General features: G+C 36.0%; 1 protein-coding gene and 2 pseudogenes across 2 annotated transcripts; 2 read left to right on the top strand and 1 right to left on the bottom strand.

Annotated features, from left to right (window-relative positions):
- Positions 1-564: 564 nt before the first annotated feature.
- PDS5A (PDS5 cohesin associated factor A) lies at positions 565-114,064 on the bottom strand. 2 transcript variants are annotated; one of them, XM_090266968.1, is made up of 33 exons: positions 113,651-114,064; positions 112,610-112,785; positions 76,529-76,732; positions 74,689-74,775; positions 73,868-73,965; positions 72,243-72,369; positions 70,316-70,396; positions 69,301-69,441; positions 66,937-67,052; positions 58,187-58,281; positions 57,157-57,302; positions 53,055-53,206; positions 51,529-51,642; positions 47,846-47,927; positions 46,631-46,679; positions 46,247-46,386; positions 42,956-43,071; positions 40,957-41,062; positions 38,530-38,690; positions 35,771-35,894; positions 34,806-34,964; positions 32,039-32,107; positions 30,766-30,902; positions 27,551-27,674; positions 27,194-27,398; positions 26,378-26,492; positions 19,467-19,599; positions 18,778-18,897; positions 16,231-16,293; positions 15,337-15,482; positions 14,059-14,167; positions 10,406-10,758; positions 565-3,199 (listed from the first exon to the last, which is right to left on the bottom strand). In XM_090266968.1, exons 2-33 carry the CDS (start codon positions 112,745-112,747, stop codon positions 3,196-3,198), a joined length of 4,014 nt encoding a protein of 1,337 aa, XP_090123094.1. In that variant the 5' UTR covers positions 112,748-112,785; positions 113,651-114,064; the 3' UTR covers positions 565-3,195. The 2 variants fall into 2 exon arrangements, with proteins under 2 accessions (XP_090123094.1, XP_090123095.1); XM_090266969.1 differs by lacking the exon at positions 565-3,199 and having other exon boundaries at positions 10,402-10,758.
- Positions 9,720-10,069, top strand: LOC150020213 (ATP synthase F(0) complex subunit g, mitochondrial pseudogene; annotated as a pseudogene).
- Positions 75,055-75,632, top strand: LOC150020212 (small ribosomal subunit protein eS7 pseudogene; annotated as a pseudogene).
- Positions 114,065-121,896: the final 7,832 nt, after the last annotated feature.

Below are 121,896 nucleotides of genomic sequence, written 5' to 3'. Positions count from 1 at the left end.
GCAATGCCTTCATTACTATCTAGGCTGGCTGCAAAGCTCCTTGTCAGACTGCTGGAGACCTAAGTTTCCAGTGGTTTCTACTGATAGTTTATCCATGTGACTAATGAAGACCGAAAAGTCTTGAGACAATACAAGCATGAAGGTGTGGAATGGTTCCCTTTGAGGGTAACACATGGAACCAGGCATGACAGCTTCTCATTCTGTTCACCTGTTAATCCAGACACATTTATGTAATCTACTTGCTTCCCATGAAATAGCTTTTAAACTATTGTAAATAAGCATGTTTAAAATTTAGGATAAAGAGTGTACACGTGAAAGTCCACTTGAAAAATCTTAAGATTAAAAGGCAGCTTCTAAAGTTTCCCAAATTTTCATCAGGATTTATCATCTATTATGTTCTCCCTCAGTCACTGTAAGCCAGATCAGAGTACTTAGCCAGGAAGTCTGAAGGTGGCATTTGATTTTGTATGAAGATATGTAGACTCCAGAATCTAAACAGAAAATAGACATTTCATCAGCTTGTGACATACCAGGAGATACGTGAATATTCAGGGTTCCACACTATTATATAATGCTGCATTTCTTGATTTTATTTGAAATAATGCATATTTTTAGCATTTTATGGTAGGATTTTACATGTGTCATTTACACAAATTACAAGGTTCTGCTTCAAGTCTTTAAAAAATTTTTTTAAAAATTCAGCCCATATGCAGCACAGTAATATGCAAAACTACTTTACATTATACACACTTTTTATCAAAGGAGATACAAAATTCTGGCTTGTAGTTTTAGACAAATACAAGAAGCTTCGATCTAGACACAAAGGGTTAACATTAATTCTCAAATATAAGTCTGCACTTTGTGTTGTATTTCTCTGAGATGTAAATACCAAATTCCTAAGGGATTTTTTACCTTTTCCTTTTTCAAAGGAAAACTGACAAATTTCCCTTACACAAGTCCCTCCCCATCAGCTCAATCTTCCTATTATCCTACTCTCCCTTCCCTTAGTGTCAGACACTTGCACGGTATTACAGAATCAGGGGCGGGCCCTTTACATCTGTATGTGAACCAGGTCCTTTCAGCTAACTCCTCTCCTGCAAAAATCTAAGCAGCCATAGCTGATGCAAATGGTTCTGCTACATTATGTTACATGACAAGACTAGGTAATTTAGTCAGCTGTGATGCTGAGTTATCAAACAAAAGGAGTTAAGAAAAAGAAAGGTCCCTACCAGTGTGCTTTTCATTGGTGACAAATTCATGGCATTAAGAATCAAGTTGTCTGATGCTAAGAGAGCTTTAAAATCTTTCTAAATAGAACATGCCCACTGATTGCTTGAGGGACTTCTCTGATGCTTATGCATAGATATTTTTTCAGCATGTTGGAGGCAATATTTTATACTTCTAAAGGGTTATAAAAAGAGGCAATAAGGAAGAGCAGAGCTTTTTCTGCTCCTTTAAGATATTTTCCTATCACTGGTATCCATTGTTCCCTAACCATCATCTGATACCTAAATGTGTGTATATGCATATTTAAGAATTACCCATCTTTCACTTAGTCAGTATACAGCCAACTCTTGATTATCTATGAGAAAATAAGTGATACTCACTACCAGTAAATTTCACATTTCACATAATCATCCATTTTGGACACTTTGTTTCACATCCCATGTAGACTACAGCTTATCAAGACCAAGCTATGACGCAGACATTGTTTCTGTCCTCTAACCCACACTAGGTGTGTGTAAAGAAACTGAGTGAACATTCAGCTAGGGCTTTGGGAAAGAGGTAGGGGCAAGTTCTAACTCTGAGAGTGAAAAGGACAAATTTGAAGTTTCTCCTGAATTACCTCTTTTATAATATGCCTTCATTATTTTAAGTTTATGATTACTGCAAAATTCAAAACCTGAGGCATAGTCAGTCACTATTTTATATAGATAATGGAGAGTTGACTGTAATTATTTTTAAATGACTTTAGCCCTTTCACATAAAAAAATTTCACAAGAAAACATATGATAAAAAGATTAAAAAGACTACCATATCACATCTAGAAGCATTTATTTTATGGAAAAAACTTAAATATGATCATGTGTACACAAAAGTGCACACATTACCTATGCGGAACAATGTTAAGAAACAATATACTGATGCCACAGTTGTCTTCTAAAATAAAAATGGAGCCCAGACTGCCAGAAAAAAGCAACAGTTATTTCCCAACAGCACAATGATGAAAACTGATAGCAATCCTAAACACCTCCAACTTTCCTTACAAAGCTGCCAAAGTCCAACTATTTTTAAAAATTGATTTTTTTTTTTACATCAATAAAAATCTGGTGACAAACATTATAAAACCAAATACCGGACAGTTTTTACTCCTTTAAAATTCCAAATATTCCAACATAATCACAGGAGTAAAAACCATTTAAAATGATATGCTTTATGAAACAACAATATGTACATTTATTGCAAATTATATTAAACTACAATGGAGGGGCAATCAAAATATGAAGTGATATGAAATCAATAATAATTTTAATTATTTTCTCACTCTGATAAAAATCAGAAAGCAACATTTATAAAATTGCCACATCACTTTTCATAGCAGGGAATTGAAATCTGTACATCTCATTTTTGCAGAAAAGTAGGCAGGCAGAAAGAATTATACATAAAAGTTTCCAAAAGGAAAAACAAAGACATATTTCATTTGATCTTTTTTCTTCTAAAAAATTAATTCAGTAGACTTCTACTTTTTTCTTGTGTGACACGGGAACTTGTGGCTCTAAAATTGATAAATTTTCAGTGTCAGTGTAAGGACACCCTGTTACTTTCTTTAAAATAAAAACTGCAGCATGGAAATTCATGGTGGATTTATGCCTTTAAACTCCAGATATGCAGGAACTGGAACCAAGTGTTAAGCAATTTGCTTAATTATTGACTTTTCATAAGAAAAGTCTGGGGTAAGGGTAAAATAGAGTTGCTTTTAGCCTCTCTCTCGAGTTTCTGCTGTACATTTCCATCAGAGGACTTGTGGTCATGTGAAAGGAAGTAATAGTTTCTTTCAGTTTCCAAGGCAGAAAGTGTGTGTTCTGAAGTTAACTTCATTTTCTGTTCAGGGATATTTTGAATCCAAGATTTTGTAGAAGCTGGAGCCGCTTCTGTTTGGCCTTCATTTTCTCCCTTTGCAAATGAGTTTTCTTTTTACCTTAGGGACAGGAGTAGAAAGAAGAAAGCAAAGTTAGAAAAGATGTAAACAGGAAAACAAAACCAGAATTACTTCATTTCTCTAATTATTAGCTAAAATCTGAAATTTTTTTTCCCACTTTTCAACTGAGACTTGACTTTTTTTAAGGAATCTTTCCCCAAACTATATAAAAACAAAATGCCAATGAAGAAATTTTTATTTTTAACCATTAAGTGCTGCTACCCAATGCCCGATAGGCCTACAACAATAAAATAAAATCTATTTGAAATAGCTGTCATTTTTATTACTACTTTCAAAATATTATAGAAGACAAATTATTGGATACTATGGCAAAATGAATTTAGAAGCAGCAAAATAAGTTTTGACTTCCGAATTGGGTAAGCAAATACATTTTAGTATACAAAAAGAACAAGAAGGAAAATTTAGCTTAATTCTGTTAACAAGTTAAGAGGAATCCCCAGGTAGTAGAGAGGAACATTCTGATCTCTGAAAGCGGAAAGGAGTGGGATGGGTCTTGGTTTTTTCTCCTCTCCCCTCACCTATTCCTTTTAGGGAGGAGGAAGGACCCATGTAATAGCTGAGGGGGAGAGGGGAGGAACTGAACACGCAGGGTTTGGCCTCATACAGATTCTGGTCTGCCTGTGGTTGTTCAATTTAAGGGCAAGGCATTAGTAACCATCTGGCCTATGTTATTCCACATTTAAAATCAGCCGTATCAGTATAAACACTGTGTCTCCTTCTCAAGAATAACTTAGGAGAGAAAAATAAGGGAGTTGTTTACCTATATTTCCAAACCCCAACACTACATATATGTACCATAAAAATATCAATGCTTTAAAAAAGGGGGACAAGGTGATTAAGATTCTTACGAGATTATTAAATTGTTATAATATACAAAACAAGCTTAATAATATGAAATCAAAGGATCTTATCCAGGCCGCCTGCTGCACCTCCAGGAGGCTTTCCTTTGCCAGCTCTGAGCCCTCAGTGTCTCCCCGGCTGCTCTCACAGGCTTTTAAATGGCCCAGCTCACTGGGAGAATTCCCTGGACTTGAGTCTATGTCCCAAAGTGAATTGCCATCACTTCCGAGCACTTGGCTTCTAAAAAATTTCATATTATTTTGATAAAAATTCACTTGTTACTATAAGAATATTCATCTCAAACTAATATAATTTGTTTAAAACACAAGGGGTTACTTTAATAATAAGATATGAACCCATGTGATGTGAGAAAACTTTTCTCAATATACAAATAAGCACAGGAGATCAGGAAATTCTTTAAACATTAAAAAAAAAAACTTTGCCCCAGGACACTTTTTATTTGCTTTTTTTTTAAAGAGAGAGGAAGGGAGAGAAACATCAATGTGAAAGACAAACATTGATTGGTTGCCTCCTGTATGTGCCCTGACCAGGAATTGAACCTGCAACTCTCTGGTTACAGGACAACGCTTCAACCAACTGAGCCACACTGGCCAGGGCAAGAAATTCTTTGCTTAACGTAATAGAAATTCCAAGATTCTTGAACACTCCCACACTAAGCCTGCTAAGACAAACATATGAATCCAAAGATGGGAAAACTGTAGTCTGTTATCTGACAGATAATTTCTTTAAATGCACAGTTTCCCCAGAAGTCCCAAATTTAGGGACTGTTTCTTTACTGGTGTGGAAGAATTTGGCCTGAAGTGTAAGAAAAACATCCTCAGGAATCAGCAGACCTATAAAAACACAGTTTTAATGCAAAATGTTTGGAATTGTTTACCTTTTGGGTAATAGCTCAAAAACATAAAGGACAAACAAGGGAACTAACAACTTAAATGGTGATCAATCTTTCATCCCAAACTTCGAAGGCCAACATTAATTGTCCAGTTGTTCAGATACTGTTTCCTGACCACACTACAAAAATGGCTGATTTTTATAAATGTATAGAGTGAATTCAAGGAATTTTCTCATAAGAAGTAACAATACCAAATGCAACCCAAAATATAAAAAGGAACATTTACTGAAAAATACACACACACAGTAAATAGCTAAGGGAATACATATATTGGAAAAATCCAAAGGGATCTAAAAATGTTAGTTAAGTCAACAAGTTAAAATGCTCAGCATCAATTCCCAGATTAAGAAATAAAATCTGTTCCAGTCAATTTTTGTACCTACTATCTATGTTTTCATGGAATAAAATGTCCATCTCTGAGTCAGTAAATAAATTATATAAGTAGGAATCATACTAAAAGTAATTATTATTTACCTAATGTTGTCAGTAAGAGGGGTTTTAGAGGGGTTAGCACTTGCCACACTACTGTACGTGATGGTTGTGGAATTAAAATGGCTGTAGAGGCCACCATCTATCCTGAGTTCTACGTGATAGGGCTGAAGGGTTAAATGAGTATTAAGCATCTATACTGTGGCTGGCATATACTAGGGCCTCACGAATGGTTTTCATTAATAATCAAATTTTAATAATCATAAAATGTGATGATAATATAAATACCAAGTAATAAAACTGGGTGAGTTTTCCAGAGGTTGGTGTTAGCATAAGGTACAGTACTAGCTATTTTGAGGGGATCCTGTATCAGACTGACAAAAGGAGGACATGGAGTAAAGAAGATTAGGAGAGGCTCTTTGCAGATGTTGCTGTAGAGACAGATGTGACTAAGGCAGGAACTGATCATCTGGGAAGTGGAAAAAAAAGAAAGTGGAAAGTGTGAAGAATAATGCAAGGTGATGGAAGAGAAAGGAGTGGCATCTGGATCAGAAAGCAGGGCCACTGAGAAACACAGGAGTCTGGGCTTTACTTAACAAAGTCTCGCATTCAAGCTTAAAATACAGGCTCAATCGACTACTTCAGTGTAGCACCTCAGACCTGTCTCCACAATGCAAGGCTCCTAGGCTATGCTTTGCACTGCCAGGCAGTAAGCGGGCTGCTTCTGTCACCCTGGGTTCATCCTTAGCTCAGAGACGTAGTGTTTGATGGCTCTCCGGTATGGTAACTCTATTGCTTCCTTTACTGATTAGTTGGTTGAAATTGTAATAACCTTAAGAGGACGATGCGAAGTGTTATAATAATTCTATATTTTCAGAATTGCTCAATCATGTGGCTTTAACCTGTATATGATCCTCACCAGGTCTCAGGAAAATACAGATGGGATATCAAATCAATAACGGGTAATACTGGAACTATGTTTAGAATTTTTAGGAAGGCAGAACCTACAGTTCCAAATGAAACAGAAACAAAGCTGGCATCTTCAGGGTTTTGACTATTCAACATTTTCTCCTCCAGTTGAGGGACAGTTAAAAACATCAGCTGATTCACAAACTTTTATTTTATTGTATTTGTCTATTCCATATTTTGGTGGTAACCAAACATAAAAACATCTTTTACACATTAAGAAGAAAAACAAGTAACAAGAATTTTGAATGTTCACAGTTTAAAAATGTTTCAAAATACTGCATAAGTTTGAGAAACATAACCGTAGCCATCACTGTTAGCAGTACACCAAGGCAGTTAGTAAGGCATGTGTCTGGGTTCCAAGTCCTGCTCTGGGTAGCACTGGCCAGATGACCTGAGAAAGTAATTTTTTCAAGTCTAATCTCCTCGTCTCTAACATAGGGTTGTACTTGCTTAACAATGATTGTTGGCAAGGCCAATATACGTTCAACAATCTTTCCATGTTATCACTATTATTTCTACATGAAGAACTTTTGCCCACCCCTGTACAGAATGGTGGCTACAAATTCCACACTGACATTGTCTGTGTTTAAGCCTGGCTCCACTATTTAAGCAAAGGGACTAAAAGCTACCTGGACCCTCCATGTCTGGGTTTCCCCCTTTGTAAGACGGGAAAATGATAGTACTTACCCACATAGAGATGTTGTAAGGATTTAATAGGTTAACAAAAAGCTTAGAATTAAGCCTGGTTCATAATAAGCACTATATTAGTGTAAGCTGTTATTCTTAAATAGCAATTTTTTATTGCAAAAAAATATATGTAACAAAATTTACCATTTTAACCATTTTTAAGTATATAGTTCAGTGGCATTACGTATGTTCATAACTGTGCAATCACTGCTACTCATCTCTTTAAAATTTTCCTCTTCCCAAACTGAAACTCTTTAGCCATTAAACACTGACACCTACCTATTCCCTCCTCCCCTGACCCTGGCAACCACCATTCTACTGTCTGTCTCTATTAATTTGACTTCTCTAGGCGCCTCATATAAGTGGAATCATACATCATTTGTCCTTTTTGGTCTAGCTGATTTCACCTTGCATAATATCTTAAAATTTATACATGTTGTAGCATGTGTCAGAATTTCATTGTTTTATGTAGTAATTATAAAAATAATTGTTAAACCTTAACTGTCCTAAAAGTCAAAGTTTTCTGTTCTCTTTTTGAGTTGACAAACTGGGGAAGTATATTCTTTGAGTGCAAGAACCTACTCATTTTGAATAATTTTACATGGCCAACATCTAGCACAATGCCTGGCACTCGACTCAGTCAAGTGTTTGTTAAAAGAGTGAGTGGAAAGTACAGGACCTGTACTGATGTGCCTCTAACCCATTCAGTTCTATGCAAGGGCATATTAGGAGCAATACAGAGTTTCTGGTTTTGCTGAACAGTTCATCGGGATTCCAAGCCTAAGCTATGCTAGAATTTAAGGTCACAGTTATATATTAGGTTCAGGAAAGAATGGAAAAGACAAAAGAAAGCTTAGGAGAAAGTTTCAGAAAGTACTTATATGTTGTGTTAATCATGAGTTAGCAGTCAACAATTAAAAAAATAATTTAAATCTTCACCCAAGGATATGCTTACTGGTTTGGGGGAGAGGGAGGAAGGAAGGAAGGTAGGTAGGGAGGGAGGGAGGTAAAGACAGACAGACAGAGACATCAATGTGAGAGAAAAAGTGTTCAGCTGCCTCCTGTACGTGCCCCGACTGGTGATCAAACCTGCAGCCTTCTGGTGTGCAGGACCACGCTCCAACCAGCTGAGCACTGGCCAGGGCAGTAGTCAACAATATTATCAGAAATTTCTGAAATACGTGTGTCAAATGTTGGATCTATTCTACTGAATTAACATAATTTAATGTTATCATGAACATCTTAAGACTATAAAACCATCACAGAATTCTGTATTTTGTATGACAGGCTGCCCACTCATCTACTAACTGGTACACTTAAGACTTCTAAGGAGGCTTTTCACTCTTAAAAAAGACATTTTAAGGTTTTTTAAAAGGCCCAATGCCATTTTAAATCAAAACCAGTCTCTGGTGTGTAATGTTTGTTTAATGACAGGGGGTGGGGGGCACCTGGTGTAGTAGCTAAAAGTAGAAAGCTGTGCTTTACAATGCCCCATCTGGTTGCTGCTGAAGTGCGTACACCTGGATATCTTGGTTAGCTGGCAGAAGGACAGCTAAGAACAGGGAAGGTCAGGTGGCTTAGGTGGCCTGTGTGCGATAACCAGTGCTATTTTGTGTCAGTGAGGAATGGTTAGAATTCTAGAAACGCTTTAGAGAATTCTGGCCATCTCTAAGGAAAATGTTTTGTGTAAATGAAAAGTGAATAAAGCACCTAAAAGTCATAACAATGGTTATAATAATTTACTGAGCATTTCTTCTGTGCAAGGCAGTTTACTTACTGATCCATTTAAATCTGGGGACATCCTTTGAGGAAGGTGTTATCATACTGTATTACTGATGAAGAAAAGGAGGCTGAGGTTAAAATGGTCCAGATTTGAGGAAAAAAGTAATAAATGTGCTCCTAATGCCAGCTTTCATTACTACCCTTATTAGCTTATACATCTAGAGTTAGGAAGAGAAATACTCGTTGTTTAGATCAGGGTTGGGCGTGGATGTGCTGCCATGAGATGCTGTAAAAGGTGGTCAGAGACACTTAAAAGGTCAGAAACTTTAATAGCCCCAAACTTCGGAATTTCATGAATGACAATTTAAAAATGTACTTACACACACATGTGCCTCAGCAATACTGTACTTTATAAAATACTGAAGCAGGGTGGTGGGGGTATCACCTGAGATGACAAAAGCTGGCTTTTTCCTAGAGAAACGTATATGCTTACCATCTAATTCAGGAGGGAGAAGAGTCAGGTGTAGGTATATAAGGAAAAAAAGGGGGTGGGGTGGGGCTAAGTTCAAATTATAGGCCAAGTATGGAAAAAGCCAACTTCTAGACCTCCATCTGGGAAAATCTGAAATTCCAGCCTAAGAACGATGAAAGGTGAATGGCTCGTGAGGTTGTTCCACTGTGGCAGGTGAGGGAGAGGTAAGTTGTTGACTTATATTAAAATTTACTCTAACAAGAGAAAGTAAACAGTAGAAATATAGCTTGTTCATGTCAAGACTACTACGTTCTCCATTCCAGAACTTTTATACCCATAACATAGCCAATTTATGTTAAGTAAACCTAGTGCAAGTATATGAAGGACACTAAATAAAATATTATACTATCCTTGCTAATCAACAGATACATAAGAATACCACATCCTGGTGACCTTCAGCTGGCCGGTGGGGTTGCAGGATTTCCATCCTCTAACCATGGCCCAATTTGTCCGTAACCTCGCTGAGAAAGTCCCAGTGCTAGTAAATGCTGCTGTGACTTACTCAAAACCTTGATTGGCCACGTTTTGGCACTATGCCAAGGTTGAGTTGATTTCCTCCAACTTCTGCTGAAATACCAACAGCTCTTCAGAGCTTGAAAAAAATATTTAGTAGTGCTCAAACTGGTAGCTTCAAACAGCTCACAGTGAAGGAAGCTCTGCTGAATGGTTTAGTGGCCACTGAGGTGTGGATGTGGTTTTATGTCGGCGAGATCATAGGCAAGCGTGGCATCATTGGCTATAATGTTTGAAGACCAATCTTTTAACATCTGTTTCTTTTTGGTTTGTTATTTGAATGTTCTTGGACCATGAGTGATCAGAACGGTATTTAATAAAAAAAGATATTTCAAAAAAAAAAAAAAAAAAGAATACCACATTCTAATTAAAATTTAACCAAAGGAAAAAGAAAGAAAATCTCTCTTCAAATCAATGTCCTGGAGGTTATGAAATAAAAACAAATGCCATGATAAACTACTCAGGAAAACTGAGGGCAGTTTTCACTCCTAAAATGCCTAAGTGTTTGGGGGTTACTGACACATACTAAGTATAAAACAAAATGTCTAAATTAAAAGTTGAGAAAGAATAATGACATTACCTTTGTAAGTCAATTTGTCTCTCTGCTGGTGCTGCCTTTTTGGCTACATCTTGCAGTTTGGGTGCTTTGGCATTACCTGCTTCCAAACCCCCAGAGCTTTCCTGAATGATCGCGGCTCTCTTTCTTCCCTTGCTAAGAGGTTTACTCATATCATCATTTTTGGTTGCATTGCCCTGAGATTCAGACTTGGGTCGACGTCCTCTCCTGGGCTTTGAAGGGGCAGGTGGCCCTGATTCATCTACTTCCTCATCTGTTTTTTGTTGGATATTCTCTGCACCAGCTGCTGTTACTGTTCTTTTCTTTCCTCGGTCACTGCTGATGTTGCCCTGGGTAGCCTGTTCAGAGTTAATCTCCTAAAAAAGCACAAAACAATTCTATAAACACAAATTATTAAATATCAATAATCTGTACTAGAAAGATATATTCTGAATGTATTTTAAAGGAGTCGGGATTCCAGGGTCTCTCATTAACTACTTGCAGCCAATGAGGAATGTAAACTCCTTGAGGATAGGGATTTGAGCATGATCTCTATGATAGTGCTTGGCACATATAATGCACTCAGTAAGTGCTTATTAAAAATGCACAGGCAGTATACATAAAATAAAGAAAATCACCCTGGCCGGGTGGCTCATGTGGTTAGAGCAGTGTCCCACACACTAGAAGGCTGTGGGCTTGATTCCCGATCAGGGCACATACCTAGGATGCAGGTTGGATCCCAAGTCAGGGCGCATACGGGAGGAAACCGATTGATGTTTTCCACATCAGTGTTTCTCTCTCCTTCTGTCTCTCCCTTCCTCTCTCTAAAATCCTGTATGTGCCCTGACTGAAGATCGAACCTGCAACCTTTTGGTGTACAGGATAACACTCCAACCAACTGATCTACCCAGCCAGAGCTAGCCTTCTACTTTTTTCTGAATATTTTCTTTCTAGTTTAGCATATATATTACATATATCTAATATGTTCAAAGTAATAAACCCCATTTTGATATAACACACATAATGGACTTTAGGAGGAACAACAGTTTTCAGAATGAAAATGACCTTTATATGAATGATATTTAGGAGCCAATTATAATTTTAATTGTTAAAATTTTAAATGGTTCAAGGAAAACAACAGAACACTATCATCATCCAAAAATTAGAATATATCTTTTCAATTAATAAAGTAATCTTATCAGAAAATCTTTTCAGAATGACTAGGGAAATAGTATAGAGGATTCTGGTTAAGATGGCACCGTAGGTATATGTGGTACTCATATCCTCCTACAACCACATCAAAAATATCGGTTGGCCAAAAAGTCCATTTAGTCTTTTCCGTAAAAGACAACATATTTTTCATTTTCATGAATAACTTTATTGATTTGGATATTTTGAGTGTCGGCTTCTAGGGGGTGTAGAGGCCAGGGGTGCTGTTAAACATCTTTCAATGCATAACACAGCCCCACAGCAAAGAATTATTTGGTCAAAATGTTATAAGTACCAAAAACTTCACAAACCACTTTTGACGTTTGATTAGTCACAGCACCTTTCTCCATACACTGCACAATTTTTTTTTTTTTTTGCATTTCAGTTGTTTTTACCTTTACTGAAATAATAAAGCATCATATGCTGAAAACATTGCATATTTTCTTCCATCTTCAATATTAAAATGGCTGCACAAAAACTTACTGATTTTGATAATTTTTTTAAAATGCATGCAGATATGACAGCTGTCATAATACAATCCAACAAAATTGTTTTGAATGAAGTTAAAAGACAACTAAGCACTACCAGAACCATTGTACGGGAAAAACTAAATGAACATTTTGGCCAACCTATAGAACTACAGAACCACCACCATTTGGAGCTGCCTGAAATCTAGCTGAAAAGGAAGGCCTACAACTAAAGATACAAAGCCACATCAAGACTGGTAGGAGGGGTGAAAAAGCAGAATAGGTTGGTCCCACACCCACATGTAGGGGATAAAAGTCAGGAGGTGTATCTCAGTTGTGGAGATCCCCACCCTGAGGAATGAAGGGTCCCAGCCCAACAATGGGGTCCCCAGCCCAGGGCTCTAATGCCAGAAGAGAAATCCCCATGGCTGGTGTGGCTCAGTGGATTGTGTACTGGCCTGCAAACTGAAAGGTCCCGGGGTTTGATTCCCAGCCAAGGGCACATGCCTGGGCTGCTAGCCAGGTCTCCGGTTGGGGGAGTGTGAGAGTCAACTGATTAATGTATCTTGATGTATCTCTCACACTTCAGTGTTTCTCTTCTTCTCTTTTTCCCTCCCTTCTCCTCTCTCTAGGCTACAGGGAATTTATTAAAACATTCTTTGGAAACATGAAAAAAATTAAAATAAGGGTTTGGAACAATATACTATTATAGATCAATCAGAACATAACATTTTAGTCTCTCAGAATTTAGAATTTAAATGTCCAATTTATCTTATGTAGAATTTTACAGAAGAGGTTGGAATGATTATGGACAGCTGTTTGACTAAACACTTACATCCCTGTACCACCTCTTAGTAAGTATTATAAGTAATGTTTCACTGAACGATTGTGGCAATGTGCATTTTTGCATCTAAACTTGTTTACATCAAGACTGATTAATTCTATCCAACAATATTCGAATCTATTGGTTTCTGAGTTCCAAGAGTTTTGACAGTGAGCAGTTTCTTGTTAGCTAAATCTACTGACATATTAAATGTTATACAGCAAACAGCAAGATTTTGGATAATGAGAGACTTATCTAAAATGTATCCTTGGGGGGGGGGGACTGCTCTATAAATTATATAAATATCCAACCACTCTGCTGTACACCTGAAACGAATATGAAATATTTTTAAATGTCAATAGTAAATGAAAAAAATTAAAATGTATCCTTATTTAGTTTGAGTTCAGATAATGAATATGGGTAGGAAAAATTCAGCTATTATGGGATAACTGTGAAGTCCTGTATTTTATGTCCCGAAGAATAATCCTAAAACATTTGATGAATACTACAGATATATGGTGGGCAATACAAAGACAAGTATTAAGAATATAAATTTTGTGTGAAGGGAAGTGATAGTATCTTCATGCTATTCCTACCGAGGAACATTATCAGTTTCATTCTACAGATGAATAGAAGCTTAGAAGTCAAGCAAGCTGCCCAGGTAAACATATAGACAGCAAGTAGGAGACCCAGGATTCAGACTCAGGTTTGACTGATGCTCCTACCAATGTTACACTCCTTTCTACTCTACGAAAAAATTATTAAAATTAGATGCCAACGCAGCTCTAAACAAAAACTGAGACACATTTAAAACGGTTAATTCATCAACTTTTAAAAATACAACAGAAACAAAACAGTGCTGACCCTGGCAGGAGGCAGTAAACGTTTGAAAGTGAGATCTCAAAAACTCAAATCCTACTCCTGCACGGGGCTGGAAGAAGTAGTGTGGGAGAATACTATTATGGGCAACCGCATAAACTTGTAAAATGAAATGAGTAGATATGAGCAGAATCCTTTTCGGAGAGTGAAAGCACATTAAATGTAGCAATTACACACACACACACGTATAATATGTAGTACATGGTTAACCTCTTGACTGCAGGTTTCTTTCCCCTACTATGAAATTTGTAATAAAAACTTTCACAGGAGAAATCCATTTGTCAAATTTGAAAATTTACCTTATTCTTTACTTGGTCAATATTCTTTACAGGTGTGACAGAAATAATTCTCACAGGGTTCTCTTCATTTTCACTAACTCCAGTTTCTGCTGCCTCTGAACTCTGTTCCCTGTTGAAGAAAAATAAACCAAAACTTCTTTGTCACCACATGAACAGAAGGTTTGCTCTCTCACTAACCAAGAGAGAAACACAGGCTCAGGCTGGTTTAGAAGAAGTAATGTTACCAAGATTCAGATCAGTGGTTATAGACCATTAGTCTATTAGAATGTTATTATTTTTTTTAAAGATTTTACTTTTTTTTTTTTTAAGAGAAGGGAAAGGAGGGAGAATAAAAGGGAAACGTTGATCAGTTGCCTCTCAAGTGTCCCCATCCAGGGACCTGGCCCACAACCTCGGCATGTGCCCTGACTGGGAATCGAACTGGTGATCTTTTGGTTCACAGGCCAGTACTCAATCCACTGAGCCACACCAGCCAAGGCTATATTGTATTACAGATGCCCATTTGACTTTAATAATATAAAACAAAATTGGCTACCTAAAACCACCTGAGAGAAAGATTAGTTGTCAAGAAACAAAATAACACAACTATTCTAAGTCTATCTCTTGGGGGTGAAAAACTTGTTAAAACAAACAAAAATGCAAAAACAGATTATAGTATAGTTGTCCCCAGTTTCTTCTTAATGCTCTGCAAAGGTGGGGGCTGCAAGAGTCCACAGGGGAGGTGTTGAGCCCCACCATCGCTGTAAACCATAGATTTCACATTAACTTATTCTACATTTCGGGGTTCTACTGCTAAAAATGTATTTAAAACACCACCAGTTGAGTTTATTCTAAAAATTCCATAAGTAAGAATAAAATGTTTAAAAGCCACAATATTTAGTGTTGATAAGAGTGAGGTTAGGTAAAATTCTTGTGCAGTAGCTACAGGAGTAAATGTTGGACATGGTAAGTAAAAAGGTTATTTTTACTGAACTCATGCTAATTTGATTGAGTTAAAAATTAAAAAAACAAATTTAAGAGTTGTATTTTTCTACTTCCTGTTAAATTTTCATATATATATAGAAAACATTTCCATGTAAATTAGTTATATTATAAATTTTCATGTTTTTTCCCATTTAACTTTTCTACAAACTTAGAATACTGTAGTACATTCTCAATTTACATCATTATTTATACCAAAGCCCAGCATGGCTATTTTGTACCACGTTTCCTAAAGTCTATTTTTGTGATACTGAGTAGTGAGTGATAGTAACAGAAACAACTGGAGAAAAGAATTACCTTGATCGATTTCCGGTTGAAGGGTTCAGCTCTGAATTTACATTAATATTGCTTCCAGTCTCAGCTCCAGTGCTTCTAACATATGGTTTCCTTCCTGTTGCTGATAAAGGCTTGTTTACTGTACCTAGTACTCCAGCTGGTTTTGGCTAAAAATTACACATATGCATATTATTTTATACCTTACTGAAAATACATATAAATTTAGACACAAGTAAGAGATATTGTTTAGCTTAAGCCAACAAATGATTATTTTAAAAAGTTAATCCTGAATTTGTTAAAAATAATTCTGTAAAACTGTGTTTATCCGAATACAATAATTACGAGTCATAAATATTACTTTTACTTAATAGGTCAACAATATTTAATTATTTCTTATTGCTCAATTGAAATAAAAGTGCCCTTAAAACACAGTGGATATAATAAATTAGAGAAAATAAAATTTATTACGATTAAACTATTGAGTGTATATAGTAATAGTTCAGATAGTGTTAATCAAAAATTAAATTTCCTTTACTCTTTTAGGTGTCACATTAGTACATTTATAGACTATAACTTGTCTAATTCATGAGTACTTTAAAATTATTTCCTCTTTCTCCTACACATCTAAATTTAATATACTACTTTTCAGGAAAATCTGCTTTGTAGATCCTAAATAACCTGAAGTCTATCAGGACTGATGAGAACACAAAGTGGTTCATGGTAAAAAAAAAAAAAAAAAAAGAAGAAGAAGAGAAAAGTCTGAGAGAACAAATGTTTTAGATGATACAATCCAAAACCTGATCCCTAAGAATCAGACATTATAAAATTGGGGGGACAGTTAATGGTTATTTCTAAGAATATTACAAGTAATAGACACATAAAATAAAGATCCTCAACTTATCTAATATATAATACCTTTCCTGTTAACAGAAGTACTCTTGTCTCTTCTGAAATATAACTCTTATCATTACAGAAGTCCTACAAAAAAAAAATATCAAAGTGAACCGGTTGGTTTTTTTTACATTTGTGCTTACATATCAGTAATCAAATAATCAAAGCATATTTAATGAACCATACCAGAAGCCTAGCTTTAAAGTTAAATCAACGGCACATAAGACTTAGGCATATGTCAGATATAACATACTTATATTTAAAATAAAATTTTTCATATTTTGATTTTGTCTAAATCATAAAAGTAAATATACAGTCAACATATAATTAAGTGAATTATAATGTTCCTCAGCAGCTGTGATATTGACTAATTACTGAATGAATGAAACCAAATGTGGACACTGAATATACTTTCTTGAAAGTTATATATACATAAAACTTAAGAAAATTTTAGCCCTGGTCAGGTAGCTCATTTGGTTAGTGTCGTCCTGATACATCAAGGTTGTGGGTTCAATTCCCAGTCAGGGCACATACAAGACTCAATCAATGAATGTATAAATAAGTGGAACATCAAACTGATGTTTCTCTATCTAAAATTCAATAAGCATAAAAAAATTAATAAAAGAGGTTCAGATATGATCCTTTGATGCCTCTCTGTTAAACATCCCGGGAACAGCACACAAATAAACCATAATCATGTCACAGACACAAAATGACTTACAATCAAGAAAGTAACTTTTTTGCCCTGGCTGGTATGGCTCAGTGGACTGAGCTCCAGCCTGCGAACCAAAAGGTCACCTGTTTGATTCCCAGTCTGGGTATATGCCTGGGTTGTGAGCCAGGTACCCAGTTGGGGGTGTGCGAGAGGCAACCACACATTGCTTCTTTCCCTCACTTTCTCCTTTTCTCTAAAATAAATAAAATCTTTAAAAAAAATTTTTAAGTGATTTCTTTTATTAAGTTTACCTTCATATTACTGTTATAGGGAAGAACAGAGGGCTTAAATAAAGAAATGACACTTTTGACATGTGGTCTAGGCAAAGCTGTATCTTTTTTTTCTTTTTTTTTTTTTTTTTGCCCAAAGGCTATTATGTAGCTAAAAGAAATGTTATAAAGCCTGGGCACCAGAGTTCATTTATTTTACTCATGAAGATATACTAGTCTTACTAGGCTCACTATCTTAATATGCCTAGTTTTCTAGTGTTTCAATTTATACCAGATTAACACCAAAAAGGAAATGAGGAAAGCTGCTCATTGAAAACAGAAAATACCTAAGATATTAATAAGAAGGATAAGAACATGTAAGTTTCAAACATTAAATAAGAAAACTATTAAAATTATGTGTAGTGACAAAACAATTTTATTCCTGAGAATGGAATCACTACTGTATGAAGATTCTATTTGAGTACTATTCCAGTCATAAGAGTCCTGGGTCAACAACAAAGTAAATCTAAATTCAAGAGCTCACTTAAGAATATTTGTAAAGATGACTAAATTCAATTAGAGGGCAAATAACTTTGCAATCCTTATAATCCCTATAAAAAACCAGGCATAGTAAATGGCAAATACTGAATCATTGAAGAAAATCTGATTAAAATTGTCAAAGTATGGCATTCAAAGTAGGAGGCTCCGTTTCCTGGAATGTTCTTCTGTATAATACTGTGGGGGGAGGTATCATCTGAAGTATATCTTCAGGTTTAAATATGTGTAAAAAAAATTTTAATGCTATATTTTTTTCAGGTAAAAATATTTATAATTCTGTATTTTAAACTAAGCACAGGAAAGTTAAACTTTAAAATACCACCTTAAAGCAGGAAATAAGGGATTTTTTAAAAAGTTTCAAAAAATGGTAATAGTAAATCATTACTAAAGGAAATAGTCAAAAGAAAAATATTCACTACTCAATATTCTTTCTCTCCTTGATATGACTAATTAAAAAGAAAGTTAGCTAGAGAAACTTAAATCAGCTTTAGCTGGCTGGAAAGCTTATGTACACAGAAGACTTAATTTACTGATAGCAGAATAAGTGTACTATGTATTAATTACTTATATAACTTATCGAATGCTTACTATGTGACTTACAAACCTAGTTATCATACTAGTAATTATTCATAGGTATTAGTATCATCTGTATTTTACAGATAAAATGAGGGTTAGAAAAGTTAATACCTAAAGTCTCTTAAGTTAGACATGGTTGATTAGAATCCAGGTCTATCCCTTGTCAAGGCCAATTCCATTAATTCTAACTTTTCATTTCATATATATATTGTATGTATATATATATATATATATATATATATTCATACTGTACCCAGCATTACATACTAGATATATCTAGAAGGAATAGCTCACTTAAGAACACCACCATCAAGCCTGATTTGTATTCTCCTACTCTCTAAGGTGAGAATGGTATTGTTCAGGGCTCTGGAAGACACGCTCCCATTTCTTCATAAACGCACAGAGGTATTTTTTACTCTATTGCCAAGACAATCCAATATTTGCACTAGGGTTGATGGTAACTGAATTTTAAATCAGTGTGTGTGGCAGAAAAATGAGGGGGAAGAATATTACCTTTTCAGGTTGTGTAAAAAATTTCATTGGAAGGACTGGATCCTTTGGTGAATCTGCATTGCACAAAGCACTTTTACTATTTATAACACACAGAGCCACATCACATACTGTATAAAGTTTCTAGGGAGAGAAAAAGAAAGATCATATATAGCTTTCAGTAGTGCAAAATAATTACAACAACCAGTTCTACCCAATGCATAAAATGGAATCAAAAGAGGAATATATGGTTATTTATTCTTTGAACATTTCACATTTGTATTTGACATTTATTCTTATGTAGTTTTCTGGTAAACAAACCAAAAACAAATAACAACAAAAACCTTTAATTTAACACGAATGCCAACTATGCATTAAAAATAGCAAACCACATCAAACTAAACCAAAGGAAACATACACAAAGAATACTTACTTGTCCGTAACTCTTACTAAGTTTGTAAGACAGCACAGTTGTAATTTTATTAGTTCTTAACTCCTTGCTCTGTAGAAGTTTTAATGTCTTTTTTTAGAATAATGAACAGTCCTCAATAGAATTCAATTGTAATGAAATGCAATAAAAACTGACTATAAATATATATTTGTATAAACATTCTGTAATCTAATAGAGCATGTAATAGAAAAAACAAGTGGGACAAGAACCATAATATTTTTTCCTATAACATTTTAATACCCATTGACCTCATAGCTCTTACCTCGTTTGTCTTGGATTCATCTGGACACTGGGCATCTTTTGTTAACTTGATGTTCTCTGCCATCTTCTTCATAAAGGCATGGCTATTGTTTTCATTCTTTGTCATTAAAACTTCAAGCATGAACCACAGGCACCTAAATGGTAAACATAATATTCACCTATTAAAGAGACTAAACATAGGTGTTTTTGCTTAAATGCATTAATCATCTTCTTGGGAAGTTCTGTTGCTCAAATATAATTAGAGTAAACTATGAAGAAAATCCTAATGATTAGTAGAAATATCCTGTTAATATTTAGTTCAAATGGAAAATTAAATCACAAAATATTAAAAATGAAAACATAGCTTAAAATGAAAAAATATGACAGTTTCATGAGGCACAAAAAGATGCATTCTGTAGGTACTGAACACACACTTAGATGATTTCACATGTATTAATGCCTGATAATGATGAGCAAACTAGCACATTTTGACTATTTGAAAGCTATGCAGGACTAGGATAAATATGTAATTCTACTGTCTCATAACTCTAAACTGCATGTGCTATAGGCTGATGGGCAGAGTAATAAGTCATTCAGCCAAGCAGTCAAATCTCAAACCATTTTTGTTGTTTTCCACTTGTTACTGTACACTCACTCCATCAGGTATCTGAAGGGGACACCTGAATTTCTCAGTAAAAGTGAGAACTAAATCAGAATGAACATTAGAATCACTTGGGGAACTTAAATTGACAAACTTAGGGTAAGGCCTATTTTTAATAAGTTCCCAGGATGAATCCCAGGCAGCCATGGGACCGCTGCTTTACTGCATCAACAGGGGACAAATTGTTTGATGATAACCCATGTGTACTTCTTTGTCTATATTCTATGTAAGTTTTAAGAAACTACTGTAAGGGAGAAATGTATCTTTAGGTTAATGGGACTTTGTTTTTAGTAGATCTATCTTACAATAAATACTAAACTGAGTCCTTCAGGATGAAGTGAAAGGACACTAGACAGTTAACTTGAAGCCGTAAGAAGAAACAAATCACACTGGTAAAGGTAACAACATAGGTAAATATAAAAGTCAGCATTGTCCTTGCTGGTGTGGCTCAGTGGATTGAGTGCTGGCCTGGGAACCAAAGGGTTGCTGGTTCGATTCCCAGTCAGGGACAGGTCTCCAGTTGGGGGCATGTGAGAGGCAACTGATGGATGTTTCTCTTGCACATCAATGTTTTCCTCCCTCTTTTTCTCCCTCCCTGTCCCTCTCTCTAAAAATAAATAAATAAAATCTTTTTAAAAAGCCAGCATTATTATACTTTTGATTTGTAACACTTTTTAAAAATATATGATTTTAAAAGCAAATGTATAAAATAAATCATACCTCTATAAACAGAAACAATGCATAAAGATTTAATTTACAACAATAACAATATAAAGGGAGTGGGGCAGATATATAGGAACACACTGTATACTATTCAAACTAAGTTGCTATTATTCAAAACTTAGATGTTACAAGTTTAAGATATTAATTGGAATCACTTAAGTAACAAAATACACGTAAGATATAGAGAAAACAAATAGCTACTTGGCAGAAGTAACTCCTCTGTTTATCAGTAAATACTTTAAATAAAAATAAATTAAATCTCAATTAAAAAAGATTGGAAGGAATTAAGGAAAAAATCCTATATGTTGTCTACAAGAGACTCACTTTACATATAAAAACATAAAAGGAGAGAAAAATATATTTCATGGAAACAGTAACCAAAAGACAGCTAGTGTCTATTTTATTATCAGACAAAATGAATTTAAAGTAAAAAAAAGATTACAGGAGTCCAGAAGGACTATACTGATAAAAGGTTCAATCCAGCAAGAAGCTGTGGCTATTATAAATAAATAGGAACCTAACAACAGAGCCCCAAAAACTATGAAGCAAAAACTTGACAGAATTAAAGATAAACAGTAGTGCTACAATAATAGAGTTTTCAATACGCTATTTTCAATAATGGGGAGAAAAACCAGACAGAAGATCAATTAAAAAAGAAAAAGAAAAGAAAACATGGTCTGGTTCAAGATGACGATGTCACAAGATCTTGAATCTACCTCCTCCCATGGACACAAGAGTCTACAGCTACATATAGAACAATTTCCTCTGCAAAAACCATACAGGGTGGCTGGCTGACGACCACACATTGGGCAAATAAGAAAACCATATTTACGTGGTTTTCTAGAAATGGCTAAACACAATCTTACCATAAACCCTAACCCCAGTGCTGTGACCCATAACCTGGAACTTCTCCCTGAGGAAAAAAGGACTCAAACCCCACATTGGGCACCCCAACTTTTAAGACACTTCAGAGATGAGCCCCCAAAACATCTAATTTGGAAACCCACAAGACTTGCATCTGAGACCCACAAGATGGTGGCAATCTGAAATGAGCTCATGTGCTCGAACTCACTCACTCCAGGGCCCAGCTCAGAGGTAGCTGATTGTGCCCAGACTTAAAGTGAGGGAGATTTACCTGTTAATATTAAAACCTCTTCCCAAGGGGGAGGCAGCTAATTTACTCTCTGGGGATGGAGACTGGCAGGTGACACCTTGGTACTCTCCTTTTGCCATGCTCCAGAGAAACAGTAGCATTGGAAGGGATTCTACATGTGTCTGATGCCCCAATTTTTGTGGCTGCCGCCTCTTCATTGGCTGGCTCTGGAGTCCAGGGGAGCTTGTATTCTTGGTCACATGGGACTGGAATAATTGGTGTCACCCAGAAAGGGACTCATGCTTGTCTGGTGCTCTGATTTTTGTGACTGCTTCCAGGAGATACATCTACATTGCCTGGTTCTGGTGGCCAGTGTGGCTTATGCTTTTGGGTTCCTCAAGACTATCCAAGAGTTCTTAAACAGCTACCACCCCCAGGGCACAGCTCAAGAAGCAACAGACCCAGGAGATCAGTGTTTCTGTAAAGGAAGCCTATCAGCTAATCATCATGACTGTGGCCTGAGAGGCAGGCCTCTAATTAGGCACATCTACAAGCTAACTATAATCTTTACTCAGAAGGTAGTCAATATCTTCACGCTTACCCTCTGCCATACTCCAGAGAGTACCAGTGTCTCTCAGAGAAAAGCATTACATGCACCTGGTGGCTGGGTTTTGTGGGTGACACCCAGGGGACTCCCTTTGATCACTTGGCTCTGGTGGCCAGAGAGGTTGTGGTCCTTGGTCCCATGGGACTCTGGCAATAGGAGGGATAATTCTTGGCAGGCTACCATGCTAGGACACTGCAGAGACAGTGGACTGAGGCATACTTCCCCGCCTTTCTGTGAAGGAAGCTTCCTCATCCTTGTCCTGAAGGCAGGCTTCAGGTTGGGCACACACGTAGTGGGGTTCACAGAGTTGCTCTCAAGGAACATAGACTGGATGCCAGCTTGGCACTCTCCCTCTGCCTTGCTCTAGCGTGCTGATATCCCTCAGAAAGGAGCTTGTACACTCATCTGGAGCCCTGATTTTTGTGATTGCCTCCCAGTGGACACCTCCAGGTTGCCTGGCTCTGGTGGACAGTGGGGCTTATGCTTGCAGTCTCTCAGGACTGTATATAACTGTATACTTTTAAAAGCTGCTGCCTGAGGGTCTGACTTTCAGTAAGCCCAAATATTGGTGTTGAGATCCTCCCCCTTGAAACCATGACAGGCCTTGGCATATCCTCAACTACCGCGAGCTATGAAAAACATAACAGGCTGCTTGGATGAGCACAAGGCTGGATAAATGTCCAAGAGCTGGGGCAGAGCTGAACAAAACAGTTCAACCCCCGAAGGAAGCCACTGGTGGTTGTTTCACCTAATGCACAGAAACCAACATAGACAGTCAAGGAAAATGAAGAAACAGAGAAATATATTCCAAATGAAAGAATAACATAAAACCTCATTAAAAAAAACTTTAATGAAGTGGCAATAAGTAGTTTACCTGATAAAGAGTTCAAAGCAAAAGTCATAAAATGTTTGGATGAACACAGTGAGACCTTCAACAAAGAAATGGAAAATTTTAGAAAGTACCAAAGAGAAGTCACAGAGCTGGAGAATATCAGAACTGAAAAATACTCTAGAGGGGTTGAATAGTAGATCAGATGAAGCAGAAGGATCAATCTGAAGATAGGCAGTAGAACTCTCCTAATCAGAACAGCAAAAAAGGGAAAAACAAAGAAAGAAAGAGACAACAACATAAGAGACATACAGGACAAGATCAAAAAGACTAACATTAACATTATAGGTTCCCCAGAAGGAGAAGAGGGAGGAGGCAGAAATATTATTTGAAGAGATAACGGATGAAAACTTTCCTAAGGTGGAGAAAGAAAAAATAAACATCAGATCCAGGAAGAATTCCAAATAACATGAACTCAAAGAGACCCTCACTAAGACACATCACAATCAAAACATCAAAGTTAAAGACAAGGAGAGAATATTAAAAGCAGTAAGGAGGGGACTTACAAAGGAACCCCCATAACACTATGGACAGATTTTTCAATACATTTTAGAGGCCAAAAGGAGTGGCATGTTATATTCAAAGTGCTGAAAGAAAAAACTTCATTATCATTCAGAGTTGAAGGAGAGAGTTTTCCAGAGAAGTAAAAGCAGAAAGAATTCATCACCACTAAACTGCCTTAATAAGAAACGTTCATGGAAGTATGCTAATTAATAACAAGAACACATGTAAAAGAGTAAATTTCACTAGAAAAGTAAATTCATAGTAAAGGTAGTAGGTTAAGTACTTATAAAGCTAGAATGAAAGTTAAAAGACAAAAGGAAAAATACTATAATTACAATAGTTACAGAATATACAAGATAATAAGGTAAAAAATGTGATATCAAAAACATAAAATGGGGGGGTAAAAATGTTAAGCTTTAAAATGGGATCAAACTTAGGTGGTCATCAACTTAAACTGTTACAATAAATACACAAAAGATAAAAAAGAGAAAGGAATTTGAGCAAACCACCAAAGAAAAGCATCAAATCTTTGAGACCAAGAGAAGGGAACAGAGAGGAACTACCAAAACAGTTAGGAAACAATTAACAAATGGCAATAAGCATGTGTCAGTAATTACTTTATATGGACTAAATTCTGCAATCGAAAGAGAGAGTGGCTGAATGAATTTAAAAAAACAACAACAACCGAAAACCATCTATATGCTGCCTATAAGAGACACACGTTAGGTGTAAGGAGACAGATTCAAAATAAAGGGATGGTAAGATACTGCATACAAATCAAGCTGGAGTACAGTACGTGTATCAGACAAAAAGAAGGGCATTGCATAATGATAAAGTCAATCCAATAAGAAGATGTAACAATTTAAATATTTATGCACCCAACATAGGAGCACCTAAATATATAAAGCAATATTAACAGACTCAAAGGGATAAACAGACAGCAATACCACAATAGCGTGGTACCCCAGTGACACCTCAGGTAGAGGGTAGTCTTGTGGGACTAAGCCCTGTACCTGTGAAATCTGATTCTATCTCTTGGTAGTCGTCAGAATTGAGTTGAATTCTCAGACACCCTGCTGGTGTCCAAGAACTGCTTGTGGGTATGGGGAAGCCTACATTCTCATTCTCATTCTCATTCTCTCTCTCTCTCATTGAATCTAGGAACCCTTTTCTGTCACACAGTTGTGATTAGAACCTACATCTCCTGACACCTAATTCTACAGCTTCTTAAAATATGTATCAATTAAAACTCTAAAATTTTTTAAAAATGTAAACTTATTTTCAAGCATTTGAAATACAGCAGTCCCCTCCATTTCAGGGGTTACATTCCAACATCCCCAAGTGGATGCCTGAAATCATGGATAGTACTGAACCCTATGTACTATTTTTTCCTATACATTCATACCTATGACACAGTTTAATTTATAAATTAGGCGCGTAAAAGATTAACAACAACTAATAAAATAGAACAATTATACAAAAGAATGATTCATGTCCTGGATGGGATGGAGAGAGACCAAGTGAGAGGTGTGAGATTTCATCACACTCGGAATGGTATGCAACTGTTATTTATGAATTTATTATAAATTGTTTATTTCTGGAATTTGCCATTTACTATTTTCAGACCATGGTTGACCATGGGTAACTAAACTGTGAAAAGTAAAACCGTGGATAAGCGGGTGGGGTGGGGTGGGGGACGGGACTACTGTATAAAGACAGTATCACTGTATCTATGTGTTGGAATCAACAACAATAGAGTGACAAGCCTTCAAAATGTAAGGCTCTCATAGTGTGATGCTTAACAGCAATGCTGGACAAGATACAACATCTCTTCCAATTGTTAAAGATTTTGACACAGTTCCAGTGACCAAAGCTACAGGAGACAAATATAAATGATTATAACTTGAAATAAAACTTAATGTCCCACATAGAAAAATCATATATTTCAAACACAAACTGCAGGTTCCAATTTAAGAGTACAGAGCAAAAGCCAGCAACGGAAAAGAAAATATTGCATTAAAGTTTCTTGGAGGCCATTTGTAGGCAATCCTAGGCCATCTTTCACTCTTTTACTTGAACCAGTGTTTTGTAATTGTTTACTTGCCTGTCTTTCCCCTAGAGACAAATCTGTGCTGGTATAACAAATCTAATTTTGTATTATCATAGTCTTGCCACAGAATATTTTGTGTGTTCATGCATAGTTTTCAGCATTATTTTTTGAGGTTGGAAGTAAAGTTTAGTTTAAAGGAGAGAAGTTTTTACTATATGGTTTTCTAAATTGTCAAACAGAAGTAACCCAAATCCATAATAATACAAATAGTAAAAAACAGAAACAAAAACATAAAAAGCTATAAAAAGGTTTTTATTCTAATGAGAATAGTAAGAGAAAAAAAATTAGCGTTTTTTTAAAAAGTAAAAATAATTTTTAAGAATTCTTAAAAATCAACATGACTTACTCTTTAATATCACGGAGCTGATCAACATCTTGTGATCTTGTAAAATCTGGATCATGGGCTAGCAGATGAATCATGTATGGAACTACATATTCAGGCAACAGTGATAATAATTTCTCTAAAGTGAAAACATTATTGTTAACAGCAGTAATAACAGCTCTTATAAAATCCTTCTCTAGTTTTGCATTTTAACCACTTCAGTTTCCATTTTTTCCCCTCAGATTTATACTAAATTACAGGCAACATAAAACCTAACACTAAAATAATTTTAAAGCCCTGGCTGCTGTGGCTCAGTGGATTGAGCGTCGGCCTGCGAGCCAAGTGTGGCTGGTTCGAATCCCAGTCAGGGCACATGACTAGGTTGCACGTCAGGTCCCCAGTTGGGGGCGTGAGTGAGAGGCAACCACACAGTGATGTTTCTCTCCCTCTCTTTCTCCTTTCCCCTCTCTCTAAAAATAAAATAAACAAATAAATTATTTAAAAATAAATAAAAATAATTTTAAAGGCCCCTAAAGCCAAAATAATAAGTAAAATGACTGAGAGGGTCCTTAGAAACTAGAATAATTCTTTACTTGCTGACATTTGAGCCAAGTGCTCTAATCAAGCCATACTGCTGGATCCCATTAAAAAATGTAGTTCCCTCAAACAGTATTATGCATTAGAAAGAGGACTCAGAAACCAGAATTTTAGATTTTAAGTACATCATCATTACAATGATAGTATTCTATAAAAACCCCAGTGTTATATAAAATACTGCCCCCATAAATGATATATTGACAGGATATACTTGCACACTAGGAACTTTCAAAAGTTGCTTACCAGTAGCCATAGGGTTCTGTTTAATGTACTCCCTGCGTATACTGATATTTTTTAGTAAACACTGTCGTGCATGTGCTCTTCTTTCCTTCACGGGATCTTTGGCACACAAGGCAAAAATTGCCATATACTCCAACGGAAGAAGCAACTTCACAAGAGCCTTATGCAGTTTCTGAGCAAATATCTGCCTTACTTGGTAGCACTCATCCTACAGCAGCACAAAACCAAAAATACTTAAATACAATCAATCCCTTTTGTGCATATATCTATGCACACAGTAAATGGATCTACATCCATAGAAAGTAAATGCCATTTAACTTTGAAGGTCAAGTGATTGATAAAAATAAGATTGTTACTTACATTAATAACAAGTGCACAGAGCTGAAACTGTTCTGGGGTTATAATTTCATGGTAACAAGGTTCCTGAGCAAGCTTCATTATGGCACTACCAGCAGCTAATCGCAAGCGAGACATATCAGATTTACTATAAACAAAAAAGAAATAAACATTTCCTATAACTATTATCATTCATAAAAATGCTTTGATCCCGTTTTTGACTATTAACATCTTCAGCATAATTTATGTTTAAAATGACAATGTACAAATGTGGGAAAGCTACTTTGACTTCTTGAACTCAACACAGGGAGAAAGGCTCAAATCACTGTGACTGTCTGATAACAAATTTATCTGCCTTCATTTTTAGTTATGCTCTAACCTAGATCCTCCGCCATAGCCAAGAAATTCTGCTTATGATCACAAACACACTAACTACAGTGCTAGGAGAACCATTTACATTAGGAACTATATTTCTCATTTTAAGAGGAATACACATCACTATAGAAAATTTGATTTAAAAAACAAATTAAAAATCACCTATTTAAAATCTATTTCCAACAATTTTTAAGTGCATATGCATATACATACACATGTAATAAAAATCTACTTTAAGCCTACATATGTCTGACAAAATGGAGCGGCTAGAAATCAGGCAATGATTTGTAGCAGAAGAGGAGAGATATCAGACAATATCTAAAAGGAAAGGATATGAAATGAGAGCCAGAGTCTATCTCAAGTATCAATCTCTGGGGCAGACTTCCTTCTGCACCAACAAGTTTTTAAAGGGAACCTAGGAGGTCCATGCACTCCCATCCCTGCTCAGTGGCCTTTTATTACCTAAATAGTAACATATGATGCTGAATGGGATGAAAGGACAATCTTCTTACTTCATCTTCTATGTGGAAGACAGCAAGGCTTTAATATTTTAAAGACTGCAGGAAATGTGGAAATCTGGCCTGAATCCACAAGGGACTATTATTTAGCATACAAGAGGAGAAAACATGGCACTCTTGGATAATAGGATTGTCAAAGTGAGCACTGGTAACAATGAGGGACCCTTAAATAGCTTCTGAGGCAAATGATCAGGAATTAAAAAAAAAAAAAAAAAAAAAAGATTACTATTTGGGAGCTTAATTCTGCCAGGCAGCATGAGAAACACTTTCTGGGCTTTATCTCATTTAATTTCACTCTATAAGATGAGGGAATTGAGGCTTAGAAAACTGATACAAGTTCACACAGATAGTAAATAGACAGTAGAACTATATAAGTTTCTGAGTCTATAGCCCAAGTTAAGCCATGGAATATGTAATATCTCATTATGATCTGCCTAATATTTCATGGTATGTGTTCTATAATTAACCATTTCCCTATTTTTTGTGATGAACAAAAATGCTGGAAAAACATGTTTGTGCATATCTTTTTGTGTGATTCTTCTATTAGTCCATGAATGTGAAAACAGAATCAAAGATAACATTTTTAAGGGTCTAGACACAAAATGCCAAACTGTTCTGCCAAGACTGTGCCAATTTATACTCACTGGAGTAATGAGGAAACCCATTTCCCTGATCCCATGAAGCAATGACTGCTTTAAAAATACACATATACTTTTAGCCCCTGCCGGTGTGGCTCAATGGGCTGGGCATTATCCCGCATACACAAAGGCTGCAGGTTCAGTCCCAGGTCAGGGTGTGTATGGAAGGCAACTGATTGATATTTCTCACTCGTCGATGTTTCTTTCCCTCTCTTTCTCCCTCTCTTTCCCTCTCTCTAAAATAAAAAATAAAATAAAATAAAAAAATAAAAATTTTTTTTGCTGGTTTGATGGGCCAGATGTATCATTTAAGCTTAAATTGTATATAGTGATGTTAAACATTTTTAAAAAGGAAACTGATAACAAATATGTAGTCGTCATCTCTACTGGGGATCCTGCCTATTTATCATTGATTTGTAAGAGCTCATTTTATTAAGGCTTTGCCATGCACTGTAGATAGCTTCCCCAAATTTAAAACTCCTCATTGTTCCTAACTCAAGCTCTAATCTTCAATCTGTTCATACAAAGCTACCCTTGGCTTATTCTATGATAAAAATAATTTATAGTGGTTTTCTTCAGTTTATCAAAGCATTCATTACCTCTACTATAATTGCTCATTTTCTCTTCCACTAGAATGCATATTCCTTGAAGCAAGAGTTTTGTAATTTAAAAAACACAGCAGTACCTGATATGATAGTGCTCAATAAATACTGTATGCTGAAATGAATAATGAATTCTGTCAGCTAACACAAATTTTAAAGTAGGAATGCATCACAAGTAGAATTCCTTAGTTATTTCTGTTGGTGCTTTTGAAACCTAGTATATATCAAGAATTTGAAATAAGCTAGTACCATAAAAACTGTGGTTTTTATTTTCATCTTAAAAAGAACAGAAAGAGAGATGGTAAAATTGAACCAGAGGCATGTGAACAAGGAGCAGATTAACAGTTATTGGGGGGTGGGGGTGGGGGAACAGGGTAAGTAAGGGAAGGGTCTAGTCAAGGAACTGGTATAAAGGACCCATGCACATGTACGACGGGGTGGGGACTGACTGTGGGAGAAGGGGTGGGGCAGGGGAGAGCAATGAAGGAAAAAGTGGGACAACTGTAATAGAAAAACAATAAATAAATCAAAAATAAAAACAACAACAAGAGATGGTAATTTCACAGATTTGAAGAAGGAAGATGCACAGAAATAAAAACATTTATTTTGTATTATATTTATAGAACCATGTATAGTCTTCTGCAAGCCACCAGGAGGCTGCAACTCTTCTTTCTTTGAATCTCCACTAAAATATTTACTCCTTTCATGGTGTCAAGTCACTCCACTTTTTAATCACTATACTACAGGGTGGGTAAGTTCCTTGAAGGCAGGAACTGAATCTTATCTGTTTTTACTGCAATGCTTTTCATAGTATTTTGCAAAGAGTAATAATTCAACAAATAATCGATTAATTAAACCAAATGCTGAAGCTAACTCTTATTACCATAGTGATTATGACTAAAAATTTATTAGAAAGAGTTCAGTCTTTAGGAGTGAAGAAAAATATACCATCACTACTGAGATATAAAACCCAAGTGAATACATAAAATTTAATTCCAAAATACACAGTGCAATTACAACATTCAATATTAATTAGGTAAATAATTCCTACGTAAGCTCTACCAACATTTTGAGCTAAAAAAATTGAAAAGGAAGAAAAATCTCACCTAATCCTCTTCTGCTCTGTCAGGTCACCCTCACTAACCAACATCGCTGATAATAACCGAAGAGTTGAATTGGCAGATTTAGACTGGTTGTTTTTCATACCCAACAGCCATCTTACCAGAAGTTTAATTGCCTGTACCTATAAAATATTAACATGCTAAAAAAAGAAAGCAACTTAAAATTCCAATTAAAGGGAAGATTAATTTATGTTAATTAGGTAAGATTACTTAATTGCCAGCAGACATGCTTTATAAACAAAGTCTGTAGAATAATAACAACTAATCTTTATCCTGTTGAATCGGCACTAGGCACTTTTCCTAGGGCTGTGTATGTATTAACTTATTTAATCTCTAAGCAACTTTATGAGGAAGTATTATTTCCACAATAAGGCAACTGAGACATTAATATGACAGATAACTTGCTGAAGGTCTGGTTCCTGAACTCAGGCCTTTCATACTTGAACACTTGCCCAACATTTTCAAATTATTTGAAAATATATTGTTTAAAATAACTATTTAAAGCAATACCAATTATAGTGATTAAAAATAACTATAACTATTTAGTACTATAACTATTTTTTATAGTACTAAAGAATTATTTTGACGAAACCACCAAGTTTAATTCAGTCTTAATATTCTGATGAAAAATATTAGGAAATTCCATAATTATCTGTGGTCATAATTACTTGTAGGCTTATACTCAAAAGACTGTCACAAATATATATGAAAGCACTAAAGGTTCTAGATATTATTTACTATATTTATTGACAACCTGGAAAAAGGAACTGATGAAATGATGACTGTGAAGTTACACAAGGTGAAACAGATTATCAAAAAAGAAAATAATGGAGAAGTCTAGCTTTAAATACCCACATTCCCATTTTAAAAATTAGCTTTATGAAGTACAATTTACATCTATTGAAAGTTACCAATTTGATGACAGCCAAGTTATTATTCATATGTTTGTAGGTAGGTACATAGCAGTGGGAGAGGCTACACCTGAGATGTTTTTAAGCATCAGCATTCTGCAAACAATCCCTGAGTAAAACAGCCTCACTGAGATTGTTTTAGCAGGCAGGAAGTTTTACACAAGATGCAAACATATCTCTCTATATAAATAACACAATGACAACTGCAGTTTCTATGAGAAAAACAACTTTTGATTTAAAAATAAAGCACTTCATTAAAAAAGTTATTAACTATTAGGTTCTAAAAAGGATATCTATGAATGTTCATTATTTCAACATGAAAGTTAACAAGACCTACAAAAATTTACCTTTGCTAGTACTTCAGGGGAAACCTCTTCATCTGGAGACCATAATTTTCCATTCTTCTCACCTGTTGACTATAGTAAATTGAATAAATTCAATTTTTAGAAAGAATTTTTTAAAGTTTTGCTTATTAAGTTTTTCATGTTAAATAATGCAGTGCTATAGGAAAATCACCAAGAATGGCTTAGAAAAGAAGAACAAAGTTGAAGAACTCAAACTTCCTGATTTTGAAGCTTACTAGAGATCTACAGTCATCAAGACAGTGTGGTTGGTACTGAAATATATATAGACATACCAATGAAATGAAATAGAGAACCCAGAAAACCTCATATATATGACTGATTTTTAAAAAGGTGTTAAGATCAATTATTAATAAGAATCTCTTCAACAAATGGGTTAAGAAAACCTAGATATCCACAAGCAAAAGAATAAAGCTGACCCATTCATTACCTTATTATATCATATACAAAAATTAACTCAAAATCGATCAAAGATCTAATTTAAGAGCTAAAAAAAAATAAAACTATGAAACTGTCAGAAGAAGATATAGGGCGAAATCTTCATGATCTGGGACTTAGCAAGTATCTGACAAGGGTTTAATGCTCAGAATATATAAAGAATTCTTACAAGTCAACAAACAACCCAATTTAAAGTGGGCAAAGAACTTTGAATACCCAAGATGAAAAAGAAAAATGGCCAATAAGCACATTTTTAAAAAATCCTCAATATTATTATTCACTAGGGAAACATAAATCAAAACCACAAGATAATAACTAGGATGGCTACTACAAAAAAACAGAAAAGAACAGTGTGGTAAAGGTGCATTGGATACAGTCCTGGCAGGTGAGGCTCAGTGGATTGAGTGCTGGTCTGTGAACCAAAAGGTCACAGGTTTGGTTCCAAGTCAGGGCACATGCCTCGGTGTGGGCCAGGTCCCCTATTAAGGGCTTGCAGGAGGCAACCATTTGATGTATCCCTACCTTCCCTTTTCCATCCCTTCCCCTCTTTAGTCTCTAAAAATAAATAAATAAAATCTTTAAAAGAAGATTTACATGGACACAGATGATGTATTAGAGAACTGTACACCTTAAAACTATATAATTTTATTAATCAATGTAACCCCAATAAATTAAAAAAAAAAAAAAAAAAAAAGATGTGTTGGAATTGGAAACCTTGTGCATTGCTGGTGGGAATGCAGACCTGCCTCAAAAAGTTTGGTGATTCTTCAAAAAGTTTAACATAGAATGAGCATGTGACTCAACAGTTCCTCTCCCAGGTATATACCCCAAATATTTGAAAACGAACTTAAATGTTCTTGTCAGCATTATTCATAATAGTCAAAAGGTTAAAAAAAATTCAAGTGCCCACCAACAGAGGAGTAAACAAAATGTAGGCTACATACATAATGGATTTTTATTCTGGCATAAAATAAAATTTGACACATATTATAATATAACCTTGTAACTATTACATTCAGTGAAATAAGCCAGACACAAAAGGACAAATATTGTATAAGAGGTATGTAGAACATGCAAATTCATAAAGCCAGAAAGTATCAGTTTATCAGACGGTTTGGGGAGGAGGCAATGGGAAGTTATTGGTTAATGAATACAGAGTTTCTGTTTGAGATGATATGAGTATTGGAAGCAGACAGTGGTGATGGTTACACAACATTGTGTGTGAATATTTTAGGTGGTAGCTTGGGCCGTTTTGGAAGAGTCATTCAACCTTCCTGGGTATCGCCCATGTATACAGAGATATGTCATTAAACATATGTTTGTTTTTAAAAACAAATCAAAACAAAAACACCCAACAAAAAGAACAAGAATGTGGGTGGATATTGTATAGGTGATCTGGACACTTAATAGTAAAAATGGCAAAGTTTATTTTATATTTTATCACAAAAAAGAGCCATCTTAAAATAGGATCCATGAACAATTAAGTCATCATCCAAGAAATACCTTAAATTTCATATTTGATGCTGGCCATATCTATCAATAGTGCAGAGAACAGCACAAAAATGTGGAATAGGAATGAGACGTTGGCCATGGTCTTCCATTCTTGCCTATTGCAATCAAAGAGGAGGGAGTGCATTGCCTACCAGCTTCAGATATTGAGGGCTTGAAGACCATCAAACCGTTTATGTGGAAGGATTAGGTAAATTGGGTAAGTTAGCACTGCAATGAAAGTCATCCACAATGATCCAGCAGCTAAGGCTGCCTTGTTTTTATGAACTAATTCTTTAATTTAGGTCCACTGGTAAAGCAGAGATTCTTAATCAGATGTGTTTGGGCTTCAACCAAGAGCTCATAAATCAGCATGTGCACACATGTGCGTGCACACACAAAATTCAATAACTAAAAAGAGAATACATAAATCTAGTGCCAAAGTGCAATGTACTTATATTTTAAAATGTTAGTCAAATATAATTCCACTTACATTTTAACAATGTTTGATAAAATAAAATCCTAGCACTCAAGTAAAATGTCCTTCCAATGTTAGGATAATAGCATTTGACTCATATTTTTTACTCTATAATTCATTCATCTTGTGTCTTCATTTTTTCCTTCTTAAATGTTAATATATAGTGATAGTTAAATGGATGTCAGAATGTCATTTGGAAATCAAGTAAATAAATAAAGAGGGAAAACATACAATAATTTAAAAGGAAAGAATTATATATAGAGAGCAGAAATTTTGTGTCTGTGATAAAGATGTACATAGTAAGTCTTAAATTTCATGATTCTGAATTTAATTAAATGAGAAACTTACCCTGTCATTCATTAGCAGATCTTTCACAATAAAATTTGCTACTACAGATTTCATTGGGGAAGCAAATTGATCTGGTGCTAACATAGAAATGTGGCCCAATGAAACTAATGGAGTTATAAGTTGTTCTGGTACGTCAGCATTCAGACTCCTACTGAGTGGCTATAAAAATAAAACAGTCAAAATTACCAGTTGTTTTGTAAATAGATAGACATTCTATGGAAAGAGTAAATGTTCCTGAGTCCTCCTGAATTTATCATGCTCAAACAAATCTGTTCTAATGTATGATCAAAAGTAACTTCAGCCATATTAGATATTTGATTCGTATTTTACCTACTAAAATTTAACAAGACTGAAGAATGCAGAAAAAAGATAACAGAAAAACATAAAGCCCAAGTAAAATGTAGAAGTAAAAACAAGAACATTTCTGCATCATCAAATTTGCATTATTTTCAAGCTATCTACAAGAATAGGTTTGTTATGTTGGTGGACTTTTTTTTAATCCTGTGGGGACACTTTAAATGACTATGAACCATAAAAATATCAGAGTTCACTGGGTTCTGTTCATATTGTATTCAATTTATAATAATAAGAATACCTTTATACTAATAGAATCAGACCAAGAACCATACATAAGGAAAGGCAAACAGGACTAACTTCCAGGTAGGGGGTATCAGGTACTTTAAACTTGGTTGTTCAAAGTCATCTATTAATACTTTTTGAGGATATATGGATCACTGATCCAATTAAACTAAAATCAAGTAAAATGTTCTAACACAAACACACAAAATGTAGTATTTGAACATATAATCTGATCTAAAGACTGGAAAAATAGTGCTGAATAAAACAGAGCGTCCCTGCTCCCACGAAATTTATATTCTAGGATGGCATAAAAAACTAAAAAAAATCCTACCTTCACAGCATAAAAATAAAAGTCAACATAAACACACCCTACATATTATATATACCTCAAAAATCTGTGCAAGCTGGACTTCTTTATTTGTGAATATGGCATGTATACAGTGAACAGCCTGTTTTGCTTGGTGTGGAGTACCTCTCTTTGCTTTCTGATGTAAAATAGGAATTAAAGTCCTGTAAAAAATAATATCACAGTTAAAAAAAACCAAAAGCCCATAAACCACAAGTAGTTCTTTTGGTTGTCTCCTATGTCCGCTTCCATAACTATTTGGATGAAGGCTGGTAGAAACGTCTCTCTTAAAAATTACCAGATCTAATGAAATATATAAAGCTCCTTTTCTGTTCCCAAGTATAATTCAAGAAATATAATGCCTCAATAGAAAGGCTACTTCAGGGGACAATTTTTGTTTTAAATTCATCTCATGAATATAGAGAAATAAACAAGTCACCTTTAATTTATATTCTAAAACTTGCCTCATGCCATATTTTTATATTTACTTTATAAGTAGATATTACTAATTTTCGCTTCCCTTTTACTATGCCCGTCAGTTATTTTAAAGCAGCCATGGGGAAAAAGTAGCAAAAGACCAAGTTTTATTAAAAAGCTGAAATGATCATAACAGTGAAAGAAAGAATGCAAGGCTACAGACACATATATATTGGTAGAAGAGTAATAAAAACAGCTAACAATTTTGAGTACTTATGCCAATCACGATTCTATGTATATCTACATGGATTAAGCCTCAGAACCACTCACAGAAAATTATTATTATAGTCAATAAATAGATGAAAAAACTAAAGCAAAAGATATTTAAACTTCTTAGGGTGACAGAGCTAGGAAATGGTAGAGCTGGGATTTGAAGATAAGCATTTCTGTTCCAAAATCCATGCACTCAACTCCATACTGACAATGAAGATCAAAGCAAAACAATCTTTCTATAGAACAACGTGGAAATACATGTAAGTCTTAAAGCATTAAATAATGATATGGGAAAACAAGTGGAATGAAGAAAGCAGCATGTTTGTATCAACCTATTAATATAAAAAATAGACATACATATCAAGTAGACATTCATTAAAAAATATATAAAATGTTAATAGTAACTTTTTTCTTAATACGTTTAAAAGTTTCGGCTTTTTACAATGAACATATAAGTATTTTTCTAATCAGAAGAAAACCTGTGAGGCAAAATAAATATTTAAGGAAAAATACTTGCCATACATTTAATGCAGTGGTCCTATTTTATAAATTTTAAGGTCAGTGGTATTAAATACAGTGGTGACAAAGGGTTCTCTTATGATAATGGGAAGCTATGTATTAAGGAGCTATACCTCAGACTCCATGCCATGTACCACAACAACAAATAACCTGGAACCTATGCTAGTCAGTGTAAGTTTGATTTGATATGAATATGCCATGTTTCTCTCCATGAAGGCTGGGAATTATGAGATAGAGATTTCCATGCCCAAATAGCCCCCTTGTATACTGCTTAAGTCTTTCTTTCACAAACTCATTTACCAGAGCAACAGTTCTTATAAATAATACAAGTAACAAGGGAAGATATCGTGTTATTCAAATTGTCCTTAAATGCATTATTTTCAGCCTAATGAAATGATGATACATAAATCAACTTGAACATTTCCCCTTGCTTTTCTGCATGCTATAATTCCATGATGCCATCTGTGTTGTTATTGCGGTCTATAGTGGTGTGCTTCTGTTTTTCAGTGATTCTCTCCTTCCTTCCCCAGTAGTCTTTTGGAACAAGAGGTTTTATTCTGTGCCAATGTTAACTCTTTCCCCTATACCCATTTTCCACTGCTTCCTTTGGGATAGAATTCTTTCATGAGCAAATCCTTTACCTTAAAAAAAAAAGGTACAGATTTTCCTACTTTGAAAAACTCACCAGAAACTTTACCTTACTGTGTCAATGATTTTTTCTATAATGTACAAATATAAACAGTATCATCTCTAGACTATAAACTCCTTGAGAGCAGGGACTGACTGTGGTAATTCTTTCATATTAGCCAGTATAACACTGACAATGAAGAAAATGTACAATAAATGTTAAATTATTACTCAAATTTAGCTATTAGCTCACAAATTTAATAGAAACTTCAGAAGTCATGAAGCTTTTTGTTCCATGATTACCCTGTGAGGAAAAGCTGGTTTGATTTGGATATACCCAAGATTCTTTGCATATACTCTACCAGCAATGTATTCTTCCTCCAAAATACATCTCCCACATCTTATGTCTAAATATAGTCTCAGCACAAGTTTGATCCTAGGACAACCTCTTTAAGATGCCAAAGTTAAAATATCAAAATGTACTTTATTCTTATGAGGAGGAGGAGATATCAAAGCAATAAAAGCACTACTGCCAATAACCATACAACTAAGAAATATTTTATAAAGTCTGCTACTTGATTATCCCATTCTGTGGTGGGATATGAAGGTAGTAGCTATGGAATTTATAACCAGTTGGAGAGAAAAAAGTGAACATACATACATTAGGAAAATATATTCATCACAAATTCTAAATTCTGTGATAACTCTGATTATCAATATAAGTATTTTAAAATCATATTTTTATAAACAAAGTTTCAGTTTGTTCCTCTGCCTATAGTTTAATGACAAGGCTTCCACTAGCACTAGAGGCAGAGAAAATATGAAAGAGAATACAGAAAAGTAGCTTCTAAATAAAAGTTGCTCTTCTTCTGTCTTGTCTTTCTGTGTGAAAGGGAAACAATGATCCTACGGTTACCACTCTTAGATAACTTATGGGTTTATTATGAGAAAAAATATACTCACGATCGTATCTGGGGTAGGTCTGTTTCTATTTTGTGACCTGTATTTCTAAAAATTTGTATGGCAGCCTCTGCTACCTTGTCATCTTCCATTCGGAGGCACTGTAACAGGGACTCATATGTCTCTGCAGAGTGGAACGAGGTAGGATGTGTGAAAGACAGAACCTGGAGGAATAGATATAGTGTTAGAAGTACAGACAATGGTTTTAATCCATTATAAGAAAATAAGAATAAATATGATTTTAAATGATGGGCTGCATAAGCTAGCTACAAAGAATAAAGATTTATATCTAGTAGTTAGGTGTGGCTAATGAGACATTGACAAAAATACTGTGAAGTAGTTTCCTTAAGACAGTTATACAGCCTTGCCCTATTTTCTTTTTTAATTAATTTGTTTGTTTGTTTGTTTGTTTGTTTATTTTTAGAGGGGAAAGGAGAAAGAGAGGGAGAGAAACATCACTGTGTGGTTGCCTCTCATGCGCCCCCAACTGGGGGCCTGACGTGCAACCTAGTCATGTGCCCTGACAGGGAATCGAACCAGCAACACTTTGCTCACAGGCTGACGCTCAATCCACTGAGCCACAGCAGCCAAGGCTCACCCTTGCCCTATTTTTAAAAAAGATTTTATTTATTTATTCTTACAGAGAGGAGAAGGGAGAGAGAAAGAGAGGGAGAGAACATCGTTTGGTCCCATCTCGCATGCCCCTAATCGCCCCCAACCGGGCTGGGGTCACAACCCAGGCATGTGCCCTGACCAGGAATTACACCTGCAGCCTTTTGGTCAGCGGGATGATGCCCAACCCACTGAGCTACACTGGTCAGGGCAGCCTTGCCCTGTTTTCTTCTTAACTTCTTAGTCTATTCTGATATTGGGAATACTGAAAATGTGGCTTCTCTTTTATGGTATGTGATGTTATGATGTGAACAAAATGCTAACACAGAGCTTTATTTCATGGCAAAAGATACTCTATAAGGAAATAAAATAAGTGTAATTCATCACAGAAAGTTCAATCATCATAACTATAAATAAAGAAGATATTGTGAACTTCAATCATGACTATAAACATGTTATCCCCTATTTATTATGACTTAAGTCCCAGCCTATCCTTTAGAAATGTACAGCAAGTTAAGACATGTCTACAAAGTTTACTTACAGTGAAGCAGAAACAATTTAGTTAGCATAATATTGAAAACAGAGGTTAAAGTTGAGAGGCAGGGAAAGGGGGAAATAAAGTATAGTCTTCATTAATTTATGAGATAATAATTTACTTAACAGGTAATAAAGTGGAGAGATTGTCTCACTTGGTGAGATTTAAAGTGATATATTTAGTTATGAGATTTTAATGACTTACAGAAAAAAAACGGAGAATCAAATTTGAAAAACCAAATCAAACAACCTATTAAACTGTTATCTTCAAGATGATTTCATTCTTAAAACTATTTAAAAATATAACCCTATTATTAAAATATAATTAAGATCTATCTTGCGAAGCATCATATCAATTCTTTCCACGAAATGATTACTTAAGACCATTCCAATATAACCCTCTTTTCTACTTAATGTCCATTGTACTGGTTTGTCTTTTCTCCCTTAGTTTATATGCTGTAGTGGTCTAAATGTCTCTTTACCTTTTATTTCTTCTCTTTACTCCATCCAATAAAAACTCTATCAAATGCTGTTATCATATTAAAAGCAAGATTAAAAAGCCCTGATCGTACCTTTCTGGCCCTATGGCACTCCACAATCTGGAACCAACCTTGTCTCCCATTACTCCCCAAAGCGATCCTTTTCTCCAGTGAGACTAGATTCCTAATGATTCCTAAAATATGCCAAGAACTATGCTGTGTTTCCCCTAGATTAAGTCATACCTTGTCTACAAAGTCTTGCCTGACTTGACTCTTACTAGTTGCTCAGTTGTCTGAATTCTTTGGCACCTAGTACAATTACCAACTGTTTAGAAATTCCCTGATCAGACTGATTCTGCCATATAATAATTCCTGTGAGCAGTCCTACTACCCCAGATGCAGGTTCTTTAAAAGGTACTAGGTCACTTAGCACATACTGTTATAAGCACAACAGACATGCAAATTATGAACGAAATAGCAGAAACCCAAAAACATTATTTTATAATGTAAAATAATTACATTACTATAATGTAAAAAAACCTTATTTTTATAAAATGTTTTCTACCAAAATTTTAAATCTTTTGGAAAGTTTCCAATGAAATAAAGCCTGACTCTTGCATATCCTTAATGAAATTCAAATTATGATTACTAAAATGCCTCAAGACAAAATTGTTTCAAAAAAACCTTAAGATTGGGGTGGTGAACACAATACAATATGTAGATGATGTATTATAGAACTGTACCCCTGAAACCTATATAATTTTATTGACCAATATCACTGCAGTAAATTCAATTAAAAAAATACCTTAAGAAGTTCAAGTCCTGAACGAATAGCTGTATCTGGACTTACACCCTCCTCTTCATCATCTGCTGTCCCCTCTATTGATTTATTCATCAGTTTTACCAGTGCACTATTAATATAAGAAAATCTAAATTAGTAACACAACTAGATTAGTAATTGTACCCTAACTGCATGTGGCAGGACATACACAGAATCTAAATAGTAGTCATGTAAATTCCTGGGGTAAAAGCTATTTTGTGACTTTTTAAACTCTGCTCTTTACTTAACACTTGAGGTTATTTTTAGTTTATCTCTCCTACCCCTAAACCCAACATATAATAACAACTCTAGTGGAAAACAACAAAATGAAAGTTAAATGCACACATGTTAGAAATATATAAGTATAAACAATTTAATATTAATTTCCATATGTAAAAGAGATCTTTTACAATTTTAAGATGGCAGTTGCTAAACGGACAAAAGATAATTCACTCAAAGCAAAAAACAAACAAATACATGGGCAAAGGCATTAATCACTGGTAATTAATTTGATGAATTAGTAATGTCATTCTAGAAATTTCTGCAAAGAAGCAATTCATTAGGTCCATCATGTTACATTCATGAACAGATTCACCAATGAAAAACCACTTAACTGTCCAGTATTACATAATTAGTTTTTCAAATATACCTAACCACCACAAAATGGATTACCTGGTCAATAAAAATTAGATTGTAGCAAACATGGTACTATTTTAAGTAAAAGCAGATATGATTTTTGGTTTTGAGACTATTTCCTCATCAGTAAACTGAAAAAAGTATTATCTTCTTTTGAGAACAGTAAATCATTACAGCAAATGGCCTAGTACATAGATAATTTTCAACAAATGGAAGCTAATCAGAAAAGTTTTTTTTCTTTGGTATTATATTAGTACATATTTTAATACAATTATTAATAAAAAGTTTAAGTACAAATATATGTAATGCACAGATATAAAATTTAAACCACAAAAATAATTTTAAAACTTCAGTATCTTCAATTAATACAAAAACATTTTTTGAAAAACAACTTGGATGTGTGTATAAACATTCGTTTGAAATATAACTTATATACCATACAATTCAGTTGTTTAAAATGTATATAATTCAATGGTTTTTAGTATATTCACAGGGTTGTACAACTATCACTGTAACCTAATTTTAGATTTTACCCAGTTCTCAAAAGTTCTCCCATTTTGTAGCATGCATCAGTACTTCGCTCATTTTAATTCTGAATAATGTTCTAGTATATGCATATAAGATGATTATCCATTCATCAGTTGACGGACATTTGGGTTATTACCACTTTTTGGGTATTATGATAATATTGCTATAAACATTCATATACAGGTTTTGTACAGACATATATTTTCAATTCTCTTGGGCATATAATATTTGACTGAAATTGCTGGGTCATATGGTAACTCTTTTTAACTTTTTGAGGAACTGCCAAACTAATTTCCAAACCAGCCCCACAATTTTACATTCCCATCAGCTATTCATCTCTTTTTGATTATAGCCACAAAAAATTGTCTTATGTGGTCAATCCTCTTTTCCCAAGCTGGCAATCACTGATCTGCTTTCTGCTGCTGTAATTTTACCTTTTCTAGAATTTCATATATTTTGTGCCAGAAATCTTTCATGTGATAGAATGCTTTTAAAATTCCTCCACTGGTGTTGGTAGTATCAGTATTTTCTTCCTTCCTATTGTTGAGAAATATTCCACTGTATAAATGGTATTTCTAAAGATAAATACTGCTGCTACAAGTAGTTAAATCTTTATGGGAATATATATTTTCTTACAGGTAAATATCTAGTACTGGAAAAATGAACAGGCTCTCCTTTCAATTTGACTGATCTATACTTCTCCCATTAAAGGTATACAGGGAAACTTTTTATGTATCCTTAGGGACACGAGAATTTAAACTTATAACATTGTAGTTTCAGATTATATTTTATTTTTGAGTGAATATATTTCCTAGCTTACCTTATGGCTTCTGAATCAATATGCACAGGTGCAATTCTTTCCAACAAAAATTTGACCATCTCTAAAAAAGGATTTGTTGGCTGCTTAGGATTTGCAAGTTTCCGAGCTATTTCTCTCTATAAAAAGGAAAGAGTTTTACTGTAAGTATTCACTTTTGTGTTTTTCAAAATAAATATGATTGTAGACATCAAAAGCATTTAAAGATTCAAAACCAGCAGAAGTAAAAAAATTCCTTCTGCTTTAAACTCTGACTAAAATTATGCACTCACTAGGCAATCATTCCAAAATTTGGACTGTGGAGAACGAAAGGATAACTTGATATGATTTATACTTTTTGTCTCATGAAATTATTGTTTAGTAAACAGTTTTTTAATGCTGTTTTTGAAAAAACAAAACAAAATATGTACTTTCATGGGTATGTTGTAATTGGTTTACTTCATAATTTGAGAGAATATTGTGTTTTATTTCAATAATTTGTTTTTTTAAAGAGAGACAGGTTCATAAATGTATAAATATTTATAAAGATTTTCATTTCTGGAAGAACACAGCTGAGTTAGAAGATGGTCACAATACATCAAATAGATCCTACAAAGAAAAGATATTGCTGGAAGTCTAAAGAATAGAAGACTTAATGATTAAAGTTACAAAGTGCTGGGCACTGGGGAAAGAAATTTACTTTAATAACACGGTTTTTAATTTCATATCTCTGATGAGTAAATCTAAATTTTAGTTGAGAAGATAATGCACATTAAAGTACTTTCAAACAATAAATAACACTGTTAATAAATGGTAGAGCCGAAATTCAAACCTAGGACTGTCTCAGTGCTGAATTAATAACCTTACTGGAAAATACTAAAATTTGGGAATCATGGTCATAGGAAGGCACTAGAGCATAAAATAGAAAGCAGAACAGAAGCTATGGCAAGTGATCCTTCTATAGAACCAATGTGTGGAAACTCAAAACCTGAAGGCCAAAGGGAAAGGAAATCATCTCGCACATATCTTAATACCATTGCTCACCCTCTCTCACGATATCACCGTGGGTACATGTATTAATCTATAGTACATATTACTGATATTCCTTGCTCAAAGTACTTTTGCTAAAATTTTTCAGGAATGGAACTAAGCCAAAAGGGGAGGAAATGATTAGATCCCCATTTCTACTAATTCTGTTACTAAGTAATGCTCTCTTAAGAAGTGACAGGTGATTCTCATTTAGAAAATAAGGAGGTAGTGGTAAGTAAACAGTAGGGACAGAAAAGGGATTCTCAAGGATAGAATAAAAGGATAGGATGACTGAAGCTAAATCTATTGTTTATATGTTTCTTCTACTTCAGTGAGAAACTATCAGGTAAAAAGGAATGTGGATACTAGTATGAGTAGCCCTTGAAGAGACTATAGATATTCTGGAAAATGGCAAAAATTATTCTAATAGTGGTCGTTTTCCTGAGTGTTTAAAGTGTATTCTAAGTCCTACTCCTCACATGAAAGCATACAGATAAACTAAATAATGTGCTCACAACACACAATGTTAATGTAAGAGATAAAGAAGTTATTGTGAAACCATTCACCAAGTAAAATAAACTAAAAATTGTAAAGAGTAGAAATTTTTTCTTCAGGAATAGTTTTATTAGCTAATCTCCCTCCCAAAATATTATTACCACGCTCTTTCCAGTCCAAGTGCAAGTCTCATTTCTACTTTCCTGGTTCCAAAAATGAGCAGCACTGACTGGCTGCACTAAATGACTGTAGTATTCATTCTGAGGTATTTTGGTTACAAACATGTTTTGCCTATATTTTTTGGATTTGGAAACTCTTAGGAATTTCTGGTTTGACAAATAGTAGGGATTCACATTCTGCTATTTTTTTTTCTTCAAACTCAATTCCTGTTTTCTCTCAGAACAAAAATACTTGATTGTTCTTTCTCAAGGTCCATGTTTCTTGAGCAGTACTCAATTCGTACTGGCTCTTCTTGAAAAGAATGATAGAATGTATAGAAAGAACACTATCAAGGATCCGTAAGATTTACACTCTACTTGTAGCTCAACCACTCTAACTAGATGTAAAACACTGGATGAGAAAACTTCACCTCCTAAAAATTCAATGTTCTTGACTATAAAATAAATTATTCCTAGACAATTCAGAGTTCACAATACTGATAAATTCATACAAATCAAGTATCTCTAAGGTATTTTCAAGCAATTTTATTGTATGATCCAATTATATTAAAAGATGACCTGCAGGACACAGTACTCTGGAATTCGAATTCAAACCATTTAACCCAGAAATGTAAAGGTTGAGGTAGTCTGGAGGCTTGGTACATCCACATCTCTAGTGCCAGCAGAAGGGTCCACTGCTCTCTCCCATAAATTGGCTTTCCCCCATTTCTTCCTAATTACTGGTCTTTTTAGATACACTTAGATATCCTGTATTCCTAGACTGTATCTGTCATAGTCCTTATATCTTATCACCTACTTAAATAATCATCCCATTCTAATTCCTTCTAAAACAAAGTTAGACAGACATATCTGAAATTTTCTTTCTCTTATGCATCTCTTAAAGCCTGGTCCCAAGCATGGAATTTGTCATATATGTGTAATACCATAAAAATACAATTTATTTACATCCTAAAGGGCAGTGCAGGGACATGTATTAGGACACATATTTTTTTCTAATGACCCTATGAAGGTGTTAGTATTTATAGACGAGAAAAAGGAGGCTCAAAAATATTCAAGAATACTGTTAGTAAATGGTATAAAGAAATTCAAACATAGAACCTTCCCATAAAATGCTAAATGAATGAAGTTTTCCTTCCTGATTTTTTCAATGATACTGGTTTTCTATAAAATAAAGAGTCCAAGAATAGAATGAAGATGAAAGCCTAAACAGGAATTACCTTATCTATATACAAACATACAGCAATGTAATTATTGCCGATTTATTGACAAGGGTTATTTCCAGGCTAATATATGGGAGAAGAAAATGCATGCAAACACAAGCATTTAGAAAATTCTTATTTACGTAACGAATGTCAACTAAATACAAAGCATTTTATCTTGCTCAATTCCTGGGACCACTCTCCCTGGCTTAGTTCTCTAGTGTACTTCCTGAATTTGGCTGAAGAGAGGTAAGTAAAGAGAACTAAGTTGGCCACAGATATACAATTAAGTAATTCATAGTTTACAATATTGCTAAATTCACACAAATAATTTCTATAAACCAAGTTTTAATGAAATAAAAATTTCTATGAGCAAAGTTATAAGAACAAATATAAAAGGATAAGTTACTAACCACACAAACATCCGCCTGTTTGCACGAGCAGGTTGGGCTGATTAATAACTCCAACTGAGACCGCAGTTTCTCATCATCACCCAGAACCTGGTTAAATTTCTTCACAAAATCTTGTGCTTTCCCAGGGTCAGGCAAATTCTCTGTAAAATTAAGAGCAAATCAGTATTACATAAGAAAAACTACAATACTAAACTAAAAAGAAGTTTTCTTAAAAATAATGCTTAACCAGCAAGAGAAAATCAGTTCTAACTGGTACTATGGAATAAAATTACTAAGAAAAGGATCATTTTCTCTTATTTAGATTAAAATGATAGTCCCATTGGGTAAATTATTTGTCTGTTTTAATATTTATTATATATCTACAGAGTGAATAAACGTACTCACTTGCTATGGTCATCAGTTTTCCAAACATGGCAGAACAGTTTGCCTCTGACTGAAATTTAAAACAAAAACAAAAGTCATATGTGCTAACAAATTTCTGTAAGAAAATCTATGCTAAGTATTATAGTTTTTTTTAAAGTTAAAATAATCATCACAATTTACCCACCAGAAAATGAATTACTGTATCTAGGATTATCATCTCTACACCCTAAATTGATAACAAAAAACTGTGTAGTAGCAACAACTATTAAGTTATGACAATTAAAAGGAAAGGAGATGTCAGCAGGAAAAGGTATATAAAATTTATACAGGGTATATAACATTCATAGGAAAATTAGCTTGCCAGAAGATTGAACAGGATTATTTTCATCTAAAACAATTACCTCAAAATTACTATGAATCTGTAAACCAAAGAAAATTAACTAAAATGTGAAGAGTCGAGAAGTTTTCTTTTATTAGCTACTTTGTGGACAATTACTTAAATAATTTCAGGAAATCACCTCCTCTCCAAAAACTACTTCCATTTTCCTTATTATAATAAAGTATGACTTAAATTGGTAAAATACAGTTCCATGGATCATCTGTTTTTGTTACAGTTTTGCTGGAAGACAATCATAACCATTGATTTACATATTCCCTATGACTGTTTTTGCACTACAAAGGCAGAGTTTAGCAGTTCATCAGAGTATATGGCTAGCAAAGCTGAATTTTACTATTTGGTCTTTTACAAAAAAAGCCTGCCAATTCTTGCTTTAGTGTCCATGGGCTCTTAAAAGATTTCAGTCTATGATTCCCTGGTTAAGAATATATATTCTAGTAAACACATTTAGAAGTATATTAAGAGGTCATTAAATTTCTTTCCCCTACCTTCCAGAAAATGTTGGGTAGAATTTCTTCGTTAATTTGACCTTGGCATATTTACAGGATTTATACCTGATTTGATACTGACTCTCCACTGAAGGGCAAAAAATCATGGAGTGAAAAAATTATTACTCCTAATATAACTTTATCTTGAGGTTTAATTCTAATTATTTGAAAATTGATAAACTACGTATAAAATCTTAGTGTCTGAATACTTGATGATAAAATAAAAAACACCATTTCTTGTGATGGAAATTAAGATTTTGTTATATTCATTTGAAATGGAAATTTCCCTTTGGTAACTACAGAAAAACTGAAGTGACCATAACAATGAATTTAAACAAATCATAAACTTACTGTAGGCTGCTTGTGCAAATCCAATAGTTCTCGTACATGACTTCTAAGCATGTTCTGACACTTCCACATTTCATTGAGAGCTCTGTAAATACAGTTGTAAATATGAGAAGAGTACAAAACATAACAATACTGGTAATTATTCAACTTTATTACTTTTCTTGTTTCATGGTGTGGATGCACCATTTTTCTAAATCTACCTAAAATTCTAAGCACCAGAAAATTTATTTATTAGGATTAAGATAGTTTACTGTAAAAAGGTAAATAGAAGGCTTCTAATGAGAGAAAATACTTGAGAATTTTAGAAGGATAAACAGTAAGGCAAATGAAGGAATTGAAAGCATTCTAAACAAAGGTAACTAGAATGTTCTGGCACATACTATAGAAAAGTATCAGATGACACAGTCGTTTCTATGCCAGGTTAATGGATGCAGATTTGAGATGCCACATTTAAATTAAGTGTGTTTACTCTAAACTCTTTTCTCTCCATAAAAGCACATTTTCTTCTCTCACAAACCCACTCCATAATTCCAGATGCCCAGAGGACCTCTGAGAAATAATCTCTGAATATTCTTTGCCAAATATTCTGAAATAGAAACAGAGATCAAAACCTTAGGTCAGGGTTTTACTACCTAGAGTATTAGGAACCACCTGCCAATCTTTTCAAAAAGGATGGCTAATGCCTCTTAACACGATGCACTAAAGATATAATACTACCTCTGTGGAATTTCTGCTGAAAAAGCATAATCTCAATCTAATAAAGACTGGATGAACCCAAATTGAGGGAACATTCAACAAAATAATTGGCCTCTGCAATATTCTTCCAAAAACCATTAAAGTCATAAAGAAAGACCAAGTAATGGTTTGAAATTAAGACACTTGAGACATGACCACCAAATACTCAGTGTATAAACCTATAAAGAGGGAAAAAAAAACTATAAAGAACATTATTTGGATAATGGAGAAAATCTGAATACACATTGAATCAGAAAATAATATTGTATCAATATTAAACACCTTGATTTTCATAAGGGTACTCCAGTTATATAAGAGAGTACCCTTGTTCTTAGGAGATATATACTGAAGTATTTTGGGTTTAAGGGATGGAGCATCTTCAAACTACTCTCAAATAGTTCAGAAGAAAATATGTGTATGGTCACTCTGCATAGACATAATTTGGATATACTTGCCTGAAAAAGAACTGGTCTGAGGCTTAGTATAGTAAAGCTCCAACAATGTAATTTACACCCTGGTTAACAGGTGAACAAAAGATAATTTTGACAGGACTCATCTGAATCCCTGAGACCATATTTCTGACTCGGCTGCCAAATACAAGGGGGCCCCCCAAAACCGAAATTAACTTCTGGAGGGAGGGCCCCTTATAGTATAGGCTTCCCCTGCTAGGTGAGTGTTCTAGGAACCCATCTGTATCAGTATGCCAGCTAGCATCGTTGTGAGAGGCTGTGTCTGGCTACTGAATTTTTTTGAAGACTCAATGCATTTGCCCATTTCATGTTGGGTGATTTACGAGGGCACCTGCCTACCCCTTGCTGAGTGTTCAGCAGCTTTTGACCAAAAACGACATGACTCCCATGCCCCACTCTCTCTATTCACCCCATCTTGCCCTGAATGATGTTCTTTTGTTTCCCTGGATGAAATAAAGGCCTCAAAGGGAATTGTTTTGCTGATGTGGAAGAGGCGAAACAAAAAATGGCAGAAGCACTAAAAGGCATCAAAATCAATGAGTTCAAAAACTGAGTTGAGCAGTGGAAAAACCATCTTGATAGGTGTATTGCATCAAATGGAGAGTACTTTGAAGGTGACTGAAGTTTAAACATGTAAGAATAAATACACACAAAAAGTAAATTTCGGGTTTTTTTAGGTCCCCCCTCATATGCCTATGCATAAAGGCATATTTCTGCTTTTGACTTAATCTGAACTTACAACATTTTTCTCTATATATATTTATCTAATGGAAGTCCAACAACTGAGGATTTAAAGCAGCCACATTCATCCAGATGAGTAGGAGGGACGGGGTTGCGGAGATGGCAAGGGTAGGTGGTGTGGCTCGGACAAGCAGTAGTGGCAGCAGAATGGACGGTCCCAAACTCACGTGTGGCAGATAAAAATTGGGAGGGGTAACCAGGAGCAAACGATCCCAGACCCAGGCCAGACCACACAGCCCAGGGTTCCAGCACTGGGAAGATAAACCCCCAATACTGCTGGCTATAAAAACCAGTGGGGGCTGGGGTGGTGGAAGAAACTGCCAATTTGCACCAATTAAAGGGCCCGCAAAGGCTTAAAACGTATGCAAACCCCAGGACAGCAACTAGAAGGGTGGCAATCACATATGGAAAGTGGGTGAAGTGACTGGAAATGGGTTGAGTGCTGGGAAAATTGAGAAAAATCAAGCAGTGGCACTGTCCCCTCTCCAAGCCCCCCACCACAAAGAGAGACACAAGTGGTAAAGTGGGTGGCCCTGTCCTGGCAATTACCTAAGGCTCCACACCACATAATTTACAGGTGCCTTTGGTACATAGGCCACGCTACTAAGACAGGGAGAAAAAGCAGCTCTAACTAATACTCAGAAACAAACAGGGAGGCTGCCAAATTGAGGAGGCAAAGAAATATGACTCAAATGAAAGAACGGAACAAAATACCAGAAAAAGAACTAAATGAAACAGAGATAGCCAATCTATCAGATGCAGAGTTCAAAACACTGGTGATCAGGAGATCCTCAGAGAACTCATGGAGTACAGCAAAAAATAAAGGAAGAAATGAAGGTTACACATAGTGAAATAAAGAAAAATATACAGAGAATCAACAGTGAAGGGAAGGAAGCCGGGATTTTAATCAACAATTTGGAACAAGAGGAAGAAATAAACGTTCAACCAAAATAAAAAGAGAAAACAATAATGCAAAAAAACGAGGAGAGGCTTAGGAACCTCTGGGACTTGAAACATGTCAACATCCAAATTATAGAGGTGCCAGAAGAAGAAAAGGAAGAGCAGCAAGAGAAAAGCAGCTACCTATAAAGGGGTGCCTATAAGAATATCAGCTGATTTCTCAAAAACAAACTTTGCAGGCAAGAAGGGGCTGGCAAGAAGTATTCAAAGTGATGAAAAGCAAGGACCTAAACCAAGATTACTCTATCCAGCAAAGCTCTCATTTAGAAAGGAAAAGTAGATAAAGTGCTTTGCAGATAAGGTAAAGCTAAAGGAATTCATCATCACCAAGTCATTATTACATGAAATGTTAAAAGGACTTAAGAAAAAGAAGATCAAAACCATGAACATTCAAAAGGCAACAAACTTACAACTATCAACAAATGAATCTAAAAAACAAAAACTAAAACTAAGCAAACAAGCAGAACAGGAACAAAATCATAGGTATGGGGATCATTTGGAGGGTTATTGGCTGGGAGGGGGGAGGAGAAATGGGGAAATGGTGCAGGGATAAGAAGCATAATCGGTATGAACAAAATAGACTTGGGAATATTAAGAATAGCATAGGAAAGGGAGAAGCCAAAGAACTTATGGACATGAACTAAGGGGCATATTGCTGGAGAACAGGAGGGTAACAGGTGGAGGAAGGTGAAGAGGGAAAAATTGGGAAAACTAATAGCATAATCAATAAAATATTTTAAAAAAAGAAATACTGCAATTAATAATTACAAACTAACTTACTTGACAGCATTTGGATCCAAACTAGCATATAAATAATATAAGCATTTCATTCTCTCTTCTGTTTCCAGGTTGTGGGGAACAAGATACTGAGCAAAGATTTTCTCTACCAGCAGCCTATGAAACAAAACATCCCCAAATAAACCAATTATTCTGTTTTTAGAGATTTTTCTCTACATTCTATGAAACATACAAAAAAACTCCAAATAACACTACTCTTTTAGAAACAATAGCCATTTTGTTTTTTAATCACATCCTACAAAGATAACAACATATCAATGATAATATGTATGTGTGCAGATACAATGAAAAAGATCAGTATGTGATCAATTCTTTTCCTTGGAGGTACAGTTATTTTCACATTTCAAGCTAAAGTGGCTATTTGTGGCTTTACTTTTTAATTTGTCAGTTTGAAACGTGCTCTAAAAGGGTTATGTGTTATTTCTAAACATAGCGTCCTAGGATACGAGGCTATGTATTCTGCCATTGGTCTGGAGCTGTAACAAAGTACTTAACATTACATATATAAAATTATGATCTCAAGAATAGCTTTATATATTTATTTTTAAAAAACCCATTAATTTCCTTTGATTACAGCTTAGCTCCTTTCTCATGTCATTTAAAATAATCAGGGGAATCTTCCTTCATACAACTTCCTGAAAATTTGTCCTTTTCCTGTGTATGTTTGATCTCTCTTCTTTCCACAACCTTGCTAAACTTATATTTATTATTCAGTATAACTGGAATAAGACCATATAAGGGCTCTCCATTAATCAGTAAAATAAATGTCCAGTGATACAAATACAGTCAAATTCAATAACAGTACCAAGTATTTTGCAAAACTAAAATCATTATTACAATCCAACATAGAATAAGTAACATTCAGAAGATGAAATCAACATAAGGCCTCATCACATGAAAAAATAATTCTAACTATGTATGGGAATGAATGTTAACCAGACTTATTGTAGTGATCATTTCACAATATATACAATTATAGATTCACTGTGTTGTACACCTGATACTAATATAATTATGTCAATTATACCTCAAAAACAAAACAAAACAAAACAACAACAACACAGTATTACTTCTATTGGTACTTACAGTGTTGCAAAAAGGAAAAATAATAATTAGCAATTATTGAATAGTGCTATATTGCCAGGTATAGGGTTAGGGGCTTTACATTCATTATTTTATTTAATCCACATGACGATTCTTTAAGGAAGGCTTTATTATTACTCCATTTTAGTTAAGACTGAGGTGACACAGAAGTTATCAGTTGTCCAACAGCACACACCTAATAAATGGCAGAATGAATATTTGGTCTCTAGTCTGACTCCAAAGCTTATGCCTACTTAACTATTATTATGTTACCTTAGTCTTGTCTAGAGTCTTAAACATAGCATGTACAAATAAACAAAAAATAACTTTGTAGACTTAGAAGTTACTAAAAAACGAATAGAAATTGTATTATTTAAAATTAAAAGCACTTTGATATTCAACCATTCTATCAACATATTACTTACTTGTCATCAATGCTATTCTGATAATAAATATGCAAAAGTTTGTCTTTTATCCAGCTGACTTTCTCTGCAGCTTCCTTTCCTGCTTCACCATGAAGACAGTATTTCTTATAAAGCTGAGCCAAACCCATCATTGCTTCTTTCCTCACTCGCCACTAGAAAGTATAAAATTTATTAAATGAGCTAGACATCAAACTTTAGTACACTAATCTGCAAAAATTGCCAATTCTTTACTAGGCTGTACAATTAGATGTATGTGTACAAAAACTGGCACAATATTTATTTTCCATAAGAGGCAGACAAACTGTTTCACCAACAATTTTGAATATGTCTGACTTAGAAATCAGGCTACTTTAGAAATTATCCAATGCAAATATAGCTAAATCATCTGTCAATTTTTATTTCCCTCAAAGTCAAGCAACAGTAAAACCTTACAGAAGTGTTCACTCAGTTCTGTGTAAAAAATATCTGGCCAAGTTTTAGAAGCAATTAAAATGTAAAATAAAGTGCATAATTCACTTTGTAAACAAAAAAGGGATGGTTTATCCTAGTTATATCCCTTTTGATGTTAGCGCAGAACAAGAGAAAAACTTAGTACCAAAATCCTGGAATGACTAAGCAGGAAAGCACCTTAGTGATCACCTTAAGTGAATTTGCTTATTTTATAAATTAAAAGGGCAAATGACTTATCTAGGAACATCCTAGTTAGTCAAAGACTTCCTGGGATTTCTAGGGTTTGGGACGGTTTACTACTTGGAAAGGAAGGTGGTAGGAGGTGGGTAGACAGAAAAAGAGATTATAAATACACAGAGTTAGAATCATGATAGTAAAATGTAGTAAGAGCAATAACCTAAAGGGATATGTCTTAACAAATCAGAAAATCCTATCTTTGGTTTATTCAGTTAATACTCCCTTATAAAATTTCTGTATCATCTTCTCATTTATAGGCTATTTAGTGGATGGAATGAAACTCTGTCGCCATACAATAGGTAACAGATGGCTTTTGATATTTCTTACATGAAAACAAATAATTTAAGCAGTAAAACCTAAGATTAAGTCCTGTCTCTACATTTTATAGAGAAAACAAATTTCAGAAAGGCTATACCGAAGGCCATCTAATTCACTACACCCAAAATGGCCAGTAAGTGCTATTATAACCCTATCATATCATGCAGTCTTAGGAAGATCCATTCATTAGCTCTTCCTGAAATTTTAAACATTGACAGAAAGAGGAGTGAAATGTTTCTAAAAGGCAGAAATAACACAATTGGCAATACCTTAAACTGGCTGTGTGTGGGCTGTGGGTGAGCCAATACCAACTAACCACTAGGGAGAGTACCATTTATTTAAATTAAAGAGAAGGGGGAAAGCTCTTCAAAGAAAGAATTAGTGATATAGCTGAACACGTTAAACAGTGTCCATGTTACATAACTGCCTCTTTTGACTATTTAAAAAAAAATTAAAGAATACCCCTTACTTCATTTCATAACCAAGAAATATCATTTTCTACCCTGGAAATAATAGCTAAACTACTGCACATTGGATTTGGGAGAACAGCAGGTTTTCAACTATGCCCCAAATAAAATAGTACAGTGCAAAGGCAATCTTTGTTAAAGATGTTAATAACAGCATGTCTAATCAGTCTGCCTTGTATGTCTGTCTTTTGCTTATAGATGGTACTATGCCACAGCAATTGCTATTGTTGTTTAAAAAATATTTTTTTTAAGTATATTTTATTATGTTGTTACAGAAGTTCCAATTTTTTTCCCCTTTGCTCCCCTCTGCCCAGTAACCCCCTTCCCTCCAGTAATCCCACCCCCCTTAGTTCATGTCCATGGGTAGTGCATATAAGTTCCTTGGCTTCACCCTTTCCTATATTATTCTTAACTTCCCCCCTATTTCGTACCAACCAATTATGCTTCTTGATCCCTGCACCATATCCCCATTTTTTTCCCATTCCCCCTCCTAGCTGATAATCCTCCAAATGATCCCCATACCTATGATTCTGTTCCTATTCTGCTTTGCTTAGTTGGATTTTGTTTTTATTTTTTAGATTCAGTTGTTGATAGTTGTGAGTTTGTTGTCCTTTTAGTGTTCATAGTTTTGATCTTTTTTTTCTTAAGTAAGTCCCTTTGGCATTTCATATAATAATGGCTTGGTGATGATGAACTCCTTTAGCTTTACCTTGTCTGGGAAGCACTTCATCTGCCCTTCCATTCCAAATGACAGCCTTGCTGGATACAATACTCCTGGTTGAAGGTTGCCTTTTATCATGTTGAATACTGCTTGCCAGCCCCTAGCTGCCTGCAAAGTGTCCTCTGAGCAATCAACTGGTAGTCCTATAGGTACTCCCTTGTAGGCAACTCTCCACCTCCCTCTTGCTGCCCCCAGGACTGTCTTTATCTTTCGCCTTTGGGATCTCAGTCATGATGCACCCTGGTGTAGTCCCCTCGGGGCCCTGCTTGTCTGGGACCCTCCATGCTTCCCAGACCTGTATGTCCATCTCCTTCGCAAAATTTGGGAAGTTTTCCTCATTTTTTTTCAATTCTTGTTTCCTCATTCTGCACTGGTTGACTTTTTTTCTTCCTTGTGTTCCAATCATTGATTTGAACCCTGGCTTCCTTCCCTTCACCATTGGTTTTGTGTGGATTTTCCTTTGTTTCACTTAGCATAGCCTTCACTTCTTCTCTTATGTATTTGCCATACTCAAGCATATCTGTCAAGCCCGTGAGCATCTTTATCACCAGTATTTTGAATTCTGCGTCTGTTAGGTTGTCTGTCTCCTCATCTGATAGGTTAGCTATCTCCTCGTCTCTTAGTTCTCCCACTGGAACCTTGATCCATTTCCCCTTTTGGGCCATACTTCTCTGTCTCCTCATTCTGATAGGCTCCTGTGTATGTTTGCTTCCGCATCCCAGGTAGACCTGTCGTTCCTGCTATCTTATAAGGGGCGGAGCCTTAGGGATTCATCAGTACAGGGCGACTTGTTTCACCATGTTGTGGCGCTGTATGTTGGGGACGGGTCCGAGAGGGAACAATGCTGCCTGCCCAGCACTTGCCCCCTTTCCAGGTACCTCTCCCACTTCCGCACTGGACCGGCGCCCCTCCAGTTGCTGCTCTGGACGTCGTTCACAGAGTGGGTGGGTCTGTGGACATTCTAGGACTGTGGGGGCCCTTTAAACAAGTGGACTCTGCTGAGAGACCGGCAGTTTCTGCCTCCACCCCCACCGGTCTGCACAGTCAGAAACAATGAGGCTAGATTTTCCCCGGTGCTGGGACAGTGAGCTGCGAGGTCCGGTGAGTAGCTGGGAATGCTCCCCAGATGTCCCTCCGGACTTTTTAAAACGTGTGACTGTGCTTTCTGCTGGCTTGCTGCTGTCGCCATACCAAGTCCTCTCTGCCCTGGCTCCGCCCCTCCTACCTGTCTGGATGAGTATTTCTTCTTTATATCTTTGTTTGCTGGACTTCCACGCAGTTTGATTTTCTGGGACTTCTGGTTGTTTTTAGTTCTGAGGTAGTTGTATTCCTTCTTAGTTGTAAAGAGAGATGCAGCGTGTCTTTCTACACCTCCATTTTGGCTGGAAGTCACTATTTTCAATACTACTTTTCCCTATCAACCCACATTTTTAACTGCTTCCACATGGAGGAAATCACACAAAAAGAATAAACAAACATACAATTGTTATTTCTGCCCTTAGATTGGCATAGCAATATGAAAACATCACCATTATAGAAGTATGATATTCTTTTAGTTTAATGAATGACAAAGCCACCTGTTATAGAAATGTCACTTTTGAAAATGCTAACTGTATGTAATAGATATAGATGATCAATCACTACTTATGTAAGTAAAAAGGTAAAATAAAACTTTAATTTAGCTATTCTTTTTTAAAAGGTAAGCTAGGCAAGCTAGAAGACAAACCCATGACTAAGATCTGAAAAGGTAATTTAAAAATATACAGAAATACAAATTATTAGCTCTACTTGGCATTGTATTAATTTGATTTTTATACAAAAAGGCTTTAAATAGAAAATAATTTCTATTGCACTTAGCAAACAATTTAAACAAAGTAATTACAAAAGAATAAGATTCCTCAGAGTTTACCCGTTTATCCAGTGTTCTTTCCCTTACAAAGCCAAGCAGCTGATCATTTACTAAGGCAAGGTCTCTTTTGGCAGCTGTTATTATGGTTACAATGACATCATGACGAATAGCTTCTTCTGGATCATGTGATCTAACTTTCAAATATTCTGTAATAAAGAGAAAAAAACCCCAAGATGTTAGCTATGATACCTGTCATGTTCAGAATGACAGAATGGACTAATACTTTAAGCTTCTGTCTATACTGAACCCATGTTTGTAAGATGGGGCATGAATTAAAATCATTTTATTTTTGAGGCAGCAATCCCTTATGTATAATCACAAAATAGACTACACCACAGTATTTACTACTGTGTAGTCATATCTTAATAAATAACATATTTTACATCGCTATTCTGGAAAAGTCAAATCACTATGCAATATCTGATTAAACAGATTACAGTTTAAGTTACAATACTAAGACTTAAAAGAAAAACAGTAAAAAACTTTTGGCAAGTTTGCTGATAGGTGTATAGCTGCACGTAACACAATACATAATTAACATTTTATGACCTATAAAATATTCCTAAATATTTACAATACAAACAAAATCAAAACAAAAAATGGTACTTTTTTTTTTGGTGAACAGCATTTTGATAAAAGCCATTTATTTGCTACTACAAATAAGTAGGTTCAAATGCTCTACGTTCAAGAGAAGAATGAGGAATTCTAGTCCAGTCCAGAATATAATCACTTTCCTACTTATCTGATATGTTACTATGTTTACTTATCACATAGGCATAATGATTTCAGAAGATATCATGACAGCCTACGTCCTCAAACTATGATTTCCAAAGGACCACAATATGAAGATTTCAAATATAATTTTAGTGTATAAACATGAAATCATTTACTACTGCATGGCAGACATAGACGTAAAATAGTGTCAGAGTTAAAACCTAATTCAGAAATTGAAGTTAAGGTTAAAGGCCACATCTAAATTATATTTGTGTGATTACCCTTATATTTGTAATATAAACCCCATCTACCTTACCTGTGAGATCCTTTGCTAAATCTGGGTGATTCATTAAACAGTGACTGGCAAATTTCACGCTTTCTAATCTTACAGGAACATGGATGTCATTAAATCTACATACAAAAAGATTGCTAAATATTAGTTGTAAGGCAAAACAATTATTTTCAAATGAGGTACATATATCTAACATTATGTAAATGCCTATAAACAACAGTTACTGAATAGAAAATGTGATTATTATGACAGTTAACATGTTCTTAAGGAAAAATATAAAGTGATGTATGACTTCACAAAATATTTTGAAAAATTTGTTTACTATGCTAAAACAAACAAAAAATCCTCTAAACACACCTCTCAACCCAAACTACCAATTCTGTAGAGCCATCAATTTAAGAGCTTAAAATTATGCTACAAAGCAAACAAAAAAAAATATTCAACACACACAAAATCTACTTGAAAACATTTTATATGAGGAAAATGCTATGTGGATGAGGGTAGAAAAGATATCATATATGAGGCAGAACCAGAAGTTCAAAGATGAGTACATGAAGTGCATGCATGCATGTGTCATACTGCATGGCAACAAAGTTTCATAAGGTTAGGACCAACATTAAAATGCTCTTTTAAAGGTAAAAGGTATTGTAAAAATTCAATAAAAATAAAATACCACATGTTATTTTGAAACAGCATATATAATAAGGATAAGCTTAGCAACTCTCAAATTTTAAACTTATTGGGCAGTTTGAAAAAGTTATTAATTGTAAATAATAATTTTATTTTTAAAAATATTTATTTTTAGAGAGAGAGAAGGGGAAGGAGCAAGAGAGGGAGAGAAATATCGATCAGCTGCTTCTCATAAGCGACCCGCCCAGGAACTGAACCTGCAACCCAGGCAAATGCGCTGACCAGGAATTCAAACCAGCAACCTTTTGCTTTGCAGGATGATGACCAACCAACAGAACCACACCAGTCAAGGCATAAATAATGTGATTTTAAATAGCAAGAAAAATTGTTACTTTTGAAGTGATCTGAAAATTAACCAATTAAACTAAAGCGATTTAACAAATGTTTTAATGTCTATGGACTCCCACTTCCTTAACCAGAGATAATAGTATTTTAATAAAATCTTGCGTATAGGATCTGTAATTTTCAAACTGTCAGAGAAAAATAAAAATATTGCCATTTATGATCAAGTAAATTACAAAGTATTAAAATACTTATAGCTAAATAATTAATACAGTAAAACAGACAGACTTTCTTTGAATACTTCCTTCATTTCTATGAATCAGAGACCCATTGTTGAAGATAGCTGTAAATCTAAAACTGTGAAGAAGGTTCCTATGGTTGACTTAGTTTTCACAAGGAACCCAGGTAACAAAATGGATTCTTGAATTTTTGTTTAAATGTTTTGCTATAAATATTGTCAACCACAAGGAGAGATTCACTCCTGTGTATATTGACAAGTACAGATGCTTCACTCTTTCTATTCTAAATTCTTATAATTCAAGTTTAGTCATTCAAATATTAGTTATTCCTGTTAAGACCTTCGTAATGAATGGCCAGTTCTGAGCATGTAACTTAAGATATTATGCCAGTGTGCAAAATTTCTCATGTTTGACATATAAATATTTCAAATTTTTATTTATTGGTTTGAGAGAAATAGAAAGATGGGGTGAGGGAAAAAAGGAGGATGGGAGAGAGGGGGAAGGACGGAGAGAGAGAGACAGAGAGAGAGAGAGATATCAATTGGTTGTTCCACTTAATCTATGCATTTATTGGTTGATTTTTTTTTAATATGCTTTATTGATTATGCTGTTAGTGTTCCAATTTCTTTTCCCTTTGTTCCCCTCCACCCTGTAATCCCCTTCCGTCCAACTGTCCCCTCCCTTAGTCCATGCCCATTGCTTGTGCATCTAGTTCTTCTCAACATCTTCCTGTCTACTCCACTCTCTCCTACTATGCTTAATTCCTGCACCATCTCCCTCCCTTTCCCCCTTTCCCTCTCCTCACTGACCTCCCCCCAAAACATTCCCCATACCTATAATTCTTTTCCCACTCTCGTTGCCTACTTAGTCTGCCTTTGTTTCAATTCCCTAGCTTCTGTTGTTGGTTGTTGTGATACAGTTTTCATTTTAATGTTCATAGTTTTGATCCCCTTCCTCCTAAACAAGTCCCTTTAACATTTCATATAACAGTGGTTTGGATCTGATGAACTCCTTCAGTTTTACTTTGTCCTGAAGGCACTTTCTCTGCCATTCTATTCTGAATGACAGCTTCGCTGGATAGAGTAATCGTGGTTTTAGGTTTTTGTTTTGCATTACTTTAAATATTTCTTGCCAATTCCTTCTCGCCTGCAGAGTTTCGTTTGAGAAATCAGCTGATAGTCTTATGGGGACTCCTTTGTATGTAATTATCTTCTTCTCTCTTGCTGCTTTTAAGATTCTCTATCCTTAATTTTTGACATTTTGATTCTAATGTGTCTTGGTGTGGTTCTCCCTGGGTCCAGTGTTTTTGAAACTCTCTGTGCTTCCTGGACCTGTAAGTCTATTTCCTTCCCCAAGTTAGGGAAGTTCTGCTTCATTATTTTTCACATAATTTTTCATTTTCTAGTTCTTCTTCTTCACCTTCTGGCAACCCTATGATTCGGATGTTGGCCCACTTAGAGCTGTTCCGTTGCCTCTTTCTGCACTTGTTGACTGTTTGTTGCTTCCCTATGTTCTGATTTGTTGATTTGATCCCTGGTTTTCTTTCCCTGACCACTAGTTTCATATGTGTTTTCATTCATTTCAGAAGGACTGGCCTTCATTCCTTTCCTGTCTTGTTTAAGATCTGCTGTTAGGTCTGTAAGCATTCGTATATAACCAAAGCTCTGAACTGTGCCTCAGAAAGATTTCCTATCTGCTGCTCCATTAGATTAGATATCTGCTGTCTGGTCAGCTGCGTGACCGGGATCTCTATCATGATCTGTGCCATCCTGACAGTTTTTTTTTACCTTTGCTTCCTTGGCGGGGCTGTCACACCTCCTACATTATAGGGGGTGGAGCCCCGTGCACTCGTCACTACCAGGTGACCCTTTTCACTACACTACGGCGTTTTGTGTGGGGGTTGGGATCCAAGATGGATTCCTGCTCTTCACTCTCCACTGAGAGACTGGGAGCCTCCTCCTCCATCCCCACGTCCTCTGGCCCTCACAGTCAGAGGCAATGGGGATCTGCCTTCCCTGGCGTTGGAATCACAAGCTGATGGGTTTGGTCTGCAGTCGGAGGTGCTCCCAGGCACTTCTCGCCTCCCCTTAAATACAAGTGTCTGTGCTTACCGCTGTCCCAGTGCTGCTACCGCAGCTGCCACCGCCAGCACAACTTGACCTCTCCGCCCCAGCTTCGCCCTGCTTACTCATCCAGACGAGCACCACTTCTTTCTAACTTCATACGTTGGACTTCCATGTAGCTTTATTTTCTGGAATTTCTGGTTATTTCTGGTTTTGCGGTAGTTGTATTCCTTCTTAGTAGTGGAGGGAGATGGAGCATGTCAGTCTAGGCCTCCAACTTGGCCAGAAGTCCCATTGGTTGATACTTTATAATTTTTATTTTAATAATATTTCATTGATTGTATTTTATGCTAATAAAGTTGTCATGATCCGCCCCCCTCTTTGCTCCCCTCCAGCCAGCACAGCCCCCCCACACACAGGTAATCCCTCCACCACAGTTCATGTCCATGATTCATGAGTATTAAGTTCTTTCACTACTCTTTTTCCAATACTGTGATTTACATCCCCAAAGCTATTCTGTGACTACCTAGATGTACTTCTTAATCCCCTCACCTCTTTACCCATTTCCCCACACTACCTCCCATCTGGCAACCATCAAAACGCCTTCCATGATCTCCAGCCAAGATGGAGGCCTAGACACAACTAAGAAGAAATACAACTACCTCAAAATTAGAGACAACCAGAAGTTCCAGAATATCGAACTGCATGGAAGCCCAACAAACAAAGATATAAAGAACAAATACTAATCAGACAGGTAGAAGGGGACGGAGCCGGGGCACAGAAGATGGCTGTGGTGGTGGCGCCAGCGGCAGGCTGGTGGAAAACACAGTCACACATTTTAAGAAGTCAGGAGGGACACCTGGGGAGCACTCCCAGCACCAGACCAGACCGCGCAGCTCACAGTTCCGGCACCGAGGAAAACAAAGCTTTATGCTTCTGACTATGCAACCAGTGGGGGTTGGGGCGGAGAAAGAAACTTCAGGTCTCTTAGAAGAGTCCGCTTGTTTAAAGGGCCCCCTCTGTCCTAGAATGTCTGCAGACCCACCCATTCTGAAAATGACGGCCAGGGGAACAGCTAGAGAGGCGCCAGTCCCATACAGAAGTGGAAGAGGTGCCTGGAAAAGGGGCAAGTGCCGAGCAAGCGGAATTGTTCCCTCTCAGACCCCTCCCCAACACACAGCGCCACAACGTGGTGAAACAGGTCACCCTGTACTGACCATTACCTAAGGCTCCACCCCTTACCATATAATAGGCACGACAGCTCTACCTAAGACACAAAGGTTAACAAACACAGGATTCTGTCAAGATGAGGAGACAGAGAGGTATGGCCAGAAGAGGGAACAGATCAAGGTTCCAGTGGGAGAACTAAGTGATGAGGAGATAGCCAACCTAACAAATGCAGAGTTCAAAACATTGGTGATAAAGATGCTCACAGACTTGATAGATATGCCTAAGTATGGTAAATACATAAGGGAAGAAGTGAAAGCTATGCTAAATGAAACGAAGGAAAATCCACACAAAACCAATGGTGAAGGGAAGGAAACCGGGGTTCAAATCCATGATTTGGAACATAAGGAAAAAAAAAAACAAGAATTGAAAAAAAAATAAGAAGAGGTTCAAAAACCTCTGGGACAGGTTTAAACATACCAACATCTGAATCATACGCGCGCCAGAGGAGTAGAGGAAGAGCAAGAAAATGAAAGCTTATTTGAAAAAATAATGAAGGAAAACTTCCCAAATTTAGCAAAGGAAATATACATACAAGTCCAGGAAGCACAGAGTCTCAAACAATCTAGACCCAAGGAGGACCACACCAAGACACATCATAATTAAAGTGCCATAGATTCAAGATCAGAGAAATACTTAAAAGCAGCAAGAGAAGAAAGTTACTTACAAAGGGGTGCTTATAAGACTATCAGCTGATTTCTCAAAAGAAACTTTGCAAGCAAGAAGGGACTGGCAAGAAGTATTCCATTTGATGAAAAGCAAGGACCTACAACTAAGATTACTCTACCCAGCAAAGCTATCATTTGGAATGGAAGGGCAGGTTGCAGGTTGCCTTTCATCACATTGAATACTGCTTACCAGTCTCTTCCTGCCTGCAAAGTGTCCTCTGAGAAATCAGTTGATAGTCCTATAGGCACCCCCTTGTAGGCAACTCTCCGCCTCTCTCTGGCTGCCTCTAGGACTCTGTCTTTATTTTTCTATGTTTCTAGTTTTGAGGTAGTTGTATTCCTTCTTAGTCGTGGAGGGAGACACAGCGTGTCTGTCTATGCCTCCATCTTGGCAGGAAGTCCACTTTTTTCTGAATATTTCTTGCCAATCCCTTCTAGCCTGCAAAGTTTCTTTTCAGAAATCGGCTGACAGTCTTATGGGTACTCCTCTCTAGGTAACTAAGTTCTTTTCTCTTGCTGCTTTTAAGATTCTCTCTTTATCTTGAACCTTTGGCATTTTAATTATGATGTATCTTGAAGTAGGCTTCTTTGCATCCATCTTGCTTGGGACTCTGTGCTTCCTGGACCTACATGTCTATTTCCTTCATCAAATTAGGGAAGTTTTCTTTTATTATTTTTTCAAATAGATTTCCAATTTCTTGGTTTTTTCTTCTCCTTTTGGCCCCCCTATGAGATGAATGTTGGACTTCTTAAAGTTGTCCCAGAATCTGCTTATACTACCCTCATTTTTTTGGTTTCTTTACTATTCTTGTTGTTCTGATTGGTTGTTTTTTGCTTCTTTATGTTCCAAATCATTGATCTGATTCTCAGCTTCATCCACTCTACTATTGTTTTCCTGTAAATTCTTCTTTATTTCAATTAATGTATCCTTCATTTCTGACTGGATCTTTTTTATGCTACTGAGGTCTTCACTAAGTTCCTTGAACATCCTGAAAATCACTGTTTTGAACTCTGCATCTAATAGATTGTTTATCTCCATTTCATTTAGCTCTTTTTCTGGAGTTTTGATCTGTTCTTTCAATTGGGCCATGTTTCGTTGTCTCCTCATTTTGGCAGCCTCCCTGTATTTGCTTCTATGTATTAGGTAAAGTTCCCTTGTCTCTGTCTTTGTAGTGTGGCCTAATGCAGGTGTCCTGTAGGATCCAGTGGCACAGCCTCCCCTACCACCCAAACTGGGAACTTTACGTGCACCCTTCATGTGGACTGAGTATACCCTCCTTTTGTAGTTAAGCCTTGGTTGCTGTTGACAGGTCAATGGGAGGAATTTACCCAGGAAAGTCAACTGTAGGAATTGGCTGTGACCACTGACCACCACCCTTTGCCCTCTGTGGAGGATCAGCAGTGCAGGGACAGGATGCTGGTGCTCTGATGTGGTCTGTAGCTGACCATTGGGTGTGCAGGCCCTGGGGTTTCACAGGTGGTGTAGGGCAAGGTCAGCCCCCACCTGTGTTTTGCTTGGGGCAGCCTGCCTGAGCTATAAAGCAATTTGGGAGGGCTGCTAGTTATTCTGGGTTTGGAGATTCCCAGGCGAACCCAAGCTGTGAATCTAGGCTGATTGCTGCTAGTGTTGGGCCTGGGACTCACTGAGGCCAGCTTTTGCTTGTTTGAGAGGATTTAGGAAGTTGTGAAGCATAAGCCAAGACCACCCATTCCTATGGAAAAGCAGCCTGGATGGGCCTGTAAGTTGGGTGGGGCAGAGTCTAAGGGGATCTTTAGGGCCAGGCAACCAATGTTAGCCAGATTGATGGAGTCTCAGATATGGCACCACCTTGCTGGCTCTGTGGGAAGAGAGTTCAGAAAAGGGACAATGGCCTCTGCTCACCTTGATGCCAGACACTTCAGTTCCTCCCTGTATGCTACTCATGCCTTTCAACCTGCTACGCTGGTGCTAGAGCTCAGAGGAAGTGAGTCGGAGCAGGTCAGTCTGTGTGTGGGTTCTTTAAGAGAAATTTCTTAGGGCTCCAGAAGTTTCTTCCACTCAGTCTCTGCAGCTTTTTGCAGCCAGAAGTTGTGGGGACTTATCTGGCCTAGGGTTCTAGTGCCAGGGGCCTGGTGCGGGGCTGGTATTCCTTGCTCCCAAGATAGCCCTCCCAAATTTTTAACTACCACACATGGATGTGGGATCAGCCCATCTTGCATCTTTCCCCCTTCTACCAGTCTGGATAAATGTTGTTTCTTTAATTCTGTAGTTGTCAGACTCCCATTCAACTCGATTTCTAATGATTCTGAGTGATGGTTGTTCTATATTTCAGTTGTAATTTTGATGTGGCTGTGGGAGGAGGTGAACTATGTCTGCTTATGCCACCATCTTGGTTGATTCTTATATGTGCCCTGACTAGGATCAAACCCCAAACCTTGGCGTATTGAGTCACTGCTCTAACCAACTGAGAACCAGGCCATGGCTGTTTGTTATATGTATTTTTTAATTGTAAAAAGATTTTAATTAGTTATTTTTAGTGAGAGGGGAAGGGATGGAGAAAGAGAAGGTAAGAAACATCAATTGGTTTCCTCTCACACTCACCCCAATGGGGAACCCAGTGGCAAACCAGGCATATGTCCTGACCAGGAACCAAACCGGTGACCTTGCACTTTGTGGAAGGACATCCAACAAACTGTGCCACACCAGTCAGAGCTGTTTGTTTTATTTTAATATTTAAGTTAAGATCATTATAAGGAGTGTTACAGTGAATTTACTTTAAGAACATTTCTGAGCCCATTTTCTGAATCAGTTGAATTAAACAATAATGAATTTCAAATGTTATCCAGAACACTAATACTAAAAATCAACGTTTCAATGCTTAAAGCGAAGAAATACAGTATGTACAGGGAATGCAGGGGGGCATTTAATTCATTTCATAGATTTTTTTCAACCTAACCATCAAGTCTATAGAATGTAATAACTAAGTTTTTGAGAAGGAACATAAAAACTATTTGAGTGTAAAGTAACATTATTTTCAATTCCAAAATCATATAATACCAAATTAGTTCAAAACACATATCATAAAATTAGATATGCTACATATCTGAAAGATAAGCACTAGTAAATTGTTGGACTAAAAAATGGCATGGGCATTCAAATTCATGACTTATTTTTTAAAAATATTAAGATTTTGGCCCTGGCCAGGTAGCTCAGTTGGTTAGTGTCTTCCTAAAATGCCAAGGTTGCAAGTTTGATCTCTAGTCATGGCACACGTAAGAAGCAACCAGTATAAGTGAAATAACAAATTGATGGAATCTTTGTTTCTCTCTCTCATTAAAATCAATAAATAAAAATCTTACCATTTTAAACATTCTTAGTTATTGGTTATTTATTCTAATGACATTATTTAGCACAAAAAAAAAAAGATTAGAAATGTTATGTGGGTAAATAATAAGGCTTCTTCATAAAAATCTGTCCTGTAATTTATTTTCCATGAGAGGCAGCAACAGAAAATGCCAAAGAAACACTTATCAATTAAAGTTTGGTATGCATGGTTTTAATCTAGTGGACCATATTGACTGGCCTCCAAAATATTAAAAATCCAGAGAATTGTATGTTCTCTTACCGTCCAAGAAAACACTGCCAAAGAGGACGATTCTGTGTTGCTAAATCGGAATCTTTAGAACCAAACAATTTAGCTAAAAGTCGAACAACAGCTAATCGCTCTTCTCCATCATTGCTCTAAGAGAAAAGAGAAAACAAGTGAATCCTGCAGTTTATTCATCAGATCACAGGAAATAAAACATTTCTGAGAAGCTACAATACCATATTCTGCTTATAATGAGAACTTTGAAATATATGTTCTCCAAGTTGATTCGATTCTATGTTAGATCGTCTGGTTCTTTGCTCTTTACTCAAACGCTTCCAAATGCTAATTTATGCCTACTTCACTGCTTGTTTGCAGTTTACATTGACGTTGTAGAAATATGAAGGTAATCATTCAATTCTAACATTGCCTAAAACTCCTAGAAAAAAATTCTGTGAAAGGCGAAACTATAAATGATTCCCCTCCCAATAAGCCTTCTTTACAAAAAAGCTTTCCTATAATTTGAGCTCCAACATAATCCCATATCAATTAAGGTTTTGATATGTGACATTTATTTATTAATTCATTGTTGATACTATTACAGATGTCCCCCTCTTTCACCTCTTTGCCCCTTTAATCAAGGACCCCCAACTGACTACAGAACAAGGTAATAATTCAGGAAAACTAATTTTAAAAGAGGAACAAGAATGTTAAGTGGATCTAAAAATGAACTGAATACTACAAAAAAGCAAAACTTAAAAGTTGTTTTTGATGAGGGCCTCCTATTTTCTTATCCTGAATAAATATATATAGTATGACATTTCTGTTTCAGTCTCACTAGTGATGTCATGTCTTAAATTATGAAAACACATGGTGTGTGACACTTTTTAAAAAAATCATATATTCACTAAGAAAACAAAGGCAATAACTAAAGCAATTGCTGCTTTTAAGTGTTCAATATCTAAAGTAATACCAGAAATCTAATAAACAAATATTCATGGAGAAAGACAGTAAGTTGTCCCATTTTTCCCTCTTTGCCCCCCTTCACCAACACCCCCTTCTCCCTCAGATACCTCCCTGCAACTGTATAAAATTTAAAATAAATTATTTGAGTGAGGCTGGAATATGATAACAACGATAAATTTTTTGGTGCAAAAATAATGTACAGCTATACTATTAATCTATCCCAAAGTGTATTAAGATATTACATAATACATTGTTTAAATACAAATACATATATATGTAATTAAAACAGTGGATAAAAATTAAAAGATTCTGCATCAATAATTTATCAGTGACTTTCTAAAAATAAACAAAAAATCTCAAAAGGCTACTCTTAGCTGTTTTTTTTTCATCCTAGCTAGAAAAGGTAACTAACTCCATTATTATTTCTAATTGCAAAGTAACTGATTCAGAATAATTCTCTGCAATTTTTACTCCAAAATAAGGCAATTGTAACTACTATAATGCTTTTAAATTTGGGGAATAAATGTAAATGCCTCTCTTTCTCTCTGCATGCCATGAAGAAAGTCCTAACTATAAAATGTGGTAAATTTCATGATTACTATATAAAATACTGAATATAAAAAGCTTTTCAAGGGCCTGGCTGCTGTGGCTCAGTGGATTAAGCGTCGTCGGCCTGCGAGCCAAGTGTTGCTGGTTCGATTCCCAGTCAGGGCACATGATTAGGCTGCCCGGCAGGTCCCCAGTTGGGGGCGTGAGTGAGAGGCAACCACACAGTGATGTTTCTCTCCCTCTCTTTCTCCTTTCCCCTCTCTCTAAAAATAAACAAAACAAATAAATTATTTAAAAAAAAAAAAGATTAAAAAAAAAAAAAGCCTTTCAAAAAGTTCAGGATATTAAACAAACATAAGGTGTTATCTTCTGTAAGCCAGGATAGGGGATGAAGTGTCAAATTTCATATTTTTTTGAGGAGTTAATAAATTTCTTATTTAGTTATTACTTATTTAGTTATTAAAAAAATACACTCCTAAGTCATACAGTAAAATTTTTATCCTTGATCTGTACTATGAAAGGATCACATAGGTGTAACAAAGACCCTGTGATCACTCAGTATGAAATCTTTTGATGTTCTAAAACATATCTAATAATAAATACCATTTAATAACGTGTATCATAACTTTTTGAGATGCTATATGTCTATTTTTGTGTCATTGTGTTTATCAAATACTTAACAACTAGGTTTGTTATAATTTTGCAATGTAAATTCTATGACCCATATGAGAGATACTGTTTTATTCAATGATCCAAAAACGTATACCTTAACTAAATATAAAAAGATAAACTGAACTCATATTTTATTCTTTCACATTAAAGAAAAACTATGTCATATATATTTTTCCTTAAAGCTTAAAGGGCTTAAAAATTATAAGTCAGTCCTACCTTCAGTTTGAATTCAAGCTGTGGCATGACAGATAATAATAAATGAGGATCTATAGCAAAAAGTTCCTGAATCAGGTCAAATACATGTTCTGACAAATCACTTACTGACGATCTTCCCAGCACCAGGACTTGATTGAAAAACTATAGAAGACATTAAAACAAAAATAAAACCTCCATTTCATCTGAAAACTTGGATAGGTTTTTAAATAAACATGTTAAAAAAAAACTACGTAATTAGTTATTACATATACAACTGAAAGGGATGAACTAGATGTTTCGATTAATATATGATATGACAGTCACTAAAAGAGATGAAATAAACCTTTAAATATCAAAGTATGAATATCACATGGAAGAGAAAGGTAAAAAAGAACTGAGTTGTTAACTTTCTTTCAAATTAAGATATTCCTAGGAATCTTAACTTTCATTAAAACGAAACAATTTAGATAATTTATGTAATTCATCATAGAGAATTTTATAGGAAATTTTCTAATAGTAAAGAAAATTTCTTAAGTCTTAATTAATCTTATTTTTATTTGAGTGTGACCCATTTTTTGATGACTTTAGTAATAAAGAGTATTTAAAGGTGGGGATAAGTTTTTTAAAAAATAACACTCAGAAAGTCAAATACATTTGACTTGGAGGACAAAGAAAGAAAAGCTGATGCTATAAAAGCTAACTGATAATTTAAAAGAATGTTAGGAAAAAAACAGAGAATGTAATATCAAGAAGACAAATTAAATGACACCTCCACTCCCTGACCACACGCATACACGCTTAGAAAAAAGTATTAAATTTAAAAATGCTAAAGAGGCAGTTGTATGTAGCTAACAGAAACATATATTTTTCTGATAGTATCATCAAATGATATTTCTTTTGAAGAGCAACACACTTTTGTTCTAAATAGATGAAACCGTTTATAGGCTAAGTAAGCCTATATTGAAAGGTTCTAATAAATTAGTACATGGATTAAGAATTATACAGTTATGGAATAAATGCAGGCAGAAATACATACGTTGGCAATGCATGCCTCAATAGTCTGGACTGTCCTTTTCAATAGGACTTTTGCAAGGTCAAATGACTGTTTATTTAAGTTCTGTAACAATAAAAATATACAGTTACAAATGATGGCACCATTAGAACACGACAGTCTTCAAATATAATGGAATTCCATTCAAGGTTTTACCCAAAATGTTCTTGTCAAATGGTCTTAAATGCAGAATTTGGAAATAACACAACTATGACTCAAAAACTAAAATAATATATAAGTTAGCCAAAAACTCAACCCTATATCAACTTCAGTTTTACTAAACTCAAAATCAACCTAAGGCTTTTGGTTTTGTTTGTCAATCAACTTGAATGGGCAATTATAACCACGTATCCCTAAACACACACACACACACACATCCCTTCTAAACCACGATCTTAGTATTTCATTGTCTGTTCAACATGTGCTGAGGAGGGGTAGACCTGGAAAGTTTTCCAAGTAGTAAAACTGTCAATCAATTATATTTTTGAAATGCTGAATACCGTGTTTGCTCTTCAAGATTCCCAACAAACTGTAGCACACATATTAACGGGTCTAAAAAACACTAGAAAAAAAATATGTATTTAATTTTCACAAAACTAATGAAAATGAATTCTATTTTGAAGAGTACCTGTTAATATCATTTTGCACCTCTCCCAAAAAGAGACTAGGAAGCCCTATGCTCTAGGTCAGTAGTCGGCAAACTTAATGTGCCAAGAGCCAGATGGTAAACATTTTATGCTTATGAGCCACATGGTCAATGCTGCAACTACACAACTCTGCTGCTGTACTGTGAAAGCAGCCATAGACAAAATAAAAATAAATGAGCATAACCGTGCTCAAATAAAACTTTATTTGCACAAATAGGCAGTGGGTGAGATTTCTGACCCTAGCTTCAGGCTTTTATTCCACTGGCAAAAGGGTAAGATTAGCTCAAAATAAGACAACCCTTCTATTTCTTGAAAGGGTATATTATTTCCCACTCATAAAAATACTAACTAGAATATAAACATCAAGTACACTATCCATTCCTCTCAAAGTTTTCTCTTATTTTGCGTGACATAACTTATACCCCTTTACCACACTCTCAAAATTTTGACCAATTACAGATACATTTCAATAAAATACAAATAATATTTAGAAACTCAAGAGAGTCAAGAGAGGAAGAATTTATAATTAATTACATCTAACATCTGATAATAGGTCACTAACCCATTAGAGAAAAAGAACAAGAGGGTAAATATTAATAGTGGGGCAGGGCTGAGTACAGCCCAGTGGTGGAGTTTATGGGAAGCTAAATTCTCCAGTTTCCTTGGGAGGATCTAACAGAGAGAAACAGAAAAAGGAAAAGGGGAGGAACACACAGCTCCAAATCATACTTTTCCCTTAACCACAGTTAATGTTAATAACTAATGGTAATAACCGTGGTTAACATTAAACATAGCTCCTGCTTCTTTCCAAATCTTTTTCTGAAAGTGCCCAAAAATGTAGGGCATGGATTTTGTAAGAAATACAAAATTCCTATGTTCCACATCTATGTTACACAGAAGAAAATACATTTTCTTTTCTTAAAAAACAAAGTAACAACAAAAAATACAACAAACTAACCAAGACAGTATTCTAACCCTTTATAATTCCCAGATTAGATATGTTATGAATTTGAAAATTTTTAATTTTCCAGAAAATAGGTTGCACTTAACTGAATGAAAATGTCCCACAATATAATATGTTAATCAATGTATCTTCCAAAACTAATAACAGCTACAAGATTGATGTGTGCTACTCCATTTTATTTAGGCTGAAGAATGATAGTAGGAATAATTACATGGGATCACAAATGGTGAAAAACAATTATTTTTCATATGTGTAGTACTATCTTAAAATATTAACCTTTAATATTTTCATATATACAGACCTTGTGTGCAGGAATGAGGTTAATAAGAATGGAGTCCAATAATTCTTGAGTAACTCCATCACCTTCCATGATGATAGAACTCATCAAGTCTAGCATGTGCATTTGTACTTTCTTATTGTGGCTATTGCTGTAAACGTAAACACAAGAAAAGGCTAAATAAATAAATAAATAAATAAATAAACAAACAAATAAATAAATATCCAGGCATACAAAAAGAATATTAAACTTCCCAGTTTAAAACAAGTATGTCAGCTACCCAAGAATTTTCAGTTGAGGGAATCATGCCAATAATGGCAAAGAAATTTTGGCTGTCCTATGTACTTTCTCCTTCTTTTGACTATCACAATAGCTATAAGGTATTGTAAAATATTTTATAAAAACGAAGACCTTTAAAATAAATTAAGACCTTACACAATTAGGATTCAAGCAGTAAGTTAAATTCAAAAACAAAAATGTCAAGATGAAAGACCACCTTTGCATACACGGCCCCAGATTTTAAAACATGATAAAAATTTAAGGACAGCCCTGGCTGGTGTAGCTCAGGGGACTGAGTGGCCATCTGCGAAACAAAGAGTCGCTGGTTCGAGTCCCAGTCAGGACATATGCCTGGGTTATGAGCCACGTCCCTGGTTGGGGGAGAGCGAGAGGCAACCACACATTGATGTTTCTCTCCTTCTCTTTCTCCCTCCCTTTCCTTCTTCTAAAAATAAATAAATAAAATCTTTTAAAAAAATTAACTATAAAAACAAACAAAAAAAAAGACAAGATAATGAAGGTAGTTTTTCATCCATTTTATCCTTTCAGATATTAATGCATTACCCAAAATAAAACTACAGACCACAAAAAAGCCTAAGCCATAAGTTACATGTAATTTATGCTATATACATTTGCCACTAAAAGTTTTAGTTCACCAACACTGAAAATCAAAAGTCTGATAGAAAAGGCTTACCACAACTTATGACTAGAAGATGCTAAAAATGTCATCCTGGTAGTTCTCAAAGAATTTCAAACAAACAAATAAAAAATGAACATGGTATAAAGCCAAGAATTAGTTTTGGTCCTGCTTCCTTAGCCAGCGAGGAGTCAACTGTAGTCCTTAATAAATATGTCTACTGCTGATACAAACTTACCTAAAAAGACCTATTATAACTGGTAGAACATCTAGGCTTCTCTCCTTATAACTTCATCTTAACCAAACACTTGACCTGTCCATTTTCACATTTGTCAGAATATATATGTAAAGAAGTCAAGAGAAATGTTATAATTTAGTTATACTGCTATAGATACAGGAAAGTTTAAATCAAGATCAAACTAAATTTTAATATAATTTATGTGTCTCTTACGTATGATTAAAAAAAAAAGTTAACTTGAAATAATGTATAATAGACCTGCTGGGCACTTAGTGGTAAAATGCAAAGATGAAAAAATTTAAAGTTAGTTGAATAAATGTCCTGTCATTAGATACAAAGTTTTCTGTAACTTTAAGAAAGACTACTTTTGCATGCCTCCCAAAATATTTTCATGTTAAATCTTCTAAGAAAAACATTTCCTTGTAACTCTAAAAGATCTGATTGTAAATGAACAGCAAGAAAAAAGACAAACAGAAATTTTCAAAAATAACTTACTTGATCACTGAGAAGAGAGTTCTAAAAAGCTGAATAAAAATTTCATTGCAATCTTCCAAATCAAAGCAGATGTTATATGATTTAACCCAAGCTAAATTCTTAAAATAAAAAAAATAAAAAAATAAAAATTATTTACACAGAAGTTACACAAAATCAAATTCAATAAAATTTAATTTTTAGAATTAAAAATCTATTTAAAGTTCATAAAAGTCCAACATATAAAATTACAACTGTTGAAGTAATCATGTACTCTGATCTTTAAAAAGACATCTATCTGTTGGCATTAACCTTCTCTAATTGAAAAATACTAAATTTTAGACATATATAACATATAAAATATAAAAAGCAGTGAAAAGTAATTCAAGTTAATTGCTTTTTGATTTAAAAAAGAATAAATACAGAAGGACGAAAATAAAGTTTCAAATAGTATGAGTTTTCCCACTGGGATATACTTTATCTTTTCAGGATATGAAGAGCAAAAAGTAAAATAAAAGACATTTTATTAAGTGAGATTTTTATAAAACAGAAAGATTCATTTTATATTATAAAGCTACTATTAAGAATCTTCCATCCCTCACTGGTGTGGCTCAGTGGATTGAGCACTGGACTGTAAACCAGAAGTTCGCTGGTTCAATTCCTGGTGAGGGCACATGCCTGGGTTGCAGGCTGGGTTCCTGGCTGCCTCGATGTTACTCTCACACATTGTTGTTTCTCTCCCTCTCTTTCTTCCTCCCTTCTCCTCTCTCTAAAAGTAAATAAATACAATCTTTTTTCTTTAAAGAATTTTCTAGTGATATTTTTTAAATAAAATTTTTTTTTACCTCTAATAAATAAAAGTATCTATTAAACTGTGGACTCTTCGTATCCTCCAAACCTTTTAATTGTCTGGTAATAAACAAAAATATGTCCTGTTAAAAAAAATAAAATATATTAATTTAAGACACAAATACTTATTCTTTCACAGCACACTAATATATACACATAAATTTTCTCTCTTACAAACTACAATGAAAGAAAATTCTCCTTTTGCCAGCTGATTTGGAACTGGCCTATTCAAAGCTGGAAAAGAGCAAATCATATAAAATTATATCCTTTAGCAGCAAAAATAAAAAGCAGGATTTGATGAGTTCTCGCTAGACCTACTAGGTCTCTTCTCAGGTTGGCGCTCACCAAGGAGAAAGAAGGTCATGTTCAGTTTGAGCATCAAGATCATGCATCGCAATGGTGAGAAGCCAGATGAATTTGAGCCCGGCACCTCCCAGGCTTTGCTGGAACTGGAGATGATGTTGGACCTCAAGGCCCAGCTATGGGAGCTAACATCACAGTGGCCAAGGATACTGAGATGGTGGTGGTCAGAAAGCTATTATAATTTTTGTTCCAGTTCCTCAACTGGTCTTTCCAGAAAATCCAAGTCTGGCTGTTACAGGAGTTGGAGAAAAAGTACAGTGGGAAGCACACTGTCTTTATTGCTCAGAGGATAATTCAAAGTTAACTCAAAAAAGCTGAACAAAGAATAAGCAAAAGCTACTCATAGAACTGCACTCTGACAGCCTTGCATAAAGCAATCCTGGAGGACTTGTAAACCCAAGTGAAATTGTGGACAAGAAAATCCATGTGAAACTGGACAGCAGCTGGCTCATAAGGGTTCATTTGGATAAAGTCCAGCAGAACCATGTGGAAGCACAAGATTGAAACTTTTTCTGGTGTCTATAAGCAGCTCACAGGCAAGGATGTTAATTTTGAATTCCCAGAGTTTCAGATGTAAACAAAAATGACTAAATGTCATTCTCAGTAGAAGCAAAAATAAATATTATTGCTACAAATCTTTAGGCTTTCTCATTCTGACTATCTTGTCACCCTTCTTATACAACAGAATTTCCATTTTACTATCTTCATTGTGCATCATGGCAAACAATTATTTTCATTTTGAGGATATGGACACAAGTCTTTCCATTACTATTTCCTACATATAAATAATAATTTTCAGTACCTACTTTTGAATTTGATGTGTGACTTCCAAGTTGTGTGGAACAAAAGCCATAATAGATTGGTTCAAGGCTGTAATTTTCATGATGACAGTGCTTTGTTTCTTAATAAGATTTCTTAAGAAGTTTTAACCCAAAATAATATTAATATGGGACAAACTCGTTTTAGGACTACTTAAAAGAAAGCAGCTGAAAAGATTAAAATTTGCTAAGAATAAAATTATTCACAATATGAAATCAGCTCAAGATCAATTCAAAGCAGGGACTCCTCAAACATTTCAAAAAAAGGCACAACCACCTAGATGAGCATGATTCTGCAGGTAGAATAACTTGCAGGGAAAAATGGTCATCTGAATGTGTAAGTTCTGTTACACTACTGTTTTAAAAGGTGTCATTAATACATTATTTATCCCTTCAATTCAGCCATGTGGGCTTTGTGATGGGTTATCCTGAAGGTTAGATATGAGCAGACAGAGACTAGCTTTGATCTGTACTTTTAAACACCTCATAAAAATACCAGTCATTTTTGTAGATAATCAATAAAAGGTAACTAAATGGTTTGTTTTGCAATTTATGATATAAGCTTATGATGACAAGATGAATAACATGAAAGCTATGCTCCTAAGGGTAATATAAACTATAGAAGTATACCAATTTTGTAAATATTGTTATTTACCTTAAGTTTATCATGGGACGTATATGGAGCTTCTGGGGCATAAATTCGAAAGATGTCTGCCAGACAACATGCTACAAGGAGACGCACATCTTTATTGGGATTCCTGAGGAAAAATTCAGATGCAAGATGCAAGGCTAGTGGGAGATACTGCTGTTTTTCATCTTCTGAGTCCTGATCCATATCCATAAAAGTTTTTACTACCATCTGTAAAAATGTATACAAGAAAAATATAATCAACTCCTGATATTTAGAAATCAGTACAGGATATATATACATATATATTTAAAATTATCATTATAACACAGATGAGTAATCAAATAGTATCAGAGGATTCACAATCAGTTTTTGTAAATAATCACTAAGAATTCGGGTAAAGACACAAGCGTGAACAAGTATTAATTTTGGGGTTATTCACAGACACATTATCTGCATCTGCACCAGATTTATGAAGAACTAAGACTCTCATTATTCATTTTATATCTAGCCCAGGTAAAACATTTTTGGCATTATGTGCACAACCAAATCCATTTGATATTTTGTAGTATCACCAATTCTGTTTCTCTTATATTTTATTACCAAAGATGCTTTGATTTAGGCTCTTTAAAACTGCTATTTTATTTCACACTTTAAGGTTTGCAATTCACAATAGAAAGCCATGTTTAAATATTTTTATGTAGCTGTACTTCTGTTTAAAAGCTTTAATTATAAAATAACCTCTTATGATTACAAAATTAACGAACATTTTAGAATGACTCTAAAATGCAAAAAGGTTATAATTTTAAAAATCCATAATTTCTCAACCAGTATTTTACGGTTTGCTTTCTCTGTAAAGATAAAAATAACATACTATAATTCTTCATTCGTTTATTAAATCATGATTATTTCCTCATGGCTTCCAATTTCTTTAAATAAAGTAGACTTTACCTAACCGGTCACCATTGTCAAACACTGAATTTACACATCTATTTCTACTTTGCCAAGACTTTTTATCATAAAAAGTATTGAATTTTATCAAATATTTTTTTCTGTGCCTATTAAAGTGATCATTTTCCCACTAACTCTGTTAATACCGCTGTCATAATACTTTGTGTAGTGCTAGATGTGATTTGCTATTATACGAGGTGGGGCAAAAGTAGGTTTATAGTTGTGTATATGGGAAATAATACAATAATTAATAAATAACAATACAAGAATAAACTATTTTACACACTTACAACTGTAAACCTACTTTTCCCCCACCCTGTACTGTTTCAATTTAAATATAGTTTCTTTTAAGACAACTATGTCAATTTTAGCATTGAGGCTTGAAACGATTTGGTAAGTGATCCTCCTTTTCTATTTTATAAAAAGTTTATAGTAAGACTGGTTTTATTTTTCTTCCTGAAATTATTTAGTGACATTCAATTGATTGAAGAAGGAATCATCATGGAATTTAGAAAATATTATGAAATGAATGCCAAAAATATAAACTATTAATATTTGTGGGAGTACTGCAGCTAAAGTTGTACTCAAGGGAAATTTATAGCCATAAATGTATATACTACAAAAGAAGAAATATTGAGAAATCAGTGAGCTATATTTTCATCTAAAAAACTTAGGAGAATAACAAATTAAACATCCTAATAATAATATATGGTGGGGGAATCCTGTCACATGAAATAGAGTATCTGAAAAATTCTGCTTCTATGAAAAAAACTGAATCTGAAATTAAAATCCTTCCCACAAAGAAATTTCCAATGCCAGATAACTTCACCAGTAAAAAGTCCCAAATAAGAAAACTATGTACAGATATATATATATAGTACTAACTATTCTGCTCAAAATATGAAGTCCCTCCCTGCCATTCTGCTGTTGCAGCTTCTTATCTCGGTTTATAACTTAGTCTGTGAGAATCTGCTTTTAAAATACAAACATCCCTCTGAGAGTTAATACTTATTAGAACTTATATATTGGTTATCTATTAACATTTTAATAGAGATTGCTATCTAGTTGGAATGAATAACGATAAACACTGCAAATTGAGAAATTCTTAGGAAAGTAAAGAACATCAAAATTCATTCTGAAAGGACTAACCAGGCCACCTGAAACCATCATATACATAACCCTTCTACACAGATGTAGTTCACATAACCTCAACCAACAAAACTCATATTTACAAATGAGTAAACTAAGCATCAGTTTAAATTCTCTTGCAAGCTGACAAAGGTCAAAGGAGAGAGCATGCAAACCACAGAGATATTTGGCCTTTATCTTACAGGCGAAAACAGCCACTGAACTATTTTAAGTAATGGTATAATATGGTCAGATTTGCATTTCATGAAAATTTCTCTTCAGTTAAGAGGTAGCCAATAAAAGAATACCTTACTCACAAGGTTGATGAATCCATGAAAGCTAGCTCAGCATGACATTCAAGTCATTAGAGGCATCCTACCAACTATTGTGAAACAGAACAAGTTCAGTGGCATATGAGAGATGAAGAGAAATGGGCAAACTGTACTCCTAAATGCCGTAACTAAGGAGTTTTAAATCTTATTGTATAGGATACTGGAATCATCAAAAAATGTGGGGTTCCTTTTCTTCAATTGAAAAGATAAAAGATGTGTATTTGTCATCTACTGCTATGTAACAAAATACCCCAGAACAATAAGAAACAATAAGAAACATTTATTTACCACAAAGTTTCTGTGGAAAAGGAATTGGAGAGTGGCTTAGCTGGGTGGTTTTAGCTTAAGACTGAATAATCAGTCAAGGTTACAGTTATCTGAAGGCATGATTTGTTGAATTATGAATGAAATGACTAGCTCAGACAATCTCTACATGTATACATGTATATTAATCTTTCAACAACAATAAAATCCACCCCTCCTGGGTGAAAACATGTAAGTTTTGGAGTTCAATAAGCCTTACAATTTTTATATTAAATAGTGGGTTACTTACTTAAGTATACACACATGGACTGCCAGATAAGAATAAGCACTAAACTATTTGCCAAAATATACTCCTTTCTAGTTTCATATAATTATTTGTAACATAAATTCTTTTATTTAATATACATTTGACGTGAAACCTGAGAGAAGTAGACAAGGCAGGGAAACAGTTAATGCATAAGCCATTACAACTATAAAATTAAAAATTTTACATAATACACATTCTAATTTTGGAGTTCAACACATTAGAGCAACTTTTGGACCTAGAGCTCAAAGATCAAGCAACTTACTGACCAAATTCATCATATTATTGTCTTTTTGTTGCACCTAAATTATCAATTCCTTTTAAGAAAACTCCATTATACATAAGAGCCCAGACTGCTAATTTCATGTGAATTAGCTTCATAATGAATACAGTTGATAAAACTTACTTTCTATTATTCTCACACCTGACTCAGGCCCTTCTTACCTCATACTTCATTTTTGTTTCCTTAATTCTCAAAATCAAATACAGTGCTTCTAAGTTACTCTTAAAGATTTTATTTATATATTTTCTGAGAGAGGGGAGAAAGAGAGAGAAACATCAATCAGATCAGCTGCCTCTCACATGCCCCCAACTGGGAACCTGGCCTGCAACCCAGGCTTGTGTCCTGACAGGGAATTGAATAGGTGACCTTTTGGTTCACAAACTGGCACGCAATTCACTAAGCCACACCAACCAGGGCTAGATTACTGTTTAAGCATCTATTTTAAGTTGACCCCAATTCAATTCAAAAAATGGTTTCCCACTGCCTAGTACCTTGTGACATTTAAAACATCATAATTAATTTATAACTTTATCTCTTATGGGTATATATACACATGTATGTATATACAGGGTGGGGAAAATGTAGGTTTACACTTGTTTGTATAAAATATAATAATAAACAATAAAACAATAAATTGTTTTGCGTACTCACAACTGTAAACCTACTTTTGCCATATCTGAATTCATATGTATATATTTATATGTAAATATAAAATGTTACATTAATGTCAACTATCTAGTCACACTGGGATTCTTCATTATCCTCCAGAAACATCCAGAGCATCTTTACAGCTCTGCACAGAAAAAAGAACTCATAGAGAAAGCTCCAACACTTCCTGAAGAAATTCGTATGTGAATTACGTCCTTTATCTGCTTCTACTCCTCACTACTTTTCACCTCAAACATACTCTAAAATTTTATTTGTCCTTAAAGTTTCCTCCCAAATTCTACTTCCTTTTCTAGAAACCCTACGTGATCACCCTAGTCTTCATGAAAGGATCACTCACTCCTTTGAACTGATAATATTGTAGCAATTACAAAAAAATTATCTCAATGTCTCCTTGCTGTGGTTATTAATATAAAAATCATGTGTCCTCAAGAAGAGTGTGACCTCCTACAGGCTATGGGCCAAATTTGACATATTCTACATTTGTCTTATAAGATATAAGTGCATAACATTTTATGAAATAATAAAATGTCATTAGTTTACTTTTTTTTTTTTAATAAGGGTTCCTCTCCTCCTGTCCATTAGTTTACTTTTTGACATGCTCTTGACTTCAGTGGTTGACTAAGTCTGAGAAGAATCTCTCTGAAATTCTGATTTGTTGATAGCTATGCAATAAATATACATTTCAAGACTAAGTGCTAATATTAAGATAAAACAAAAAATTAAAATAGAACTACCATATGATCCAGCAATTCAACTTCTGGGTATTTATCAGAAAACAAAAACACTAACTCAAAAGAATATGTGCATCCCCCATGTTCACTGAAGCATTATTTACAATATCCAGGATATGGAAAAAACACAAGCCAAAGTTTGTGTACACACACACACACACACACACAATTTCTTTATCCATTTGTCTGTTGATGGAGACTTACGTTGTTTCTATAATCTTGGCTGTTGTAAATAATGCTGCATATGTATGTGTATGTGCATACATACACAAAATGAATTATTACTTAGCTATAAAAATAATGAAATCTTGCTACTTGTGGTAATATGGATAGATCTTGAGGGTATTATGCTAAGTGAAATAAGCCAAACAGAGAAAAACAAATATTGTATGATCTTTCTTTTGTGTGTATGTGTATTTGTGTGTGTATGTGTGTGTGTGTGTGATCTTTTGTATTAAGTGGAATCTTAAAAACAAAACACCAAGCTCATAGATACAGAGAGCAGATTGGTGGCTGACAGAGGTGGAGGGTGAGGGGTGAAAGACTGAGTGAACTGTTTGTGGTTTTTTAAAAACATAAATTGAATAATTTTCAAAAGATAAAGAAATCCTGCACCTGACCAGGAGGAGAAAAAAAGAACAATAACAAAACATCAACATAGCTATTTTATTCAATTTCAACAAAGTAAGTTATTCTTTGGGAAAAATTCAATATCATGTTTTTCTAACAAACCACTAGGGACTACTTGAAAATGTAATTTGTATCGCTACTAACACAGTTAGTTAAGGTTAGGATTCTTTAATGAAGCAAGGTTATTATTTCATATCTAAAGTGAATGGCATAGAAAAGTTAGATGCTACACATTCACTATCTTCCTCCTGTACTCCAAACCCAATCCTACTCTAAAGGCTCATTCTATCAGCTCCAAACCATTTAATAAACATATGCTATAAAACTACACTTTTAATAATTCCTGAAAGTTTCTAAATTAGAGAAAATGTTTTAACCCCATTAACTTTTTTAAAATTGATTTTATTTATTTATTTTAAGTTTATTTATTTATTTTTAGAGAGAAGGGAAAGGAGAAAGAGAGGGAGAGAAACATCACTGTGTGGTTGCCTCTCACTCACGCCCCCAACTGGAGACCTGACAAGCAACCTAGTCATGTGCCCTGACTGGGAATCGAACCAGCGACACTTGGCTCGCAGGCCGACGCTCAATTCACTGAGCCACAGGAGCCAGGGAATAATAACTTCTACCTTAGAGGTAATCAGCAGAAGTAGGGTTCTAAAAATAACCTGAATACTACAAGGAAGGAAATAATCAAGATCAGAGCAGAATTGAATGAAAGAGACTAAAAGAACAATTAAAAGGATTACCAAATCCAGGAGCAGCTTCTTTGAAAAGATCAACAAAATCAACAAGCCTTTAACCAGACTCATCAAGAAAAAGAAGAGAGAGGACCCAAATAAATAGAATCAGAAACAAAAGAGGAGAAATTACAACTGATACCACAGAAATACAAAGGATTATAAGGAATTACCATGAACAACTATATGCCAAGAAATTGGACAACCTGGGTGAAATGGACAAATTTCTAGAAACACATAGCTCCCAAAACTGAATCAAGAAGAAACAGAAAGCCTGACTATTTCTATAACAGCTAGTGAAATTGAAGCAGTAATCAAAAAACTCCCAGCACACAAAAGCCCTGGACTGGATGGCTTCACAGGCAAATTTTATCAAACATTTAGGGTAGAACTAACTCCTATCCTTCTAAAACAATTCCAAAAAATTCAAGAAGAGGGAAGACTCCCAAACTCATTCTATGAAGCCAGTATTACCCTTATTCCAAACAAGGTAAAGACACAACAAAGAAAACTACAGGCCAATATCACTGATGAACTTAGAGGCTAAAATCCTCAACAAAATATTGGCAAACCAGATCCAGCAATACATTAAAAAGATCATACACCACGATCAAGTGGGATTCATCCCAGGGATGCAAGGATGGTATAATATATGCAAATCAATAAACGTAACACATCACATAAACAAATTGAAAGACAAAAATCACATGATCATATTAATAGATGTTGAAAAAGCATTTAATAAAGTATAGCACCCATTTATGATAAAAACACTCAGCAAAGTGGGACTGGAGGGAGCATACCTCAACATAAGAAAGGCCATATACGAGAAACTTACAGCCAACATCATACTCAATGGGCAAAAACTAAAAGTTTTCCCCCTAAGATCAAGAACAAGACAACGGTGTCCACTTTCACCACTTCTATTCAACATAGTATTGAAAGTTCTAGCCACAGCAATCAGACAAGAAAAAGAAATAAAAGGCATCCAAATTGGAAAGGAAGAAATAAAACTATTATTGTTCGCAGATGACATGACAGTGTACACAGAAAATGCTGTAAGCTCCACCAAAAAACTACTTGAACTAATATGTGAAATTGGCAAAGTAGTGGGATATAAAGTCAATATTCAGAAATCGAAGGCATTTTTACACCAACAATGAAATAACAGAAACAGAACTAGGAAAAAAACCCTATTTACTATAGCACCAAGAAAAGTAAAGTACTTAAGAATAAACTTAACCAAGGAGGTAGAAGAACTTACTCAGAAAACTACACAACACTGAAGAAAGAAATTAAGGAAGACACAAATAAGTGAAAGAATATACCATGTTCACGGACTGGAAAAATTAACATCATTAAAATGTCCAAAGTACCCAAAGCAATCTATAGATTCAATGCAATCCCAATTAAAATACCAATGACATATTTCACAGATACAGAATATTTCAAAAATTTATATGGAACCATAAACAACCCCAAATAGCTTCAGCAATACTGAGAAAGAAGAACAAAGTAGGAGGGATCACAATACTTGATATCAAACTATATTACAAAGCCATTGTAATCAAAACAGTCTGGTACTGGCATAAAAACAGACACAAAGATCAATGGGACAGAACAGAAAGCCCAGAAATAACACTAAGTCTCTATGGTCAATTAATATTTGACAAAGGGGACAGGAACATAAAATGGAGTAAAAATAGCCTCTTCAAAAAATGGTGCTGGGGGATCTGGACAGATACATGCAAAAAAATGAAACTAGATCACCAACTTACACCATACACCAGCATAGACTCAAGACGAATAAAAGACTAATATAAGTCGCAACACAATAAAAGTCCTAGAGGAAAACATAGGCAGCAAAATTTCAGATAGTCCATGCAGCAATATTTTTGCTGATATATCTCCTAGGGCAAGGAATATAAAGGAAAGAATAAACAAATGGCACTACATCAAACTAAAAAGCTACATCTGCACATCTAAACATCAGCAAAATGAAAAGGGAAACAACAGTATGGGAAAACATATTTGCCAATGATATCTCAGACAAGGGATTGATCTCCAAAATATATAAAGAACTCATACGACTCCACACCAGGAAGACAAACAATCCAATTAAAAAATGGGCAAAGGACCTGAACAGACACTTCATCACGGAGGACACAGAGAGAGCCCATAGGCATATGAAAGAATGCTCAACATCACTAGCCATCTGAGAGATGCAAAGTAAAACCACAATGAGATACCACTTTACACCAATCAGAATGGCCATCATTAACAAATAAACCAACAACAAGTGCTGGCGAGGATGTGGGGAAAAGGAAGCCCTAGTGCACTGTTGGTGGGAATGCAGACTGGTGCAGCCGCTATGGAAAACACTGTGGAATTTCCTCAAAAAAACTAAAAATGGAACTGTCTTTAAACCCAGCGATCCCACTGCTATGATTTACCAGAAGAAATTTGAAACCCCATTTCAAAAGACCTTATGCACCCCTATGTTCATAGCAGTGCTATTTATAATAGCCAAGTGCTAGAAACAACCTAAGTGCCCATCTGTAGATGAATGGATCAAAAAACTAGTACATTTGCAAAATGGAATACTATGTAGAACAAAAAAAGGAATTCTTACATTCTGCGACAACATGGATGGAACTGGAGGGTACTATGTTAAATGAAATAAGACAGGCAGCAAAAGACAAATACCATATGATCTCAGCTAATACAGGAAACTAATGAACAAAACAAACAAATGAGAAAAATAGAACCAGAGGAATGTAAACAAGGAACCAACTGACAGCGACCTGAGGGGAGGGGGGTTGAGGGGTGGAAGGGATAACAAGGGAAGGGTCTCGTCAAGAAACAAGTAGTAGGTAGGACGGCAACCATGTCCAGCTTGAAGCAGCTAGAGGAGCTTGAGACCTTCGCCCATTGTCCTTTACAAGATTACAAAGGGTCCTAATATTTGAGGGGGGGGGATAGTTAATTTTTACGAACCAGGGGTATGGACTTGGGGGGGATTGCTGGGGGAGGGGGGTGCTGGGTGGAGGGGAGCAAGGGGGAGAAAATTGGAACTGTTGTAACAATATAATCAATAAAAAACATTAAAAAAAAAAAAAGAAACAAGTAGAAAGGACCCATGGACATAGACAAAAAAGTGGGGATTGACTGTAGGAGCGGGGGTGGGAGGGTGGGGCAGGGGACAGCGATGGGGGGAAAATGGGACAACTGTAACTGAAAAACAATAAAATTAAAAAAATAAAAAGTAAAATAATAAAAATAAAAATAATTTGATAGTGTAACAGAGACCATCACTGAAGCTCTTTTTATTTTCAAGGGAAATTCCTAAGATCCTAAAATATTATGAGTAGTCTTAAAGCTTTATAGTTTAACACCTGCACTGAGGCTTCAGAGGTTTTGATTTTTGGTTTTAACCTAAACTTAGACATTCTCTAACTTGGGTACTAGTGAGTTAGAAGGACAAAATGAGTGAAGGCAACAGAACATAAACAAATGAATTATTCTACAGTTTGATCCTCACATAATAAGGGAAGATTTTCAATTCAGAAACCATATTTTTATAGGTGAAGTATTTATAATAGTACTTATAGCTAAAATTTGAGTTCTTTCTATGTGCCAAGTAATATTTCAAATAATTTAATATTTCAAATTATTTAATAATTTAAATGTGTACTATTAACTCATCTAATACAATGATTCTTGTGGGAGGATTATTAGCATCCCCACTGAACAGAAGAGGAAACTGAGGCTAAGTATCATAGTTTACTTGTGGGCATAAAAATTCAAATCTAGGCAGTGTGATAATTACTCTTACCCACTTCTTACCACTCTTAACCTATATTATATATAGTATAGCATAGCAGGACCAGTGGTAATGCAAAATGATTAGACAAAAATTTTAAAAATAGAGAGCGTGATATATAGTGCAACAACTTTAATTGCTATTACTATTAAATGATCACGTTCTCAGGCCAAATAAAAAAGCCCACCTTTCTCACATTGTATTATAGCTGGTGAAGACAATGATAGAGAATTTAGATGGGAGCACGTTCTGGTAGCTCAGTAGATGCCTGTAATATATTAGTTTAACTTAAGTGTTCTAGCTTTCCTTTTCCTTGATTAAGGTGGACCATTTGTCCTACTCTTAAAATGATCGATCATTATTACTTACGGTCTATTTACTCAAAAATGCAATGAAAAACAGTTGACTTTTCTTAAAGTTAAATGAATTAGAATTTGGAAAAAAGAAGGAAAGGAAAAATGGGGCTCAAGCAGACAAGTATATATTTGTGGTAAAAACAGATGAAATTAATTATGGTACAAGAAATGAGAGCCAGAGGAGAAGCAATAGAAGGTCCAGGGAAATTCCCCAGGGGCAAGATAAAGAGAAGATGATGGGCAAGCCTAGACAGTGACAGAGAAGTGACACTAGGCAAAAGCTCCCTAAATCAGTCGCCAGAAAATATTGCTGCCCAGAAGAACTTATAAGACTGCTAGAGATCTAACAGGCTGGGGTTTTTTTTATTTTAAAAAAAGAAGAAGAATATATGAAAGGGTGAAGCCAGAGAACTTGTATGTACGACCCATGGGCATGGACTTGGGGGTGGGGGTGATTGCTGGGGGAAAGGTGGTGCTGGGCAGAGGGGAGCAAAGGGGAAAAAAGTGGAACGATTTTAACAATATAACCAATAAAATATACTTTAAAAAAAAAAAAAAGAAAGAAAGACTGCTAGGGAAAGGGAAAACCAAAAGCTGGTTCTTTGAAAACATCAACAAAATGAATAAATCTTAAGCTAAATTGATCAAGAAAGAGAGAGGACTCAAATGATCAGATTCAGAAATGAAAGAGGGGGTACTACTATTGACCTGAAAAGGATTATAAAGAAAAACTAGACTCAAAGAAAAGCCCAGGCTGATTTAATTTAGATTTACTGCTAAAATGCACTGAGTATTTTAAGAAAATCAATTTTCCCCAAGCTTTTCCAAAAAGTAAAAGATAATGAAGCATTTCCAATTCATTCTATGAGGCCGGTTTAATCTGTTTCCAAAACTAGACTAAGATATCACAAGAGAAGAAATTACAGACTAGTATCTCTTATGAATATGGATGCAAAAATCTTTAATAAAATACTAGCAAACCAAGTCCAGTAACATAAAAAGAATTATATACTATGACCAAGTGGGATTTATGTCAAGAATGCCAGATTGGTTTAACACTAGAAAATCAATTAATGTAATACATATAAAAAAAATAAAATCACATGATCTTAATAGATGCAGAAAAAGCATTTCACAAAATCCAACACCCTTTAATGATAAAAATATTCAAGAAACTTGGAACAGAAGGGAAATTTCTCAACATGATAAAGGGCATTTGTGAAAAATTCACAGCCAACAGAATACGTAATGGTGAGAGATTGGATGTTTTTCCACTAAGATTAGGAACAAGACTAGGGTATCTGTTTTCACCACTTCTATTTAACATTATACTGAAGTTTCCAGCCAGGGCAATTGGGCATATAAAGACATAAAAGACATCCAGATCAGAAAATAAGTTATCTCTATTCACAGATTATATGATCTCCTAAGGAATCCATTAAAGCCAATCAGGATAAGTAAATAAACTTTTGGCAAAGTTCCAGAATACAAGGTCAATATACAAAACTCAACTGAATTTCTAAATACTTGGAATGAACAGTCTAAAAATAAAATTAAGAAAACAATTCCATTTACAATAGCATCAAAGAATAAGAGGAATAAATTTAACAAAATATGTACAAAACTTATAATCTGAAAACTACAACACTGTTGAAAAAATAAAAGAAGATCTACATAAGTGGAGAAATATCCCATCTTCATGGACCAAAAGACTTAGTACTGTTAAGGTGGTAATAGTCACCAAATGGATATACATATTCAACACAATCCTTATTAGAATCCAAGCTGACTTCTTTGTAGAAACTGACACGCTAATTCTAAAATTCAAATGGAACAGCTATAACAATCCTGAAAAAAGAACAAAGTAGGAAGATTCACATTTCTTGATTTCAAAACTACAAAGCAACAGTAATCAAGATGGTTGTAAAGATCTTATCACAAGAAAAAAAACGTTTAAAAAAAATCTATACAAGGCAATGGATGTTAATTAAACTTACTGTGGTAATTATTTTCCAATATATGTAAATAAAGTCAGTTTGTGGTACACCTCAAACTTACATACTGCTGTATGTCAATTATATCTCAATAAAACTGGGGGAGGAGGGAAACCAATGTGGTATTGGCACAAGGACAGACATTAAAATAAATGGAATAGAATTAAGAGGACAGAAATAAATCCATATATCAACAGTCAGCTAATTTTCTACAAGGGTGACAAATCTATCCAAAGGGGAAAGAATTCCCTTTTCAATAAATGGTGCTGAGGAAAGAACAGTCACTAAAATAATAAATGTTTCTGGGACAACTGGAAATCCACATGCAAAGGAATAAGTGTGGATCATTACTTCATACCATCTACAAAAATTAACAATTTTTAAAATCAATTACAATTTTTAAACAATTTGATCAAAAACAGATCAGATCTAAATGTCAGAGCTAAAGCTTAAAACTCTTCAAAGAAAACAGGCACAAATCTGTGTGATCATAATTTAGGCAACGGTTTCTTAGATATGACACCTAAAGTGTAAGTGACAAAAGAAAAAAATAAATAAACTGAACTTCATCAAGATAAGAAACATTTGTACCTCAAAGGACACCATTGAGAAAATGAAGACAACCCACAGAACAGAAAAAATTTCTACAAATCATATACCTGATAAAGAACTTGTATCTAGAATATATGTAAGGAACTTTTACAACTCAATACTAAAAATACAACCCAATATAAAAATGGGCAAGGGATCTGAATAAATATATCTCCAAGAAGATATACAAATGGCTATAAGCTCATGAAAAAACTCTTGACATCATTAGTCGGTGGGAAAATGCAAATCAAAACTACAATGTGATACTACTTCACATCCAATAGAATCACTGGCTAGAATCAAAAGGTCTGATAATTAAGCCCTGGCTGCTGTGGTTCAGTGGATTGAGCGTTGGCCTGCGAGCCAAGTGGTTCTGGTTCAATTCCCAGTCAGGGCACATGACTAGGTTGCACATCAGGTCCCCAGTTTGGGACGCAAGTGAGAGGCAACCACACAGTGATGTTTCTCTCCCTCTCTTTAAAAATAAAATAAATAAAACAAATAAATAAATTACTTAAAAAAATAAAAGAAACAAAATATTTTTTTAAAAGTCTGATAATTATAAGTGTCAAGGATGTGGACAAATTGGAATTTTCATACACTACTAGTGAGAATATAAAATTGGGCACACATTTTGGAAATTATGTCAGTTCCTCAGAAGACTAAACAGTTACCATTATGACCCAACAATTCTACTCTTACAGGCAAAAGAAGTAAAAATATGTGCCCATTTATATGAAATTTGATGGCAAAACTAAGGTATGTTGATAGAGATCAAAATAGTGTCTGTCTCTGGAAACAGAACATATGGCAGCCTACTGGAGTATCAGAAATGTCCTACATCATGATCTGGATAATGATTTTGTGTGTATATATATATATATATATAGACATGAATAGAATTTTTAACTATGGTTTATCCACTTAACTCTATGTAAGTTAAATATATATTTAAAAAGGGGGTAGAACACACACAGTTAATGCCATGTAGGATCTCCCACTCCCTGTGACTTTTACATTTTTCAGGGTGTACTTGTGGTTAAAAATATCAGAAGAAAAAGTAAACTTGAAAATAAACCAATAGGAATTATCAAATTTGAAGAACATATAGACAGATGATTGGAAAAAGTTACAAAGCTCCAGTGATCAGAACACAATATCATATAAAAAATCTAACATATTTGTAATTTCATCCTGGACAGAAAGGAGAAGGGGGCAGGAAAAAAAAACCAAAAAAACCTTTAAAATACAATAACCAAAAATTTTCCAAATTTGGTGAAAGACAAATTTAAAGATCCAGGAAGCTCGGTGGTTCCAAAGCAGGAAAATATGGTGTAACACACACCTCAGGACATCACAGTAAAACTATTGAAAAATCAAAGAAAAATGAAAATATATTGAAAGCTGCCAGAAAATAAACAACACATTATATACAAGGGAACAAAAATACATACTGTTTTAAGTCTTACTTAATGTTGTTGATAGGTTCTGTGACTTTTAAACAAAATGACATAAAACAAAACCAATTTTACCATAGGCTAATTGGTAAAAATAATATTTAAGTTCTTATGACATTTAATCAATGTTAAAACTACATTGAACAAAAAGATGTTATTCGAGGACTTACTGTATGTCCACTGACTTCTCATCAGAAACACTGGAGAAGACAAGACACTGGAATTACATCTTTAAAGCACTAAAACTGTCAACTCAGAATTTTATATCCAAACAGCCTGATAATTACAAGTGTTGTCAAAACAGAAGGTTAGATACATTTCCAGACAAATAATGGTAATGTCCTATGTCATGATAAGAGTTTGGGTTACACATGAATTAGCACCTGCTAAAATGCATTAAATAGCCCTGGCTGGTGTGGGTCAGTGGATTGAGCGTCAGCCCGTGGACCAAAAGGTTGCTGGTTTGATTCCTAGTCAGGGCACATGCCTGGGTTGCAGGCTGGGTCTCCAATTAGGGGTGTGCAAGAGGCAACCAGTTCATGTTTCTCTCGCACATCGATGTTTGGCTCCCTCTCTCTCTCCCTTCTTTCCCTTCTCTCTAAAAATAAATAAATATTTTTAAAAACCCTCATCAAATAGTATAATTATTTTGTGCATTTCATCACTGTATATAAATTTCATTCTCCCATACACAGCAAACCCAGGTAAGCCAGATGAGACTGATTTAATCCCTCACACCAACAACCTGACAAGAGAAATGTTTACTTTTGTGCATAAATATTATTTACCTCAGTCTATCTTAAAAATAAAAAAAACATAATATCCAGCATTCAATCAAAAATGGGTGGGTGGGATGGAGGGAGTACATTGTCCAGAGATAAATAAATCAACAGAAACAGACCCAGAGATGGCTTAAATGTTAAAGCTTTTAGACAGGTTCAGATGCTCCTTGACTTATGATGGGGTTAAACCATAAACCCATCACAAAAAAACCATTGTAAATTTAAAATATCATAGATTAAAATGAGTTATTAATGCTGACGATTTCGCTGCATCACTGGTTCACTTACCCTTTAAGATAGTTGAGATCACCCACTGTGAAAGTCCTAACTCATCTGTGATGGCCTTACTGACTTGCTGCCTTCATGCTGGGCAATTATCTTTGAGTTTTGTCAAGAGTAATTGCCCTTTTTTTTCTCCTCCCCAGAAGCAGATGACGCAGATGGGAGTTTTATAGACATGATGGGATTTGAACACAATAATGCAATATCCAAAAAACATTGGCACCACAGTACACTGTGCATTATCAGTTGTTTACCCCTGTGATTGCATGGCCGGGAGCTCTGGCTTGCTGCTGCTGCCCAGCATCACAAGAGAATACCTTATGGCATATTAGTAGCCTGGGAAGAGATCAAAATTCAAAATTAGTGTCTCCTAAATGTGTATTGCTCTTGCACCACTGTAAAGTTTTTAAAAATCTTAAGTCGAACCACCGTGAGTCAGGGACCACCTGTCCTTTAAAATAACTGCATTTAATATGTTAAAATATATAGGGAAAAGGTAGACAACATGCATTAACAATGAGGAATTTCAGCACAGAAATGGAAACGACATATATCAAACTGTTGAATATTATCAAATAGACTGGAAACACAGTAGAAAAAGAGAAAAAATGGTAAGAAATATTTGATGAGATAATGGTTATTTTTCAATAATAATGAAAGATAGAACTCAGAGATACCCAAATAAGATAAATATAAAGAAAAACACAAAAGACTCATCAGGGTCAAAAAAGGGGATAATCTTGAAAGTGGCCAGAGAAGTAAGTAATCTCTCACTAAGGGATAAAGCAATTTACTACTTGACATGTTCTATTTAATTACCATCATGTATTTCAAGCACTCCCCATTTGCAAATAATTAAAGTGAAGTGACAAGTAATAAAGCCACAGGAAGATTCAGAAGTTCCACAGGAATCACATCATGTGTTAATAAGAATGATTAATTTTAGAGAGCCATATTTAAAATGTAAAACTGATCAATATTCCTTTTTTGGCAAAAGTAAAATGCTCATTAGTAAAATATATATAAACTACTAATTCAACTTCAGTTCTTTTAACTCCAAATGAGCTTGTAAGTTATTACCTTTAGAGACTATTTTTGTTGTTACATTTTTATAACTACTAGTTAAATCGTCTAACAGAATTGTAGATTAATAGAGTTCTAAATAACAGATTACCACCAAATAAGGTAAAAGGCCATGGCATACAGAGTCTCAAACCTTCCAAATAAATTCAGATGTTTTCAGAATAAAGCTAAGTTTAAAATAATTAGGGAATAATATTTGTTTCTGGGAAAAATTTTAATGTAATATAAAACATCCTCTAACTAATTTTAAAAATCCTTTTCAGACAAAATTTTTGAGACTAGTTAATATGAAATATAGCAATAAGGAAAGTAAACTATATTTTTGGGATTCTCAGTGCATATTCTCTGTATCAAAATCACCTAAAGAACTTATTTAAAATGCAGGGAAAAAAATGCAGAAAATTGAGCCCACTCCCAAACAACTACATTTGCTTGGGGTGGGGGGGTGATTAACAGGTATCTGATTCTTAACAAAAACACCAATTGATATTTAAGAACTCTCAAAATCTAGATTAGAGAAGGCTGATTATCTTTAAGATTTAAAATCTTCTGCATCCACCTAAAATGAGTAAATTTGGCACTTAGTGCTTTACCTTGGCCAAATAAGTCACAATTAGGAATATTAAGAGGAAATAAATCTAACTTTGCTAGAAAAGATAAGCAATATGTAAATAATAAACACTTGGGATTTTCTATGCTAAAAAATATAGTATAGGATGGGGGGGGAGGGTTAAATAAGCAGAACACAGGTGATTTTTAGGGCAGTGAAAGTACTCTGTGTATAATTTTTGGTCCAACCTCCTAGAATGCACAACAAGAGTAAACCCTTATGTAAATTATGGACTTTGGGTGATTATGATGAGTCAAAGTGGGTTCTTCATTGGCAACAAACATACCATTCTCGTGAGTGACATTAACAACGAGGTGGCTATGCATGTGTGGGAAAAGGGGGTATATATATTCGAAATGTTTATATGTTTCCCTCAAATCTGTTATGAAACTGAAACTTCTCTAAAAAAATAATTTTAAAAACAAATCATATTTTAAAGGATTACTTAATGACATGGATATAACTCATACTATATTATTCCATGAAAATCAATATTTACAATATAAATAAAATTTTAAATTTTATTTAGAAATAGGAGTATAAAGTTTGGGTAATGATGACATGTTAATGTTGGCCCACTGATCAAAACAGTACTCTGGGTAATGGATGTGATGTGTTGACACAAGAGGCAGGGTAAGGGGGAAGGCAGGGAGTTTTGGGAAACTCCGTACTTCCACTTAATTCTGCTGTGGTGTGAATTGATCTAAAAATAGCATTTAGTTAAAAAAAAAAAAAAAAAAAAGTAGTGCCCTGGCTGATGTGGCTCAGTGGATTGAGTGCTGGTCTGCAAACGAAAGGGTTGCCAGTTCGATTCCCAGTCAAGGCACACGCCTGGGTTGTGGGCCAGGTCCCCAGTTGGGGGCATGTGAGAAGCAACCACACATTTATGTTTCTCTCCTTCTCTCACCTGCCTCTAAAAATAAATAGTGTTAAAAAAAAAAAAAAGCATTAACAATTGAATAATAAACAAGAAAGTATAGAAAAACATAAAGAACAATTGAGACAGCAGCAGTGTATATAAAGACACCACTTGTTTCTGAAAGAAGTTTAAACCATGATTAGGCATATCACTCTTCGGCTCCAATGTCTGAGCAACTAAAAAAAAATCCAAATTCCTTTCTTTTTCATTTAAGGAGTTAATTATAATTTTTTAAAAATCTGATAAAATATCAATTAAAGGATGAGAACTGAATATAGTAGACCAAATTACGTAACATTACTCCCAAGAGATCTAAAACCAATTTTGTTTTATTACTGCCTGATAATTTTCACTATTTTCGTCAAAGCTATTTAGGTAGATGGTTTAAGAAGAAAACCATTTTCTAAATTTCTTCCAGAAACGAAACTCTCAGCAACTGATTTATTCAGACAGTATCGTTTAGAAATGGATTACTGTTCAACCGAAGATGCTATATGGTCTGGGCAAGAGCATAAAGACTCTACAAATTGACCACAAAGAAAAGTTGGTATTCATTTGCTTAAGAAACTGTCTGGTAACACTTAGACACATCATTCTTCAGCTCAAACACCTTAAAGATTTTTTTTTTTAATTCAAATTCCTTTCTTTGATATTTAAGAACTTAAAGAATTCCACAGGAACTGTCCTCTTTTTCCTCCCAAACATGTCTCTTTTAAGATGCTTTAGCTTTATCAAAACTGTTCTACTCATTTCTCTTCAAACAAACCAGCCCCACTACTGCTTCTCAGTCTTCGCCCTGCTATTCATCTGCCTGGCATGTTTTACCACCCATCTGCTTACCAAAGTCTGAGCCTTCAAATCCCAGTCCAACTGTCACCTTCTCCAGGAAATGTTTCTTGACCATCAAAATTCTTAATATTTCTTTATCCAAAGAAACAGATACAATCCTAGCAGATAACTGGCATTTAACTTATAAGTTATATGATAACCTCAAATATTCTTCATACGAATGGAAATCCATTCCAGTCGTCGTCGTCGGCAGCAGTCCGTCTCAAGAGACGATGGTGTAGCTTCTTAAGAGTCTATCTGCACCGCCGAGAATGGCTGTGCAGTCCGACTCGGGAGTGACACGGTATCTGTCTCCTCCTGTGTTGAATCGACATCTTGCGATGACGCTGGAGTGTCCTCTCCAGTGAAGCTGAAGCTACAGAGCCTGGGCAGGGTGATATGGAGGGTCTGCTGTTGCCCATGCAGCAGACACCCCTCTCTTCGCAGCTGAAGGGTCCAAGGGAAAGACGGAGTCAATACAGCTTGGCTTCAGGTGCGCCGCAGGAGTTGCCGGTGTTGACTACAACGTCAAACCGCCTTAGGGACTCCGGCTCCGGATTTTCTGTCGGGGTTTACTCCCTTAGCCTTTCCCCTGAAGAGGTATGCCGCAAGGCAGCGGAGGTTTTTTGGAGTCAGAGTTTTCCTTCTCTGATGTGCCCTGACTGGAAGATCGAACCAGCGACACTTAGCTCGCAGGCCGACGCTCAATCCACTGAGCCAAACCAGCCAGGGTGTCCATTCCAGTACTAGTCTAGTACAAATCCAGTTTCCCCTGATGGACTAATGTATTTAAGGTTTGGCTTTATTAGCCCCAATCATAGTGCCCCCTACTTTGGTAAACTTTTTAATGTTTAATCTTAATACTAATTTTGTAACATGAACAACAACACATATCATGGCAGTTCTCTACTTTTAAACTATCACATAATATTTTTTAAATGATATATTTGTAACCTCCAAAGGCTGAGGGGCTCTGTATTTAGGCATATCTATAAACTGTGTAGAAGCATGCCAGCTGGGAAACTCTGCTTTAATGTAAAAGACCAACTGCCAGCCCTGTCGTGTGGCTCAGTTGGTTGGAGCATTGTCCCCCAGACCAAAGGGTTACGGGTTTGATGCCCAGCCAGGGCACATACACAGGTTTCAGGTTCAAGCCCCAGTTGTGGTGTGTATGAGAAGGCAACCAACTGATGCTTTTCTCTCACATCAATGTTTGTTTCTCGCTCTCTCTCTCTAAAAGAAGTGAAAAAAAAAAAAAAAAAAGTCCTGAGGTGAGGATAAAAAAACTTTAATTTAGTAAATTCCTTTGTTATGTTTGTCTTTCTATTGAAACTGTTACCTAGAAATTTCTTGATCTGTTGTTTTCAGCAAATAAAAACTTGTTAGGCTTTTATTTAATGTATAAACTCCACTAATTTTATCTTTATGACCTGGGAATTAAAACAGACATACTTCCATGTGCCAACTACCTCAGCCAAAGTAGTGTTTAACTTAAACAATTAACTTTGAAAATAAAAGCTAATAGAAACAAAATTCATTAATGTCCTTAAATCTGTTCTCCTGATGTAAACACCAGTCAGTTTTTCCTTGGACATCTACAGATTTCTGACATAGGGAAAATAAATCATGTTATTGACATTCTATATGTCAATGTTACTAATTTCATATATTATTTTTAATAAGTCCTCACCTAATTTCTATTTAACTCAAGGTATTGAATTAAGACTAGGTGAGGCTTCATGATTTCAACATCATTTGTTACTAACATTCTGTCTCCATCTCCACCCCCTCATTTCTTTAAACAAACTAAAAAAACATATCACTCAATTTCCTTTGAGTTTTTAGGGAAATCTAAATAGAGTTCTTAACCTTCTGAACTTAAAAGTTGACACATGTTTTATTTACTCATTCCCATAAAGAGTTTCTCTTATTGCCAGGAGGCAATAAAATGGCTTCATTTCCAACCTATAAATGTCAATTTGACTGCTAATTTAAAAGTATTACTTAATAATACATTATTGAGAAGCTGGGCATTCTTATACTTGCTGGTGGGGAAATTTGGCCACCTCTAACAATATCACTCTCAGATTTACCCTTTTACCCAAACAATCCCACTCATAGGAAGTTACCCTAAAGATATACCTCCACAAATACAAAACATGTGAAAAAAGTTATTCACTTGAGTATTATTTGTAATGGTAAAACATTAGAAACTATTTCAAATGCAACAATGAGAGACAAGCTGAATAAACTACTATGGCACATCTATTCATGGAATACTCTAAAACCATGAAAAATAATTTTAAGTTTCCCAGATATGAAGTGATTTCCAAGATATATATATATATAGTAGTCTACCTTTTGAGTAAGAAGGGAGATAACACAGGAAGGATAAATCAGAAACTAATGAAAATGACTATCTATAGTGGCTGGGTACACGGAAATGGAGTAGGAGGGATAAGATGGTTGTAAAACTCTAATTTTGTATATAGTCTGACTCTTGGACCTTATAAATTTAAAAAGAATTGAAAAGTAACCCCTAACACCAAATACAAATACTCCTAAAATTCAATAACAAAATAACCTGATTTAAAAGTGAACAAAGGACTTGAACAGACATTTCTCCAAAGATACACAAACAGCCAACAAGCATAAAAAGATGTTCAACACTGCTCATCAGAAAAATGCAAATCAAAATCACAATGAGGTATCACTTCACGCCTGTTAGAACAGCTATTATCAGAAACACAGAAAATAACAAGCATTGGTAAGGATGTGGAGAAACTGGGATCCTTGTGCACTAGAGGGGATTTAAAAGGATGCAACTGCTACAGAAAACAGCATGGTATTGTGGTGCAATATTATGATCTGTAAAGAAATATATATTTGGAACAGTGACCTAGGCTTCTGGTCAAGATGGAGGTGTAGGTACACATAACTCTCCACTTTGCACAATGACAGTAAAATTACAGATAAACTACAGAACAAACCCAGAACCATCAGAAAATCAAGCTGTATGGAAGTTCAGCAAATAAGGAATTAAAGAAACCACATTCATCCAGCTGGGTAGGAGGGGCAGAGACACTGAATTGACTGGTCCCGAACCCATGTGTGGTGGATATAAAATGGGGGGATATTTTGAGACTGAGGGATCCCAGCCCCCACACAAGACCACCCAGACCAGGGTTCTAGTGCCAGGAAGATAAGCCCCTATAACGTCTGCCTGTAAAAACCAGTGGGGGTTAGGTTGGTGTAAGAAACTGGGTTCTCAGGCATCTCCTCTTGGGAGACCCCTCACAAATGGACTTACTCAGACTTCCTCCCTCCAGACTCCAGCACTGGGACAACATCTTGAAGGGCAGCAGTGGCATATGGGGAGGAACTGAAGTGTCTGGCATCACGGTGAGAGTTGGGGGACATCTTCCTCCCAGACAGAACTACAGACAGCAACCACTGTACCTTTTCTGAGCCTTCCCCCACACAGAGCCATAATGCAGAGGTACAATAACTGGTCTCCACCAACCTGGCTCATACTGTAAGCCCCTGCCATGATTACCTAAGGCTCCACACCATCCAACTTATGGGCCCACCCAAGCTGGTAATAGTGGCTGGGCTAGGTGCAGACTTCAGACCTTCCTAAATGTGCTCAAAAAAGCAACAGCTGAGCCCAGTGCCCCGTACGCTGAGCAGCCCCAGGCCCAGCATTAGCAGCAGCCATCTGCCCATTGCTTTATAGCTTAAGCCAAGGCGCCCCAGACAGAACACAGATGCAGGCTGACCTTGGCCTACACCACCTGGGAAACCCCAGAGCCTGTGCTCCCAGCAGACAATTACAGACCATGTTGGAGGACCATCAAATCATCTCCACAAGCCATGGAGAGAGGAGGTTGCTGGACAGGGGTCACAGCTAGTCCTACCAGCTGTCTGGACTGGGTAAATCCCTCCCATTGACCTGCTGACAGCAATCAAGACTCATCTGCAAGAGGAGGGAGTACCCAGCCCACACAGAGAGCACACCTTGAGTACCCAGCCTGGGTGATAGGAGAGGCTGTGCCACTGCGCCCTATAGAACCCTACTATATTAGGCCATACTACCAAGACACTGAGTCAAAGCAGCTCTAGCTAATACATCAAACAAACACAGGGAGGCTGCCAAAATGAGGGGACAAAGAAATATGGCTCAAATGAAAGAATAGAACAAACCTCCAGAAAAAGAACTAAACAAAATGAAGATAAGCAATCTATCAGATGAAGAGTTCAAAACACTGGTTATAAGGATGCCCAAGGAACTCAGTGGGTACTTCAACAGCATAACCATGATCCAATCAGAAATGAAGAAGACACTAAGTAAAATAAAGAACAATTTACAGGGAATCAACAGTTGAATGGATGAAGCTGGGAATCAAATCAATGATTTGGAACGTAAGGAAGAAAAAGACATCCAATCAGAACAGCAAGAAGAAAAAGAATCCAAAAATTGAGGATAGTGTAATGAGGCTCTGGGACAACTTCAAGCATTCCAATATTTGCATCACAGGGGTGCCAGACAGAGAAGAGAAAGAGGAAGAAACTGGAAACCTATTTGAAAAATTAATCAAAGGAAACTTCCCTAATTTGGTGAAGGAAATAGATATACAAGTCCAGGAAGCACAGAGAGTCCCAAACAAAATGGATGTAGTGAGGACCACACCAAGACATATAATAATTAAAATGTCAAAAGTTAGAGATAAAGAAAGAATCTCAAAAGCAGCAAGAGAAAAGCAGATAATTACCTACAAAGAGTTCCCATAAAACTTTGCAGGCTAGAAGGGATTGACAAGAAGTATTCAAAATGATGAATATCAAGGACCTACAATCTAGATTACTCTATCCAGCAAAGCTATTATTTAGAATGGAAGGGCAGATAAAGTGCTTCTGGGACAAGGTTAAGCTAAGAGTTAGTTCATCATTACCAAACCATTATCATATGAAATCTTAAAGGAACCCATTTAAGAAAATCAAAACTATGAACAATAAAATGGAATAAATACGTAACTATCAACCACTGAATCTAAAAAACAAACTAAGCAAACAAGCAGAACAGAAAGAGAATCACAGATATTAAAATAAAGAGAATATTGGAATGGTGGCAAGTGGGAGTGGTCTGGGAGAATCAGGGAAAAGGAGATGGGATTAAGAAGTGCAAACTGGTAGTTACAGAATAGAGAGAGGGATGTTAAGAGCAAGTCTAGGAACTGCAGTTGCCAAAGAACTTATATGCATGACCCATGGACATGAACAAAGGAGGGGAATCACCAAAGGGAGTGAGTAGTACTGGGTGGAGGGGGAAAAGAGGGGAAAAATTGGGACAACTGTTAAGAGTATAATCAATAAAAAAATAAAAAAGGAATTTGGGTAGGAAACTGGAAAGGAAAAGAAAAAAGAAATATACATTTGTTCTTCGCCCACAAATCCTGGCTCACAGCTCCAGGAACTGTTGGAATTTCCTACGTGTAAAGAGTGAAAAAATTAAATACAGTAAAGCTCATGTAAAATTTTTTTAAAAAGAAAGAAAAAAAGGTTATCTTTCATTATGTTAATGAGGTGACTTGGAAAGCATCCAAAGATGAAGGCTAGTTGCTAATAAAACCAATCATGTGATTAGAAGTTATAATGTTCAGTCCCATCCACCTCCACCTTAAAATCCAGGAGGATGGGGTTCAGAGAGCTTCTGGGTTGGTGAACACATGGATATGTGGTGAGAGTGATGCCCCTGGAGAATGAAAGAAGTTCCACACTCCTTCCCACAGCCTTGCCTTATGCATCTCTTCCATTTAGCTGTTCCCAAGTTATATACTTTCAATAAACCAGTGATCTAGTAACATGTTTCTCTGAGTCCTCTGAGACATTCTAGCAATTTATCAAACCCAAGGAGGGGGTTGTGGGAACCACTACTTTACAGCCAGTTGGTTAGAAGTACAGATGACAACCTGGACATGCAAGTGGCATTGTGAGCTGGAGGGGTTGACTGGAACCTTCAAACTGTAGGCAGTCAGAAGCACAGGTAACCCGGCATCAAAAGTGTGTTTTGGGAGGCAGGGAGACAGTCTTGTAGCACTGAACCCTTAAACTGTGGAATCTGATGCTTCCTCCATGTAGGTAGTGTCAGAATTGAGCTGAATTCTGGGACAACTTGCTGGTGTTCGAGAATTGTTTGTTGGTGTGGGGAAACCCCTGCCCACCCCACCGTGGAATTTGGGTCTGGAAACCCAATTTAGGTGGTTCTTTAGGAAATTAAAAATAGAATTATGATATGATCCAGCAATCCCAGCAACAAAGTCTCTCTCTCTCTCTCTCTCTCTATATATATATATGTGTGTGTGTGTGTGTGCATGCACACATGCACGCGCGCATGCAAAAGAATTGAAAATAGGATCTCAAAGAAACGTATGCACACCCATGTCCATTGAAGTATTATTCACAATAGTCAAGAGGTGAAAGCTACCTAAAGTCCACCAATGGACTGATCAATAAAGAAAATGTGGTACACACACACACACACACACACACACACACACACACACACACACACAAAATGTAGTATTATACAGCCTTTAAAAAAAGGAAATCCTGTCATATGCTTACAACATGGAGATGTCTTAAGGACATGATGCTAAGTGAAATAAGCCAGCCAGAAAAAAAGACAAATAGTGTATGATTCCACTTATATGAGGGGATCTAAAAGTAGGCAAGCTCTTAGAAAGTAGAATGGTGGTTGCCAGGGGCTGGGAGGGAAAAATAGGGAGTTGTTCAATGGTTATGGAGTTTCAGTTTTGCAAGATAAAAACGTTCTAGATATCTACTGTGCATATAGTTAACAGTACTATACTGTACACTTAAAATGGTTAAGGTGATAAATTTTAAGTTGTGTTTTTACAATAAAAAACATCAAGCAAGGATGTATGTCGGTGGAAATAAAGAGCTGATAGACTGATTGACTGAATACAAACAGAAGGAAATAAATTGCATATAAAATTAATAACATGACCACTCAGACAAAAGAATTCAAATTCAAGTAACTAACAAACATAGTAGTCTATATAATCTTAAAGGGACAGAAAGAACTGTAAATAAATCTTGCAAAAGGATACTATTATAGGTCTGAATTCTTTGTACTTACAGTAGGGTAGTAGAAATAAATAAATTTATCAAAGTTAAGGAAAAACAGGTTTACACTGTAAGAGAAGGATGATACAAATAGGTAATGGAGAAGTTTAGGAAAAACTTTGTGGTGTTAGATGTCAATTGAAGGTAGGCAGAATGAGTTCATGATTTAAAGTTTATGAATATATTTTTTCTAATTCTACATACTGAAAGGGCCTGGAGAAATCATGTCCTAGTAACAATGTGAACATAATGCCCATGCCCAGATCTTCATTTATAAATACTGTTCCCTAAAATGGAAATAGGGCTCTTTAGAGAACATGATCTATCCAAATCTGGGGCAAGGAAACACAAGGTGATCATCTTGTACCAGAAAACAAAAAAGTGCTGAAAGACTGAGAGAGACATATCAAAAAAACACAAGAAGTTTCAAAAAGACACCCAATTTGACTCTCAAAGAAACAGACAGTAGTGGATTGCATTGAATAAAGAATCTATGAGTAATTTTTTTTTAAATGAGGGCAGCGAGTAGGCTCTTCCTTACAGAACGCCAACTAATACATGTAGAAGGAATGATGAACAAAGTCGACATTTTATAACCATCAAAGTGGATGCTAAAATGGTTAAGAATTATTGTAAAACAAATGACTCTTACGAATTGTCACCTTAAATATTACTACTTGCAAAGGAGAGAAAGGCACCTTTACAATGGAGAGTATTGACCACCTCTAATCAAATGATCAAACTTAGCATAACCAATAGGACAAAATAATATTATATGCCTCCTGATATAATGCAAAGAACACTTGCACAGTCTGTTTGGAAAAAAAAAAAAAGTTCTACTTGAATCTAAGCATGAGGAAACGAGACAAAAACAGATTATGAACTGCCCAGCCTATAAGACAAATGTTTCAAAACAACAATCCCTCTCCACTCTCAAAAAATGTGAGAGAACTTTCTTGATTAAGAAGAAGAGAGACATGATAAAAGCATGTGATACTATGCTGCAACCCAAATTGTTTTTTAGGGCGACTGGGAGAATTTTATTATGGACAGTATAACAGATATCACTGTATCAATGTTAAATTTCTTGAGCATGATAATAATTGTGATAAAGTAGGCGAATGCTCTTGTTTTAAGAATGCTGAAGCATTCTGAGGTGGAATGTCATGTCTTCAATACGCTTAAACAAAAAAGTATGTTGTATGTGTGTCTGTGTCTGCAGAAACCTAAAAGCAAGCCAATGTGACAAATGTCTGAGTAAAAGGATATAAGTGTTGAAGGCACACTCTTTTCCAATTTTTCTAGAGGTGTAAAATGTCTCAAAAATAAAAAGTTGAGATAGTAAAAAAGAAAAAAAGAAGAGGGGATAGAAAAGTCATCATTATAATCAGCCGTAACACTTTCCAGTAAAAATTCAACAGTTCTAAGATCAAATTATAAGCCTCCACCATATTTTTTTCTAATCAGCACATAAAACACTCCTACAATTTTTTCTTCCAGTTTTTAAAAGTAAATTTTACAAATCTAGCTAGTCGGCTGCAAATATATACTGTTGTTTTTGAGATTAAATGTTTTTCAAGTTGGTAAGTATACTACAGAATGTACAGCTGGTACAGGGCATGAGAGCGCCTCTGGTAGATTAAGGATGGCTACAAATTCTTTCCTACCTCTTCCATTGAGAAGTAGGGCTGATTTTTCTCCCCTTGAATGTGGGCTGGGCTGTAACTACTTTAACTAGTAGAGTAGGTTACAAGTGACACTGCCAATTCTGAATCAAGTCTTTAAAAGTACTGGCAATTTTCTCCATCTTGTCTTGGAGCCCTGAGTCCAACTATCCTGCTGGAAAGGCAATGTGAAGGCCTTAAGACTATGACACACACAGGAAAAAGGGCCTAGCTGAGTCCAGCCTTTTCGCCATTCCTACCAAGGCACCAGGTGTTTGAGAGAAGCCAGTGAGGATCTTCTAGACCAGTCTAGTCACCAACTGAATACCACTGGGTGAGCCCAGTAAGCAATGTGGAGCAGAGGAATAATTAAGTCAAGCCCTGGCCAAGTAATAAGAAAAGTTGCTCAAAGTAGCCAAAAGGTAAAAGCAATCCATGTGTCCATTGACAGATGAATGAATAAACAAAAGATATTACATACATAAAATAGAATATTGTTCAGACTTAAAGAGTAAGTTCTGCCACATACTACAATATGAAGGAAACTTGAAGACATTGGGCTAAGTGAAATAAGCCAGTCACAAAAGGACAAATATTACATGATTCCACTTATAGAGTAGGAAAATTCATAGAGACTTAAAGTAGAATGGTGACTGCTTGGGCTGGGGAAAGGAAAGAATGGAGAGTTATTGTTTAATGGGTACAAAGTTTCAGTTAGGGAATATGAAAAAGTTCTGGGGTGGAGAGTAGTGATGGTTGTACAACACTGTAAATGTCACAGACTGCACACTTAAAAATTATTAAAATGGTAAATGTTATGATATGTGTACATATATACACACACATATATATACTGCGCATATATATCACAAAAAATGTTGCTGTTTTAAACCACAGGATTGAAAAACAATAGTTCTACACAGATCAAATCTAAAATAAGAACTGTGCTACACTATTACTTCACCAACACATACTGGCTATATTTTAAGGGCTTGATTTTAAGAAATTTTGTTTCTCCACCTAATTTTTTAATGCTTAGCAGAATCTTCTATATTAATAAATGTTAAAAATATATGAGAATTTAGAGTTGAAATTACATACTGAATTTTATGTAAAATCAACATACTATGTGGCAATTAGGGATAGGTAAAAATCATTTATAGAGGTGAAAATAATTACAACCAAACTAAGTATTTCTGGGGTCCACCTGGAGGAAAGAAAATAATTCATGGCCTTCCTGCCTGTAATCTATTCCTCCCCTCTCCCAACCTAGGTTTGATGAGAAAAGGGGATGCCCTACATTAAATCAAGCCCACCATATTCTAATTCCTACTAAACTATCGAACAGGTCAGGCCAGACTCTAAAAAGCAGAAGTGAGAATGTGGGGAAGAGGTAGAATGGCTGACACAAAAAGAAAGATTACAGACAAATGAAAAAAACCACAGAAGTAATACCTGATGGGAGAAAAATTTTCAGAACAATAAACTCTTATTATTTTATCTTTCCTAAGTCTTAGCACCAAGATAGTGATTATTTTGATTTGATTCTGTGACATAATAAATACAGTAGTCCCTCTCTATATCGCGGCTCACTTATTGTGGCCTCCCTGTATCACGGAATTTTTAAAAATACTATATTTAATTATTTATCACGGATTTTTCGCTATATCATGGGATTTTGTGGTACTGTATATGTATGTTGTTAAAGTTATGTAGGTTTAAGGGTGTAGAATATGTTTAAGAATATAAGTAGTGTTTTATAAAAGTGTGGAAAAGGTTAATAAGGGAGTGGGAAAGGTTAATAAGGGACTGGGAATAGTTTATAAGTGTGTGGGGAAGGGTTTATAAAGCCTTAAAATATACATAAATACTAAAATAAATGTAAGGTTCCTACTTTGAAGATTTTCACTTATCATGTGTGTGTGTATGTGGGGGGGGGGCGGTGTCTAGAACATAATACCCATGATAAGTGAGGGAATACTGTAGAGCTGACTTTGGTATGGAATTGTGGCCAGAGAACTGTCCAGAGCACTGAGCTCTGAGACCAGGTCATAAGAAATGGATATCAGAAACAAATTTCACCCTGCCCATCCCTCCCTCTCTCTAAAAACCAAGCCTTATCAAGGGCCTAGAAGCTCCAAAACAGCAAGAAAGGAACAAAAAAAATGTGTGGGGCACATAGGTCTATAGCAATAATACATGATCAGAGATAGATTGTGTATAACAAACTGTGGGCAGAATCACATAATGGAACTCTGTACAACAAAGTATTTTGAATGTATTATAAAACTTATCAGACATGACCTCTGCATTAGTTTCAAAATTTAATTATATAAGAGGAAGGCTCTTTGTGAACTATAGACCTTCACACTTAATATAACATCGGAAGCACACTGTCTGCTGGCTTTCCAAAACAGCCAACTTACTTTTGTATGGCTTTTAATATTTGTCAATTAATACATAATTGTAACTTATCTTTAAATAACAAAACTGTTAATGACAGTTTTCAGCTTTATGTGACAGAGTTGGTTACAACCTTAGACTCAGTTTCTCCATCTGGAAAATTAGAACAAAACCATATAAACTCTAAGCTACCTAGGAATTTTAGTCCTAAAATTCTAAGTATGTATCTTATCATCTCTGGTATACAGGTAAGGTACTGTATTGGGTTGGCCAAAAAGTTTATTTTTTTCAATAAAATAAAAGACATTTTTTATTTTTATCAATAATTTTATTGATTTGGATATTTTGAGTATGTCAGCTATCTCCTATGTGGTATAGCATTGATTACTCTCAATTAATGTCTCGATTTGATCACTATCAACTACAACTAGTCAAACTGACTGTGGATCATCACCCAGCAAGAAATCTCCTGCACAAAACTTCGCAAACCACTTTTGGTAAGTTCAATCAGTCACAGCACTTCTCTGTACACTGCACAAATCTTTTTTTTAGCATCTCAGTTGTGTTTTTAAACTTTCTTTAAATAATAAACCATAATATGCTGAAAATGCGTATTTTCTTTCACCTTCAATATTAACCTTCCATCTTCAATATTAAAAGGGCTACACAAAAATTCACCAGTTTTGATACTTTTTACATGCACACTGATATGACAGCTGTCACAATACAATCTAACAAAATTGTTCCAAATGAAGTTAAAGACAACTAAGCACTACTAAAGCCATTTTATGGGGGGGGGGGGGGGGGCAACAGATGAACTTTTTGACCAACCCCAGTAATTCAAAATATTTTCAAGTAATTTTTCATTATCAAAAATATTTGTCTAATCCAGTATTAATTCAAGGTATTTACTTGTTCATTCAACTAAGATTTGTTGAACACCTAATTATGTGCCAGGCATTAAATTTGGCACTGGAAGGATACAAAAATATATCTATAGTACCTGTAACTCACAAAGCTTACAGAGAAGTTGGGGAGGCAGGCCAAATAAGCCTATATCACAAATATAATCAGTGATATAAAGAAGGTAAAAGAGCATACAATGGAGAGTCTAAGAGACTTTCCTTAAGAAGAATAAAGAAATGACAAATAAATTGACAGGAATGATAGTATGGCCGAAATAATGTGGAATCTGTCTAGGCAGAAATAAACATGGCATGTTTGAGGAACTGACAAAAAGCCCGTGTGATTGGATATAAAAGTATTTAGTTCCTTAGAAATCAAAACTTCTAAAATATGAAAAAATATCTTAGCTCTTCCAAGATAAACTCTAATAATTATTTTCAAGGACGCTTCAAACCATCACAATAGTTCTCTAACGTTAAAAAAATGCGCTTGGCGCCGCGGGGAAAATGGCGGACCGGAAATTGGGAGAGGACTCGCCGGAGGAGCAGCAGCGACCTGCAGCGGCCAGAGTCACGAGAGGGAAGTCCCAGTAGCAGCGCTGAGAAGCCATCTTCCGCAGGCCTCCTAACAAAGTGTACAAATGTCTACGAATTTGGATTTGCCGTGGATAGGCGACAAAGAAAGCCTCAGCCATATGCATCAAACTTGGATCAAGTAAACCTAAAAAAACTGTTCCAACTCTTGCTCCAAACTCCCTTTCATTAGCAGCCGCTCTTAGTGAAGATGAAGATAGCGAACCATAGGAAACGACTCCAGAAACAAACGTGAAGTTGAATATTGCAAAGGACCCACCACATCGGCAGACCCAAACTCCTTTAATAAAAGAAAGCACGGGTTTTCTGATAACCAGAAGCTATAGGAGCAACAGAGAAAAATCTCATCTCGGCAATGTCCATGACCAAGACAATTAAATGATCTATTTTGAAATTGGGGTGTGGGGTGGCGTAAAGTTAAAAGGAACAGTTTCCTTTTTAAATGGTATAAGACTATCTTTGGAGCCACTTTTTTTTTTAAAGACTGACTGGCACACTAATAAATGAGTTTGAAATTAGACATAGTTTATGGTTTATATACAGATTTCAAGACATTTGCTAATTTTGTAGTTTCATGTGATTACTTTCCAAAGGTTACAATTTTAAAAAAATCAGAAATGGTACCTTTGTAAGAACTGCATATTTTTTTAGACACAACTATTAGCACATTAAGATGGAAGCAACAAGTTACTGTTTGTTTAAACTGCAAGTAATTACTCTCTAACTTAACTCCCTTATTAACCTAAACTTTCTGGCTCCCAGGAGCAGCCTTACAGAGAAGGGAGTATGGCATTGGGAGGAAAACGTACTGGAGTATATACTGAAAGTTTGTAAAATTAAAATACTGTTTTTGCTAATGGGCATTTGTTTTGTTTCATCATAAATTAGATATTGCATTGCTATCAGTGGATACAGAGGCTTAGCTCTCTAAATTTTTTTAAAAATTTTATGTAAACTGTTGAGTATTTGATATAGCCCACTTCACCTTAATGGGTCTTGTGTGTCTTCATTTGTTCAAAGAATAACTGTTTGCTATCAAAGGAAGTCAGTATTTTGAATGTGCTTCTCTTGGTTTTTATTAGCTTAGTTTCTGGGAGCATTTCCACCAGACTTGAGGCAAGTCATAGGAAACAATTTCTTATAAAATACAAACCACCACCAAAAATTTTTAAATGTACATAATACTTAAATATTTGGCTGTTTTTATTTTTTAAAAGGTAACAAATAGCATAAAAGCAACATTGTATGAAGATGGAAAATGAGAAAGATGTACTTTCTATAACTGTCAAAACATTTAAGTTACTATCTTGTGAAATCCAATTTGATTTGTACTTACTACAGGAATTCTTATTTGATACAATAAAATGGTTTAAGTGTATACATATTAACCAATGGTCTCTCAAAAGCACATTTTAAATATTGAAAAGAGAAAAAAAGAAAATGCATCTTTAAATGTTTTATGGAATCTTTGACCGCATATACTTTGTTAGAGTTATGTTATAGGGTTTTTTTTGTGTGTAGTTTTGTATTGTATATGATTTTTTTTTTAATGTGACAAACACACCTTTAAAGGTATAGTCATAGATAAAAGAAAAATGTAGTATAATGATTTTCCTGAACACTTCTACAATGTTAAATTTGCAGGCAGCTTCTGACTGTCTTAGTGGAGGTAACTACTCACTAAGCTCTTCTAAAAGGTAGTAACTCCAGAGAAGCAGCCTGATACTCCTAACACTTCGTTCACTTTCATTCATTAGAGTAAGCCCCAAGTAAAACAATGGAAATGTACATACGACTATCAGTTTTGTTCTTACTTGATTTAATGGTATCAAGATACATGAATTTAACTTGCTTTAATGTAGACAAACTTTAAATTTTTGTCCATTTTACTGTTTATGTTAAAATAACATCCCTGTCTGCATATGTTTCTTGACTCAAACAAAATATTAACCCATAGTCAAGATGGGAGAGAGAAATGACTGAGATGAATGTCTTTACTACAATACCAATAAATTTATCAAACTAAAAAAAAAAAAAAAAATGCTGTCCTAGGCCCTGCTGGGTAGCTCAGTTGGTTAGAGCGTTATCTTGATATGCCAATGTTGAGGGTTCAACCCCCAGTCAGGGCACATACAAGAACCAACCATTGAATTCATAAGTAGAACAACAAATCAATGTTTCTTTCTCTCTCTCTAAAAAAAAAAAAAAGAAAGAAAAGAAAAAGCTGTCCTACATCTCCCTGCAAAAGACCAACTAAACTGTCATTGATTCCCTTTCCTTTTCATTTTACTGTTTTCAATTGTATAATAAAAACCACCACCTCTTAGTTCTACTTCTTAGACAAGGCATCTATAAGAATAAAAATAAATATGTTATTGCCCTGGCTCTGCCACTAACCTGCCCTATGACTGACCTTATTAAATGTTACTTGGCCACTTTGGGCCTAAATTCTGTCATCTGTAAATAGAGGGAGTCCAGAATTTCTTAAAAGACCCCTTTTACTCTAAAATTATGTTTTCACTGTAAAAAATGCTTGTACTATTATTTAAACTAAATAGAATTAGACCAAATATCTTTGAATTCCACTGACCAAGATTTTACTTGCCTTTAAGCCCTCTTTGTATTTATAAAGCATTCGAACATTGTTGCTATGTTACAATAATAATTACTGAATTTATAAAATCTGCCTTAGGGTCTAAACATAAATTATCAAAAATATAGTTAAATAGTATTTAGAAAACTACACTTCAAATGAGACTAATACTTTAAACAAGGACCCCTAAAAAGTCTAAATAGTGCTAGGTCAAAATATACTTAGAAAGGCAGGAGGAAGACAAAATCTTAAAAACTCTTAAGAAAAGCAAAGTTTTAGCACAGGACGTTCAAATTGGTTAATATGCACGTCAATTTTAACTTCCAAAAGAACTCATAATGAATACCCTAACCCAATGCTCATTCTAGACTTGGTTCACAGTATTTCTGACATTTAATCTATTGTCAATTGGAAAACGTATATACTGTACAGTCATAACTTTTAAAACCAGATTATCCATCACTAGAATTCAAGTTTGAATATTCTTCATATGAATACACTAAAAAAGATCCACAAATTTACTTTTTATATTTTATAATTTTTCAGCATCTCTAAAATACTCAATATAACCTTAAGAAATATCAATTAAGCACCTCACTTCATGTACCATCTTTAGTATCAAGACTTATTTTAATGGAAGGTATTGTGTCCTATACTTTCAAGAGGCAACAAATAATTAGGTTTTAAACACTAAATTACAAGAACATTTTAAATAGGTCCTGGCCTGGTACTTGGTTACAGCATCCTCCTGATAGCCAAGGTTGTGGGTTCCATCCCTGGTCAGGGTACATACAAGAATCAACCAATAAACACATAAATAAGTGGCACAATGATGTTTCTCTCAAATCAATGAAATTTTTTTTAAAGAATACTTCAAATATCCATTAAGCACTCACAACATTGTAACCATTCACTGGGCACTATACTAAGTTCTAAGAACAAAGAAGGGGCACAATCATTCCCTAAAAACACATTTCACCAAGGTAGAAACAGTGTGAACACTATATCTTCCCTAGCATCACACCTAGTCTGATTCTAACTTTGAATTGTCTCTTGGATCATTCCCTACCTCTTCATTCCCACTATCATAGCCCTACTTCAAGATTTTAACATCTTTCACCTAGACTACTATTAACAGTTTCCTAGCTGGATTCCCTGCTCCAAGCTAGCCAATTTTGACAACCAAAATGCCTTCAGCATTGGCAAATGTCCTCTGAGAGGTCGAAAATGCCCTGGTTGAGAATCACTGCATCAAGCTGATCCCTTAACAAGAACAGAATTTATTTTGCAAGGCTGAGGCCACAACCTATACCCATACAACACAGCAAAAAATCGACCAACATAAAGCTGAAACTTCCAAGCTTGACCTTAGGACCACCATGCTTAAACTAAATACTCATAAGCTGATTTCTATAAAAAGAGCCATAGTACTCTTTCTTATAACCCCTTTGAACCTGTGGATCTAAGACCTCACCTTACTTCAAGCCTGAATTTTAAAAAGCCAGTACCTTCTGTCAAAGTTTAACCATACTGTATACACATTTACGTTTCCGGACATTATAAAATTATGACCTTTAAAGAAACCTTTTGCACTTAAATCAAGTCTCTTCAGAAGCTGATGAAAATAGTACTTCCTAGACTAATCATTACCTACATTTAAGGTTGTAAGTTACTCTGAACAGTATTCTCGTAAAGATTTCTAGGGGAAAAAAAACCAAACTTTATAAGTTGAATTCTTATGCTTAAAAAACCAAGATTAAAACATACACACTCCTTTTAATTTCTCATGATGGCTCTGTGTCGTCCCGTCCCCCCCCCCCCCCCCCGCCGACCTCTCACCCAGCCCCAGAACTTATTATTCAAAGATACAACCAAAAAAGAACAATACCTTTCAGATGGCGTCAAGGAGCAGGAGATAAGCTCTCTTTAAAAAGCCTGGTCGGAGAGGCTCTAACGCCAGGCCTAGCAGTGCAGCAGTTCCCCAGGAGAAAGCACTTCCTCCCACACCCGTCTGGAGTGCCGGCATCCTGTCCCACGCTTGCTTACCTTCAGCCGTTTGATCATCTCATCGGTGGTGATCTTGTCCGTGATCTCCTTTACCCCCGGAGGATAAGCAATCTTCCCATCGGCACTCCCGACGCCACAGAGGGCAGTGGCAGGTTTGGGCTGCGCGGGGAAGTCCATCCTGGGGGACAACTTCTTTCACAGTCCTCTACCGGCCTCTATCGGTCAGAAAACAAAAGTTCAGCGGGAAAGGGGCGACTTTGTAACCTCTTTTTTTTTTCATTTCAAAAATCTCTAATCTGCAAAGGACTCTATCTCCCTTGAGGCTCGGGACTAGGCGGCAGCCCTGCCACCCGCTCCTTCCCGGGGTTGGACCCCGGCGGCCGCCCCGTCGCCCCCACCCACGCGGGCCCCTCCAGCCCCGGGCCCACGGGGCTCTCCGGCACAGCCGCTGCGGCCGCGGGAGGCGCCGAGCTGCGCCAGGAGTTTCCCATTCCGCCTTTCACAATGAAATCCATCCCCAAGCACCGAGGTCCGAAGTTTGGCGGCCCCGGGAGTCCGACGAGGCTCCCAAGGCCCCGGCTCCATCGGAGAGAAACACCGAGTTCCCGTACGGCGGGTCCCCTTCGGGAAAGGAAACGCGAGGCCTATAGGGTTCGGCTTAGGCCGCAAAACTAGGGACCAGACCGGACCCACACGCAGCGGCGGCTACCGGGAACGAATGCCCTTGCCAGGCCCAGCTTCGGGACCTCCGGCATCCCCGCCACGCTCCCGCCCCTCCCCTGTCCCGCTGCCCAACGCCCGCGGGAGGAGAAAACAAGCCGCCCTGCACCCCAAACCCCACGCAAGGAAGCGGCTGACGCGGCTCCGCACTTCACATTTTGTTCCTTCAACTTCGGCTAAGGGACCCCAGCGGCTTCTGCTGGCCCCGGCCACCAGGCGCCGTCCTGCCCCGGCAAGGCCTTACCAGCACCTCCGGGCAGCCCCGCCGGGCCTCGGTCCCGCACCCCCCCGCCCCCATCTCCCCTTCCGTCCCCTCCCTTCACCAGCCGAGGGCGGGAGCCGAGCCGCCGCCGCCTTTACCTCCTCCTCCTCATGCGGGCGGAAGGTGTATCGCGCTCCCGGGCCTCTGTCAGGTGGTTGCGCCGCCGCCCCTACTCGGGCTGCACACAAAGCGGCTTCGTGGGTCCCGCCGCCGCCGCCGCCGCCCGCCCCGGAGCGGCGCTGGGGCTGCCGGAGCCGAGGAGGAGCAGTCGCCGCGGGGGGAGACGCGGGGCGAGTGTGCGCTGGAAGGGGAGACACTGCCGCTCTCCGTCTGGCCGAGGAAGAGCAGCTTCGGAGAAGGCTCCTCCGGGACCGTGTGCGCTTGTGTCCGCCCGGAATCCCCGCGGCCCACACGTCCACACCTCGCGCCGGCCGGGTCCGCCGACCCGGACCCGGACCCGGACGCCCCTCTCAGCGGCGCGCGCCCGGCCGGCCGTGTCCCCGGGAGCCGACGCCTCGCGCACACACTGGCCGGTCACGCGAGCGGTGCGAGAGCACGCGAGAGCAGGGCGAGCGCCTGGCTCCCACCCCTTCCTCCGCCAGCCGTGCCTCCGCCTCCCTCGGGCCCTTGGCTGCCGCGCGTGGGGCAGACAGCGCCGCCACCCGGTTGGCGCCAAGACCTGCGGCTCAGAGCGCCTTGGGGAAGCCCGGCCCAAAAGGCGAGCAGAGGAGGGGCCCGGGTGGCGGGAAGCGAAGCCGGTTCATGGGGTGCTGGGAGGGCATGCAGGACGAACAGAGAGCTTTAACTTATGTTGCAGAAATGAATTCGAGACTTTTGGGGGTCATCCTGAGGGACGTGGACTGAACTTGTTGAAAGACGGTTAATTACTCTATGAAAATGAACTAATTTCCTCCCTAGGGACAGATCTGCAAACTGAGGACAAGTTTTGTAACATGGCAAAACATGGGCTGCTCATTCTTGTACCTTCTGACAATCACCGGAGTTAGCCCTCTCCTCTTTAGATTTCTAAAGTTAATATTTTGAAGGTTGTAAAGTAGAAAAATAGCAGAGTTGAGTGGTGCTCAAAGAAGGGTCTGAAACGTAAGTTCCTGGGCTCCACTCCCAAACCATGGAACCCAGAAATAAGTACGTTAAAAAATTAACTAGATGGTTCTTGTAAACATGGAAGAATCTCTCTTTTTCTTTTTTTTTTTTTTAATCCTCCCCGGAGGACACGCTTATTGGTTTTAGAGAAGGAAGGAAACATCGATCTGATGCTTCTCCCAGGCACCCCTTACTGGGAGGGACCCCAGACATGTACCCTGACAGGGAATCCAACCGGGGTCCGTTGGTTTACAGGACACACCGATCAATTGAGCCACACCGTCCAGGGCATGGAAGAACTCACTTTTTAAAATGTTATAAATTATACCAAAGAATAACTTTCTTTCAACAAGAGGAAAACCCAATGCAGTGAGTTTGAACAATTTAATGTAAAAGGTTGAGCAAATGAACCTCAGAAGCACATATATAATTTGAAAAAATGGACTTAGGAAAAAACAAAGTAATATGAAATAGCATTCAGCTCTTGAAACAGACAACGACCATAGTTTAAAATGATGTGCAATTATTCATTTAAATTATTCTTGATAGGTACCCATTGGTTTTTTCCACATCATTTACTTGATCTTAAAAATGTTAAAAATATTAAAATGTAAAATTTGTTTTCTGGGTATTACACAAGGAAGATCCCAGCTATCTTGGAATCTAACTGCCACAGTTGCTGATTGGCTAGAACTCTGCCTAGAAACCTGTGCTGTATTCGTGGGCATTTAGAGTACGTAGTTGGCAGAATTCATTCAAGATTGTCTATCCAAACTATAAAACTGCCCAACACCTACTCTCTTTTTAGGCTATCCCTCACACAGTGTTTTTAAAATGTCATTTAAATCACTAAAGAGTGATTTGCTGGGGGGCTGGTTGCTCAATTGGTTGAGTATGGTGCTAATAAAGAGTGATCCTTTTCACTTTCATTCTTGCTCTAGGTAATTTATCCATTATTAAATGGAGTTTTGTGTATGCCCACAAATTTTAATTTTATGCAACTTCTTATTTTGTTTATATTGTTTGACTGTAAGAACTCAAAAAATAGTAAGCTCCAAGGATTACAACACAAAAATAAATTTATATTATTCTAAAATATAGGAATTCTGAAATTTGTTTCTATTTATTTTAAATTCCAGGACATTCTTATTATTTGTTTATTTACTTACTTACTTTATGGAAAGAGGGGAGAGGAGGGAGAAAGAAAGAAAAATCAATGTGTGAGAGATACGTGATTGCCTCTTGCACACCCTCAACTGGGGTCATGGCCTGCAACCGAGGCATGTGCCCTGGCTGAGAATCAAACCTGTGACCTTTAGGTTTGCAGGTCGGTGTGCAATCCACTGAGCCATGCTAGCTAGGGCAGAAATTTCTGTTTTTAACTTCCTTTCTTAAACATCTGTTTCCACTTACAGTAAATGAGATAGAATCATTTGTACAACAATTATTTTAAGAGGGGCTAGTATGCAAGGTGTTGTTTTGGGCAAGCAGAATAAATTGGTAGTGGGGAAGTAGACAAAAATTCCTCCTTGCCTTGGTGGAGCTTAATTTGTTGGGGGAAAGATAAACTAAATAGAGAAGATGGGGGATGCAGATCACATATTACCTTTTAGGCCTTTGTCCTTTGTCTTGTACTCTGAATGAAATGGGGAATTATTGGAATGTTCCAAACAGAAAAGTGTGTGATATGATTTATGTTCTATGAACTAGGCAACCATGGACAAATTACACCAATTTCTATGCCTCATTTTCTTCATCTGTAAAATAGGGATAATAGTTTTTATTTCAGAGGGTCATTATGAGGAATAAATAAATTAACATTTGTAAAGTGCCTAGAATAGTAACTGGCACATACTAAGCCCTACAAAAAGTTTTTTTCTGTCTTTTTTTGTTTGTTTATTGATTTTAGAGAGAGGAAGAGAGAGAGAGAGAACATCAATGTGAGAGAGAAACATCGATTGGGTGCCTCCTGTATGCACCCCAGCTGTCTATTGAACCTGTAATCTAGGTATGTGCCTGGATTGGGAATCGAACCCCCAATTTTTTTGTGTATTGGGATCATGCTTCAACCTACTGAGCCACACTAGCGAGGGCCATACATTTATATATTCCCAGGTATGTACCCTGACAGAATCAAACCTGCTATAATGTATAGTATAGAAATAGGATAACCAGTATAAGACAATTGCAAAGATTCCAAGGAGAGATGGTAATAAGGACCACGTAATAACAGTGGAGGTGATGAAAAATGGAATAAGGAAAAGAGGAGTCAACAAATTAAGGATGATGCCAAAGTTTTAGACCTGAGTACCTAGGGTAATGTAACCACTAACTGAGAAGGGGAGAACTATACTTGGAGCAGATTTAGGATCACGATGTCCTTTAGACATCCAAGCTATTTAAAAGTTAATTTAGCAAACAGTTATTGAGCTCCTGCAATAGGTAAGACATTGTATTAGGCACTGGGGAAATATTTAAAAAACAAAGACGATGTCCCTGTCCTTGTAGGATCAGGATCTATTGGAGAAATCAGACATACAATGAAACCATAATTCTAGGCAAGGCTGTAATATATTCTATAATAGGGATTTGAATTACATTGTCTGTGAGTCTAGAAAAGAAGTGCTATGGTCCCTTTCCAAAGGAAGGGGTATTTGAGGCTGGGCCTTGAATGGTGAGTTACTGTGGTGGGTAGGGCAGTAGCTAACATAGATAACCACAGGTGAATGAAGACCTTAAGGTGAACTTAGGTAATTAAGTACAATTGGGGGAGAGGGCAGAGTTTGACGTGGTTAGAACAATTATTGAATAAAGGAGTGCCTCTGTGAGCCTTACTGTACCCCCACATAATTACAATCAGCCCCTCTCCCATATACACACACCCAAGCATACAATTTATGTACAGAATGATATCTAATGCAGCTTCAGAATAAATCCCTAAATCCCTATTACAACCATACTGCTAACCACATATTTTTCCTATATAGAAATTCTAGATTCAAACTCTAGGACAATTCTGTCCAATAGAAATTTCTGCAGCAATGGAAGTGTTCTATGCCTGCATTGTCCAGTACAGTAGCCACTAGCCACATGTAACTCAACAACACTTGAAATGTGGCTACTGCAACCAGGGAACTGAAGTTTTAATTTAATTTAAAATTTTAAATATTTTTTAAAGATCTATTTATTTATTTTTAGAGAGAGGAGAAGGAAGGGAGAAAGAGAGGGGGAGAAGCATTGATGTACGAGAGAAACACCAATTGGCTGCCTCCTGCACGCCCCCAACTGGGAAGTGGGCCTGCAACCCAGGCAAGTGCCCTGACTGGGAATCAACTGGTGATCTTTTTCTTTGTGGGATGATGCCCAACCAACTGAGCCACACTGGTCAGGGCTAAAAATAAAATAAATAAATAAATAAAAAATGATATCTGAAAAAAATGGTACTTTAATTTTACTGTTTTTCCAGATATCACTGACATCTTTGTTTAGATTTCTTAAAACTTAAATATATTTAGGCATACAGTAATAACATATCTTTCTGTAGTGAATAAAATGACTTATGACTGGTAAACACAAAAAATAAGTCTAAATAATTTTGGTCTAGTATGATCAAGATGTTAATGATTAACTTGTTTGTCATAGTAATTTAAAGACCTTTTTTGAATTCTCTCTAATATCTTGGTCTCCATGCACATCCCTCTTCAATTTTAAGTGTGAAGTTTGAAATGTATGATTAATTATATTAGCTTTCTTTGAGTTGTTTAATCAAAATTAAGTATTAAGCAAGGACAGCAAAAACTAAAACTAGATATTTTCAAATATGAAAGAAACTACAGGTACAAGCAACATGGGTAAATCTTAGTGACATAGTATGACAACCTGTTTATAAAATCCCACAGCCGGACTCAGGGTTATGTTTACCACAGAAAGTACAAGGGAAAGCAGGAACCACAGGCATGAGATGAGAGAATGCATACATGGATAGATATATTCTCTCTTTTTAAATTCTCATCCAAGGACACATTTTGTCCATTGCTTTTTGAGAGAAAGGAAAAGAGAAAGAGAAACATCAGTGTGACAGAGATACATTGATTGGCTGCCTCCTATATGCCCCCCGACTGGGGATCAAACCTGTAACCTAGGTATGGGTCCTTACCAGGGATTGAAACGGAAACCTTTTGGTTTATGAAACAATGATCCACCCAACAGCTACACCAGCTAGGGTGATATATTCTTATTAAAGCTTTATTTGTACATAGTGGTGGCTTCTCATATACTGATTATATGAATGAATTAATGTACAAATGAATGAAGGCAATCTATGTATCAATGAGGGATGTATTTATAACCCAAGGGTTATGATTAGTCAAATTCAGGGCACCTAAGGTCCAGAAGATAAAAAATAATAAGACAAAAGGAGTAAGTAAAACTGTCATTATTCTCAGATGACATGATGTTGTGCATAGAAAGCCCTAAAGTTTCCACCAAAAGTCTATTAGATGTAATAAATGAATTTGGCCAAGTAGCAGGTCACAAAATTAATATTCAGAAATTGGTGGCTTTTCCTTTTTCTTTTTTAGGAATATTTTATTGATTATGCTATTACAGTTGTCCCAATTTTTTCTCCTTTGCCCCACTCTGCCCGGTATCCCCATTCCCTCCAGTAATTCCCCGCCTTAGTTCATGTCCATGGGTTGTGTATATGAATTCTTTGACTTCTCCATTTCCTTTGCTATTCTTAACATCCCCCTGTCTATTTTGTACCTACCTATTATGCTTCTTAATCCCTGTACCTTTTCTCCCATTATTCCCCTTCCCCCTCCCCACTGATAACCCTCAAAATGATCTCTATATCTGTGATTTCTGATCCTGTTCTAGTTGTTTGTTTAGTTTGTTCTTTTTGTGTTTTAGATTCAGTTGTTGATAGTTGTGAGTTTGTTGTCATTTTACTGTTAATATTTTTGATCTTCTTCTTTTTCTTAAATAAGTCCCTTTAACATTTCCTGTAATAATGGCTTGGTGGTGATGAACTCCTTTATCTTTACCTTGTCTGGGAAGCACTTGACCTGCCCTTTAATTCTAAATGATAGTTTTGCTGGATAGAGTAATCTTGGTTGTAGGTCCTTGCCTTTCATCGCTTTGAAAACTTCTTGCTGGTCCCTTCTTGCCTGCAAAATTTCTTTTGAGAAAGCAGCTGATAGTCTTATGGGAACTCCTTGTGGGTAACTCTCTGCTTTTCTCTTGCTGCTTTTAAGATTCTCTCTTTATCTTGAACCTTTGGCATTTTTATTATGATGTGTCTTGGTGTGATCCTTTTTGGGTCAAGCTTGTTTGGGACTCTCTGTGCTTCCTGGACTTGTATGTCTATTTCCTTTGCCAAATTTGGGGAGTTTTCCTTCATTATTTTCTCACATAAGCTTTCAATTTCTGGCTCTTCCTCTTCTCCTTATGGCACCCCTATAGTTTGGATGTTGGCACATTTAAAGTTCTCCCAGAAGTTCCTAAGCCTCTCCTCATTTTTTTCAATTCTTATTTCCTCATTCTGTACTGGTTGACTGTTTTTTTCTTCCTTATGCTCCAAATCACTGATTTGAACCCTGGTTTCCTTCCTTTCACCATTGGTTTTGTGTGGATTTTCCTTCATTTTATTTTGCATTGCCTTCACTTCTTCCCTTGTGTGTTTGCCGTACTTAAGTATATTTGTCAAGCCTGTGAACATCTTTATCACTAGTGTTTTGAACTGTGTCTGTTAGGTTGGCTATCTCCTCATTGCTTAGTTCTCCCACTGGAACCTTGGTCCATTCCCTCTTTTGGGCCATACTTCTCTGTCTCCTCATCTTGACAGGCTCCTGTGTTTGCCTCTGTGTCTTAGACAGAGCTGTCACTCCTGATACGTTGTAAGGGGTGGAGCCTTAGGTATTCGTCAGTACAGGGTGACACATTTCACCATGTTGTGGCACTGGGCAGGGGAGGGGTCTGAGAGGGAACAATGCCACTTGCTCAGCACTCGCCCCTTTTCCAGGCACTTCTCCCACTTCATATGGGACTGGCACCTCTCTAGCTGTTGCCCTGGCTGTTGTTCCCAGGGTGGGTGGGTCTGCGGACATTCTAGGACTGTGGGGGCCCTTTAAACAAGCAGATTCTGCTGAGACTGGCGGTTTCTTCCTCTTCCCCAACCCCCACTGGTTTGCACAGTCAGAAGCAATGAGGCCTGATTTTCCCCGGTGCTGAGAGTGTGAGCTGGGTGATCTGGTCTAGTGCTGGGAGTGTTCCCTAGGTGTTCCTCCTGACTTTTTAAAATGTGTAACTGCGCTTTCCACTAGCCTGCCACTGCCGCTGCTGCCACCACCACCACCACACCGCATTATCTCGCCCCGGCTCCGCCCCTCCTACCTGTCTGAATGAGTATTTCTTCTTTATATCTGTGTTGGATTTCCATGCAGTTCGATTTTCTGGAACTTCTGGTTGTCTCCAGTTTCGAGGTAGTTGTATTCCTTCTTAGATGTCAAGGGAGATGCAGCATGTCTGCCTAGGCCTCCATATTGGCCGGAAGTCTGATATTTTTTTTCTTATAGTAGTAGTAAAGTGAGAAATTATTTGGAGCTATATTTTACATGGATGCCACTTTGCAGCCCTTTCTCAAGTTGCTAATACTAAGACAATAAATGATTATAGGACTGAAAGAATTTTCAGGATAATCAAACTTTGAACAATCACACTACAATATATTTTTATTATGAAGCTTGGGATGTCAGCCTCCTACTGGTTTATATGATTAAAATAATTACAGAAGTAAACTTATGGCAAATACTTCTTCACTACAGTAAAGGTAGAAGAGATTCATTCATCAAAATGTATAGAGAAGATAATCATTATCTCCCATCCTGCAAACTCTTAAATGTTCCTATACCAGCCCCATATATTCTCTCTTTCATCTCTCTTTGTCACCACCACCCCCCCTAAACACACACTGAGCCTGCAGTGACACCTAAACCAAGAAAATGCCATTCATAGGCTGAACCGAGCCAAACAAAATATCATGAGAGAGGCTGTCTTTGAACTAAGGCTCAGCAATAGGTGGAACCTTTAGCTGAATTATATCGATGCAAAATGGCAAAGGCCTTTTAGCTCTCTATATATGTATATGCTAAGGAAACCCGTGCTGCCCTAGTTTTTGTCTTTATTGTTTGGTTGTCCTTGGACTCCACATAAAAATTATTTTCTTACAGTAAAAATCCCT

The sequence above is a fragment of the Furipterus horrens genome, unplaced genomic scaffold (genome assembly GCF_987537825.1).
Source record: "Furipterus horrens unplaced genomic scaffold, mFurHor1.1.pri manual_scaffold_2, whole genome shotgun sequence".
In the NCBI taxonomy this organism is placed as follows: Eukaryota; Metazoa; Chordata; class Mammalia; order Chiroptera; family Furipteridae; genus Furipterus; species Furipterus horrens.
This window is presented reverse-complemented; position numbering and strand designations above follow the sequence as displayed.

Excerpts from the sequence above, each read along its gene's own strand:
- PDS5A (XM_090266968.1), bottom strand. The coding sequence starts at position 112,747 with ATGGACTTCCCCGCGCAGCCCAAACCTGCCACTGCCCTCTGTGGCGTC. Across the intron at positions 70,397-72,242 it reads ACCTCATTCCTGCACACAAG|AACTTAAATAAACAGTCATT; the intron begins GTCTGTATATAT and ends TTATTGTTACAG. Across the intron at positions 16,294-18,777 it reads TTTTTACACAACCTGAAAAG|GACTTCTGTAATGATAAGAG; the intron begins GTAATATTCTTC and ends TTTTTTTTGTAG.